General features: G+C 42.9%; 5 protein-coding genes across 7 annotated transcripts; 2 read left to right on the top strand and 3 right to left on the bottom strand.

The window, feature by feature from the left end:
* Positions 1-890: 890 nt before the first annotated feature.
* On the top strand, positions 891-16878 carry LOC311235796 (eukaryotic translation initiation factor 4E-binding protein 1-like). The gene is made up of 3 exons (XM_084323283.1): positions 891-1346; positions 13147-13344; positions 16257-16878. Exons 1-3 carry the CDS (start codon positions 1211-1213, stop codon positions 16286-16288), a joined length of 366 nt encoding a protein of 121 aa, XP_084179409.1. The 5' UTR covers positions 891-1210; the 3' UTR covers positions 16289-16878.
* Positions 16879-22727: 5849 nt separating this feature from the next.
* spaw (southpaw) lies at positions 22728-25097 on the bottom strand (the record flags this gene model as incomplete). The annotated part of the gene is made up of 3 exons (XM_084323083.1): positions 25012-25097; positions 23535-24340; positions 22728-22880 (listed from the first exon to the last, which is right to left on the bottom strand). Exons 1-3 carry the CDS (start codon positions 25019-25021, stop codon positions 22728-22730), a joined length of 969 nt encoding a protein of 322 aa, XP_084179209.1. The 5' UTR covers positions 25022-25097.
* A 2349-nt stretch (positions 25098-27446) lies between these two features.
* dguok (deoxyguanosine kinase) lies at positions 27447-47204 on the bottom strand. 3 transcript variants are annotated; one of them, XM_084323281.1, is made up of 8 exons: positions 47138-47204; positions 46635-46744; positions 46079-46191; positions 45429-45625; positions 43637-43784; positions 36909-37024; positions 28030-28129; positions 27447-27800 (listed from the first exon to the last, which is right to left on the bottom strand). In XM_084323281.1, the coding sequence occupies exons 1-8, from the start codon at positions 47161-47163 to the stop codon at positions 27774-27776; spliced, it is 837 nt and encodes a 278-aa protein (XP_084179407.1). In that variant the 5' UTR covers positions 47164-47204; the 3' UTR covers positions 27447-27773. The 3 variants fall into 3 exon arrangements, 2 of the variants coding, with proteins under 2 accessions (XP_084179407.1, XP_084179406.1); XM_084323280.1 differs by having other exon boundaries at positions 46635-47174; XR_014620165.1 differs by lacking the exon at positions 43637-43784 and having other exon boundaries at positions 46635-47174.
* A 5448-nt stretch (positions 47205-52652) lies between these two features.
* Positions 52653-78689, bottom strand: tcn2 (transcobalamin II). Its single transcript, XM_084323279.1, has 10 exons — positions 78328-78689; positions 77963-78030; positions 72320-72512; positions 70818-70987; positions 60074-60226; positions 58843-59015; positions 58340-58514; positions 58037-58217; positions 53322-53440; positions 52653-53033 (listed from the first exon to the last, which is right to left on the bottom strand). Exons 1-10 carry the CDS (start codon positions 78333-78335, stop codon positions 52972-52974), a joined length of 1302 nt encoding a protein of 433 aa, XP_084179405.1. The 5' UTR covers positions 78336-78689; the 3' UTR covers positions 52653-52971.
* Positions 78690-78809: 120 nt separating this feature from the next.
* On the top strand, positions 78810-104102 carry ccdc117 (coiled-coil domain containing 117). The gene is made up of 6 exons (XM_084323282.1): positions 78810-79013; positions 79330-79541; positions 80103-80153; positions 85742-86014; positions 89223-89369; positions 103506-104102. Exons 2-6 carry the CDS (start codon positions 79390-79392, stop codon positions 103732-103734), a joined length of 852 nt encoding a protein of 283 aa, XP_084179408.1. The 5' UTR covers positions 78810-79013; positions 79330-79389; the 3' UTR covers positions 103735-104102.
* Positions 104103-144179: the final 40077 nt, after the last annotated feature.

Genomic DNA, 144179 nt, shown 5'->3' with positions numbered 1-144179 from the left:
GTAAAATGACTGTTTCAGCCAATCAGAATCGAGAAATTTGCATGCCGTTGTATAAAAAAAAAAAATTCAGGGACAGTAAATTTACATTAATAAACATTGCTGTAAATGTGCCAATGTTAGCCAAAACATTTTCAACTGTTGTCCCTGGGCCAGGTGTTTAAATACATTCTAAACAAGACATAACAGCATAACTGTCGGGAGAACTCAATTCTACACTGTGTGTGGGCTATATTTGATCAGCATTAAAGTGTTCTCAGCAGTAGGAAACAAAGTGAGACCCAATGTCAAAATAATTTTAAATAAATGTTTCCCAGTAACAGGATGTTCCTATGTATCCACAAATGCAACCATGCTGAGACAACTCCTTGGTCCCAGCTGGTGAATATCATAAATCCAACCATTACCATTTGAATATCATCATTCCCCAAAAAAAAGTAGAATTGTGTATGTCTGAGCTTCTAAGAACGGATCCAGAGATAATCACTGTTTCTAAGCTTAGAAACGTCACTGTGGTTAAAAGACAAACTTGTCTGAAATCAGCACACACACAAAAATAAAGTAAACAGACAAGCTAACTAATGCATATTATGTTTATGAGCCCATGGACCCAAATCGGAATGGGGTGAAGAATTATTATGATGAATTGAAAATGGGGGACACTGATGTAAACAAGACGAAAGTATTTCTCTGGTCTGCATCCCCTTAACAATTGTGTGTATTGAGCTGTACTGTATGTACCCATTCTGCAATCTGTTAATAAAATGTTCAATCAATCAATCGGATCGAACCTGAACATTATGAAGCGTGATACCATTTAGCGCCATTAGGGGGCAGGAGAATCGCAATTTTTCGACCCAAGAGCATTTCCCTGTGTCCTTCTTACTGTTGTTTTGTACGTGTAGGGTGAGGCAAATAACGTGTGCTCGGGTCCTTTTAATGAAGAACCTGGCCACTTCTGGGACATTGTATGTTGTAATGTGGCAGGTTTAGAGACATTACATACTATTTGCACTAATGACAAAGAGGTATTTATATTTTATTTATCAAAAAAGAATAGCCACTTACTGAGCCGCCAAAGCACTATCTGAAACAACTGGGCGCCGTTTTGTTTTGTTGTTTGTTTAGTTTGTTTTGTTGTCAATCCAGGACTTCTTTGTTGTCTTGTTTCATGTTAGTTAGATAGTTATATAGTTTAATAAAGCAAGCGAAGATGTCTACAGGCTGTCAGGAGACCATCACCAAGGCCATCCCGACGACCAGGCGGGTGACCATAGGCGATGGAGCGCAAATGCCGCATGACTACTCTACAACTCCCGGAGGAACACTTTTCAGCACAACGCCTGGCGGTATGCAGCATAACTAATAATAATAGTTTGCATGACTCTATATGTTTACTTGTGCGTTGGTGAACGATTTTTAGATATTGCTGACTAGCTTTGATCACTTTCTAGCAACTTTCTCAAAACTATTGCATGCCTGCTGCACTGATGCTAACTGCAGGAAGTACCTCTCCTGTCAAACAGCAGCCAGGCTGCTCGGTGCTAACTGCTAACTGTCAAACGGCACCACATCGCACGAGCCAGGCTGCTCCATGCTAACTGCTAGCTGTCAAACAGCACCACATTGCACGAGCCAGGCTGCTCTGTGCTAACTGTCAAACAGCAGCACACTGCACGAGCCAGGCTGCTCGGTGCTAACTGCTAACTGTCCACATCGCACGAGCCAGGCTGCTCGGTGCTAACTGCTAACTGTCAAACAGCACCACATCGCACGAGCCAGGCTGCTCGGTGTTAACTGCTAACTGTCAAACAGCAGCACATCGCACGAGCCAGGCTGCTCGGTGCTAACTGCTAACTGTCAAACAGCAGCACATCGCACGAGCCAAGCTGCTCGATGCTAACTGCTAACTGTCAAACAGCACCACATCGCACGAGCCAGGCTGCTCGATGCTAACTGTCAAACAGCACCACATCGCACGAGCCAGGCTGCTCGGTGCTAACTGCTAACTGTCAAACAGCAGCACATTGCAAGAGCCAAGCTGCTCCATGCTAACTGCTAACTGTCAAACAGCAGCACACTGCACGAGCCAGGCTGCTCGGTGCTAACTGCTAACTGTCAAACAGCAGCACATCGCACGAGCCAGGCTGCTCGGTGCTAACTGCTAACTGTCAAACAGCAGCACACTGCACGAGCCAGGCTGCTCCATGCTAACTGCTAACTGTCAAACAGCAGCACATCGCACGAGCCAAGCTGCTCTGTGCTAACTGTCAAACAGCAGCACATTGCACGAGCCAGGCTGCTCGATGCTAACTGCTAACTGTCAAACAGCAGCACATCGCACGAGCCAGGCTGCTCGGTGCTAATTGCTAACTGTCAAACAGCAGCACATCGCACGAGCCAAGCTGCTCGGTGCTAACTGCTAACTGTCCACATCGCACGAGCCAGGCTGCTCGATGCTAACTGTCAAACAGCAGCACATCGCACAAGCCAGGCTGCTCGATGCTAACTGCTAACTGTCAAACAGCAGCACACTGCAAGAGCCAGGCTGCTCGGTGCTAATTGCTAACTGTCAAACAGCAGCACATCGCACGAGCCAAGCTGCTCGGTGCTAACTGTCAAACAGCAGCACATCGCACAAGCCAAGCTGCTCGGTGCTAACTGCTAACTGTCAAACAGCACCACATCGCACGAGCTAAGCTGCTCGGTGCTAACTGCTAACTGTCAAACAGCACCACATCGCACGAGCCAGGCTGCTCTGTGCTAACTGTCAAACAGCAGCACACTGCACGAGCCAGGCTGCTTGATGCTAACTGCTAACTGTCAAAACAGCACCACATCGCACAAGCCAGGCTGCTCGATGCTAACTGCTAACTGTCAAACAGCAACACATCGCACGAGCCAGGCTGCTCGGTGCTAACTGCTAACTGTCAAACAGCAGCACATCGCACGAGCCAGGCTGCTCGGTGCTAACTGCTTGTCAAACAGCAGCACATCGCACGAGCCAGGCTGCTCGGTGCTAACTGTCAAACAGCAACACATCGCACGAGCCAGGCTGCTCGGTGCTAACTGCTAACTGTCAAACAGCAGCACATCGCACGAGCCAGGCTGCTCGGTGCTAACTGTCAAACAGCAACACATCGCACGAGCCAAGCTGCTCGGTGCTAACTGCTAACTGTCAAACAGCAGCACACTGCAAGAGCCAGGCTGCTCGGTGCTAATTGCTAACTGTCAAACAGCAGCACATCGCACAAGCCAAGCTTCTCGGTGCTAACTGCTAACTGTCAAACAGCACCACATCGCACGAGCTAAGCTGCTCGGTGCTAACTGCTAACTGTCAAACGGCACCACACTGCACGAGCCAGGCTGCTCGGTGCTAACTGCTAACTGTCAAACAGCAGCACATCGCACGAGCCAGGCTGCTCTGTGCTAACTGCTAACTGTCAAACAAGCAGCACATCGCACGAGCCAGGCTGCTCGATGCTAACTGCTAACTGTCAAACAGCAGCACATCGCACGAGCCAGGCTGCTCGGTGCTAACTGTCAAACAGCAGCACATCGCACGAGCCAGGCTGCTCGGTGCTAACTGTCAAACAGCAGCACATCGCACGAGCCAGGCTGCTCGGTGCTAACTGTCAAACAGCAGCACATCGCACGAGCCAAGCTGCTCGGTGCTAACTGCTAACTGTCAAACAGCAGCACACTGCAAGAGCCAGGCTGCTCGGTGCTAACTGCTAACTGTCAAACAGCACCACATCGCACGAGCCAGGCTGCTCTGTGCTAACTGCTAACTGTCAAACAGCAGCACATCGCACGAGCCAGGCTGCTTGATGCTAACTGCTAACTGTCAAACAGCAGCACACTGCACGAGCCAGGCTGCTTGATGCTAACTGCTAACTGTCAAAACAGCACCACATCGCACAAGCCAGGCTGCTCGATGCTAACTGCTAACTGTCAAACAGCAACACATCGCACGAGCCAGGCTGCTCGGTGCTAACTGCTAACTGTCAAACAGCACCACATTGCACGAGCCAAGCTGCTCGGTGCTAACTGTCAAACAGCACCACATCGCACGAGCCAGGCTGCTCGGTGCTAACTGCTAACTGTCAAACAGCAGCACATCGCACGAGCCAAGCTGCTCGGAGCTAACTGTCAAACGGCACCACATTGCACGAGCCAAGCTGCTCGGTGCTAACTGCTAACTCTCAAACAGCACCACATCGCACGAGCCAGGCTGCTCGGTGCTAACTGTCAAACAGCAACACATCGCACGAGCCAGGCTGCTCGGTGCTAACTGTCAAACAGCAGCACATCGCACGAGCCAGGCTGCTCGGTGCTAACTGCTAACTGTCAAAACAGCAGCACATCGCACGAGCCAAGCTGCTCGGTGCTAACTGCTAACTGTCAAACAGCAACACACTGCATGAGCCAGGCTGCTCGGTGCTAACTGCTATCAGCTAGCGTTAGCTGCCTCGGGATAAAGGCCACACAAGTACTGACATTGAAATAATTAAAATGTGTTTACATATGGGACACCACTGCGACTGTAGGGCCATATATATATATATATATATCCCATTAGAACCCACACCCATTTCTACTTCAAGGAAAATTATTAGGGGCATAAGACTGACTAAATAGACTACAAAGAACACATTTCTGAATTTATTTTCAAAATTGCGCCCCCTAATGGCAAAGATCTGAAAAGTTACATATATGTCACATTGGGCGTTAAGCATTAAACTTGTTCCTAATTCCCATGTAGTGCACTACATGGTACTACATGGTACTACAGGATACTACATGGTACTACATGGCACTACATGGTACTACATGGTACTACATGGCACTACAGGATACTATGTGGTACTACATGGTACTACATGGCACTACATGGTACTACATGATACTACATGGTACTACATGGTACTACATGATACTACAGGGTACTACATGGTACTACATGGCACTACATGGTACTACATGGTACTACATGGTACTACAGGGTACTACATGGCACTACAGGGTACTAGATGGCACTACATGGTACTACATGGCACTACATGGTACTACAGGGTACTACATGGCGCTACAGGGTACTACATGGCACTACAGGGTACTACATTTACAGGGTACTACATGGTACTACATGGCACTACAGGGTACTACATGGTACTACATGGCACTACAGGGTACTACATGGCACTACATGTACTACATGGCACTACAGGGTACTACATGGTACTACAGGGTACTACATGGCACTACAGGGCACTACATGGTACTACATGGCACTACAGGGTACTACATGGTACTACATGGCACTACAGGGTACTACATGATATTACATGGTACTACATGGCACTACAGGGTACTACATGGTACTACATGGCACTACAGGGTACTACATGGTACTACAGGGTACTACAGGGTACTACATGGTACTACAGGGTACTACATGGCACTACAGGGTACTACATGGCACTACATGGTACTACATGGCACCACAGGGTACTACATGGCACTACAGGGTACTACATTGAAATATGACTGATATTTGTTTTAATATGCTTTGAACAATTGAACAATATAAAATATATTAACTATAAAATATCATTGAATCAGACAAATTAACTGAGCAGATCATAATAATTGTTCGCATTGTGACATACGTGTCACAGCAAATTTTCATGAACATTTTAAGGTGATATGCCCGGTGTGACATATGTGTCACAGCGATTTTTATCAATTGTTTTCTTTATCATTTTATTCAAGAAATGTGTTCACAACAGGTTATATATCATAAAGCCCATGTTATGTAAGCATTATAATTCTTAAATGGGCAAATCTTACCTTTTAGCAACAAAAATCTAGCTTTTGAATGTTAGCTACTTCTGTAATTTAGTCACCACCATCAGTCATCATTGTGGAAAGGTGGTTTATGGGAGCACAACATCACATGATCTGTCACATGACCCCACCAGGATGTTCCACTGGTGTCCCTTTGGGACTTCATGAGGTAAAATCAAGAAAAACGCTTTATATGGACATTTCCAGGACATGTAAAGTACGTGTGACACCTGTGTCACGGTGGGTCCTAATGGGATATATATATATATATACGTTCGTCACGTTAATGTTAATGTATGTAATTCATATATCGGTAAATTGTGTATTGTAATGTTTGCCAGTTGACATTAGCCAGTTAGCTTGTGCTTGTCTGATGCAATGCATGCAATATATTAAAGGTAGAATCTGCCCCGCTTTGTTTAGTTTTTGTTTTGGTTGGAGTTGAGTAACTTATTAGTATTACACTGAATTTCTCCAGACCTCTCTTGGCAGTGCCTACCAGCAGTAGCAACTCCTCCCATATACCCACTGAAATCCAACCCAAACATCAGACAAAAACAAAAGATGTAAACAAAGTGCAATACCATGAGGGGCTATTTTGCCTAGGGGCGCTGTTTGACAACATTATAGAGTAAAAGTATAGACTAACTTTAAAGCTCTGCTTATGCACATCCCTGTTTTGGGGGTGTAAACTAAGAGTTATTTCATTAACTAAAGATTGAAAACTATTGTTCTATGAATAACATAAATTCTTTTTGATTTTGGATTTGCCTTTTCCTTTCCACGTGTCCCAGACACGCCTATCCTAAATACTTGCATGAGTTTATTGGTCATGTGATGACACTTCCTCCTTTTTCATTTTGTCAAACATCTGAGGCACTGGTGTGACTCAAAGGCTACATTCACACTGCAGGCAATAGTGGCCCAAATTTTGTTTTTTGCTCATATGTTACTCATATCTGATTATTTCATGACTGTGTGAACAGCACAAATCACATCAAATCTGATTAATTCTTTTCTTTTTTTTGCAATGCAACCTCAGTCTGAACAGTCAGAATTCATGCAACTTTGACACCATTCTAGATTGGCATTCATCACAGTTCAGCGCTGCCAGGGGTCACTTTGTGAATACAAACATGGAAGACAGCTGTGATGGAGGTGGTCAGTGGAGGACCAGTGAGGAGTTTACCTTATAAGTATTTGGGGTGATACTTCTGTACAAGTGAAACTTTAGGGGACGTATCATAACCGGTCTGTGTTGAAAGCATATTGAAAGAAGAAATGTCTCTCGTTCACCTCCATCTGCTCACAGATTAGCTGGCTTCCACTGCATATCAATTTATAGATTAAACTGTGACTTGAGTGTCCTCCATGTTTATATTCATCTTCGTTATTGTTCATTCGTACATGCAGATTCAATTTGATCTTGGCCAATTTTTTTTAAATAATGTGATCAGCCAAACAAAGAGAATCTGATCTGAGCAATACATTTGAATTGAGCGCTAAGGCTTGCTGTGTGAACTTAGCCAAAGACACAGAGCCTGTCGGCTCATGGCCTTGTATAGGCTTTGAACCATAAACCTGCCTGTGTCAGCAACAGAATCAACAGGCGAGCAACAAAATCCTTTGGACTTCCGGTAAAAAGAAAAATCTAAAATAAAAGCTCTCATTCAAACTCAATAAAATACACAAATGGAAGTAAGAGAACCACGGTGGTGCTGCTTGCAGTGTTGTTGAGAACCACGGTGGTGCTGCTTGCAGTGTTAAATCAATACAGTCTGTATTAGGTGATGTTTCAAATATAGCCAAGAGTAAAGACCCTGACCCTATCAAAACAGCAGTCAAAGTGTATTTTTACACCACTACGTTTGTTTAGCAATGATTTTGTGGCTAGATCCACAAAGAATGGATTGCACGGAGCAAGTTGCACCCTTACTTACAATTCATTATGAATTGAAAATGGGGGACCCTGATGTAAACAAGACAAAAGTTTACTGTATTGTACCCATTCTGCAATCTGTTAATACAATTTTCATTCAATTAATCAATCTGCACGGTGATTGATTGAATGAAAATTTTATTAACAGATTGCAGAATGGGTAGATAGATATTAATCTATCTCGCAGCTCACACAGTATACAGACATTGACAGTTCTCATTCAGTTGTTTCACGTTATGTCTGCATCATGAATAAAAAATAAGCACATGATAAAATTCTATTAAATCATATCTATCAATATCAATAAGAGCGTGATGAGATAAAAGCAGGTGTGTAAAAAACAGGTGTATGAAAAACAGTGTATAAAAACAGGTGTAAAAACGGTGTGTGGGTCAGAGGTCAAGGTCCCCCGCACTATATTACGCTGTTGTACAATACAGTACGGCTCAATACACACAATTGTTAAGGGAATGCAGACTAGAGAAAGACTTTCGTCTTGTTTACATCAGGGTCCCCCATTTTCAATTCATAATGAATTTTAAGTAAGTGCAACTTGCTCCGTGCAATCCATTCTTTGTGGATCTAGCCCTTAGTGTTTTTGTTTTCATATTTTCTTTTATTTATTTCAGATATTAATTGAAGTATGTTTTAGGTCGACAGCGATTTTCCACTTTTGGTCAATGTTAGCATTGGTGTTAACTAGGGCTGCAACCAATGATTAATTTGGTAGTCGACTCGATTATTTTTTCGATTAGTCGACTAATCGAAAACCAATTATGTAATCCTTTTTTTTTTTTTTTTAACTACCTATCTTTGTGAAAGTGGCTTCTCAGCTCTGGTCCAGCTGAAGACAGAGCAGAGGAACAGTTTGGACATTGAGCATGACCTCAGAGTTGCTTGTCTACCATCACCCCAGACTTTGAGACTCTTGTCAGGACCAAACAACAACATCATAACATGATGATCCCATAGCAAATTAAAATAATGACTCATGAAACATTTGAATTTGGATCTTAAGCCACTTTAAATGAAAATGTATTTGAAGAACAATACAGCAATCACTCATAACAAGATAAATAAATTAAATAATACAAATTAAAGTGGAAGTGTACTTTAAATAACAAAAAAAATAATAATAAAAAAGAAAAATAACTAGCAGCATCTGCCCCCAGCACCGCGGCTGATGGGGCTGTAACTTGGTCCAGGACCAGGAGGGTGACGTGGAACAGCTGTAAGGGGAGAGGGGGATGAGTCAGATCAGACAGACTTCTAGGTCTTTTGTTTGCTGTGTGTGAGAGGAGTCCGTGTGTGTATGTGTGTATGTGTGTGTGTCTTACTCTGATCGCTGTGTGAGTGAGAGGAGTGTGTGTACTGTGTAATTTGTGTGTGTGTCTTACTCTGATCGCTGTGTGAGTGAGAGGTGTGTACTGTGTAATTTGTGTATGTGTGTGTGTCTTACTCTGATCGCTGTGTGTGAGTGAGAGGAGTGTGAATGTGTGTGTGTCTTACTCTGATTGCTGTGTGTGAGAGAGAGGAGTGTGAATGTGTGTGTGTCTTACTCTGATCGCTGTGTGTGAGTGAGAGGAGTGTGTATGTGTGTGTGTCTTACTCTGATCGCTGTGTGTGAGTGAGAGGAGTGTGTATGTGTGTGTCTTACTCTGATCGCTGTGTGTGAGTGAGAGGAGTGCGTGTGTAATGTATTGTGTGTCTAGTCTGATCATCATCTCCTGCAGGGGAACAATGTTTTCAATGTCCAAAATTTGCTATGGGATCATCATGTTATGATGTTGTCTGGAACCCTGAGAAGCCACTCTCACAAAGATAGGTAGTGTACAAAAGAAAAAGAAAAAAATTTAATGACTAATCGACGCAACAATTTCTCGTCGACGATTTTTTTATAATCGACGTCGTCGACTAATCGTTGCAGCCCTAGACTGTTAACCATGATGTCGGATGTCCCTAGAGATACATGCAAGAACATGCAAATGGTCCTTGTAGAAGTGGAGCAATCTTCCATTTACTTGGGTATGTACTAGGGATGCCCCGATGGATCGGCCACCGATCGTTATCGGCCGATACTCAGTATAAATATGCAATCTGTGAATTCCGATAATTAGTCATATTCGCCGATAGCGGAAACCGATCAAGCGAAGCTCTCACTCGCTGTCTGTCTCAGACACACACGACCTGCAAACTGCCGCTGCTCCTCCTCCCTAGCACCGCCCGCCCCCGTGTAGAGTTTGTAAACAAAGAGGTGCGGCTCCTCTGCTCGAGTCTGTAGTGCATTCGACCTGCGCTAACGTTAGCTACCTAGCTATCGTTACTGTTTAAACAAAATTACCCAGTCAACTATTCACGTTTAGTAGGCATTGTCTAACGGTATTTAGCCGGCTAGCTACCGATAGCTCCTGATATCAACAAATGATCCAGAAAGTCTAGTAGTTCATGTTCATACCTCAGTTAGCTTGCGTTAGCTTGCGTTAGCTGATGTTAGTTTACTGTTCAAAACGAAATGTCCCATTGAACTAAAGTTCTGTCTTAACGTCATCTAGCCGGCTAGCAGTAGCTACAGATAGCTCTTGATATCAATGTCTTATAACATTGATTTAATGCGTATTCGAGCTGAGGGCTTGCTGAATGTGAAATGACCAAAGCACTTAACGTTACCAATGGGGTCCCGCTGCAGCGCCGGAGAATCCTTTTTGGAGCTGGAGGCTACTAGAGTACACACAGACAGTGGAGCTGTTTGCAGATAGTGAGCATTTTGACTTGTTGCGTGGTGGCGATGTCTCGCAGATAATACAAGTACAAGTCTAATTATATAATATATATATTTTATAAAAAAAAAAAAAAAAAAACTTTTTATATAAAATACATTTTTATTTCTTTTTAATCAAAAACAATCGGATCGGTATCGGCCGATATGGCTCACGACGATCGGTGATCGGTATCGGTGGCAAAAAACGTGATCGGGGCATCCCTAGTATGTACTTTTAGGCAGATTTTCTGAAAATATGGCTAAGGCTTAGTATTCCCAGTGGAATGTATTCCCAAATATTGTGTCTGTTACTAACTTACTATGCTTGAGTAAATTGTAATGAACCAAAGGAGAATATCAATTATTATTATTTAAAAAAAGATTTCCACCTTTGACAGTGAATAACACCATGCTAACATTGACCAGACATGAAACATTTAGCTCATTCAGCACCTTCTTGAGATCAAGTGTACAAAAAATCTGAGCAAATTAATGATGATGATGGCAGATGATTTACAGGTTTTCTTGTAGATGCAGTACTGCATTTTGCCATCCGGACACATGCAATTTGAAATATGAATATAGAATATCGGGCCTATAAATACATCTATGGATCGGCCCAAATCTCCTCTTTCCAATGGAGTTAAATCTGGATTTAGTACCACCAGGCCCCCGTTACAGGGCAGCGAAGAACGTGAATGAAATATACTGTAAGTATAGTTACTTTTCTATAATGTCCGCCATTTTTTTAAGAGGTTAAATCTTATTGTAAACAAACTTTCTCATGCTTTTATTTTGAAGGCCAACTCACTAAACTGGAAGGGATCCTGTGGGCAACTCGCAACAGAATTGTGGTTGACTTGTAGGTAGAGCTGCCGCGGTATTGATGTTTTCCTTACCGCACAAATTTGCGAAATATTTCCTACCGCTGCGGTTATTACCCCACACACACACAAAAAAAAAAAAAAAGTTTGAATGCATTTTTTTTTTTGGAGTCTACTCTTTATAGCATATAGCCTGCCTCTAGTCTAAATGTCTATCTTTAGAGGATGACTTTGCAGCATGAATATTGTTTGGGATTCGGCAAGCACGCATTCGTTATTAAAAGTGAAACACGGATTCGAAGTCTCCCCTCTGTGTCGCGGGCAGGGGTGGTAGCGGCGCGCCCGCCGGTTACCCCCCCGACCCTTTCTTCTTCTTATTATTATTATAACGTTACTACTTATGATTACAAAAGCATTCGTTTTGTGGCATTAACGTTATATAGTTACACGTTCAATAACATCAGCGTATTTACCGGACCATAGCAAGGCAAGCGTTACTCAATTCATATCTCAGTTCCTTTCTTTGCTCAGAGCGTGCCGAGTTGTACCCATTCTGCGGTCTGTTAATAAAGTTTTCAATCAGACAAGTGTATAGAACGAAGGGCTTTTATTATAACATTTCGTTGCAGTAAAATCATTATGCCTCGTTCCCTGAGGAGCGACGGTAATCCACTCCGGTCTCCGGTGGGAGCTAACGTATTAGCCGTGTTGTGACTGTGAGCTCTGATCAATGGCTGACATTCAGGAAGTAAAAGCACTGCAAGACGCTCCAACGTGTGACTCGTATCTCTTCTGACCAATCAGTGGTCTGCAGTGTTTCATGTGACTTTTCTGGTACCCAATAGGGTCGCTTGGAACCTCGACAGAGAAGTAGGGTATATCTGCAGAGCCGCAAGCCCAACGAGAGCAGGGTACTTTATTATTATTATAAAAAACAGCGGTGATGCGGTATTCAGCCCAACTCTGCGGTGGGCATGATGTAACAGCGATACCGCGGTAATACCGATACCGCGGCAGCTCTACTTGTAGGCCTACATTTCCTTGACAACCTTCAATTTGAGACTTTGATTTATATGCGTATCATTGCAGACAAATTCCAAAGGTAAAACCAAAACAACAACCCTGTTTTACAATCTAAAATAGCAGTACATTGTTGTGGATTACAGGAATCACAGACTTGCAGTACTTTTAGTATCTTGGGCTATGAACGAATCATGATAATGTCAAAAGAAAGGTCCCTAGCAATAATTTGTGTGTTCTAAATGTAATTAAACAGAATGCTTTCTAGGGAGGGGGGGGGGCACCGCATGCAGAGGAGCATTATGAACTATGAGAGGAGAATTATTCTTTTACAAAGCAATGTACAATGTAGGACATTTATTAAAAAATATAAAAAAAAAAAAAAATGTAGGCTGAAGCCGAGGCTATATTGCCTACCTTTTTTTCATTACATTATTAATAAAAAAAAAAAACATAATTCAGTACATTTTGCAAAAACAAAAGGTTATGAAAGTTTCCTTTTGTATAAACATTTTATTTAAAAAGAATTGTCACGGTTGTTATGTTATAATATAATTAGGATTATAATAAGGTTTTATATTTATGTATCACCTTATATTTGAACAATTTCTTAAATGTATGTATCGAACTACACATTTTTTATTAGTTGTCATCACCGTTATTCCATCGTTTTACCCCTTTAACAGACATCTATGAAAACAAAGCCCTAGTTATGGCTTATATTTTCCTCTCCGTTCCTGGCTCCCTACACAATAAAGGTACCAGAATCATCTACGACCGGAAGTTCCTGTTGGATTGTCGCACCTCTCCAGTGGCCAATACTCCCCCCTCCCTGCCCGACATTCCAGGGGTCACCAGTCCTCCCCTCAAAGACGTTGATGACAAGGCCCATAATGGAGAACCACTGAAGAACAACACCAACGACATCAACTCCGCACCTGAGAACAAAAGCATTGGTGAGAAGACTACTGATCACACAGCGGATGTACACACATCATGCATACACACACACACCTAGGCTACAGTACATACACACCTACAGTACATACACACCTACATACATACACACATACACACACACATACAGTACATACACACCTACACACACGCATACATACAATACACACCTACAGTACATACACGCCTACAGTACATACACACCTACATACATACACATATACTGTACACACATACAGTACATACACACATACATACACACCTACACACACGCATCCAGTACACACCTACATACATACACGTCTACATACATGCCTACAGGCTAGACCCAGGCTGACATTTAGAGTTTAGAGTTAAAAGTGGTTAACATTTGATTCAAACCGGTCAGGGAATATTTCAAGAAGCATTATTGGCCAGTTAGCCAGATTACTGTGGTACAGGGTTTCTACGTCATTCTTTATAAATCACACTAGAATTACTGCTGCCCCCAGGAAGAGCCGTGACCACAGGCTGGGGGGCGATCACACTAGAATTACTGCTGCCCCCAGGAAGAGCAGTGACCACAGGCTGGGGGGCGATCACACTAGAATTACTGCTGCCCCCAGGAAGAGCCGTGACCACAGGCTGGGGGGCGATCACACTAGAATTACTGCTGCCCCCAGGAAGAGCAGTGACCACAGGCTGGGGGGCGATCACACTAGAATTACTGCTGCCCCCAGGAAGAGCAGTGACCACAGGCTGGGGGGCGATCACACTAGAATTACTGCTGCCCCCAGGAAGAGCCGTGACCACAGGCTGGGGGGCGATCACACTAGAATTACTGCTGCCCCCAGGAAGAGCAGTGACCACAGGCTGGGGGGCGATCACACTAGAATTACTGCTGCCCCCAGGAAGAGCTGTGACCGTACCGTAGGCTGGGCCGTGACGCCCTTCTCTCCAAATAAGACAGTTGTTAGCTAGAGCTTCAGCGCTGACGTTACATTTAAAGATGGCACAGTGGAGTCGAATAAGCAGGGTGATCCGTCCTAAATGAAGGCAACTACACAATCTTCTGAGCTTCAGAGTGCATTCGGTCCATGCTGCCAATAACCTAACTTGTTAGATTAGATTCAAATGTATTGTCATTATATACTATAAGTACAGTACAATGAATAGAGGTTTGGCTTCCAACCAGAGTATAAATGTAACAGTAAAATGCAATGTGTACAGGTGATTAAACATATAAATTAGTACTACTGAGTGTAGTGCTAATCGGATGTATGTACAGAGTTTTATTATTAACAGTATTATTATGTACAGTGATGGGTATAAAGACACTATGGTAGTGGTAGTAGTAAGTCATACTGGCCAGCAGTGTAACTACTGTAGTAAGGGATATGTACAGATATAGATATAGTATCTACAGATGTGTACAAAGGATTATATGCCGGTATGTACAGATGGATGTGTCAGAAGACTCACTCTTACATTAGCATGGCCCGAGAGCACTCTGGGGCACAGACACACTGGGGCACAGACACACTGGGGCACAGACACACTGCCTGTCAGCCTTCATTTATCAAACATCGCGCCGCTTCCTTGACTGCTACGATGATGTTCCAGATTTAGTGGATTTCATGCTGGCCGCCAGTGTCAGATTGCACCAACAGTAGGGACAAGTAGGGACATTTTAGTGGTCAAGGTGCAAAAGTAAACAGTTGCAGAAAGGATACAAATACAAAATGCAGACCTCTTTAATATAGAGGTCTGCATTTTGTATTTTTGTATTATACAGTCCCCTAACATACTTAATATAAAAACACATAGAAATACATTGCACCATACCAATTATTGCACAAGGATTACCATTGCACATAGCCCTAGACAAACGACTGGTAGATCCTATGTTGTTCTGTCCCTCTTGTTTAACAGTCTGATTGCTGAGGGAACAAAAGATTAGCCAAATCTGCCCCTTTTTATTGTTCTTTGCAGGAACCTTCCATTGCCCCGATAGTTTGGTTGGTGTCATGCAGATCATACTAACTTGTTGTTTGGGTTAGTTATAATCCAGTGGTTCTCAAACATCATGTTAGCTGGGCTTTTAGACTCAATCTTGTTATTGTCTAAAATACTAGCCACTGTATGGGCTATATGTGGTTAGTAGGTATACCTGCAATACCTCCAGGTATGTTGAAGACCACCAGTGGTGTGTCTGGGCGTCACAGTGGTCAACACTGTTGCCTCGCAGCGAGAAGGTCCTGGGTTCAAACCCCCAGCAGGGGGGGTGGAGTTTACATGTTCTCCCCGTGTTTGCGTGGGTTTCCTCCCACACCAGACATGTTAGGTTTCCTGCCATTGCCCTTGACCAAGGTACTTGCATTACAACTGGAGTTGGTCCCTTGGCCAAGGTATTGACATTACAACTGGATTGTATTGACATTACAACTGGAGTTGGTCCCTGCGCGCTGCACTATGGGTGGCTGCCCACTGCTCCTAAATTAGTCAGGATGGGTCAAATGCAGAGAACAAATTTCCCCAAGGCCATTGATAAAGGTACAACTTAACTTAACTTGAAGAACACAGACTCTTCAACACAACACTCACTGTCTCTGCTCTAGCCTCAAATGGTCTGCTGCAACCAGGAGGAGACATGGTCGTCTATACCCTCACCAGACCGACAGTAGTAGTAGAGTTGGTATTACAACTAAATTGGGGAGAAAAGGCAACAAAAATCAAATAAAAAAGCACAGGTGTGACGGAGTAAAGAGGGTGATGGGGGGGGGGGGAAATACTGAAAACACCAAGGCAGTACCGCTTATGCAGGTGCCACTATTACATTATAAGCATCTCAAATGTAGCTTTCATCTCTGTGAAGTGATCCATTTAGTGTTGTTCCACTGTTAAAAATGTGTATGCATTGTTGTTTTTTAAGGTGATGATGCACAGTTTGAAATGGACATCTAACTTCAATCGGCATTGAAGAGATGTGAGTCAACTACCCTTAAACACCACCATGATGCTCTAGAAGAGAGGCAACGACTACCCTTGACTACCACCATGATGGAGAGGCAAATGAGTACCTTCTCCAACCCACCCCCTCCATTCCTCGACCAGCATGGAGGCCCAATATTTCCAGTGTGTTAGCCTTTTTCGTGTGTGTCAAATGTAATTTAAGTGCAAATCAGCTACATTTGTAAAGGCTTTGAAAGTGATTCCAAGGTGGAATCGGGTGTGCCTTCCTGTAGAGTGATGGGTGATTTGAACAATCTACACTGAAAACTCTCTTCAGCATTCTAGATCATTGCATGGAGATGAAGCTCCATTGAAAAGGGGAAAGAAAAAAAATGTGTTTTTCACATCATTCCAATCGGATGCCTCTGTCGCTATACCCATTCCCTGACGCCTCTCTTGAGATATGCCTTTAAGAACGTCATAATACTGAATAATTTCTTTTCACCACAAGTGTCATACAGAGGAATGTAAAACATGCTTTTGTTGGATGATATTTCTGATTTGGTTTGCAGGGTGAAATAGCAATAAAGCAAAGAACCTACCATCTTCTCATGTCCTCGTCTCAGTGCGATGTGATACGAGTCGGTTTCCCGCCAAAAGCGGCCTTGTCCAGGCAAGAATGCTGTTGTGTATTGGAGACGTTGAGTCAGAATTATCTCCTGTGAAATCACTGGGTCTTTAAGTAATCTGGGCAGTGTCATTAGTTCAAACTGGTGTAGTGTGGCAGCTCTAATACACATATCCTCTGGCAGCGCTATCAAAGAGAGAGAGAGGGCACTGAAACACTGCTCTAGAGGTGATAACAGACCTTTAACAGGGAAAGAAAAAAGACTATTCAAATGTGATAACAAGCCACTCGCAATAAGATAAACGTCTTAGCAATCTGGTTTTTAAAGAATAGTTGCATTTTTTTCCAAGTAAGCTCCGTTATTATTCTGATAATGATTGGTTTATTTGAACTTGATGTGATGCGTCATAATGCCGCTATGGGTGCAGCACACGCCGCGTCAGTGGAATTACTCAGGAAGCACTCTGACTGTTGATAACCTTTGATGAGCAAGAGAGGTCAACACACAATCACCTCAATTCCCCTCCTAAAGCCTGATGGACAGTGGGGTCGTGGGCATGCCACACTGCTACAAAGCCCTGGTTCGCACAGTGGGGAGCAGTAAAAGAGCGAGTGGAATGAGACCACAGGAGCAGCCAAGAGCTACAGAGTTCCACCGCTCAGTGGCTACTATGGCACCAATTTCATAATGTATCGAGATGTATTCCAGATTGTTACAATGGCATAGATGTTGTCAAACGTGTTTTTCAACAGAAAAGAATATCGAGTATGTAGCAAAACAAGAAAGACCATTTATAATGGAATAGAAACCAGACATTTTCCAAGTCTACTGCCTGTTATGAGTTGTAGGGATATCACCCACATCCCATCATTCTTAACCAGCAGGAACCATGGGCTGCCTGCCTCTGGTCATCTCAGGGAATCCATCTTCATGCCCATAGTATTTAAGTTCTCATTCAATTAGTGCCAATCAGATGTATGTACAGAGTTGCAGTATCAATATGTACAGTGATAGGTATAAAGACACTATGGTAGTAAGTCATACTAGAGTATAGAATAGGTAAGGGTTATGTACAGATATAGTATCTACAGATATGGAAAAAGGATTATATGCAGGTATGTACAGACTGATGTGGCAGATTACTCACTAATTAGCTTATGTTAGCATGGCCAGAGAGCACTATATATATATATATATATATATATATACGGTAAGAGAATAAATATATATAGTGTATAGCACTATTGTACATGCTATCATACAGAGTTATAAGTAGGTATATAGAAGAATTAATAGCAATAGGAGCAATATAATGTCTGCCTTTATTTAACCAGGTTTTTCTCATTGAGATCCAGGATCTCTTTTACAAGGGAGACCTGGCCAAGAATAGCAGCAACACAGAATTTCTAAATAAACACATAGACATTACAGATAAAAAGTAACATTACAACATTATCATATAAAATATTTGCACACTGAGAACCTGGTTACAATAGGCTTCACCATAGCCGTAAACATTCAGGGTTACCAAGCTTTGCATTTTAAGATCAGACTGAAGATTGTTCCAAGTAATAGGTGCGGAAAACCAAAAAGCTTTATTTCCCATTTCTGGGAAATTATATCTATAACCAGAAATGAATCGGGTCAGAGTGATGGACAGAGTCCGGGGGTTTAAGAGTTGAAGCCGCAGCCTATAAACTATATCACCATATAGTCCAAAACTGATAAGAAAACCGCTTCGACAATCCTACTAATCGGAGGAGAGCTGGTTCTCTTTCTGCACAGGAAGCCATTTTTTGTCACAACCTAGAGGCGAGGTTGTCCACATGGAATTTAAATGTCAATTTCCCATCAAGTCATATGCCCAGATATTTATATTCAGTGACTCTCTCCTATGCTATAATCACTTACGGTAGATACTGTACGTGCAGATATTCATAAAGTATATTTCTGGCTCCATAAAACGGCATGACTTTTGTTTTACCAGCATTAACCCTTTCACTACAGAAGGTTAACCCTTTCACTACCACGTCACCGTCTGTAGTGTGGTAGTGAAAGGGTTAACCTGTAGTGTGGTTGTGAAAGGGTTAACCATTTGTCGTGGTGGTGAAACCCTTTGGTAGTGAAAGGGTTAAGAACCAGTTTAAGGTTAATACGATTTTCTTGTAGAGCATTAATAACAAGTTGCAGGTTCTCATGGCCAACTGTACCGAATCAGCAATACTTATATAAATAAATTGTACAGTTGCCTATCAACAGTCTTCAGGCAAGCTTTGATCAGGGCATACATGTATTGCTCTTGTGTGAGGCTCACTCTGTGTGCAGGGTGGGAGGTTTGGTGTGTATTGAACAGTGTTTTAACTCCACCCCAATCTACAGTAGCTTCACCAGACGTCCACTCCCCCTTCTCTCACTATACATTTGCTGGTGGTTCCTGCATGGTCTAAAATCTCACCTCATCACCTCCGCTTCCTCATGCCCCCATAAACAAATATGGTCCACTGCGTGTCTCTGTCCAGTCATCCACCCATGTCTCCTCCTACGGGCCCTTTCCACAGTAGCCTTTTTGACTAGTAAGGTGTAGCCATATGATTATGTGCCCACGTCTCCTTCAATGGATCTTTTTGTGTCTGTCCCACTGTGCCGCGCTCTTTGAACACAATCAACAAGGGAAACAGCCTGGCTGCAGCCCCTCTTGGGAGAGCGTTAATGGCTTCCCATGATGTGCGTGCAGTAAAAGCCTAAAGTAAACAAACATGTGTATTTGAAGCGAGGAGGGCAAATAGTCTTAATGGCCAGAGATGCTATAAATAGGCTCTCTAGTATAGTAGTAGTAGTAGTAGTAGTGGTATCAGGGTTAGGGTCAGCGTCTTCATTCAAACAAGACGTGTTGGTATAAGTATAGGTCATTGTGTGTTTTATTCTATCCAAATGTAAGACTGATTGATTGATTGAAAATTGTATTAACAGATTGCAGAATGGGTACAATACAGTACAGCTCAATACACGCAATTGTTAAGGGGATGCAGACCAGAGAAAGACTTTCGTCTTGTTTACATCAGGGTCCCACATTTTCAATTCATCATAACATATATGACATACATGACATATAGATACAGTTCACAACATTTATAATAATATGGCCCCCTCTTATCTTACAAATTATTTTCAGTGGAACAGGGACATGCATACCCATAACACCAGAGCCAGCATTGCTGGCCTGCATATTCCAAGGTTCAAAACTAATATGGGCAAATGTTCTTTTAAATTCTGGGGAGCCACAAATTGGAATTTGCTACCTTCACAGCTAAAATACATCAGTAGCCGGCACAACTTTAAGAAAAAAGTAAAATCTTGGCTCCTCGACAATGTCCCAAAACTAGATTTTAAAATGCATGAAAATGGTGTCTGATACATTGTTGCCTGTGGCTACGTTTGTACTGCTTTTAAAATGTTCATGTCTATGTAGTTTGTCAAATTGTTATTTATGGTCCTGTTTTGTATTGCTTGTCTGTCTGAGACCAAGGACCACAATGGAAATAAGTCTTGACTTTTTTGTGTAGCATCCTTGACGGTTTTCTGGAATCTTGTATCTTTAAAAACGTCTAATAAAATCAAATCAAATCATAGACAGTACTGTTACATCCAGACATTTATGACATACCAGATCTACAAATATACAGTACTGTTTATGAGTACAACGCCTGTCATATAGACGCTGTGTTGGAAACTCTGATTAATAGATTAGACAGTTTCTAAAAAGAGAGTATATACATTATATACATTTGAGGGGGAAGAAACTACATTGGAGGAGGTTGGGTAGGTGGGGTGGACTGTACATTGGAGGGGGTTGGGTAGGTGGGGTGGGGGACTGGAGGGGGTTGGGTTTGGACATTTACAGGGGCCAGTTTCGAAATGCAGCCTCCCGTAGGTGCTCTTTGAGAGCGGTTTTGAAGGTGGGTAGTGATTCACATTCCTTTACAGCTGTGGGTAGGGCGTTCCACATTGATGTGGCATAATTGCGAAACGTTTTGTCCCTTGTTTGAGCCGAATCTGGGTTTAACATGATTTGTGGAGCTTCCTCTGGTGTTGTGGTCGTGGTATTCACTGACCTTTGGGAAGTATTTTGACATGTACATGGGTACCTTAGTGGTGTAGTGTATCTTGTAGACCAGGCCCATTGCAAGTTGCTGTACTCTGTCGTCTACTCTAAGCCATCCTAGGTTGTCAAAGTGGGCAGGGGTGAGGTGGGTTTAGGAGTGAGGTTAAGCAGTAGTCTGACCAGTTTGTTTTGTGATGTTTTTAATCTTGTTTTTAGTGCCTTTGAGGTGCTTTGGTACCATGAGGTGCAGGCATAGTCGTAGTACCCTTGAGTGCTCCTGTTAAGAGTCTTCAGGGTATTCTTGCTTACCAGAGAGATCCGGTACAAGAATCTTCGTTTGTTGGTTGACTTTTTTTATTACATTGGATGCCATTTTGTCACAGGAGAGATTAGCCTCTAGGATGGAACCCAGGTATGTAACCCCCTCCAATGTACAGTAATTTACCTAGTATGGTTTTGTCAATAGTCCAATGTACAATTTTGTTTGTACAGTGTCACCCCCCCCCCCCCCTCAATGTACAGTTTTGCTTGTATATACAGTGTGCCCCCCCCCCAACCACCTCCAATGTAGATTACCCAGTATGGTTGTCAATATCCCAGTGTACCCAACCCCCCCCACCCAACCTCCTCCAATGTAGTTTCTACGTTAAATGTATATACTCCCTTTTCCTGACTCATTCTGTATCACAAACAGTACTGTATTTGCAAATCTGGTATGTCATAAATGTATAGATGTAGCAGTACTGACTATCTGTATGTCATGTATGTCATATATGTCCTGATGAATTGAAAATGGGGGACCCTGATGTAAACAAGACGAAAGTCTTTCTCTGGTCTGCATCCCCTTAACAATTGTGTGTATTGAGCTGTACTGTATTGTACCCATTCTGCAATCTGTTAATAAAGTTTTCAATCAATCAATCAATCAATTTCATCTTTCCTTGTGACAATATTGTCACCCACTGTAACAGAGAAGCCGTTGGTCTTGCTGAGTTTGTTATTTGATCTGAAGAGAATGGACTCTGTTTTACCCAGGTGTCGTGTAATGATAGTTTGTTATCAGCGAGCAGATTCTGCCGAGTTCTGAGCTGAGTTTTTTCAACCTGCAACTTGTCCCTGTCAGAGACCAGCAGGGCTGAGTCGTCCGCGAACCATCTGTTCTCTCCCCTCCAGGTAGGATTGCATCCAGCTCACTGATGTACTATCATTCAAAAACCAATTGCTTTTAGCTTGTCAATCAGAATGGAGTGATTGACAGTGTCGAAGGCCTTTTGGAGGTCCAGCATGACCATGCCACAGTATTTTTGTTTTTTCTTTTGTTGCCAGATTTGAATAGAATATAAAACATAGAAAAAAGGCGATAAGTCTTTATTCTCTCTTGAGAAATATACATTTTCACACAAGAAATAACTGAATAAAATGCTTTAATGTTCATTTTAAACATGTCATGTACAAAAATATATATATATTCTAATATAGCATAAATATACAAAACTATTGACATTTGGATCACCGATCATCTCACTGAAGATTTCACAACACTTGTGTACCCCCCCCCCCCCCCAAAGATTTAATCTTGATTCAGATTATTTTCTTGAAAGATCATGACTGGAATGTTTGAAACGAGGCTTTGTTGACACCATATGCAGGTCAATTTCAGTCAAATGAAGGTTTCCAATAATGCTACTCTCTAAGTAGCCTGGGTGACCAGATGATGACGTCAGTGACAACCACACTCTTCAACAATCATGTCCTCATGGTGCCTGAGGACCACGTCGTCCTCCTCTATGTACAGCATGGAGAGAGGGCTGAGGCGTGTGGGCACGCAGGACGGACAGGCCACTCTGCCTGGGTGGTAGAGTCTCAACAGACTCTGGAAAACACACAAAAACACAGTCAATTAGCAAATCATGGTTGGAACACTGCAATGTTGTTCCAAGTTTCAAGGTTTGTTTTATTTGTCACATATAAAGTACCTGTACATTACAGTGAAATGCTTGGTTCTGTATGAGCTCCCTGAGAATGTGCTTCATATACAGTAAAAAAGTTAAACGAATAAAGACCAAACACTGAATACAATATAGGCCTACATACTAAAGTAGAACCTAAAGTACAAAATGTACTATGGTGTATTAACCCGTTCACTACCAAACGGTTAAATCTTTCACTGCGACAATACACAGAAAGTTAACCCTTTCACTGCCACACAACAGCAGGTATCACACTGCTTGATTGATTGATTGAAAACGTTATTAACAGATTGCAGAATGGGTACAATACAGTACAGCTTTTACACCATTTTCAATTCATCATAACATATATGACATACAGATAGACAGTATCTATACATTTATGACATACCAGATTTACAAATACAGTACTGTTTGTGATACAAAAAGAGTCTAAAAAAGTGAGTATACATTTGACGTAGAAACTGTACATTGGAGGAGGTTGGGTTGGGTAGGTAACCGACGGTAACCGTATGTAATGTAAAATGTATTCAAAATAATGAAATATACATTTTTACCTGCATATATGCGTGGTTGGTGGGGCTGAAGGACTCGTCCACAGGCGTGGGGCACGCTCCCTCGCAGCGGAACGCGTTGTAGCGCTTCGGGTGAACAATCCACGCGTCCCAGCCGATGAGATCGAAGTCCACCCACATGTCCACCCTCCGGCACAGGGACCGCTGCGTGGCGGCCTCCGGTGCCGGTGACCCGGCCAGCCGCATCCTCTCCTGCATCCGGTTCCTCTTGTGGCGTCTGGTGCTGACCCTGTTCATGAAGACGTACTTAGAGTGCTCCACCGTATGGAGGAGACTGTGTCCTCCTTCCCGCGGCACGCTGTGCCTGGTGAAGACGACCAGCACGACCCGGTCCGCTGTCGGATAGTGCTTCATGTGCTTCCCTCCTCCAAGATGCCTTCTGTGGTGATGATGGTGCTTGTTGTCAACGGCCTCTCCGTCCTCCTCCCCAGCCCCGCTCCCATCATGCTCTGCCCCCAGTACATTATTGTGCACCATGGCGCCATCCCCCTGGTAGAGCCAATATTTTAGAAGAGCGGTCACGTTAAAAACCTTCCACGAAAACCTGGTGCTGCTGGGCGATGCTGCGAAGCTGCCCAGGAAAATGCGCTCCTCGCCGGGGCACTGAACGGCACCGAACCGACAGTCCTGCTGTCGGGACCGGGAGTGATATATGTCCACGGTGACGCGCTCGGAGGAGGAGAACACGGGGAGTCTAATTCGAAGCTCTGACAGCTGGACGTGGTCGAATGCAGAGAGGGATGACATGTCGAAGGTGACCGTCCATCTCTCGCCTACTTGATGGCAACCTGAAATGAAGAAAGACAACTTTTTAATGGCACGACAAGACGTTATGGCGCGCCATGCAGGCGCACGACCTGATCAATCTAGAGTCAGACAGCCAGGCCAGATCCCTGGACAAATGTCAGAAGAACACTGCTGGCGTGAGGAGATGGACAGGACAGGATGTGTATTGAGCCCCCCTGTGCCAAGACGTCTGAGGGGCGAATACACACACCCTCTCCCACATAAAACAGAGAAAGCCTTTAAAGTCGAATGAGCATTTCGACACTTGTGGGTTGTAAACAGGGAGGGTCTTGATAACGCAGATAACCAAAGTGCAAGTGAAGGTTGGAGGAAGATAGGGAGATAAACTGACACCGTTGAACAGGACCAGTAGGAATCTATACTAGGGTTAACTTATACCCCACAGATGCACCAAGTATAGTCTGACTGTCAACAAATTAATGTGCCAATGCTAATAATTAACGGTCCAAATTGGCCACGTTGCAAAAGGTGCATGTACAGTACATTTCGCAGAGTAAATTTGACTCAAACTGAGTAAAAACTTAGTTTGAGTAAAAATGTACTCTGCGAAATGTAGTGTTGGAGTAGCAAAACACATAATGCTGCTGGATATGAACGGAGCTCCCCACAACTAAATGCAAAGTAGGCACATTTTATCCAGTTAGTTACCCACCTTTTGCCATCAGACTCAAGACGGAGTCATAATCCTGCAGCGAGGGCCTGTCATCGCTCGTGCTGTAGGCGTTGACGTCCCGTGACTCTGCGGCCTTGAAGTAGCGGTACAGCTGCATCATGTACAGAGGGTATCGGTTTTGATGATGAGATGAATGAAAATCCACGGGTCCCGACCTGCTATTGGAGTCTCTGTGGTACCTGTGCTCCTGCGCAGAGCACACACCCGTCGCGGACCATGCGAAGAGCATGCAGTATACCGTTAGCACTCGACCTTCCATTTATTTTCTTTTTTTGCAGCGGTTAAATTCAATGTACAAAGGAGTCTCTAAGACATTTGAAATGGAGAGAGAGAGATGGCTATGAGCTCTTTCCTCCAGCTGGCCTGAGTCTGAAATGATTCTGTGAACACAGAACTCCAGACTGGCTCCTTTATAGCTGGACAGCTGCCCCTCGATGACCCCTGGCCACTCCAGGCATGTGAACAGCCCTCTGATCCTCCACATCAGAGGGGAGGGAAAAGAACAACATTTAGCCAAGGTCATTGTCCTGTCAAGCTTTTATACTCACTCAGGACACTAGCCCCCATTTGTGATGTAGGATTCCTCTTAATATTTAATACCTAATCCCCTCATGCAAACATCGGCAACCTTTTAGTGCACAATGAATGTACTCAACTTCTTGCCAATAGGGAACGGTAAACTTGTCGATCATCGAGAACAAAGTGAATTCTTTAAAAGGGTGATGATTAAAATGGTGATTGTATCTTTTATTAATTTCTTAAACGTATCAGTTGACACACGGTATATAATAGGCTACATGTCTGACCCGTTGGGCCTAAAATCTAGAGAGCAGTAGGAATATACAGTAGAATCTGTTAACCAGCTGACAGCAGTAAACCATATCACTACATGGCTATTGAGGTATTGGTAAACATATGGCTTATTTTATTATTTACACCAGCCATGAAGAAAAGTACATTAGTGATATCTGCGTTTCACTTGTACAGTTGTATAAATCAAGTTGTAACATTAAAAGGGGCTCTGAGTGGTATTTTGTTAAAATAAGGGGTCAACGTGTTAAAATAGTAGCTCTACATACAGACAGCCATCATAGATTGTCTGGTCAGTAACATGGGTCTCCCAGTAGTCCCTCTGCTCTGCAGTAAACTGAAAAATGTATTTTCTGGTATCCCATTCCCCCTTTATCCAATCAGGAGAGAGAACTCCATACTGCAAAAATGGACTGACAAAAATGAGAAATAAAAACAAATATGTCCTTGAAAAAAATAAGTCTATAGGGTTCTCTCTCTTGATTGGATAAAGTGGGAATGGGATACCAGAAAATTTATTTTCTGTTTACTGCAGAGCGGAGGGACTGGGAGATCCATGTTACTGACCAGACACTCACACATCAGTGATGGCTGTCAGAAGGTAGAGCTATTCAACACTTTATATATATATATATTTGTTTATTGAATCTTCAGCACAGCCAACATTTACAAATGAGATGCACTTGAAAGTTATCCAATAGGGACACAGAAAGGTATACCAAGGACGACAAACGTCAAAACAAAATGACAAGCAAACAAACATTTTCCAAAAATAAATAGAAATAAAAATAAGGAAATAAACTTAAAAAGTGAATACAGTGATTCATATAAGTCAACCAACAATTTAAGATGTCATGATCATACCGGGCCCCTTGCATTGGCAGGGTGCATCAAGGGAGAAAATCAAAACGGGAGGAAGAACACTTATTTGAACAGAAAATACCACACAGCATCTTAAACATAATCTAAATGTTATCAAAAAGGTCCCATTTGGATAGATAAGCATAAGTCACAAAACGAGCGATAAACTAAGTAATTTACAGTGACTCCGAATAAATAAACAAAACAAAAGAACAAAAGTAACATTGTGGCAGCAGGCCACACATCAACATGTTGCTGAACACAACATCCTGACTGAGTTCACCGGTCCCATGCAGGGGAGTGAACCCCTTCATCCAGAAGCTCCGACTCTAAAACCTTATATTCTCTTCAAGTCAATAATCAAACTGCACTTCACAGTGACTTCACAGAAACTGGCCCCGGTAAATGTCCAAACCCCCAATAACCCCCTCCAATGTAGTTTCTTCCCCCTCGAATGTATATATTTTCTTTTATGATCTGTCTCTTAAACAGTACTGTATATTTGTATATCTTCATCTTGTATGTCATAAATGTCTGGATGTAACAGTACTGTATATATCTGTATGTCGTGTATGTCATAAATGAAAGTCAAGATAGACCGCGCTCTCAGTATCTGACACTGGGTGCTGAAATCCCGAAGATTAAATAGAAAAAAGCAGGAGGAAGCCGGACCAGCACTCTCAGATTCAAAAAAGTTTTAATTCGCAGCCTTGAACAAACATGTTTCAAAGCAAAAGCTCCTTCATCAGTGTTAGTGTATTTTTTGAATCTGAGAGTGCTGGTCCGGCTTCCTCCTGCTTTTTTCTGTGTATGTCATAAATGTCATGATGAATTGAAAATGGGGGACCCTGATGTAAACAAGACAAAAGTCTTTCTCTGGTCTGCATCCTCTTAACAATTGTGTGTATTGAGCCGTACTGTATTGTACCCATTCTGCAATCTGTTAATAATGTTTTCAATCAATCAATGAATCAATCAAACAGAGCGGCTATACATCCATTATCACAGTCTGAAGTGTTGCAGCTTGATCTCCCACAGGGTCGGTGGCTTGACCTAATGGCCCCTCCGCCTCATAAGCCAGCGAAGAAGTTCTTCACCTGTATGGAATACCAAGATACGTCAGGATCGGAAACATCAGACAGTAAGTGAGATGGCAGGAATGTTCACACACAAGTTGCGCCTCCCCTCTGAAACCCAGAGGGAAGCGTTGCGACAGTGCCCCTGTGTGGCCAACTGTGGTATGTGAAATCGAACACAGCTACAACAGCTCCCGACAGTGTGTGTGTGTGTGTGTCTGTGTATAAGTGAAGGGGGTATATTACGTACTTCTGTGATAAGTTTGGCTCGTACTTCTGGATCACTCTCAAACTCTACACCAGCATCCAGTACCAACACAGGTACCTGTCTCAGCCAATCAAAATGCAACCTGAAAAGACAGAAACAAGTTATATTACGCTCTGCGAACAACCCGGTCCTCTCCAGACCCCACAATGCTGGCCAGCATCTGTTCTTCACAGCCAAACACCCAACAGCTGCAAGGGATGGTTATTTAAGGCCCAATTAAAAAATCTCACCAAAGCCTTGTGATGCCAGGGTCGCTGTCCTACTGGCTTGGTTTGTCTTTATTTCATGACTTGGACATTTATTCACTCTTAAACGGGGACATATTATGGAAAATTCGTTTTGTCTAGTCTTTGTATGCATTTTGCAGTCAGAAATGTTATTTAAGCGATTGGGGCAAAACAACATAGATACTGCTTGTCTGCTTGCCAGGGTTTGAAGTCTTCAGATGAACATTACTGTCTTTTGCAATGTCATGGGGGGGGGGAATTAGCTTTCATTAATAAATTAGCGGTACGGGGCAGCCGGGTAGCGCAGCGGACTAAGCGCCTGTCTACCACCGCAGAGACAGTGGGATCGAATCCAGCTGCGGTACCTCCGGCTTGGTCGGCCATCCATACTGACACAATTGGCAGTGTCAGCGGGTGGGAAAGCCGGTGGGGTGGGTCCTGGTCGTTGTAAACAGTGACTCCTACAGTTCGGTCGGGGCACCTGCACAGCGAGGGAAGGATCTGGGGGAGGTAGTGTGACCCTTCCACATGTTACACTCAGTCTGCGCTGCCAGGTGAAAAAAAAGCGGTGGGCTGACTACACATGTGTCGGAGGAAGCATGTGATAGTCTCCGCTCTCCCAGACCGACGGTAGGGGGTAGAGTGCGCAACGACCAGGAAGGGGATTAGGAATTGGCATAACGACTAACATTGGGATGGGAGAAAAACAGAAAAAGGAGGGGGGATTCGGGGAAAAGATAAAAAAAAGTATAAAAAATTAGCGGTGCTTTTTGGAGCTGGGAACACCGCCTACCTAATTTACTGCCTAGTTTGTGAACGTGTTTTACTCTTGGGTGTGGGGTAGCCAGGCAGGGGAAGGGAATAATTCATTTTAAATGTGGTGCTGTGTGATATATATTAGTCATATAATAACAAATTCAAAGAGAGGGAAAAGACTCTGAACTCACTGTGTGTGTGTGTGTGTGTGTGTGTGTGTGTGTGTGTGTGTGTGTGTGTGTGTGTGTGTGTGTGTGTGTGTGTGTGTGTGTGTGTGTGTGTGTGTGTGCGTGCGTGTGTGTGTATTACTTGAACATGTTGCTTACTGTCTTCTCCAGAGAGAGACAAGAAGATAGATACCAGTTTCCTCTCTGTGCGTTCAGTAGAAAGCTATCTGGCTGCACGTTAGTAAGTATTATTATTTAAGTAAGTAAGTAAGTAAACTTTATTTGTATAGCACCTTTCACAGATAAAATCACAAAGTGCTTCACAGAAGTAAAACATAGCAACAGTTACATAGTGAAGAATTGTGATGATTCGCCTGTGATTATAATACGAATTAATGATGACAACAGCGACAACACTCCTGATGGTAACAGCAAACAACACTCTTTGCATGGCAAAGAGAAGCGGGATGGTGCAGGGGGCCGATGGGAGGGAGGGGAGAGATCTGGCTCCCTCTGGGGGCATGGAAGGGGAGCAAAAGGGAGCAGGGGACTCTAAGGCCCTCAATTTGAATATCTTTGAGGATAGTAGTGATGAATCAGAGGAAGGAGAGGGACCTTCCTCTTCACAACCCAAAAGTTTGCGGCCATTGAAGATACATCGGCCCAAGACGGTAGCTGGAGAGCGAGTAGTGCACACCTCTTATGTTCCGGCCAAACCAGAATATATTGAGAGGTGGTGTGAGAAGGTGCGTCATCCCCGCACCGCTGGCTTGGGGACATGGGATGAATTTAATAAATTAAAAGGGATTTACTCCCTTCACCCATGGGATGCCCTGGCCATTCTCAGTCATCGTCTCTCCATGAGAGAGAGACAGGATCTGACCAGGGTTATCACCGCTGCACTGGGAGGGGAGGGGCAGGACCTCGACGCAGGTTGGGATGCGGTCAGGGAATGGATAGCTAAACTCTCCCGGGTCAATGCGGACTGGACTCAAGATCTTGGCCTGTCGCCAAGGAGAGTCTTTCATTGATTTCGAAGACAGATTCAGGGTCGCTTTCGTGAGGTTTAGTGGCATAGATGATATTCCAGAAGCTAATATCGGGGAAAAACAGTGCCCAGTGTCGACTCAAACGTTTGTGGCAGCCGTGGCACCTCGGCTGCAAAACGGCTTAATTATGTCCACTCCCACCTGGGGGCGGGCAGGCTATGGAGCCATAGTGGATGCGCTGAGTAGGTTAGACAGAGATCTGCAGATCATGAAGGATGCCGCAGAGCCCAAGGTTCGAGTGTTGACCGGAAAGCCGGACGCCGCCACCTATCCTGATGATCGGGCGGGGCCACGGGGGGCGGGCCCAGAGGGGCCCCGTTGGGAGAGGGGTCCTGAGGATTGGCCGGGGGGTGGGAGGGCGGGCCCAGAGGGGTTCCGCTGGGAGTGGGGGTCGTGCTACAGCTGTGGGAGGATGGGCCATATAGCACGCGAGTGTGACGTAGGCGGCCGCCGCCCCAGACCACGAGTACAACCCGCAGCAGCCAGGGCACAGCCAGCAGCGGCCCTCTGGGGACCGGGCTGACCCTCCGGGACTTACAGGATTGTCAGAGGTTGATGTCCCTCCCCCTGGCGGATCGAGACGTGTTGCTGGAGGCTAAATGGGAGGGGTCGTATCAGTTTCTGTTGATCACCGGTAGTGCGGTGAAGGTGGCGGGGAGGCCCAATTGGATCCATGCAAGTCATTGTAAGCTAGTCGACACACCGACCATCGACATGTAGCTTTAGGATATGGGAGGGGCGGAGTCAAGGGTTTGTCCCCCCTTTTTTTTTCAACACCTCAATATAGGGCGTGGTTAGGAGAAGACACGGTCACCAGAAAGAACTGGCGTGCGCTGGGGGTCGACCGTGGGACGAAGTTAGAGTTGCGCGGAGTGGGTATCGGAAGCTGCAGCGTGTCACGACGGAAAGGACGGGGGTTACCCCGAGGTAGGACAGGTAAAGGTGTTGAGAAAAAGGAGGGGGAGGGGGGAAGAGTGGGGAGTGCAGAATGATGGTGTGATTGGTGTGATTATTAAAAGGAAAAATGATTAAGTTTAAAATGAGATAAAATAAGATGATTAATAAAAATAACATGATTAATAAAAGAAGGAATAAAAAAAAAAATATATAAGATCAATGTGACAATCAGGGGGGGGGGTTCAGAGTAGGAATTCCCGGTTTTCCCCATCGGAAAGAGACTCCCTGTTTCTCCATTTTGTGTCTTCACAGGACCATTGAAGCACAGGACCATTGAAGAAGACGAGTCCAGGCAGACCTACGGACCGTGGACGGGCTGGGCCAAGACCATTGGAGGAGACGAGTCCAGGCAGACCTACGGACCGCGGACGGGCTGGGCCAAGTGACAAACGGAGAAGTGCGGCTCGAAAGGACGGCGGCGACCGGGGGGGGGGGGGGGGGGGGCATAGGAGGGCACGATCCAGAGACAATACAGGGATCATCCGGAGACAAGTACCAGAGATCGGACGGGAAGATAACCGGAGTCGACGACCATGTGTAATGTCGTGTGTGTTGATTGATTGCAAAACTCAGGAGTATGTCACAGTAAACCCTTTAGTGACAATCAAAGTCCATACCGTGAAAGTGAAGCAGTTACGCTCTAGAGTGAGGAGGCTCAGAAACCAGTATTACCCACACGAGGTGGTTTGGAGTACAGGGTATTTCGATAACTATTCTACCATCAAAATAGTGTGCTGTTGTGTGGGGGGGATAGATAGTGGAGTAATTATACACTTACAGGAGGGGTACATAGAGCTATTAGGTCTTTCCACAACGGGGGTACGGGACAGGGTTTCCATTTAGAGAGGTGAGGTCGTTCCGGGGTCCACTAATCAATCCACACGTCAATCACAGAGGTGGTGAGTTAACATGAGGGTTTTCCTTGGGAGTCTAATGGTGGAGTTGGTGGCACTGGGGGAACCAGTGTTGTACAACAGCGCCCTCCAGTGGGCACATCAAGTGGCTGACACGGTGAACGTCAAGGAATGTTATGTCTGTATGCAGATACCTTTATCTCAGCATACAGGGGTGCCACAGATGGCGGTCCCGTTCAACTCCTCTACCATGCAAGATCATGTCGTACGACTCTCTCAGAAAGCGGAGGCCGGGTTGGAACGGGCAGTGGTCTCCGCCATGCTTCGTCCAGCCGAGGGCCTGGGGCTGGGGGTAGACGCCAAGTATGATCCAGGGGTGGTATGGGCGGGAGAGCAGGTGCCGGTATCGTTAGCGCAGAACACACAGGGGTTTTATTGTCTGTCCAGGCAGGGGGGGACCAGGGAGGTGGGTACGAGTTTGTGTAGTGTGAAGACCACGCGCTGTATGCCGAAAGGTATCCGAGGCCTGCACGCATTGGAGAATGCGTTCTGGGTTTGTGGACTGACAGCATATACGTCCCTCCCGGAGGACTGGAGTGGCACCTGTTATCTGGCATTTGTTCTCCCAGGAGTGGTCGTGCACCGGACCTGGGAGTCAGTTGAGCGAATCCATGGTGTTGGTCTTCCCAGTGAGTTGAGTCAGCACTCCAGTCATCGGTATAGGAGGGAGGAGGTGTCAGGATCAATAGAGGGGTTGGTAACACAGCACGGGGTGGGGGAAGATATCTTAATGTTCCTGTTACCAGGGGTGGGGGTAGAGCTGTTGACATGGGATGTGGGGAAGTTGGCGGGAGCCTATGGGGCTTTAGCCAATCGAACACAGGCAGCTCTGGGTCTGGTCAATGAGGAAATGGGTGAGATGCGTCAGGTAACATTGCAGAATCGTATGGGTTTGGACATGCTCTATGATAAGGCAGGAGGCTTGTGCCGGGTCTTGAACATGACCTGTTGTTTCTATATACCAGACAATTCCAAACCCCTCGGGGAGCAGATAGAGTTGATACGGAAGATGGCGACCCAATTTTCCCCGGCCACTGGGGGGTCCTCTTTATTCGGGTGGCTGTCGGGGAGCTCATGGTCAGCCATTTTAATGCAGTTGGCCGCGCCCATAGTATTGGTGCTGACAGTGGTGCTGGTTTTTGTCAGTCTGGTTCGTTGCCTGATCCAGCGCATCTTGTCGGGGGGAAGAGGGCCTCAGTTACAGCGTTTACAGGGGGCCTCGGTGCCTATGGAAATGATACCTCTGTAAGGATAGTGAAAGGTATCCAAGGGGGGGGGTTACTGATTAACCTTGGTATAATCTAGTAAAATAATTAATCCTGTATAATCAAGCAAACATATGTTAAATTCTATGTTCTGTCGAATAAAAAGGAGGGACTGAAGAATTGTGATGATGGACAACTACCCTCACCTGAATGCGTCCATCATTAACGTTAATGACTCTCTCTGTGTGAATGTCTTTACCTGGCTCAGTGAATCTGAATCCCAACACGCAGCTCTATTCAGATGCAAAAATAAACCCAGCCCCCACCTCTCCTCTGTGGAGAGCACAAACTGTGTTTCAAAACGGCCTTTTTTAAACACAGAATTCTTACAATTAGAGTTATTATATCTGTTCGCTGTTGTACTAAATATGTTCTTCAACTCTCGAACTGTAGTTATATATAAAAAAAAAAAAAAAAAAAATTTGTGTCTATCTGTCATTTCACCCTGGCGACTTGTAGGCATCATCACCAGACTGGGTTACTGTCAACTGAGTCGTGTGAGAAGGTGTTCATTCTGCCCGGGGATTATCAGATGTTTCCGTGGGCACACCAGAGGGATCTTTAAAAGTACACAACGCAGGACACTATCGTATAGCCATCACTCACTGGGATTATCGGAACATCTAACAATAGAGATGAACGCACTACACATAAAACAATTCTGACACATCGTAAGCATAGGCATAACATAAGAAAATTAAATAACTAAATATGATTGCAACATAAATGTCAGTCCTAAAAACAAAACAACAATTATAAATAAATAAACAAAGTATACAACCAGGAATTAATTAAAAGCCTGTCTGAATAAAAACGTTTTCAACTGTTCCTTAACACTTTGGGAGCCAGCCGTGTTTTCATTTTTACCCCCTTGAATGCCCACATCCACTCCAATGTTAACGTTAATATCGCCTAATCTATGTTTTAAATTATGGCTATGTGTCTAATCTGCCCATCGCTTATCAAAGACTCATTTTCCAGTCAACATTGTCATGGCAGATTGTTTTTATCGCTTCATTTCCGTTTTCTAGCATTTTGAAAATCACTCGTTTTCACGGAAAAAACAACACATTCTATGATAATCGCCTTTTACTGGAATATTCTAGAACGTTGTAATTTTTCGGCCTATTTATGAATCGTTTTCAAATAAACGCTAGATGATCGATAGTATATGTGTACGCACGCACGCTCTTGCGGCGAGCCGAAAATCGAGTCTCCTATTTCCTGACGGCGCGCAGAGTCAAACAGCCTATCACCATAATCACATAAAAGCTTATATCTCTGTGAAAACGAGTCTGATTATCCTAATACTGATAACATAGATTCCTTACCTGAGATCAGATGATATCCAAATGGTTTATTCCAATTCCCGATCGCCATTCGAAAAAATCGCTCATTTGATTGATCCATCGTGTATACAGTAAAACACATATTCGCCGCGGCTCCGAGGCTCCAGAGTGAATTCTGGTAGACCCCGGTTACATGAGTGAGAAGTAAAATGTGGAGTGCGGGTTTTTTTTCCCCATTCATTTTCATTGAGTCCAATCCAAAAGGGTGATTTACCATCTGGGAGACGATAGGGGGGCGCTTTTTTCACATCTGAGCGCCTGGGGTGACTGGATCTCCAACGGTAGGGACGCTTGATGCAATATGATTTCAGATCGCTAATAAAAAAGAAACGAATAAAACGAATATTCTCGTGAGTGGGCATTCAACCCGCGGGGGGTAAACACGAGAAAACTCTTGGATGGCATTCAAAGTGTTAAAAGTGGATAGGGAGTCAAGTGAACGCATAGAAAGGGGGAGGGTGACGGGCGGTCAGGTGGCGTAACGGAGATTGCGTTCGTCACCAAACCCCGGAGCGGCTAGATTCGCCTGTTCGAATCCAGCTCATAGCTCCGGGGTTGTCACCAGCTTGGCTGGCCGTTCACACTAATACAATTGGCAGTATTAGAGGGTGGGAGAAGCTGGCGGGGTGGGTCCGGGTCGTTGTAAACAGCGACTCCTACAGTTCGGTCGGGGCGCCTGCTAAGCGCGGATAGGACTTGAGTGGGATAGTGTGATCCTTCCACACGCTACGCCCTCTCAATGAGAATCCGCGCTGCCAGGTGAAAAGAAGCGGTTGATTGGCTGGACGTGTGTCGGAGGAAGCGCGTGATAGCCTCCACTCTCCCAGACCGACTGTGGGGGGTAAGTGCGCAGCGACCAGGAAGGGGATTGGGAATTGGCATAACGACTAACATTGGGATGGGAGAAAAATCGGGGGAAAATGGAGGGGGGAAAAGATCAATAAAAAAAGAAGAAAAAAAAAAGGGGGGGAGGGTGTTCCAAAGGGTAGGGGCCATAAATTGGAAGGACCGGTCACCTTTTGTTATTAACCGGGTCCGTGGGACAACCAGGAGATTTTGGTGGGAGGACCTAAGTGCACGACTGGGGGAGTAGGGGCGCAGTAAATAAAAAATTTACACAGGGGATTTACCTTGGAGGGCTTTAAAAGATAGCCTAGCTTAGCACAATTAATGGAAGCGGACGGCCGATTAGCCTTCTGGAGAGGTGTTAGTTGGACAATGCCTAGGCTAACCGGCCATGTCCGCTTTCATTCATTGTGCTAAGCTAGGGTAACGTGCAGCCAGATAGCTTTCTACTGAACGCACAGAGAGGTTCAGTAGAAATCTATCTATCTTCTTGTCTCTCTCTGGAGAAGACGGTAAGATAATTTCCCAAAATGTTGGCGTGTTCTTTTAAGTAGCCTATTTGTACTGCATGCAATAAAAACTGCCTGGTTTGGGCCTAATTCTGCATGAGACCTGCATAAATGATCCTGGCTCTAAAGAGCAGTCTTGTGTGGTTCTATTGATATCTTGAGGTGAGAAGTCAAGGAACACCTTTAACCTTTAAAAATAGCCCTGCCTGTGGCATTTTCCTCCCATCAAATTTAAAGGAACATGCCAACATTATGGGAAATGCGCTTACCAACTTCTCCAGTCTGACAAGAAGATAGATACCAATTTCCTCTCTGTGCATTCAGTAGAAAACTACCCGGCTGCAAGCTAGCCTTGCTTAGCACAAATGAATGGAAGCAGATGTGTAGGAAATTGGTATGTAATCTTCTTGTCTGACTCTGGAGAAGACGGTAAGTGCATTTCCCATAATGTTGGCGTGTTCCTTTAAAATAGCTTAACTTTAATCATTGTACTATCTGTATAAATGAGCCCGCTAGAGCCCTTTAAAGGAAGCTAATCAACCGGCAGGATATCTGTGGGATATCAGTAACATACACACCGATATGATATATCAGTAACATACACACCGATACCGATATATCAATGATAAGCCAATATCGGCCCACTGATATATCGGCCGGGCAAAACATTTATAAAAAATAAAAATAAAACATTACTTCAAACATGAAAGGTTCTTTGAAGTTTGACATTTCAGTAAAGCACACATGGATTAGTCCTTATGCATTATTGAAAGCATAAACACCTGAATATCAAAAGGTCATTAGAGAGCCATTGGTACTTACTTGGTGCTCTTGTCAATGAGCCACTTCTCATGCTGTGTGTGCAATTTCTCCAGATAATCCAGTTCCACTCCTTGCTCCTCTGTCCTCCCCCGATGGCCCAGACGCTCCATACACGTCTGAGAGGAAACACAATCACTTTCTGTGTTTGCAAATGTACCATACTAAAGGAATCCTCTCTGCAGCCTTTCTGATCCCAGATAGGCTGCCAGTCAGATTTAAAACTACAAATGATTACATATTTTCAGTTGCAATGTGTAAGTAGGGGTGTAGCAATTCAGAATCGACATTGAAAATAATGAACATTCAATTAAATTCAACATTCAATAAAATTGACCTATTTCAAACCCCACCCTCTTTTCTTGATCTTCCAAACACAACCGTTGCTTCCCTCAAACAAACAGGAAAGCAACAGTTGTAATTGGAGGATCAGGAGAAGAGGGCAGGGTTTGAGATACAGTAGGTCAACTGTGACCTTAAAAATCAACATTTAAAGCCAATCACAGATTTGGAAATGTGTTGAATAGTTTGCACGGTTGCACAATGTTAAATGTTTAAAGGTGTATTAATCTGGGGCACCGCTATTTTTTATTTTATTTATTTATTTTTAATCCTCCTTTTCTCCGCCTGATTTTCTATGCTTTTTCTCCCCATCCCAATTTTTTTGTCGTTATGCCAATTCCCCCCCTCCCCTACCTGGTCGTTGTGCGCATGTTCCCCCTACTGGTCGGTACAAGGGAACCCTGAAGTCTACCACATGCTTCTTCCGACACATGCGGAGACAGCCAGCGGCTCTCTTTTCACTTGGCAGCGAGGACTCTCATAGGTGAAGTGTAACGCGTGGGAGGTCACGCTGCCTTCACCACTTCCTGCTAGGGATGCCCCGATCACGTTTTTTGCCACCGATACCGATCACCGATCGTCTTGAGCCATATCGGCCGATACCGATCCGATATCGATCGTTTTTAACAAATTTTTTATTTTTTTTGTTCATATAATTTTATTTTATTTTATATATATATTATATAATTATACTTGTAGTTGTATTGTCTGCGAGACATCGCCACCACGCAACAAGTCAAAATGCTCGCTATCTGCAAACAGCTCAACTGTCTGTGTGTATACTCTGCTTTGGTCAAATCACATTCAGCGTGGGGCCTGAGAGTGCTGGGGCTGACGTTCTGCAGATGGATACTATTGAGTCAGAGCGATAGTTCAACAGGGTCTGAAACGTGTTATGAAGCATGATAGCTAATTAGCCAATGTTCAGCTGCAAAAACGAATAATGTCAATTATGTTATAAGTAGGGCTGTCAGTTTATCGCGTTAATTAGATTAATTAATTACACTGCAAATTAACGCGTTATGAAAATTAACTCAAAATGAATTACAAAAAAATTTATATATATTTAAAAAAAATTTTTTTTTTTCCATAAGAACGTAGAATACACATTTACAGACTTTTTTTTTTATCTGGTCCATTTGCATGTTCTTGGTATCTGATTCTAGGGACATCTATGGATCTCCGGGAATGTATTCCCAGTGTCAGAAATACTGTGTCTGTTACTAGGCTTGAGTAAATTGTAATGAACCAAATGAGAATATCAATTAATTTTTTTTTTATCTTTGACTGTGAATAGCACTGTGCTCAAATTGACCAGACCTGAAAAATCTAAGCAAATTAATAGCTGGAAGATGATTAAACAGAAGGTTTTGTAGATACAGTAGTGAATTCTGCCATCCGGACACATGCAATTTGAAATATGATTATAGAATATAGAATATCAGGCATAAAATGGTTATGCGATTAATTAGATTAATTAATTACAAATCCTGTAATTAATTAGATTAGATTTTTTAATCGCCTGACAGCACTAGTTATAAGACATTGATATCAGGAGCTATCTGTAGCTACTGCTAGCTGGCTAGATGATGTTAGACAATGCATCATGTATTAAAATAAAGTGAACTATTTAGCTCACTAACGTGAGCTACCTAGCTAACGTGAGCTACCTAGCTAACGGAGGTTTCATGCTGGTGCATCCCTATCATTCTTAAACTGAAATGCGCATTTGTTGATATCAGGAGCTATCAGTAGCTAGCCAGTTAGACAACGCCTCATCATGTATTAAACTAAAGTGAATAGTTGACTGTGTAGTTTTGTTTAAACAGTAACGCTAGCTCGGTAGCTAACGTTAGCTCACGGGCGATAGCTAGTTAGCCAACGCTAGCCAGCGCTTGCGAAAACGAATGCCCAACTGTCACGTTGATAGCAGGAGCCATCAGTAGCTAGATAACATTAGACAACGCCTTGTGTATTAAACAAAAGTGAATAGATGACTGGGCCATTTTGTTTAATGCTTCAGTTGTGTTGAAAGAGGAGCTCTGCGGTGCTCGAAGGGTTTGTCTGTTGACATGAGATGGGTCTGGGAGGGGGAGAAGGAGGAGGAGGAGCAAGACGCGCAGCAGCAGAGTGTGGCTGTGAGCGAGTGAGAACTCCGCAGATAATTGGATCATGTTTTCCGTGTCATCGATCGGTTTTGACGATCGGCGAAAATAAAGCATTATCACCGATCACCGATCGCATATTTATACTGATTATCGGCAGATCGATCGGGGCATCCCTACTTCCTGCCTTTCGCTGAGCAGGCGCCCAGACCTAACCTGTAGGCGTCGCTGTCCACAATGCCAGATTACCACCCACGACTTCCCTCCCGCTAACTCAGCCAAACGAGTTAGTATGACGATCGGACCAAGCCGCAGGCAATGCTGACTCCGGGAGTCGACGCTAGTTTCTTTCTTATATGATTGCTATGTGGAGAATTTTTTGCCCTGAAAAGACATTTGTACATTTTTACTGCACACGTGTGAGGGAAATCGGTGGTTTTTCCATGTATGTGATGTATAGATTGGGGGGAGATGACCACATCTAACGGTGCCGGGTCAGAGAGATCGAAATGTGCATGGTTTGCCTTAGAAGAGGGTGATAGAACGATGGTTCAGAGCGAGCAGGAGTCACTGAATAGCAGCACACTGAGCAGGGCCGAATGTTGACATTCCGATCTGGAACAAGCTGATAGCGGCACAGAGCGAGGGAGAGGGGTGACATCCTTACTGAAAACAGTAATGAAACGTTTAAAATGTGTGAAAGGTTATTAGCAGTTGTCATGACAGCACGTCGCATGACAACCAGAAGAGGGGCGGGCGCCGTTGCTATGGCGAAGGTCCTATAAATCTAACAGTGTTTCCGGGTGTAAGCCAGACCAAGAGCGGCTAAGGGCAGACTACAATCTGACTAGAGACTCTCTCCTCTCATCACGGAGAGGGGGGGGGGAGGAAGGATGCCACATCATTATTAGCTTCGGCTACCACGAGGATGGTCTTGGCTAACGACCAGGCCTGACCACCATTGGACTGAATAGCAGAGACGATAGCAATGAAAATACAATCGGATAACATCTGGGCTGAGGCTTCTGTTTATATCAATAAACAACGTTTCTCCTCGTAAGGTATTACGCTGTGTCAAAGTGTCGAATTCTTACAAAGGTGGAGAATTATTATGGTTTGCGGATCGCACTAACGGGGAGAGATAAGGATTGTATCAACCAGTATATGAGACGTCAGGACCATTAAAATTACACAACGCAGAGGAGTGGATGGAGAGCCAAACAGACGAAGACGTGATACTGGCCAGATTGATCAGGATCTAACAGTTGGTTGCCGATGACAGCCGGATTTGCAAGAGATAAGAACAACGGAAAAATACTTTTCAATGCGGTGACAAGTGAGCCATCATGGACTCAAGCCAAGCCGGCAAGCGAGGCCAGCCAACCATGGGAGAGAGTCGATTCGAGCGGTCAGGAGGCGAACCAGTGCTGTAGGAGAAACAGCGCTCAGGAGAAAGATGTGAGTTCACTGTGCACACATGGTTGTTTTGATCTTTTAAGCCAAATAAAAACGAACAGATAGTGCATCCGTAAATAAGTAGCGACAGAGAGGCCAGCTGTAATAATATGAGCAGAGCCATGGTGAAAATCGAGGGTGTTATCTACAGAGAATGAAAAGCAAACGAGGCAGGCTGCACGGTTTTGGTTTAAGGAGGGTAAATGCGAGATGAGGAAAGGGGGGGGGGGCTTGAACCAGATCGAAAAATTGTTATGGCGGGACTGTCGTCATGATAGGAGGAAAGTCGAAAGGAGATTGTACCAGTGTGTATTATGTCCGATCAGGCAAGAGTATTAGTCTGAGAAAGCGTCCCCTGATATGGATAGGAAAGAGAGGAAAACAGCTGTGTTTTTAGGCCTTGGAAAGAAGGGCAGCGGCCGTTTGTTTGAGAGAGTAGCCATTTGCACCGAGACTAAATGGCCGTGAGCCACGAGGAGATAACAACAGATAAGAGTCAGAGAGTGACGTCGGCTAGAATACTCTAGACGGAGTTTTGCCACCATCTAGGGGGGACAGTGGGATAATGCAGGCACATTTTTGAAGATAGGTCTGTACTACCATCTAGTGGCGGAGTGGGGGAGTGATTCAAGTTAGAGAATCTACTGCAGCACAGAGAGTGGATCTATTATAATAATAATATTGATATACAGGTTAATTAAATAGAGTTTAATCATACAATGGATTAAATAAGAATTGCACAGAGAGGAGGTGCAGTTATCTGAATGGGTTAATTATGGAATAAAGAGGGAGTTTGAATTCTAGTGGGGCTTTCTCACACCTAATAAATAGGCAGAGTCTTCAGACGACACGTCACCAGAAGAACTGGCGCGCGCTGGGGTTCAAACTGGGATGAAGAGATAGGGCGACGGAAGTGGGAATCGGTTAGCTGCTGGTGTCACGACGGAAGAAGACAAACAGGGAACCGCCCTGTAGGACAGATAATAGGTGTGGAGAAGGTCGTAGACTAATAGAAAACACAAGGGTCGAGTGTACAGAAAACTGCTGGTGTTGTTTTCTGCTTTTAGGGTCTGGAGATGTCAGACCGCGGTGGAGACGACCAGGAGACAGACTGGAGGAGGAGGAAGCAGCAGGGGCCAGGCACCGCAGCCTGGTACACAGATCATCTACAACAAGAGGGAGGAGACGGCGGCGGTGGGAGAGCAGATGTGGAGAGGACAGCCAGAGCACTGAGGCCGTAGCAGACCAGAGGAGACATTTTTGCCTAGGGGACCGCGCCCTGGAATGGGGACCAGCTCAGGAAAGGAGCTGTCACTGAAAGGGGCCCTTGCCCTAGAAGACGGGACCGGCCCAAGATGGGGGGTGTACTGTAAGAGGGAAGGGAGCGCTCTGATTTGACGTGGGGTGTACCTAAGTAGGGGGGGCCAAAGGGTTTAGGTGTGTTGTCTGAAAAGTCGCAAAATCTGTGTTTTTCTCTGTCTCTCTCTCTCCTCCCTGACCGTTGTTTATCCTTGCTGGTTTAGGTGTGATGCGTGTAATGGAAAACAATAAGGCTAAACAGCAGACGGAGGGGCCCTAATTGTTATGAGTCTATTTTTGGGTATAATTAATTGAAAAACCAAATAATGATTTATGATTCTGAAGGGTGATAAGAATCAAGGGGGGATTGAGGGAAATCTGTGGTTTTTCAATGTATGTGATGTATAGATTGGGGGGAGATGACCACATCTAACGGTGCCGGGTCAGAGAGATCGAAATGTGCATGGTTTGCCTTAGAAGAGGGTGATAGAATGGTGGTTCAGAGCGAGCAGGAGTCACTGAATAGCAGCACACTGAGCAGGGCCGAATGTTGACATTCCGATCTGGAACAAGCTGATAGCGGCACAGAGCGAGGGAGAGGGGTGACATCCTTACTGAAAACAGTAATGAAACGTTTAAAATGTGTGAAAGGTTATTAGCAGTTGTCATGACAGCACGTCGCATGACAACCAGAAGAGGGGCGGGCGTCGTTGCTATGGCGAAGGTCCTATAAATCTAACAGTGTTTCCGGGTGTAAGCCAGACCAAGAGCGGCTAAGGGCAGACTACAATCTGACTAGAGACTCTCTCCTCTCATCACGGAGAGGGGGGGGGGGGGGGGGGGGGGGGGGGAAGGATGCCACATCATTATTAGCTTCGGCTACCACGAGGATGGTCTTGGCTAACGACCAGGCCTGACCACCATTGGACTGAATAGCAGAGACGATAGCAATGAAAATACAATCGGATAACATCTGGGCTGAGGCTTCTGTTTATATCAATAAACAACGTTTCTCCTCGTAAGGTATTACGCTGTGTCAAAGTGTCGAATTCTTACGAAGGTGGAGAATTATTATGGTTTGCGGATCGCACTAACGGGGAGAGATAAGGATTGTATCAACCAGTATATGAGACGTCAGGACCATTAAAATTACACAACGCAGAGGAGTGGATGGAGAGCCAAACAGACGAAGACGTGATACTGGCCAGATTGATCAGGATCTAACACGTGCATACTGTAAATGCTTAAAGGTGTGTCAGAGAACATTTATTCAATAACATATTCTTATTATTTGTAATTTATTTTTAAACGAGAAAACAAGCGTTTTCCTTTACAAATCAAGAGTCATAGTCTAACGGAAACATAAACATTACAATCTTGGAATCATGGATATGGAAAATCCTATGTGTAGCCATTGTTCATGAGTGCATCTGTTTATTAAGATACGATGAGAAATGAATCCCTGTGGGGAGATGTGAGGTAAATTATTATTATTAATAATAATAATGTAATTCTGTATTATGTGCGTACCTGAGGTGGGGCTTTGAGGTAGATAATGCCCTCTAGCTCCACCTGGTGTCCAAACTGTTCCACTAAGAAGGAGTGCCAGTTCTGGTAGACTGCCCACTCTGTGGCATTGATACAGTCCAGCTCGAACATGTTCAGGGCAAATATGTATCTGGTAGGAAAGAGGGTGAAAATACCAACGTTGAAATACAAGAGGCTGCATTACCACAGATAATTAAACATGTGGCAGCCAATCCTTCTATATACCTACTTATACACCTGCATATAATACATATAACTGTATGATAGCATGTATACAGTATAATAATGCTGTATATACCATATATATATATATATTCTTACCGTATATCTATCCACATCTGTCTGTACATACCTGCATATAATCCTTTTTACATATCTGTGGAGATACTATATCTATATCTGTACATATCCCTTAGCTACTACTAGTTACTACTCGTACTAGTTACGCTGCTGGCCAGTATGACTACTACCAGTGTCTTTATACCTGTATCACTGTACATATTTATCCTAAAGCTCTGTACATACATCTGATTAGCACTATACTTAGCCCTTCTTATTTATTTTGTTTTTTACTCTTTTACTAGTTTTAGTGTTCTTTTTACTCCTTACTGGCTTTATTCTTGCTTATTTTATATAATTGTTTCTTTTACTCTTGCTAGTTTTTATGTTCTTTTAAAATGTAGCGCTTTGAGATTTGCTCTGTAACTGTAAAGCGCACTACAAATCAGATATATTATTATTATTATTATTATTATTATTATTATTATTATTATTATACTGACAACTTGACAAGTACTCATTTATATACCCAGTTTAAATCACCTGTACACTGTATATTACAATTAAACTTTACTGTTACATTTGCATTCTGCTTGGATGCCAAACTTCTTTTTGTTGTACTGTACTTGTGCTGTATGGTAAATGGTAAATGGCTGCTTTTTTATATAGCGCTTTTATCCAAAGCGCTTTACAATTTGTTACTCACATTTGACCCATTCACTCACACATTCACACACCGACGGCGGAGGCAACCATGTAAGGTGCCGGCGGCCAGGTGGTGCAGTGGGCAAGGCACTCACCACCAATGCTGGAGACGCTGGGTTCGCGTGTTCGATCCCAGCTCTCCACATTGTTTTCAGTTTGGCTGGTCGTCCGTACTAATACAATTGGCAGTATTAGAGGGTGGGAAAGCTGATATATAATAATAATAATAATATAATAATATCTGGAGGGAGGTAGTCTGACCTTCCACACGTTACACTCTCCCAGTGAGAATCTGAGCTGCCAGGCTGGCTGCCGGCTGGCTGCGCATGTGTCGGAGGATAGCATGTGATAGTCTCCGGCCTCCCGGACCAACAGTAGGGGGGGTGCGCAACAACCAGGAAGGGAGTTGGGAATTGGCATAACGACTAACAGTGGGATGGGAGAAAAATCAGAAAAAAGTGGAGGGGGAAAAAAGGTAGGGGGAAAAAAATACATGCAAGGTGCCAACCTGCTCATCGGGAGCAATTAGGGGTTAAGTGTCTTGCTCAAGGACACAATCGACACGCTGCCCGGGAGGAGCGGGAATCAAACCGAGAACCTCCGGATTGCCAGACGAGACGACTGCTCTACCTCCTGAGCCACTGTCGCCCCTGCTGCATGATGACAACAATACATTTGAATCTAATCTAATGTGGTGTGTGTGTCAACACAATTTCATGTGATGTATTCATCATTTACAAGTATAATTTGATTTTGTTCACCCGCTCCTCTCCTGTCCCGACTCGCTCACCTGTCACTGTAGACCGAGCGCTCAAAGACCTGAACGGGTGTCCTCTCTGACCGGAGCAGCCTGGCTGGAGGAGGCTGCAGCTGGGTCCTCAGCCGGCTCATGCAGGACAACGTCTGGAAGGTATAGGACCAGCGCTGGGGGTCTTGGTACATCATCTGTAGCAGATTACTGCCTGTATGCTGGGAGGAAGTGTCTGCCTTGAAGAGACAAAGAGAGGCAAGGTTGACGGTTAGAAATAAGACTCTTTATAGAGAATTTGTTGAAAGCATATTCCTCACTTGACGTCATTACATACCTATGAAGTAGCCAGTTGGATCCAAACTTACATAATGCTGTAAAATGTTCCTATTATTCGCCAAACAATGTACATATCAGAAATTGCCCACAACTAGATATAACATGCATTTAATTTATTATGAATTTATTATTATCCCCCCCTTTTTTCATTACTATTAATATGATGATTATTATAGTGTAGGCCTATGTGCATGTATATCGTTTTAGATAGACCACTATGGCCTTGGGCTGGGTTTGGGTACTTGTCTCTTTTATGTGTTTATAAACTTAAAACCTATAAATAAAGCCGTTGTGTCATTGTTAGGGAATTAGTCATTTAGCAGTCTGGTTACAGTATACATATGTGCAGTCACCTTGGAGGATTCACTCTCGATGCTCTGCCACTTGTCCACAGGTTCAGGGACCAGCTCCCAGTCCTCCTGACAAGCTGTCTGCAAGAGCCTTGTGAAAGTCGACTTCCCAACAGCTGATGTTTGAAAGACCATAACACACGTGTTCACACAGTCATTTTGGTCTCACACAACAAGCCAAACTGTACTATGGCTTGATTGATTGAACATTTTATTAACAGATTGCAGAATGGGTACAATACAGTACAGCTCAAAACACACACAATTGTTAAGGGGATGCAGACCAGATAAAGACTTTCGTCTTGTTTACATCAGGGTCCCCCATTTTCAATTCATCATAAAAAAAAATTGACATACAGGTAGACAGTACTGCTACATCTAGACATTTATGACATACCAACCAGAGTACAAAAAGAGTCTAAAAAGAGAGTATATACATTTGAGGGGGAAGAAACTGTACATTGGCGGTGGGGTAAACTGTACAATGGAGGTGGTGGGGTGGGACTTCAGTGGGTTTGATATGAATGCACATTACTGTAGCTTACTACACATATCTTACCAATGTTGCCCTCAATAGATACCCTCTTGACTCGACTGGTCCCGGTTTCAACCGATGCTGTGGTTGGCAGACACTGGGAGCTGGAGCTGGAGAAGCAGCGCTCGCTTTCCCTAACGTTAGCCATGTTATTGTTGGTCAACTTATTTAAATTGACAATCGTTGGAACACGACTGGCACTTAAAGCAGGTCCCTTCCACCGTCGACTAGAGCCAATAAACATAGATCCGATGCACCGTATTGGAAATGTTTGGGTTTTAAATGTGGAAACACGATTGAACACAATGAATCGATACACCGACCACATTACGACAGACATGTCTATATGAATGTCATAGTTAGCTAATGTTATCCATGTGATGATTGCACGCTGAGAGCTAACGTTAGCGAACAGTTCAGAAATGTCAGTCTAGTCTAGTAGTCAACCTATCCCTGCTATGCTTAAGTTACGTGGAATGTAAAAAGTATGTTACGTTAACTGACGAACAGAAATGTAACATGTGTACCTGTGGGTACTGCGACAGACTCTCATTTAGCATCTTGGCTAACCCACGTAATGTAGTGACTGTGAGGATGGGACTGTGACGTTAATCCTAATGAGCTCACACTCCGAGTAGGGTATATCTGCAGAGCCACAAGCCCAACGTCTGGGCCTTCGAGAAACTTCCGTACTTTCCGCCAATCAGCGCAGACGTACTTCGAGATACTTCCATACTTTCCGCGAATCAGCGCGCGTCCTGTGGCTGGCATAGGCATAGATATATATAGAACACTAGATAGCTTGCCCGCGTTGACGGCCAATGGAGAGCGACGTCACTGAACCGCCGCCATCTTGCGCAGGTCAGCCTTGAGTGAGAGTGAGTGAGCTGCACAGACAAAAATACTCATAACTCGTTGAAATATTGACGGATTTACAAACGGTTTGGTTTATTACAAGCATTATTAACGTGGCTATGATTCAAGCGGTTTGTAAAAAAAAAAATCTTAAAAAAAAACTATTTATAAGTATGCAGTATCATAACTACATCTTTGATGTTTATAGCAAACCAACCCGTTTGTAAATCCGTCAATATTTCAGCGAGTTATGAGTATTTTTGTCTGTGCAGCTCACTCACTCTCGACTCAAGTCGCGGCTGACCTGCGCAAGATGGCGGCGGTTCAGTGACGCTGGTGACTCCGCCTTAAGCTATCTAGTGTTCTATAGATATCTATGGGCACAGGTGCCAGTGAGCGGATTCTGCGGGGCGCCTATTCTGGAGGCTAGTGTTGTGCATTTATAATCAGTAGCTTAGGCTACATAGTAGGCTAATGACAGCCTATTCTAGTCTAGCAGGTGCTGCTATAGACTAGTAATGTTGATTTTCAGTCATCTATGACATTTTTTGCTATATAGGCAAAAAATGTCATAGATGACTGAAAATCAATCTAGGCAAAAAATGTCATACAGTAGATGACTGAAAATCAACATTACTAGTCTATACCAGCACCTGCTAGACTAGAATAGGCTGTCATTAGCCTACTATGTAGCCTAAGCTACTGATTATAAATGCACAACACTGTGCAATATTACACTTACTGTAGACTTCTGTATATTTGTACTGTATTCCTTTTACTGTATATTTAATTCTATCTTAGCATTCTCACAACACAACAGTAACACCCCCTCTAATGGAACATTCCAGTGTGGATGTGCGTTGCGTCACACTCTGTGGCCAATCTGCGCATGTGCATGGGGAATCAATGCTTAAAAACGGTCTTTTTCGCTGCCAATTTAGTTCTGATCGATTAGGAATGTCTCTCGCCGTGTTCAGGAGAGTCAGGCGCATACAAGTCTATTCGATCATGTCTCTAGCACCCCCACAGCCGTATCTGCAATCACTTAATGTCAAGGCTCTCGTCCCCCCGCAATCTCCCTCCCCGATTTCAATGTAACGCGACTACACGGTCTGGATCTTTCAGAATAAAGGTTGTCATTTGGAAGTTGTAATAAATAATCATGGAAAAGTGTGTTGAATAAAATCAAATTTGTCTCAATAATAATAATAATTATTATATATTTTTTTGTATTGTAATAATATTTACTATAGGCTAACTTTATTGTAATTTATATGTAATACACGGTTTTTCCATTTATTAGGACATTTAGGGCATACAAATAGGACTGTAGTAAAACAAGAACTGAAAATTGATGACTGAAACACAAGAATCTGAAATCAAAGGAGATTTTTCAGAGAGCATTGAGGTGTGAACGCAGGAGGCTGGAAAGAGAGTTGTTGAGGATTTGTTTTGCCAGTTAATTGCCTCAGATTTGTCACTTTTCACCATAATATAAGGTTATAATTTAACCTTATTTATTATCAGTAGTCTGTGCTTTACTTGTAACATTACCACCTTTGTCTCAGATTACTATCTCACAAGAATCTCCTTGTTCAAGACCTACTATGCTCTCTTACCAGTAACTTTAACAAAAGGTAAACCTATCAAACCCCCCTCACCTAAATTGAAATAATACATTGTGGCTTCATGTTCTCCCTAAATAGTTGACTCTATAGGAAATTTGTTTGTTTGTTTCGCTGACACTGGCAGTTGTTTTGGCTAAATCCTGCACCTGCTGTAATCACTCGCATTGTTGCCAGATATCATGCCAAACAGAGAAGTATTGTCTGCCAATTTGATTCTATAATAAGATGATCCTTTCTTAATCCCCTTGGGGAAATTCAGGTGTCAAAGCAGCATGGGGGGGGGGGGGGGGGGGTACAGAGCCTCACAGTCCTATACAGTCTAGTATCTATATACACTATAGATACAATATAAAATATAAATACAAATACAATATAGGAGTATAAAATGTAAAAAAGTACAATGGGGGGGGGGGGGGGAGTCTTTGGCTGAACGTGCTCTTCATTCTGGCTAGCTCCTCATAGAGTGGGTGGGAGGGGTTCTCCAGGATGGCTTCTAGCTTTTTCCTCGTCCTCCTCTCAGCCACCACCTCTAGATTAGCCAGCTCACCACCCACTACGGAGCTAGCCTTCTTCACCAGCTTGCTGGAGTCCCTCGAACTGATGTTGTCCCCCCAGCACACCACAGCAAAAAAGAGGACGCTGGCTACAAGAAAGATATAGCAGCAGTCGGTTGCACACGTCGAACGACCTGAGTCTCCTCAGGAATAACTGACTGACTGTTACAAAAAATATATATTATCGTCTAACAATAGAGTCACCTTTATTGTCGCCGAGATTAAATTATTCTGATTATTATAATAAAATGCATGCCTACATGCAACATCCTGATTTGGAAAAAAATATATAATATTGTAATTAATGTTAACATACCTCATCAGAGAGAGACTTCAGTCACACAGAATCAGAGCTGTGTGAGAAAACAAGGGACTTGCTCATCTGATCCAGATATATAACACTATATATGTGTTATATATCTATGATCTGATCTGGTCTCTGTCACATGACTTGGGCTATGGCATTACATAGGACAACAGGATGAGCATCTTGTAGTGTTTATTTACACTATTTACTGTTCCCTTTTCAAAAGATTATTTTAGTATTAAAGGACCTGACCTCATTGGAATCCGATATTGAGACTATGATTTGCCAGGTTATCTAGATTCTAGACATCTGCTGGGCTTGTCGCCATATTCGTACATTATCTGTCTAGGTGATTATTCTTTACAGTGTGGCTTTGTCATTGCTATCAAACAGGTCCTCTTGCCAGGTCCAAACTGAAAAAGAACTAGTTCAACCAAAACACACTGCAACCTGAGACTGTCACTGGTCACATTTTTAACACATAAATTATATCCTCCTGAGGCCCAGGATTTTTTTTTTTTTTTTTTTACTTAACTATTAATATTTTACAAAATGTGCACTGTAGTGCACAACCGGACTTCATTGACCGTAAAACAATAAGAATCTTACATAGGAATCTTTTGGTATTATGGAAATTGCATCCACATTCTTTTCACTGCCAAAATGGTGTGTGACAAAAAAGAAAACACTAATTGATTGATTGATTGAAAACTTTAATTAACAGATTGCAGAATGGGTACAATACAGTACAGCTCAATACACACAATTGTTAAGGGGATGCAGACCAGAGAAAGACTTTCGTCTTGTTTACATCAGGGTCCCCTATTTTCAATTCATAATGACATTTATGACATACTCAATATACAGATATAAAAATCTAATCTAATCATCTAATTTAAACTAATCATGCACATTTGTGACATACAAGATATGCAAATATACAGTACTGTTAAACAGAGATCCTAACAGTAAATATATACATACGAGGGGGAGGGAACTATTAGGAAGGGGTGGGTGGGTCCAGGGTGGGAGGGGGGTTCAGACATTTACGGGGGCCAGTTTCGAATTGCAGCCTCCCGTAGGTGCTCTTTGAGAGCGGTTTTGAAGGTGGGTAGGGATTCAAAAATGTTTACGGCTGTGGGTAGGGTGTTCCACATTGATGTGGCATAATTGCGAAACGTGTTTAGACCCTTGTTTGTGCCGAATCTGGGTTGAGCATGATTTGTGGAACTCCCTCTGGTGTTGTAGTCATGGTATTCACTGACCTTTGGGAAGTATTTCGACATGTACATGGGTACCTTCGTGGTGTAGTGTATTTTGTAGACCAGGCCCATTGCAAGTTGCTGTACTCTGTCGTCTACTCTAAGCCATCCTAGTTTGTCAAAGTGGGCAGGGGGGAGGTGGGTTTTATGAGTAAGGTCAAGCAGTAGTCTGACCAGTTTGTTTTGTGATGTTTGTAATCTTGTTTTTAGTGCCTTTGAGGTGCTTTTGTACCATGAGGTGCAAGCATAGTCGTAGTACCCTTGAATGAGTGCTCCTGCTAAAGTCTTCAGGGTATTCTTGTTTACCAGAGAGGAGATCCGGTACAAGAATCTTGTTCTTTGCTAGTTTCAGTAGCAGGCAGGCCCCTTTTCTGAAGAGCATCCAGAAGACTGATGGTGAAATAACGGTCAAAGTAGATCAGTGTTCCTCTGTCTCTCACACTCTGACATAGAGCTGTCTACTAAATAAATATGAAACAAACACAGTAAGTCCTGATGTGCACTACAGTGTACATTAATCAATTAATGTTTTTCCTCTGAAAATAAATGTTTAACTCTGACAACTCTCTCAAAATGCTCCTTAGATGTTTACTTACTAAAAACAATCAAAATATAACATTCAAAAACATTTTGAATATAAATATCATGCTTATCTTTATTTTTTCTGTGCAATGTGCCTTTTGTGTTGGCAGCCATTTTGAAAAGACAAAAAAGGCAAGTTTGCATGGTCACACCCCAACACATGATATGTCATTGGAAGGCTACGGTTGTCCTCTGTAAGGAACATCGGGACTCAATAGAGTGACATGTATAGTATTAGAGGAATTAAGCTAAAACTAATGGGCATTACAGTGTACAAAAATGAATTGCTGGGTCTCAGGAGGATAAACCCAAAGAAAATGAAGGTATGCAATAAGCATGAAAAGCAGGGAGGGGACCTAATGTAATATGCTGGGTGTTGGTACAGTAGGTGTAGCTCAAAGGGCACTGGTACAGGTGGGACAGGCAGAAACCACTGCAGACCTATCTCAAACTCCATCCTCCTTTCTTAATCCTCCAATCACAACCGTTGCTCCAGATAGATCGATTACACCTACCTGTGTAATGTTTCTGTCCATCAATGAAGAAACTGGGGTTCTTTGAATATCATTTATTTAGGTCCTGGTAGTAGTTAGGTAGCATACAACAGGTAGGTAGGTAACGTACATGTCAACATGCAACAGGTGTCTCATTATGACATTTATAGAGACTGTGTAGTCGTGGTACCCTGGTAGATGGGGCCATCTAGTGGTTAGTATAAATCACCACAACCTGTACATGTCATAAGGTTGATCAAACAGCGCCAATAGCCATTACCAAAATGTTATTGTCAATTATACTGTATATTTAGAGCAAACACAACATGGGTTACCTTAAATAAATCTCTAAATCTCATAAAAGGTCAAATTCACAGTCTTTATTTCAAAAGCCACCACAACATTGTTTTCATTTGGTTACAAATGCAACCACACACATGGAAATAGAAAACTGCAGAAAGCTTTTGACATTCATTGGATAATAAAAAAAACAAAAAACAACCCATTGCAGGGTTCAACGGTGCAACCATTTGGGTAGTGCCTCATCAATCATTGACATCACTTTCCCTTTCAAACAATGCATACTGTAGATATTGTATTTAAAACCGTATTTGTGAGTTGTAATCACACATGACAGATGACAACAGTAAAGCAAGTTGATCAATCGGTGGCGGGATCCTCAGTAACTCGTATTTTTGATGTTGATCGTTTGAGCTGCTTCAATCTTAAAGTCCCTGATACCTAAAGGAAAAATAGTAGATCAAAATAGTGAAAATAAAAATAGTGAACATGCGTGTGTGTGTGTGTGTGTGTGTGTGTGTGTGTAGGTGTGTAGGTGTGTAGGTGTGTAGGTGTGTAGGTGTGTAGGTGTGTAGGTGTGTGTGTGTGTGTGTGTGTGTGTGTGTGTGTGTGTGTGTGTGTGTGTGTGTGTGTGTGTGTGTGTGTGTGTGTGTGTGTGTGTGTGTGTGTGTGTGTGTGTGTGTGTGTGTGTGTGTGTGTGTGTGTGTGTGTGTGTGTGTGTGATCTTACCTTGACTGAGCGCAGTGCCATCTGAAGAGAGGAGCCAGTACCTGCGATCGCTCTGTCTGGCCTGCTCACCGTTCACCAAACTCAGGAAAGGCCCCCACAGGCTGGACTCCTTCTCAAACCTGCAACACGAGAGCAAAGGTCAAACACACTTCATCTCACTGCAATGAGTCATGTTGGAATCAGAGAAAGAAATTACTCAAATACTCATCATAAGATCACAAGCAATAGAGTCACATTAACTGAGATTGCAAATCATTTTAATGATTATTATGTGGGTAAAGTATCTAAACTAAGGCAGGCTATGAATATTTCAAACAACCTTAAAACAAATGACTGTATTAAGTATATTATAATGAAAGACAACATTTGTGATTTTGAATTTCATCAGGCTGAAGTCAGTGAGGTGGAGCGGTTACTCCGCTCTCTTCCTGATAGTAAGTTAGCAGGCCTAGATAACCTGGATAGTTAAGTGCTGAGAATGACTGCTGGTATCATAGCATCTCCTATATGTCATATTATGAATAGATGTTTGGATGTGGGCCTATGTCCAAAGATGTGGAAGGAGGCTAAGGTTTTTCCTTTACCAAAGCTGCTTTTAATGAGGGAAATTCTAGACCTATAATTATCTTGAGCAAAATCATGGAAAAGTTTGTGCATTCACAAATTCAAGAGTATTTTGTTTCAAACAAGCTTGCAACAGATTCTGATGATGAATAGTTTTATTTTCGGTCTTTGTTTACAGATAAATCAAAAACACTGTGTGGACTTTCAAAAGGAAAAGAAAAAAATCACAAATGTACATATTCAAAGTAAGCTCACACACAAAATCCAAACTCAATGACTGAAAAAAGGAATAGGCTGAAGCACATGCTTATTTTTGCCTATCCTTTACAATTCTTAAAAATGAAATATACTTTAATATAAGAAAGAAAAACTTAAAATGTGTGCAAGATATAATTTCTTTTTCTTTTTCTTTAAGAGAAAAATAAATGTTTGATGTTTTACTCAAAACTGTACTCCTGAATTATTTTATCCTTCAGGGCCTTTTTAAATCTCCCCTGAGAGGTACACAACTTCAACCCGTCACTAAGACTATTCCACAATTTAACTCCCAAAAATTTAAACACATCTAGCTTTTACATGAGTTCTTACCTTTTTATATGTTTTAAGAATACACAACCCTCTTAAATTATACTTTCCTTCTCTTGGTTGAAAGAGACATTGAATACAAGCTGGTAGGTTCTTACTCTTACCACGAAAAATTATCTCCAAGGTTTTTATGTAAACCATATCTACAAATTTTAATGTGCAGGACTTTATGAATAATGGATTTGTCGATTCAAGGTAACTAGCTTTATTTATTATTCTAATAGCTATTTTCTGTAGTTTAATAATAGGATCTATATTTGTTTTATAAACATTCCCCCAGACCTCAACACAATATGACATGTATGGCACCACAAGGGAAAAATACAATATGCAAACATTTCTGGTTTAACAGCTCCCTTGTTTTGTACAGAATGCCAACAGATTTGGCTAATTTACCTTTGATATGTTGTATATGTGGCTTCCAACAGAGTTTGTGATCTATAATCACACCTAAAAATTTTGTTTCATATACTCTTTCAATTTCAGTTCCATTTAAATTCAGTTTAATTTCACAGTTGGTAGGAACACCACCAAATACCATACATTTTGTTTTGTTTTCATTCAGAGACAACTTATTCCTATCAAACCATTTCTTTAACTTTATAAATTCCCTTTCTACTGTTTTCAATAATTCTTTTATGTCCTTCCATGAACAAAGTAAATTAGTATCATCAGCAAACGTAACAATTTTCAAAATATTCGATGCTGTAAAAATATCATTTAAATAAAGTATAAATAACTTGGGTCCCAATACGGAACCCTGTGGAACACCACAAGTTACTCTTCTAAGATGTGATTCTGTATTATTAATATTTACATATTGAAACCTATTATCTAAATACCTTCTTAACCAATGATGAGTGACACCTCTTATTCCATACCGTTCCATTTTTTTGTAAAAGCAGGGAATGATCAATTGTGTCAAATGCTTTACGTAAGTCAATAAATACACCTATTGAGGGTTGTTTTTCATTAATTGCTGTTGATATATTTTCCACAAAATCTATTACTGCTAAGGATGTTGATCTATTGCTCCTAAAACCATATTGATGGTCACTCAATAATCCATATTTTTCAATAAAACCATCAAGTCTATTTACAAATAATTTTTCAAGTATCTTTGAAAATTGAGGTAGCAATGATATAGGTCTATAATTTGATATAGTATGTATGTCACCACTTTTAAAGATTGGAACCACCTTGGCCATTTTCATTTAATCAGGAAAAATACCAGTCAAAAAGGATTTGTTACATATATAAGTGAATGGTTTGAGGACACAGTCAAAGACTTCTTTTATAGTTGACATGTCAATAGTATTACTATCAGTAGATTTCTTTTTCTTAAACTTTCTAACCACTTCTAGCACATCACTCTCACAAACACCACCAAGGAACATTGAGTTGCTGTTTGATGGTGAATCAGAATAAGTTTCACCATCTGTATAGGGACGTCAATTTCATTAGCCAAATTTGGGCCTACAAACCTACATTAACAAAATACTCATTAAACTCATTTACAATTTCCTCTATACTTTGAATAAATGTATTGTCATTTTTTTCAAAGTATATTGGAAAGTCCTTTTTACTGGACTTTTTAATCATGTCATTAAGCACACCCCAAGTAGCCTTAATATTATTTTTATGCATTTGCAACAAATGATTATAGTAGTCTTTTTTTTGTGATCTCTCAACATGCCTATAGAGCTGGTCACTCTACTTCTACTGCTTTGATACAGATGACTGATGACTGGCTTAAAGCTATAGATAACTCTATGCTGGTGGGAGCTGTGCTGTTAGATTTTAGTGCTGCATTTGATGTGCTGGGCCATTCTCTACTGGTTGAGAAACTTAAATGTTATGGTTTTAACTCTTCTGCTTTAAAGTGGATACTAAGTTATTTGTCCTCTAGATCACAGAAGGTGTATCTAAATGGCAGCCTGTCCAGTAGCAGAGGTCTAGAGTGTGGCGTTCCGCAAGGAAGTTGCCTATAGGACCTTTGCTCTTCTCTGTATAATGACCTATCTTGGGCTACCAAATGTGCTACAGATGATTCGACATTGTATTACGCTGCACCATCATGCAATGTACTTAATGAAGTTTTGAGCAGAGAACTTAAAGTTGTGCATGACTGGGTAGTATGTAATAGACTTGTCCTTCATATCTCCAAGACTAAATGTATTGTGCTGGGAACAAGGCACAGGTTATCTACAAATCCAAAGCTTCATTTAAACTTGTGTAATTCGGCAGTTCAACAAGTTGAAAGTACTAAACTCCTTGGAGTGATGCTGGATTGCACTCTGTCTTGGTCTCAGCATATTAATTATATTGTTTTGAAAATGGGAAGAGCAGGGCGGCTAGGTGGCGCAGTGGGCAAGGCGCTCGCCACCAACGCAGGAGATGCTGGGTTCGAGCCCAGCTCTCGGCGTTGCTACCAGCTTGGCTGGTCGTTCATACTAATACAATTGGCAGTATTAGGGGGTGGGAAGCTGGTGGGTGGGGATCGGACGTTGTGGACAGCAACTCCTACAGGTCGGTTGGTGCGCCTGCGCAGTAGAATCAGGAAGTGACGAGGGCGGCGTGTCCCTCCCACGCAGACCCTCGCCGCTGAGAGATCGCGCTGTGCAGGTGAAAAGATGCAACGGCTGCCTCCTCGAGTACCGGAGGGGACACGTGATGCAAGGCTTCGTCCACATTGCAGCCGGCTTGTGGGAGGCATGGCCTAACAACGTTCGAGACAGGGGAGAGTAGAATTGGACAATGCTAAATTGGGGACGGGTGAAAAATAGAAAAATGGGGAGAAAAAGTAGATACAAAAAAAGAAATGGGAAGAGCAATTGGTATTTCCAGGAAATGTGCTTCTTTTGTTGCCATCCCCTTTTATGTCAGATAGTGCAACGTTTTATGTCATCTTGACTATTGCTCTGCGATGTGGTCATCTGCTGCCAATGGTGACCTCAGGAAGCTCCAGGTGGTCTAGAACAGGGCAGCACGGTTGGTACTGGGCTGCTCACTAAGGTCTAATGTGAGCCGTATGCATGCCCGCCTCTCTTGGCTTAACGTTGAAAATAGATAGTCTTTTAATATACTTGTGCTGTTCAAGTTGGTCATGTTTTTCTGTTTTTATACATAAACAGATTTTAATAATACTGTGCATGAGCATTACACTAGAGGTTCCAGTAGTGGGAAGCTTGATTTGCCAGGTCCAAAAACCAACGCTTTTAAGGAGATATTTAATTTTTAGAGCATTAACTCTTTGGAATAACCTGCCTCAAAACCTCTGCTGCATTTACAGTAGATTAACTTTTTTAAATAATCTTAAATTGTATTAACATTGCATGTAATTTTAGCCATCTTAATTGTTAGTTTCATTATGCATTGTGTGTTGAGTACTGACATTTAATCATTTTGTTTTGCATTAATAATTGTTTTTGTATGTTTTTTTGTGTGGACCCCAGAAAGACTAGCTGGTTGCTATGGCACCAGCTAATGGGGATCCGTAATAAAATCAAATCAAATCAAATCAAATCAAATCAAATCAAATCAAATCAAATCAAATCAAAACTCACGTGAATCCAATGCTCTTCTGCTGAAGGAGCTTCAGGGCCTCCAACACCGAGCTGCCTCTTGGCACATCCACAGAGTACGCAGAAACCTCCCCACTGGATCTCACCACCTCCACCTTCACAGCCACGTTGGTCTGGCTTGTTAAAACCACGTTGGGCTCCCTGGGCTCCAGCACCAGAGTGTCTGTAGGAGGAAACACATCTAGACATGAACAAGAGGGGTACGGATGTTCCACAGAAAGTCCCTCACAGAACATCCATGAGTGAGCACAATTCTGTGACGTGTAACACGCTGCGTTTATTTACCGGCCTCGTTGCGGCACTCCTTGTTCTTGATGTGCAGGTAGGATTTGTGCTGGAGAGCTGGCAGCGATTGGGATATGGCCATGGGGTTGTGATATGTTCCCCTTCTGGCAGCTGACCTCATGGCTTCCATGGCTGTGGCACACTCCTCAACATGGCTGCCCATAGCCAACAGGGCCTAGACACAGTGTTGGGAATAGAAGGAGAGGGAGAGAGATAGATATAGATAGATAAGATAGATAGATAGATAGATAGATAGATAGATAGATAGATAGATAGATAGATAGATAGATAGATAGATAGATAGATAGATAGATAGATAGATAGATAGATAGATAGATAGATAGATAGATAGATAGATAGATAGATAGATAGATAGATAGATAGATAGATAGATAGATAGATAGATATAGATAGATAGATAGATAGATAGATAGATATAGATAAGAGACGGACGGACACAGACAGACAGACAGACAGACAGACAGAACAATTAGACATTATACCTGAACTGCTAGGCCTGTGCTGAACTCGTTGCCCATGTGACCATCAGGCCGTTGCGAGACCAGGAGCTTCTGCTTGATGGTGGCCAGGGCTGTGTCTAGTTCAGCAGCGTCCTGTACATGGGAGCCAGACTCCTTCACACACTGCAGTGCCATCCCAGCCATAGCTAGGGTGTCTGGGAAGGGAGAGGTGGAACCACAGAAGATAATTCACCTTTAATGGAATGCACATATTCACACGGAGGCAGACAACACAGAGCCAGACAAGAAGATTGATATCAGTTTCATCTCTGTGTGTCCAGTAGCCCCAGAGTGAGGTCCAGGTGCGTGCTGCTAGCCTAGCTTAGCACAAAGGCTGGAAGCAGTAGGGAGCAGCTAGCCTAGTTTAGCACAAGGGCTGGTAGCAGTAGTGCAGCAGTTAGCCTAGCTTAGCACAAAGGCTGGAAGCAGTAGGAAGCAGCTAGCCTAGCTCCATCAAGGTAAGAAACTTCCAACAACTCCAAAACAGATGCACAGAGATCAAATCTTCTTGTCCGACTCAGGGAAAGATGGCAAATAAGTGTATTTCCCAAAATGTTGGAGTGTTCCTTTAAGTAATAACATATAGGGAAGGCTGCCTGGTGCAAAAGTACAGGGGAATGAGCTGTTTATGGACAAACGTCAGTTTAATACCACTTATATTTAAACATAAGAATTGCTTCTACAGGTTTGAGAGTTAAAACAATATATACTGTATTGTCAGTTGTCTTAAATACTTCAAAGCTTCGTTCGATGGGCATGGGATTCGAATGGGAAAATAAAATTCTAATATATATTTTTTTTTAAATCAACTCTGCCTCTCTTTGTTAACTACAACAAGCAATGCTGTTTGTTATTTAAAATGAGGTCGGACTCGGCACTGAGAGATGTGTTCATTGTGCTGCTTTTATAAAGCCTCAAATGACGGGTTACAATATTTCATGAAAGCAAAGTGTTTCGTTTGTCTAAGATTTTAAAAGGTTTAAACTGTATAGCACTGACAAAGTTGAACAAAGTGCTGTACAAGTCCCACAACATAAAATAAAAAATAAAAATTATAAATAAAAAAATTATAATTTAAAAAAAAGATTTAAGAATTTAATCTCGAAGCTTCGAATTAAAATCTAATCTCGGCCCCGAAGCTTCAAATGCAAAAAAAAAAATACGAAGGTCAGCCCTAATTGAAAGAGAATCTTAACACCGCGTTTGCACTCACCAATACTTTCAGACTCGCCGTGTTTGAGGTGCCCATGCTCTGTAGCCTTGATGAGCTTGTTGCTGACATGGTTGTTGACCCTGATGCCACTCACACACAGAGCCAGCACACCCAGGGAGTACTGGTAATAATTAGTCAAAGGACGGCGGCTAACTGCACAAAGGAGAGAGGAGAGATGTTGAAGATCACACAGAACCAGTTAGCTATACTAATCGAGCTAAATGGCTGTTCAATATCATTCCATCCTGACGGCGTCCTGATAGCGGTCCATTTAACGTGTGGGTTATTCTTGCCTTGATACAAAAATCACATTCTTTGTGTTGTTCTTTTTTGATAATATTTTACTGTTACTGAAAACATTGGTGGTAATTGTATCTGAAAATCTTCACATTGAAAGTCACCACATTTAACTAAAATGGAAAACAAATGCACCTCAGATGATAGCACGGCAGATGTGGTGGTGACCTTCATGAGTTTATGTGGTGTTTATTTTATTCATGTGGTGAATCGGCAGGAAATAACTTCAATTTCTTTCAGTAATGGTAAAAGATTATGAAAAAAGAAAGAGTGATTTTTGTATCATGGCAAGAATGACTTGGAGCCCTCATGTCAAAAAGATGTGGGCAATTCCATGCAAATGTCAACCTCACCATGAAAAAATTTAAATAACATGATCATAACCAAACCAATTCCAAATGTATCATCAAGGTCTATATTTTGAAGTACAAAATTTATTTGATCGTAATATTTATGAGAATGGATGTTTTTTCACACTACAGGAGGAGACACAATGATGTTATTTTTCGATTAACCTAATTGTATGACTTTCTGAATGGCCAGAATGGCAAAAATAAAAATCAACAGATATTTTTCTAACCTCACCTTTGGTCATGAAAGGCTGTTGTATCAATATGTGAATCAATTATGTACTTTGTGTCTTTCCATTGGCAGGTGAAGCATGCTGTTATAATGCCCCTTTATGGAACAGCGAATGTAACATCCATAACGTTTTCCAGGAAAAGTTGTCATAAAACATGCATCTGGAATGCAATGTCAACCAAACTTCCTAAGCAAAGCTAACTTTTATAAAGATGACATATTAGCAACAATTAGTCATTCTGGTCTTATTTTTTGTATTCTTTACAAGTGTTATGGATGTTACCGTTATGGATGTTACATTGCAAGTGACGGATGTTACATTGCGAATGTGTGTTGTTAAGTCCGATTATGACCCCTTTGTTTGAAGTATAATTTACACATTTTAGTTACACTTATTGAGATAAAGATGAGCCTGCAATAAGAAATGTTTTGACCTTTTGGATTTTGAGATAGGTGACAAAATACACAGCGTTATGGATGTTACGGACATTGACAAGCTTTTCGGATTCACTGAACACATGATGAAAACTCTGTGAAAATTATTTTTCAAAGAATAACATGTTTACTATCACTTTGTAGGGAAGGGTTTGAGGTACCCAAAAAGCACATTCAGGAAAACCTGGCATTTCCTCTCAAGGAATGAATCACAAAAAAGTGCCGTTATGGATGTTACATTTTTGTGTTATGGATGTTACATGTCTGAAATAGACAAAAAACACTATCAACAATGTGTGTTGTTAAGTCCGATTATGACCCCTTTGTTTGATTTAAATCAGAAGTATTTTATGACTCCTTGTTTGATTAAAATCCAACATATTTCCAGACACAACTTTTTCACACATTGTTGGTCTAGGCAGAGCAGTGTCCACGTTAGCCTACTGCAGGGGTGGCCAACCCGCGGCTCGCGAGCCGCATGCGGCTCTTTGCCCGTCAATGTGCGGCTCTTCCATCCATAAAAAAAAAAAAACAAAAAAAAAAATTTACCTTTTTTTTTTTTTATGTCGCTCATTCCGTAGGACGTAGAATAAACATTTACATTTTTTTTTAAATGGTCCATTTGCATGTTCTTGGTATCTGAATCTAGGGACATATATGGATCAGTGTCAGAAATAGTGTGTCTGTTACTAGGCTTGAGTAAATTGTAATGAACCAAAGGAGAATATCAATTCTATTTAAAAAAAAAATTATCTTTGACTGTAAATAACACCATGCTAAAATTGACCAGACCTGAAAAATCTAAGCAAACGAATAAAGGGAAGATGATTAAACAGAAGGTTTTGTAGATACAGTACTGAATTCTGCCATCTTTTTTATAATGTAAATTTCTCCACCATTTTTCATCATATTGCAACACCGTTTTTTGCAAGACGTTCACAGAAAGGTAGAGAAACTAACTGCGTTCTGTTTTATGGCAATAACGTTCAGGTTTGTGGGAGATAATCCCAAAAAATAAGAGAAATTAAAAAGTAAATCCAGAAGTCAGATGATTGACAGGGGCTGGTGTGAGCTGGGTAGGGTAGTTTTTCGAAATTTGAAAGCCCTGAGTCTCTTCCTTCAAAAGACTACACTCACTTTTGGCTGTGCCACTTCCTCCTGTCAATATGCGCCGGTTTCCGACTCAATGCCCTGAGATTTCTATAATCTTATATTTCACTAATAACAGTTCAAATAATTGGTAAACAAACATAATGCTGAAAATATACACTTTTACTGTATATCTCGGGCTTAAGAGGTTAACCCTGTGAGGCCCAAATTAAAAAGAAATTAGCAACTTCAGAGGCCAGAGGGTGGGACATATAAACACATTTACTATCAAATAGCATTGTGAGGCTGAACAACAGGACCAATTGACTATACATGTGCTTAAAGGGGAACTATCTTATAAATGGCTTTTTTTCAGTGTTTACCATTGTTTCTTAGCTATGTGGACTTATATTAATAGGATATATGTCTCTAATTCTCATATTGGCGAATTCTTCCAATTCTCCTCTCACAATATTCACCCTCACTGAACTGAGTCATCTGAAAATGTGCATATCTGTGATGTCAGAGATTTCTCAGCTGCATAATAATGTGGCAGTTGATGTGGCAGTTGGCACCAGGCCACACAGTGGTTGGAGCCCAGCCTCAAAACGGCTTAAGATCTTAAGGTAGAAAAATGCGGTTTTTAGTACTTGATTAGAAATACAAAACAATGCATTTTTTTTGAAAAAAACCTAGGTGTTCCATAGACTCACAGGAATTGTGTAAAAGTGCCCAAATGGTGAAAGAAATAGTAAAATAGTTCCCCTTTAACATTTTTTAAATAAACATTATTTTTTTAAATGGCTAAAAGTGATTTTGTAATTTTGCAACCGTGGGTCTCACAGGGTACTTTTAACCCTGTGAGGCCCAAATAAAAAAGACATTAGCAACTTCAGAGGCCAGAGGGTGAGACCTATAAACACATGAAGGGTGCCTTGACTAAAAAAAAAGGTTGAGAAACGCTGGTATATGGTGTGGCTCTTTGTGGTACCACAGTCATTTTTTTGTGGCTCTTAGTCTCTGACTGGTTGGCCACCCCTGGCCTACTGCTAATCGGCTGCAAAGGAAGAACAAACAAGGAGATGGGTAGAACATTTCACAGAGCTGCTCAACAGAGCACCAGCGAGCATCCCAGCAGATATACAAGCAGCAACAGACACACTCCCACTGAAAATGACCCCCCCCAACAAAAGAAGAAACTAGGAAAGCAATATCACAATTGAGAGATGGGAAAGCAGCAGGACCAGACACCATTCCGAGTGAAGCATTCAAGACCGACATCACTACAAGCATCAAAGCACTCCATCCCCTCATGAGGAAAATTTGGCAAGAAGAAAGGATACCCAAAGATTTGAAAGAAGGCTACATAGTGAAGATACCAAAGAAAGGGGACCTTGCACTATGCAAGAACTACCGGGGGATCACGCTACTTTCAACCGCCAGCAAAGTCTTCAACCGGATAATTCTAGATAGGATGAAGACTGCCGTTGACATGCTCCTCAGAGACCATCAAGCAGGATTCCGGAAAGAAAGGTCATGCATAGACCAGATCGCCACACTGAGGATCATCATCGAACAGTCCCTGGAATGGAACAGCTCCTTATACATCAACTTCATCGATTTCGAACAGGCCTTTGACAGTCTAGATAGGAACAGTCTGTGGCACCTGATGGAGCACTATGGAATCCCACCGAAGTACATCAACATCATCAGAGGATCATATGACGGGATGACAAGTAGGGTACTGCACAGAGGGGAGCCCTCAAACCCGTTCGAGATAAAGACCGGAGTGAGACAAGGCTGCCTGCTGTCCCCCTTTTTGTTCCTGCTGGCCATTTATTGGACCATGAAGAAGACAACAGAAGGAGCCAGAAACGGCATCCAGTGGACACTGATGCACCAGCTTGAAGACCTCGATTTTGCAGATGACCTAGCTCTCTTATCACACAGTCACCAGCAAATGCAACAAAAGACCAACAAACTAAAGGAAACAGCCTCAACTCTAAGAATGAAGATCAATAGGGTAAAAACCAAGATTATGAAGATCAACACAAAGTGCCAGCAAAACATTAAACTAGAGGGAGAGGCCATCGAATAAACTAACTCCTTTACCTACCTTGGGAGCGTAGTAGATACAGCGGGTGGCACAGAAGAAGACATCAGAGTGTGAATCGGAAAAGCAAGAACGGCATACAATCTACTTGGTCGAGTATGGAGGTCTCGCGAAATAAAAACCAACACAAAGCTGAGGATCTTTAACTCCAATGTTAAATCAGTCCTCCTGTATGGCTCGGAGACCTGGAAGACAACCGTAGGGCTAAAGCAGAAAGTACAGTCCTTCATAAATTCCTGCCTCCGCCGCATTCTAAGAGTGAGATGGCCAAATGTCATTACAAATCTGGACCTGTGGGAGCGCACAAAACAACTACAGTACCCCCCGCCAGAAGAAATAAAGAAGAGAAAGTGGATGTGGATAGGCCATACCCTGAGAAAGGAAGACACAAACATCACCCGGCAAGCCCTACGATGGAACCCACCTGGAAAGAGGAAACGCGGCAGGCCTCGAAAAACCTGGCGCCGTTCTTGGGAAGGGGAAATGAAAGAGGCTGGACTGGGATGGCACAACATCGTTCGGGAGGCCAAAAACCGTGATCTGATTTTGATCAGATTCGTGAACACCTCAATCCTCACATGGATAACAGAGGGAGATACCATTTCTCTGAACCAGTCCAGGCAGAGTGAATTGGACTTGATTTTTTATAACTTTCTTTTTCATGGTGAGGTTGACATTTTCATGGAATTGCTCCAAAACTCATTTTCTGATTTAACCGATATTAATATTGCTGTTCTCTGTATAGAAAACACTTTTTTATGTTAATCAAATAAAGAGCTATTTTCCAAAAACTTTTTGTAATTTATTTTCAGAAGTGACTGATATTTTGAAACTATTTAAAACCAAAAAAAAATTGTGATTTTTGTGATGTCACAGTATGATGTCATAATAGAACATTCTAGAACATTTGTTGTAGAGGCAGAAACCGACTTGGTGGATTTATATATTATTATATTATTATTTATATATATATTATATTATATATATATATATTAGAACCTTTAGACCAGACCTGGGCATTGTACAGCCCGCGGGTTAGATTACATGATAAAAAAAAAAAAAAAATTTATATATATTTTTTTTTTTTACTTTTTTTTTCATGTCAACGTTAACACGCATAGTATACGCTTAGGAGACATGCTCAGAAGATGTTGGTTCTCTTTGGATCCACCTACATATGTGAACAGACATTCTCAGTCATGACGTTTACCAAGTCCAGGTACAGATCCTCTCTCACTGATGAACATCTGGCAGCTGTGCTTCGCATCTCCACCTCAAACATGCAACCTGACTTTGATGGACTTGTTAAAGCTCAACAGAGACTGGATTTCTCACACTGAATGAAAAAAAAAGAACTGAAGAACACTAAAATGTGGAAATATAACAATATTTCTTTTTTTTGCACAGTTCTGAAAACATTAAATGTTTAATATAGGCATGTAAAGTAAAAAAGGCTACAAAACTGGGACACTTTTCTTTACACAGTTCAGTGACATGTCTTGTTTATTTTTGCTATAAGATGATGTGATGTCTTTAGAAAGCTAAGAAAATCCTTGTTTCAATAGTATATGAAACTCAAAATGCCCTTTGTTATTAATGTTTCACATTTTGTTTATCATTTTGGAAATAAATTCTATTTGAATAAATTATATTTTTGAAAGCTAACCTCACCTTTTAATTGCCAAATAATAACATACACTCTTACCAGGGGTCAAAACAATGCCATTTACTGCTTTTTATATAGAAATAAAATGTATATTATGCATAATTGAGTTTGGAATTTTGGCCCGGCCCCCCAACATATTTTCAGTTGCTCATTCGGCCCCCTGGGAAAAATAATTGCCCACCCCTGCTTTAGACTGTCTTATTGTTAGAACCTTTAGACTGTTTGGCCACTAGAGGGCTCACCACCCATTGCAGCCCACTCCTATAAATGGCCAAGGTGATCAACGGAATCTTGTGCACCTGCGGAGGACTTACCTTCAAACGCTGTCTCACTGTTGGAACTGTTTCACTGTTTTACTGTTGGAACCGACCACGGAGCAACTGACGACTGTTCTGTATAACCTTTATTTCACTATCACTATCATTTACCCTTGGACAACAATAAACCTGTAAACCGAACCGGCGGCAACTTTGGACATTCAATTCATTCACATCACTTGGTACAGTGTGAAAAGGCAATAGCGGGTGCATCGTGGACGACTGTCAGCACACAGAGGAATGACAGTCGGCCACTACAAAGTTTGAAGGTCTCCTACTGAAAGAAGGACGTGAATACAAAGTTTGAAGGTTCCCTCACAACAGAAGAACGTGAGTGAAAAGAAGAAAGTTTGAAAGTGTCCTCACGACAGAAGGACGTGAGTACAAAGTTTGAAGTTACCCTCACTATAGAAGGACATGTGAGTATAAGGTTGGACAACCTCCCTCACAAAAGGAAACCAGAGGTAAGAAGATTTATGAAATACACCTCTGTTGATGAAGACCTGGATAAAGGAAATGGATAGTAGCGTGAAGAGCAAAAGCCTTCCGTGAAGATAAATAGTTTGAACGCTATGCTGAAATTGTTTGGTGGACGCTGCTGTATTTATGAATGGAACTGACTCGGGACATTGCTTCCTTGCGAACGCTGTGGAGAATTCTAGCGTCGGACTAATTAAATTGTGATGCTGTGGATTATAGAACGGACTATGCGCCGTATTAGAAAGTGGAACCATCACAATTAATATTGTCTGGACGTGTGGAAACTGGACACTAGATGATGCAATGAACTATGATTTAATTCCGATATATAATACAGTGGACAGTGCAACGGAGAATTAAAAGTCGAACCATCACAATTAATATTGTATGGACGTGTGGAAATGGAATAATGTTGGCACATTGGCAACTGAATGATTACGATATTGTGGAAGGATATGGAACTGACTATGTGCCGTATCGTTTAGAGGTGGAGCCATCGTAATTAGTGTCGTCACTGAACGTGTGTAAACTGTTCTCTTGGACATTGATGTAGATGTGTGGCAAAAGCTATAACTACATTACTGCATTCATAAGCAGGAAGAAACGCAAACCCTCTTTGACGTCACGCTAAGTGAATGCAACATTCAAATTACAAAAGGATAAATAAAAAATAAAAAGAATACAGTAACAATGTCTGAAGCCAAGATGAGGAAGAGGCAAACCAGCAAATCTGTACGCCTTGCCCATTTATACGCTTTAAACCTTAAAGATTTGAAATTGGAATTGGAAAGAATAAATAACAAAATATCTGAAGCCAAGATGAGAAAGAGGCAAATTGCAATTAAAGAAGAAGCCGTGCTAAGAAAGGCTGAAGATGAAAAGGAAATCTTATGGGTACGCTCTAGGCTAAGAGAGGCTGAAGACGAAAATGAATGCTTGTTTATACGCATTGCCACTGTAAACTTGCTTCAGAAACAACAACATAATTGGAAATATGAAACTGCCCTTGCCAATGTAAACCTTAAAGACTTGAGACACGAGTTGGAAACCAGGATAAAGAAACAACAAAGTGATAGGAAATTGGAAGAAGAAAAGTTCTTAGCCGAACACGCAGCCAGGCGCGCAGCTGAGCGAGCAGCCAAGCAAGCGGCCAGGCGGGCATCATCGATGGGAGTCTTGGCTGAGAGGCGCAACATTGTACCGGCCAATGATAATTTTTACTAATCACTGTCTTGATTTCAGCTCCAAGGAGTGCGAGCACAAAATACAGAGTCCAGAGTCCAGAGGAGAGGACAGCGATGAAGAAGAGGACAGTGATGAAGGAGATGAGGACAGCGATGAAGAAGAGGGCAGCGAGGATGAAGATGAGGATGACTATTCGATCGCGCCTCATATTCCCTCCAAGGAGTGGATTGTTCCTCAGACACTTCATCAGGATGAACCAGATGACAATGGTGAGGAAGAGGACGACGTCGATGTAAGTTATGTCGGCTTCTTTGCCTCTTTGATATATATATATATAATTTTATAATTGTGTTTTGGTGCACAATTAAGGGGCCGGTGTGTAGAGGCAGAAACCGACTTGGTGGATTTATATATTATTATATTATTATTTATATATATTATATTATATATATATATATATTAGAACCTTTAGACTGTCTTATTGTTAGAACCTTTAGACTGTTTGGCCACTAGAGGGCTCACCACCCATTGCAGCCCACTCCTATAAATGGCCAAGGTGATCAACGGAATCTTGTGCACCTGCGGAGGACTTACCTTCAAACGCTGTCTCACTGTTGGAACTGTTTCACTGTTTCACTGTTTTACTGTTGGAACCGACCACGGAGCAACTGACGACTGTTCTGTGTAACCTTTATTTCACTATCACTATCATTTACCCTTGGACAACAATAAACCTGTAAACCGAACCGGCGGCAACTTTGGACATTCAATTCATTCCATCACAACCTTGGTACAGTGTGAAAAGGCAATAGCGGGTGCATCGTGGACGACTGTCAGCACACAGAGGAATGACAGTCGGCCACTACATTTGTGATGTCACAGTATGATGTCATAATAGAACATTCTAGAACATTTGTGATGTCACAGTATGATGACATAATCAAACATTCTAGAACATTTGTGATGTCACAGTATGATGTCATAATCAAACATTCTAGAACATTTGTGTTCTATATATATTCAACAATTGGGTCGAGGTTACAGTAGAGCAGCTGGTGGAAGAGCTAAAGGAGGACAGGCGTAATGGCATAGTTAAGAGTGCAGCAAGGATGAAGAGGGGAGCGGAGAGGGCAGTGACGGGGACGGTAGTGATTACGTTTGAGGGTGGGGTTGTTCCTAGGGAGGTGTTAGTAGGGCGTAGGATGTATAGGGTTAGGGAATTTGTTCATAATCCTCTTAGGTGCTATAGGTGCCAGGGGTTTGGCCATATAGCTACCACGTGTATGAAGGGGATGAGGTGCGCTAGGTGTGGCGAGGAACATGAATATGGGAAATGTGGAGAGGGAGTGAAGCCGAAGTGCTGTAGTTGTGGTGGGGAGCATAGTGTAGCGTTTCGGGGGTGCGAGGTGATGATGAAGCAGGTCGCGGATCGGAGAGAGAGAAGGGAGGGTAAGTTGACGTATGCTGGGGCGGTTAGCAGGGCAGGACAGGGGAGCCAAGAAAGGGTGCAGGGGGTTGAAGGAGGGCATTTGGCAGTGAGGGTAGAGCAGGTGGAAAGAGACAGGGGAAGGGAGGAGAAATTAGGTATTGTGGCCTTCGTGGCAGGGGTAGTTACTGGTATGGCAGAGGTTACGGGTAGAACAGAGATGGTGAAGATGATTGTTAGGATAGCGGTTCAACATCTGGGATTGGAAGGTCTGGACTGGAAGGAGGTGTGTAAAGAATTGGCTGAGGGGGCTGCGAGGGACAAGGCTGCGAGGGACAAAGCAGCCCAGGATAAGATAGCAGGGGGCAAGGAGGGTCCCGCGGAGGGGGGCTCAGACAGGAAGTAGCAGCAGTAGCTGCACTCCAATGGACAATGTAGTTGATGACGGGGTCCAGTAGAAGAAGAAAAAGAAGGTGAAGAAGGAGAAGAAGGAGAAGAAGAAGAGCCCATAAAAAGAATTGCGGAGGGCAGTAATACGCCTCGATGCGTCTACTCTGCCGGAAATTCAAATAAGAAGAAGAAGAAGAAGCATTTTCCTGGCATTTTTTCAGACTACAACATGAATCCAGACTGGTTTGACCCTCAAAATGGTCCACCGAAGTCAAACACTTGTGGGTAAAGCCCTATTTTTGATAGTGTTTTTTGTCTATTTCAGACGTGTAACATCCATAACGCAAAAACGTAACATCCATAACGGCACTTTTTTGTGATTCATTCCTTGAGAGGAAATGCCAGGTTTTCCTGAATGTGCTTTTTTGGTACCTCAAACCCTTCCCTACAAAGTGATAGTAAACATGTTGTTCTTTGAAAAAGATATTCACAGAGTTTTCATCATGTGTTCAGTGAGTCTGAAAAGCTTGTCCATTTCCGTAACATCCATAACGCTGTATATTTTGTCACCTATCTCAAAATCCAAGAGGTAAAATAATTGTTTTACTGCAGGCTCATCTTTCTCAATAAGTGTAACTAAAATGTGTAAATTATACTTCCAATTCAAATCGATGCCTTGTCAATGTTAAGTTAAGTTTCCAATGTTCTCTCTGAATCCATAACGCTGGAATTGTACATGTGGCCCTTTAAGGGAGGAGGCTTACAGGCAATGTGTTCCTTCTCCTGCTCCATCTGTCTCTTGAGGTGGGTCAGCAGGCTCTCGCTCTTCTCGCTGACAGTGAAGGTGACCGTGGTGAGGTCATAGCAGGAGGCCTTCAGGGCCAGAGTGTACAGGGCCAGGACGCCCACCACAGACTGACCAGTAGAGAGAGAGCTGAGAGGGAGACAGAACACTGGTGGTCAGGTGAAGGTCCCCAGAGAATATAGACAGGAAATGAAAGGGATACGTTCATAATTTTGGACTCTAACTCTATCTACTACCTACATATCCTTTCTATCTAATACCTCCTCCATACTCTACCTATCTAATACCTCCTACCTACTCTAATAATAATAATAATAAATTCAATTTGTACCGCACTTTACATTTGTGAAAATCTCAAAGTGCTACAGGAGATAAAGATAAAAGGTTTAATGAATAAAAACAATTCAAATGAATAGAACAACCAATGAAATGGAAGAACATAAAAATAAATAATAATAATAATAATAATAATAATAATAATAATAATAATAATAATAATAATAATAATAATAATAATAATAATTAATAATAATAAAAAAATGAATAGAAGTTCAATGAAAAGTAAAAGAATAATTCAGGCAAATGCCTTGTTAAAAAGAAATGTTTTTAGGCCCCTTTTAAAAACCTCAACGGACTGTGGTGCTCTCAGGTGGTCGGGGAGGGCATTCCACAGCCGAGGAGCAGCTGAGAAAAAGGCCCGGTCACCCATGGTGCAGAAATGTGTCCTGTGTATGGGTTGGAGTGTGTTTGAGTGTCCAGAGCGGAGGGAGCGGGTGGAGGTCGGGGGAGCGATAAGCTCTTTTAGATACAAGGGGGCGTTGCCTATCTAATACCTCCTACCTACCCCCCATATATAATATCTCCTATCTACCCACCCTATCTAATACCTCCAACCTACTCTACCTATCTAATACCTCATACCTACCCACCCAGGAAAAGTATGTGTAATCGTAGGTATAGATTTAGGGGGGTTGCAGGGGACATGTCCCCCTCAATATTGAGAAGAGGTAAATTTGTCCCCCTCAAAAAATATAGCTAATGTGAAAAACAACCCCCTCCCCAAAAGAGGTATAAAAAAACAAGGGGGCAAAACATTTATATATCCTTCTTACCTGTAACTATAGAATAAATATTTGAAAGCAATACAGAATGCCTGAGAGCCTTACTTGCATTATATTCAATTATATTTGTGTCAGCGGGTACCTGAATGTTGTCTTTTCCTTGACATAAATAAAGACATTCACACCATAAATTGATGCAGAAAAGGCACAAATTGGTGAATAGAATTACACCAGAATGCAGGAAATTAAGTGTTTGACGCTCAACATTTCCTGGGAGAGGACCTGTGCTTAAAGTACCCCCCCCCCCCACAATGGCCTTTGTTTTACCACAATGACATTTTAAAAAATAAAATAAAAATAAGAGAAAAAAGTCATGAATAATTTATAAGGGATGTATTACCTTTGAATGTCATTATGCAGTCGAGTATTCAGACTGTTCAGGTGTTCACTCTCCTTGCCAAGGTTATGGTGGTCAGAAAGCCGTAACGCCAGGTGCACGCTGGGATTGGGGAGGCCGACCTGCTCTTCCACGGTGCGTAGGAGCTTCTTATTGAGTGAGAGAAGCAGCTCACTGTTGGAGGACCCCTGGGTGTCTGGGTGAACACGTTCAAAATAATCAAATAAAAAGACAATACTGTAAAACTCTTGTGTAATCAACTTCAAAAGCAGAACTGCTGAATCAGCCAGTCATAGACAAAGAGGAAACAAAGCGCTGTGTCACAGTGCATGTCATTAAGCTGTATCCATTCCTAGCCCAGCTTGGGACTGTTTGCTAGTTGTGAGCGGGTGTAACAGGGAAGCCCGTGAGTATATCCACAGTCACAGAAACAGGGGTGTTGACAAGTGACTGTGGCATTACGGGCTGGTAAGTTAAACTCACGTCCTCATAACAGGGTTAATAGACGCATAGGTACGGTACATAGGAGTGGATTCACTTCTTAGTGCAGCGGCCTATGTCGTCGCCCGCGGCGCGGGAGCTCCCCTGTTCGACTCCCCCTCGGGACATAAGCATTTAACAACAACACAACGCAGACCAATACGATCCGTCACAGTGGTGCCCAGTGACCCAGATGTCCTGAGGGGCGTGAGTTTAGGGAGGTGAGTGTAACGGGGAAGCCCGTGAGTATATCCACAGTCACAGAAACAGGGGTGTTGACAAGTGACTGTGGCATTACGGGCTGGTAAGTTAAACTCACTTCCTCATAACAGGGTTAATAGACGCATAGGTACGGTACATAGGAGTGGATTCACTTCTTAGTGCAGCGGTCTATGTCGTCGCCCGCGGAGCGGGAGCTCCCCTGTTCGACTCCCCCTCGGGACATAAGCATTTAACATCAACGCAGAGTGAACCAATACGATCCGTCACACGGGGACAGGCTACCTGTTTGATTGATTGATTGAAAACTTTATTAACAGATTGCAGAATGGGTACAATACACAGTATGCATCAATACAAACAACTGCTAAGAGGATGCAGACCAGAAAAAGACATTCGTCTTGTTTACATAAGGGTCCTCCATTTTGCCTGTCTCCTTGATATGCCACCCTTGACAAAGACAAGGGAACTATAAAAGAAGCAAGGGTCATCACATCAGAATACCAGCGTTCTATGCTCTACTTGGTGTCAGACTTTGGTGCCAGTTCTATTGAAGCCTGTATTAAAATAAAAAATATACAAGCTATCTGGGGAAATATACATCAACCAATATATCAAATGTTAGCTAGTTAACAATGCAACAATTGATTCTGACATCCAAGGTAATAACCTGTTTAGATGACATGTCATAAACGAGGAGATGGCTGAACCCATTAAACTCAATGTCGGATAAACTGAAAGTTTCCACACACACCAATGTGCGTTCACGTGCTACACGGTGACGTGATGATGACCCTTCCTTCAGTTATAGTTTCTTTGGACAAAGAGGAATAAATCTCAACAATCACAGAGGTCTCTGCCATTTCACTCAATTTATATTGTAGTATATTATACTACAACTCTGAACATATATCTGATTAGCACTACACTGAGTAGTACTAATTTGTATATTTTGTACCCAGTTTAATCACCTGTATATTGTATTGCTGTTGCACTTTACTGCTACATTTGCACTCTGGTTGGATGCCAAACTTATTTTCGTTGTACTATACTTGCTGTATAATGACAATACATTTGAATCTAATCGAATCGAATCTTTACAGTATGCATTGCATCAATAACTTATGAGTAGGCCTACATAACCTGACTAGCTCTGCAGGCGAGAAGGCATGTAAGACTGTTGTGGAAACGTTTCTAAATCACAGAATGTCCACCAAGTGAGTCAGAGCAGTATGTGCTAATAGTGGGTTTTCCCATTGATTGATTGATTGATTGATTGAAAACTTTATTAACAGATTGCAGAATGGGTACAATGCAGTACAGCTCAATACACACAATTGTTAAGGGGATGCAGACCAGAGAAAGACTTTCGTCTTGTTTACATCAGGGTCCCCCATTTTCAATTCATCAGGACATATATGACATACATGACATACAGATAGACAGTACTGCTACATCTATACATTTGACATACCAGATTTGCAAATACAGTACTGTTTGTGATACCAAAACAGTCCAGAAAAGGGAGTATATACATTTGACGTAAAAACTGTACATTGGAGGAGGTTGGGTGGGGGGGGGGGGGGGGGGTTAGGTAGGAGGTGTTGGGGGGGGGAAACACTGTACAACTGTACAAGCAAAACTGTACATTGGAATATTGACAACCATATTAGGTAATTTACTGTACATTGGAGGGGGTTGGGGGGGGAACACTGTACAAACAAGCACAACTGTACATTGGAATATTGACAACCATACTAGGTAATTTACTGTAAATTACAAAAAACAAAAAGAGTCTAGAAAAGAGTATATACATTTGATGTAAAAACTGTACATTGGAGGTTGTTCGTGGGTGGGGTGGGGGTTGGGTAGGAGGGGTGGGTGGGGAACACTGTAGAACTGTACAAGCAAAACTGTACATTTGAATATTGACAAAACCATACTTGGTAATTTACTGTACATTGGAGGGGGTTGGGTTAGGACATTTACAGGGGCCAGTTTCGAATTGCAGTCTCCCGTAGGTGTTCTTTGAGAGTGGTTTTGAAAGTGGGTAGTGATTCACATTTCTTTACAGCTTTAGGTAGGCTTCCACATTGATGTGGCATAATTGCGAAACGTGTTTAGTCCCTTGTTTGAGCCGAATCTGGGTTGAACATGATTTGTGGAGCTCCCTCTGGTGTTGTGATCGTGGTATTCACTGACCTTTGGGAAACCTGCCATAACTGGAAAGAAACAGACTAAGAAACGACGTAAACTCCATCATCAAAATTGCAAAAAAGAATTTCATCAATGACAAAACTGAGGAAAACAAAAACAAACCATGTGAACTCTGGAAAATCAACTAGGCTGCAGTAAAAAACTTAAAACCAGATTCTCAAACATAAACATAAAGACGGACAACACACTCATCACAGACAAGCTAGATGTAGCCAATTACTTAAACATTTTCTTCACAAACATAGCCACAACACTGGTAAACAAACTACCCTCCCACTCAGGGCATTATGGGGTAGAACACATAGTAGCTTACTACAAAAACCTAGGGGTCCGCAAAGACGACTTCAAACTGGAAATGGTAACAACAGATGAGGTACTCAAAAAACTGAGCGCCCTCCAACCTAACAAGGCCACTGGCCATGACAACATCCCCTCCAAATTCCTCAGACTCAGCAGCCGCCATCACCCCAGTCATCACACACATAATAAACCTCTCCATAAAACAGGGACACGTCCCCAAGGACTTCAAAATTGCGAGAGTGACCCCTCTGCACAAAAAGGGCAGTAAATTAGACCCAGGCAACTACCGCCCTGTTTCTATTCTTACCTCCATCTCGAAAGTCATGGAAAAAATTGTCTACGAACAGGTTGAAAAGTACCTAGCGGAAAGAAATCTAATCTACGAATTCCAATCTGGCTTCAGAACATCCCACTCCACTGACACATGCCTTCTCTATTTGAACGACCACATCAAACAAGAGGTGGACGCGGGCAAATACTGCGGCATGGTCATGCTGGACCTACAAAAAGCCTTCGACACTGTCAATCACTCCATTCTGATTGACAAGCTAAAAGCAATGGGTTTACTTTTGATAGTCTATCAGTGAGCTGGATGAAATCCTACCTGGAGGGGAGAGAACAGATGGTGGAGGTAAACGGTACCCTATCCCCCCCCCCCTGACAGTGAGCTGTGGTGTTCCACAAGGAGGCATACTAGGGCCGCTACTGTTCCTAATTTATGCAAATGACATGTCGTCAGCTTGTGACTGCAACTTCTTCTTGTTCGCAGACGACTCAGCCCTGCTGGTCTCTGACAAGAACAAGTTACAAGTTGAAAAAACCCTCAGCTCGGAACTAGGCAAAATCTGCATATGGCTCGCTGATAACAAACTATCATTACACATGGCAAAACAGAGTCCATTCTCTTCGGTCCAAATAACAAACTCAGCAAGACCGACAGCTTCTCAGTTACAGTGGGTGACAATATTGTCACAAGGAAAGATGAAATTACCTACCTGGACTCCATCCTAGAGGCTAATCTTTCCTGTGACAAAATGGCATCCAATGTAATAAAAAAAGTCACCAACGAACTCGATTCTTGTACCGGATCTCCTCTCTGGTAAACAAGAATACCCTGAAGACTCTGGCACTCATACAAGGGTACTACGACTATGTTTGCACCTCATGGTACCAAAGCACCTCAAAGGCGCTAAAAACTAAATTACAAACATCTCAAAACAAACTGGTCAGACTACTGCTGGACCTTACTCCTAGTACCCACCTCACTGTTAAATGTATTATTATTATGTGTGCGCCCTTACTCATTTGTGTTCTACAGAGGGCGATGTAGTAAATCCAGTACGTGACATCACTGACGTTTCCTTTCCATTCCTGTTCCGGTCTATTATTTGTCAATGATTGTTGTTGATATATATATCGGCACTACGACCGCATCTCGCGCCGCCTGAGAAATAAATATGCCTACGAGGCTAAAGATTATCTGAGTCAATTGAGTTCCATTCAATCGCCACCGCAACGCACTCCGTTTAACACTCACCCCTGCCCACTTTGACAACCTAGGATGGCTTAGAGTAGACAACAGAGTACAGCAACTTGCAATGGGCCTGGTCTACAAGATACACTACACGACCAAGGTACCCATGTACATGTCAAAATACTTCCCAAAGGTCACAACACCAGAGGGAGCTCCACAAATCATGTTAAACCCAGATTCGGCTCAAACAAGGGACTAAACACGTTTCGCAATTATGCCACATCAATGTGGAACGCCCTACCCAAAGCTGTAAAGGAATGTGAATCACTACCCACTTTCAAAAACACTCTCAAAGAACACCTACGGGAGACTGCAATTCGAAACTGGCCCATGTAAATGTCCTAACCCAACCCCCTCCAATGTACAGTAAATGACCAAGTATGGTTTTGTCAATATTCAAATGTACAGTTTTGCTTGTACAGTTCTACAGTGTTCCCCACCCACCCCTCCTACCCAACCCCCACCCCACCCACCAAACCACCTCCAATGTACAGTTTTTACATCAAATGTATACTCTTTTCTAGACTCTTTTTGTATCACAAACAGTACTGTATTTGCAAATCTGGTATGTCATAAATGTATAGATGTAGCAGTACTGTCTATCTGTATGTCATGTATTATGTCCTGATTAATTGAAAATGGGGGTCCCTGATGTAAACAAGACGAAAGTCTTTCTCTGGTCTGCATCCCCTTAACAATTGTGTGTATTGAGCTGTACTGTATTGTACCCATTCTGCAATCTGTTAATAAAGTTTTCAATCAATCAATCAATCAATCAATCAATGTTGGCAGGGTTGTTCAGGTCACTCAGAGAAAGTGAATTTTTTTATTAACTGTTCAACAATGTGCTGTTAACCTTCTGTGCCTGGATAGATAGAGTGTATTCAAATAGTTACCGCATGGTTTGCTAGAGACACATGTCAGTAGTCCTGTAACAATGATCAGAGTGTACATTCTGGATAACCTGAGGAAAACAAAAATGAAACAACCCCCAAACAGTTGTGATAAGTAACAACACAGTAATAACATACAGAGGGCATACTTGTGTACAGTGACAATCAAAAGCACCCCTGAAACACGAACGTAAATCCTTGCGAGACTGTTACAAAAAAAGAGATTTTATAGTCTAACAATAAAGTCACCGTCGGATTATTATAATAAAATTCATGTAGGTCAACATGCAACAGCCTGATTTGTACAACTATTTGTTCCTTCTTGTTAACAGTCCTACGTTATAATATTGTAATTAATGTTAACGTACCTCATCATCAGAGAGAGACTTCAGTCACACAGAGAATCAGAGCTGTGTGAGAAAACAAGGGACTTGCTCATCTGATCTGGTCTCTGTCACGTGACTTGGGCTATGGCATTACGTAGGACAACAGGCTGAGCATCTTGTAGTGTAATGTTTACACTTTTTACTGTTCCCTTTTCAAAAGATTCTGCTGCCCGCTGCCAAGTGTAACACTGTGGAAACTGTAGCGGTGACGTAGCTAAAATAGCTATTTACATAAACGGACTGTTTGTATATTATAAACTAGTTGCCATCTTCTTAATTTAGCCTTTCCTTCATATGGAAGCGGACAGTGTTTGACACTACCAATAACTGTACCAAAGCTAGCTAGCTATCTGCGTGGTCGTGTTTACCATCACGTATTGACTACAAGTCCTACAAGCCCTCGCGTCATTTCTAGTAGCGTGACGACTATAAGCTGCGACTCATCTGTTGCTCTAGCTAACGAGGCCACTTACTCTGCAAGCCATTCACTACAAAAAATACCTATTCCTTTTGTTTTGTATCTATCTGAATTTGACTGGTTTGACACGGGTGTACTGAATTTCGGTTTGGTGTAAACGCGGTGAAATGGCAGTTAATGCCAGTCAGCGATATTTAATAAGGAGTCCGAACTGAGAGGACACAACATCAACACAAACATCAAGGGGCGGGTCAGTAGGATAAGTCGATCTTGCTATGTTTTCCGTTTAGTTGTTCTATGCATTTATTGCCAAATTGTTATTCACATCAATGCTGTAACATTACTTCCGAGTAATACGGTAACGTTACACTAAAAAGGGACATTGCTAACTACACTAACACTTTCTTATTACTAACTGGGCTTTGTGTGCCGTGTGCAATTACCAAATAGTTATTGTGGTAATTACACGGCTTTGCTCATTTGCGATAAATGTTGGTGTGTATTCTGATATATTTTGTTTTGTTTTCTTGATCTAGCTACCCTGACCTTCAATATTTCTGTTACAGGCCCCACTGCAGCCATCTGCTCAACTATTGTCATCCGGTGTGTTCTTTCATTGGATCGTCATGCACCATCCTAGTCCGATGAGCAGTGAGCTGGGGTTTATGCCAACAACTATGTATTCATTCTCTGACCTTACCAGCCTCCCTGAAATGGGGATCGACTTTGGTCCTCCAAGTAGTAGCTCTGATCAGCAGCAGAGAGGAGCACTCTCCACGTGAGTGCCTGTCTGATTTCTCTGTGGTTCTGGTGGTTCTCCCAGATGTGCTGATGGGTCATACATTTCTAGATTCTACCCCCTGTCTCCTGATTTTAAAGTTCAAGTTTCTCAAGTAAACACTGCCGTATTCTCTTAAATGGCTTAGTTCAAGTTCCAAGTTTACTTTATTGACCATGTTCAGTAGACTGAATTAGAATTATAATGTACAAAGGAGGAACATACACAAACCATACAGACATATTACAAGGATGCATGTAAGCAGACATTACATACAGACGTTACTGCACATAAACATACAGTCAACTATTTTAGACCGCAGCCACAAACGCAACAGCAGCAGAGCAACAGCAGAGCAGACAAAAGCCTTTTCTGTGCAAAATAAAGCACAATGTAAAAATAGTAGTTGTGTGGATAAAGTGCATTAATACTGGTTAAATATCAAGACTGCACTGGGGTGGGTTGTCTAGGAAAAATATGTATTGAATGAATATGAAGGCTCGAGGGTGGCTTGCAATGTTTGACTCATTGACTAATCTCGTATTTTGACACATCTGTCAGGAGCTGGGAGAAGAGATGCCTTCGGAAGCATCGGAGGAGAGCTGATGATGAGTGAGTGAGAGAAATATGAAGAAACACACTGCATATGAGTATTTGATCGGGGGGGGGGGCCATAACGCCCCAAAGCGGATGTCATCTGTCTGTTTACACTTTGCACCGCGGGGGTCACGTTCGATCTATGTTGATGACAGGGGTGTCGTTTTGATAAAAAATTAAAATAATAATATATATATATATTTTTTTATAATTACAATTTTTTATGTTGATTTAGAATTTGAATGTCAACATTATGAACGAAGCTTCGAACTATTCGGTACAGCCCTAGCATGTTTTGATATTGTCAATTATCTCACTTTTACTAGGTGACTTTTACTGTGACTAACTGAAATATGCCACAAAAAAAGGAAAATGGACATACAGACGTTTTTTAATTAAAGGGCAGCAGAGACAAGGTATACAGGGACACAGGTAAGGTCTTACAATGGCTTAGTGATTATAACAGTGCAGTTCAGCATTCAGTAACCCATACTTTTTGTGAATGTGTTTTTGATACTACATTCTGTTGAACACACACCTCAAAACCTTACCGTAGGGGGGGCTCCAGTAGCTCACCGCATATCTCGGCGCTATTTCAGCGTCGGGGAAAACCGTGCTGCGTCACGGATCTGGTGGACTCCGAGTTCGATTCCCGGACCCGCCGTCATTTATCAGAATGTCTTCCCCTGATCTATATCCCGTTTCACCCTGTATCTGTCGGTCATGCTCGACCAGAAAAGCGATAAACGCTAAAAAATAAAGTTTAAAAAAAAAAAACTCACCGTAAGGAAAATTGGCTAAAAAAGAAAAAAGTAATAGACTAGACAGTTATGATATTACATTCTGCATAATTCGTATGCAAAATATTGTGGTTCCCTGCTTTAGTCTGTTGACACATTTCTATACTAAAAATGCTTGTGTAGTCCTGTGTTATACCTAAATGTCATATAACTGAATTGTATAGAAACAACTCACCAAAAGTGACTATTGCACAACTGATTTGACAAAAAAAAATCACCCTAACCCCCCCCCCCCCCTCCCTCTTCGCCATACCTTGGCTTTTACTGAAACGACGCCACTGGTTGATGAACAAGTCCTAAAGCACATGCCGCACAATGCCACAATTGACTGAGCCTGAGACATTAATACACACATTGATTACACATACTAAGTGCACATTATTTTCTAAAATGTTTGCTGTACTTAGCTCATGTCATGTTCATTGTAAACTCTAATGTCCTTGTCTGTTACTATGTTGTGTACTCTACTGTATGCTGTCCTGGGCCCTATTCCTCGTACCTGGTTCAACTAAGTCGATCAAAAGTCCCATTATCCAGATTCAATTAACCCAATGTTTGAATCCGCGCTTTCCCTGTTCTTCGAACGCTGATTCAGTCTCGTTAATTCGAACCAGACTTGATACTCAGGATAATTGCGCGCGGCCGCCTCAGTTGAAAAGACAGCAGATGTCGATCGCAGAAATCCTGATTTTCTAACGGCATTGATTGATTTAAAACTTTAACAGATTGCAGAATGGGTACAATACAGTACGGCTCAATAGCCTCGCTGACAAGTTAAATGCATAATCTATAGGCTAATTTTAAGTCCCTCATTACCCCAATCAATCAGATTATATTTCTTTAACACTTTGGTTGCCTTGGGTTAAATTCATGATATACCATAGGTTGCCGGCTCTATTTGTCTATGGAGAAGTACCCCTTCTTTGCATGGCTATAACTTTTTAAATTCTATTGCTACATTGCCATTATTAGGGCCCATTCAAAGTCCTATATGTATTGTTCATTGTGTAGCAACGTTAAACCTTTTCATTCACATATTCATAGTAAAGTATGGTCTAATGTATAAGTATGTTTTCATCTCTTTCTGCAGCTTTCTCCAGAACGTGATCTATAGCCCCAAATGCATTATATTGATGATGCAATACAGTTTTATGGCAATCGGCGCGATATAAAAAATTCCAACTAGACGTACTTCTAGAAGTTACTACACGTCATCTGATGTTGACCGGATGGGCTAGGGGGCGTTTATAATTCCGTGGGCAGCGTTATACCAATTATCTAATGTGGGTCAAATGTTGATAATAGCAGTTAGTATCGAAGACGGTAACGTTACACGCTGAAACTCACCCCAGTCTCCGCGCGCCGTTGGGCGATCATCGTAGAGTTGAAATCTTATCATTATGGGATGTAAATTTACCCGGTCCATCTCCAGCTTGTATAATGGTATATACGTCCAAATCATGTTGTTTATCGAGTTATTGGCAATCGATCACTGTGTAGCGTGACGAGCCAGAGTCCCGGGACCTATAGCGAGTGCCCGGAAGTACTACGGACGTCTAGCACAACCTCTATGGCACATCCTGTTAAGCGATTGCGCCTATCGGCCACCAGATGGCGCTCCTGAACCGCCAGAGAGCTCAGTGGGTCCTGCTGGTGGATCTCAGGCCAGCGGAGGGGACATATGAATCCGATTGCAGATTTTTGAAATATTGATATAAGGACGCTGTACAGCGTCCCCCGGCAACTTGAGCATGGCCAGCAATGACGTCAAAACACGTTTCATGGCAGTCAGTGTTAAATGTGCCTGCTGGCAGTAGGCTTAATGGAATGAATAATCAAATGAGATCTATTGCTAGCGAAAATAATTAGTTCAACTCTTTCAGAATAAGTAGATACAAACAAGTACAAAGAGTATCTAATTTATACGAATTAATAGATACTTATGAGGATATCTGTACTGTATGTGCTCGGCTTAGGTATCATGTACTTTATATATGAATATATGGTTCCCAAAATGTTCAAGGCGCGACCCGAAATAACGTGTCAGAGAGGCTTGGAGGGAGGCTATACAGTTTCACTATTAATCAGGTTTTAATCTGTTTCGGACATCATCCATACATGCATTGAATTGATTAACCCAGGGGTGGGCAATTATTTTTCCCGGGGGGCCGAATGAGCAACTGAAAATATGTTGGAGGGCCGGGCCAAAATTCCAAACTCAATTATGCATAATATACATTTTATTTCTATATAAAAAGCAGTAAATGGCATTGTTTTGACCCCTGGTAAGAGTGTATGTTATTATTTGGCAATTAAAATGTGAGGTTAGCTTTCAAAAATATCATTTATTCAAATAGAATTTATTTCCAAAATGATAAACAAAATGTAAAACATTAATAACAAAGGGCATGTATGAAAAAGTGCTATACAAATAAAGTTATTATTTTGAGTTTCAAATACTATTGAAACAAGGATTTTCTTAGCTTTCTAAAGACATCACATCATCTTATAGCCAAAATAAACAAGACATGTCACTGAACTGTGTAAAGAAAAGTGTCCCAGTAGCCTTTTTTACTTTACATGCCTATATTAAACATTTAATGTTTTCAGAACTGTGCAAAAAAAAGAAAAAGTGTCCCATTTCACTTGTTATATTTCCACATTTTAGTGTTCTTCAGCTATTTTTTTTTTCATTCAGTGTGATAAATCCAGTCTCTGTTGAGCTTTAACAAGTCCATCAAAGTCAGGTTGCATGTCTGAGGTGGAGATGCGAAGCACAGCTGCCAGATGTTCATCAGTGAGAGAGGATCTGTACCTGGACTTGGTAAACGTCATGACTGAGAATGTCTGTTGACATATAGGTGGATCCAAAGAGAACCAACATCTTCTGAGCATGTCTCCTCATGTTTGGAAAGTTCTCCTCCTTGAGAGCAGAGTAGAACTCTAGCAGTGATGCTGACTTAAAGTGCTCTTTCAGTAGTGAATCAGACTGCAGGTCAATGAGTTCAAGCTGAACATCAACACTGCAGGTAAAGGGAGAGGAAACCAGCTGCATTTCATCCTCAACCTTTTTGAAATCTTAAACGCCTTGAAAATTCATCATGCAGTGCTCCCAACATGGATGAGTACCTGTGCCGGTGATCAGCTGATGGTTTGACTTCATTCAGGGTTTTCATGTGTTTGAGATTGTTGCTGCCTAGTTGCCTTGAAATTAATTGCAATTTTGTCATGAAGGCTTTCACATGGCTATGCATTTCATGAGCAAAAATGCCCTTGCCCTGCAGTTGTGTGTTCAGTAGGGATGGGTACCGTTCACATTTGAACCGATACGGTACCGGTACCTGTGAATCGATACTGGTACCCAACGGTACCTTTTTTCTGTACTTTAGTCTCTAAAAATGTTATCTACCTACCTCAGTTGTGAAAAAAGAAATCCAAACTTCAAATAACCACACTTTCGACCGTTTTTGGCTTGCCCCGACTGCTTTGTTGTTGAATCAAGTCAAATCCTAGGTAAGCGTATATTGTGCGTGTGAACGTTGACATGAAAAGAAAAAAGTAATTTTTATTTTTTATTTTTTTTATTATTATCATGTAATCTTTCGCGGGCCGGTCAGAATCATCCCGCGGGCCGTACAATGCCCAGGTCTGGATTAACCTTTGGTTTATACCAGTGACACCTCAATTTCATCATCAGATAACACTAACAGTGCTTGAACAGATAGATGCATTTTCTCAAATTCATTAATGTCAACGGCTCATTCAATTTCTCAAATCCGTCAAACAGCGCATCAGACATTTTAATCCCAGTTACAATATCACTAACGTGTGAGTGACAGTGATACAATTAAACAATCCACAGATTCAGATTCCTCGTAATTCATAATCCACAGTCCACGCATATAAAGATGCTTCAATTTATGCTTGAATGAAACACAATCCGGGCGCTCCGTTAAGCAAATACATCAACAGCCGAGAATATGAAACTAATCGGAGCCAAACGCCCGATAGGTTTCATTCATAAAAAATATCCCCACGGGATTCACATTTGCAATGCGCCGTTATTAAAATAACCACATGCTGTGTGTATCGCGGAGCGCCGTATCCGTATAAATATGACGTGCATTATTTAGGACAAAGTAAATCTATAGGCTGAATATGATTTATTATCAGCATTTTAGGTATATTTTACATTTCAAAAGCCCCCTCTAGAAGAAAGAAGCACAAAAACATAATTCAGAATGGTATAATGGGATCTAGACTGAGAATTATTTCAGGAAGCGAGCTGGGATTTCTTTGTGAGGGTGTGACCATGCAGGTTATCCAGCTAACTGAACTAAACCCTGCTCTGGAGCAGGTTCAAACTTTTTGATCTGTTGCCATAGGGATTTAGACAATCGCACGTCGGGAACGGAAAGGTCTAACTTAAGTCGAGCTATGCTGAAAATTATCTGGCTAACTCAGTTAGCCAGGTACGAGGAACGGGGCCCTTTAGACCGTTAGCTTGTTGTGTGTTCTAGCATAGATATCCAAGTCAAATTGTGATGTGGACACCGACACTGGTGAATAAAGTGATTTGTGATGTGGACACTGATACTGGTGAATAAAGTGATTTGTGATGTGGACACCGACACTGGTGAATAAAGTGATTTGTGATGTGGACACTGGTGATTAAAGTGATTTGTGATGTGGACACTGGTGATTAAAGTGATTTGTGATGTGGACACCGACACTGGTGAATAAAGTGATTTGTGATGTGGACACCGACACTGGTGATTAAAGTGATTTGTGATTTTGCTTCAGAGGATGCAGTGCCAAAAGGAGGAGGCTGATGGCGGAGGTCGGTTCTGAGCTTCTGGAGACCTCCTGCCCCGACATGTGTCATGACTGGCCTCCGGTCAGCGGCTGCCCTCCTCTTCCTACACCGCCCTCCAGCACGGCACATCCGCAACCCTGTCAGGGGTCTCGGGACCTGCCCTTACCAGAGCCGTCAACTACCCTGCCACGTCCAGAGACAGAGGGCTCCGGCATGGAGGTCGAGGCGGCCCAGAGGAGGCTTCGGGAGATCGAGGACAGGTGATTTTAACACTTTGAGTGCCAACGACGAGAAATCTCGTTATTTAATCGTTATTGCTTTTATTATCGATATCCATACATTTTTCATAAGCATAAGTACACACATACTATCGATAATCTAGCGTTTATTTGAAAACGATTCATAAATGGGCCGAAAAATTACAACGTGTTTTGTGTATTCCAGTAAAGGGCTATTATTGCGGATTTTTCTGGAATCACTCGAAATCTTCAAAACTATACTCGTATTCTAAACGGTATAAAACGGAAATGTACTGATGAAAAAACTATCCGTTTCGTACATGTTGACTGCAAGCAAGTCATTGATAAGCGACGGTTGTATTAGACACAGCCATAATTTAAGATATAGTTTATGTGTTCGCAAATATCCCAGTCCTCTCATTGACTAAAGCGCTGGCACTCAAGCGATAAATAGCGCACCCTCGGCACACATTTACATTTAGTCATTTAGCTGACGCTTTTATCCAAAGCGACTTACAAGTTCTGTACGACAGGTCATCAAACCTAAATTATTTCCTCGAAATAAACATGAAACGTGGTCGCAAAGTTTCGATATATCGATTTTCCAAGCTTGGATATGAGCACACGCACTAACAACCAATCAGTGAAGGAGATGGCCGACAGCGGAAGGAGACCCGGAATCTAGGACTCCAGTAGTCAACAGGCTGGCTAGGATAATTAGCTTGCACGGCGCTATTTTATAGTTTACCTGCCGAGTTGGTGTGTGTTTTGAATTCTGAGGGTAACTGTTATAGTAGTGTGGGGTATACGGTGCACGTCGTTGCAATGTATTGGGGCGGAACAGAGTATTTTATGGTCATATTTAGTACATTGTCATGGAATACACCGCTTGGAAACGAGGCTGGCTAGGATAATTAGCTTGCACGGCGCTATTTTACAGTTTACCTGCCGAGTTGGTGTGTGTTTTGAATTCTGAGGCTAACTGTTATAGTAGTGTTGGGTATACCGTGGACGTCGTTGCAATGTATTGGGGCGGAACAGAGTATTTTATGGTCATATTTAGTACATTGTCATGGAATACACCGCTTGGAAACGAGGCTGGTTAGGATATTTAGCTTGCACGGCGCTATTTTACAGTTTACCTGCCGAGTTGGTGTGTGTTTTGAATTCTGAGGGTAACTGTTATAGTAGTGTGGGGTATACGGTGGACGTCGTTGCAATGTATTGGGGCGGAACAGAGTATTTTATGGTCATATTTAGTACATTGTCATGAGATACTCCGCTTGCTCTGGCTAACTGCTAACGTGCGCGGACTGATGACGACATCAACTCGACTCGAGACATTCGCAGCAGCAAAACAAGTCTTAATAGCCCGTCCATCGGCGCCGGGCATAAAAATTTAATTAAACTTGACAGACATTTTATCGCGATAACGTTTTTGGCCATATCGCCCAGCCCTACAGTGTAGGTTAGTTTATTAGGACAGGTGCATGACAGTAAGGTTAGTTAGGGTTAGATAATGGTTGAAGTGCGTCTTTAGTCGACGGCGAAAGATTGGACGGGATTCGGCTGTCCTAACTGGGGTGGGTAGTTCATTCCACCATTATGGGGCAAGGACTGAGAATAGGCGGCTTCTCTTTGATGACCCTCCCGGAGCTTGGATAGGAGTAGGTCTGAGGCGTCCAGAAGATGCAGAGCGTAGGGGTCTTGAGGGTGTGTAGTTAGAGACCATTGACCGGAGGTAGGCGGGAGCGGTTCCCTTTGCCGTACGGTATGCTAGGTCGAGGGCCTTGAAGCGGATACGTGCAGCAATGGGGAGCCAGTGCAGGTCCCTAAGAAGTGGGGTGACATGGGCCAACTTCGGTAGGTTTGAGATCAGGCGGGCCGCTGCGTTTTGAATGAGTTGAAGAGGCTTGGTGGCAGTGGCCGGTAGGCCAGCCAGCAGTGCATTGCAGTAGTTGAGGCAGGAGATGACTGTTGATTGGACGAGGAGTTGGGTGGCTTCTTTTGTCAGGAAGGGGCGGATCCTTCTGACGTTGCTCAGGAGGAATCTGCAGGTTCTGGTTGTCGCTGCGATGTGAGCCGAGAAGTTCAACTGGTCGTCGAGGACAACACCAAGGTTCTTGGCGGTCGGGGACACAGAGGTCGGTCAGGGGGGAGGATTTGGCCGGCAGGTGGAGCAATTCTGTTTTGCTTAGGTTCAGTTTGAGGTGGTTGGTCGTCATCCAGGCGGAGATGTCGGACAGACGGGCCGAGATCCGCTCAGAGACGTGAATATCTGAGGGAGGGAAGGAGAGGAAGAGTTGAGTATGATCGGCATAACAATGATATGAGAAGCCATGAGACGTGATAATGTTACCCAGTGATTTAATGTAGAGGGAGAAGAGAAGGGGTCCTAGGACCGAGCCCTGGGGGACTCCCGTCCGCAGGGGGCGGGTGGCCGACAGAGTCCGTCTCCATGACACTTGGTAGGAGCGGTCATTGAGGTATGATGTCAGCGCAGATCCAGTCACTCTCATTCCTGCGAGGGCCGCGAGGAGGATCTGATGGTTGACTGTGTCAAAGGCTGCAGATAGATCTAGGAGAATCAGGACAGAGGAGAGGCCTTTCGCTTTTGATAAGTGAAGTGCCTCTGTGACCGCAATGAGGGCCGTTTCTCTGGAGTGGCCAGTCCGGAAGCCAGACTGATTAGGGTCTAGGAGGTCATTCTGTAAGAGATAAGCAGTAAGTTGGTTGGATACAGCACGTTCAAAGTGTTTTAGAAAGGAAGGAGAGAAGAGAGACAGGACGATAGTTGCCTATGACGGTGGGGTTCAGGGTTGGTTTTTTTATGAGGGGCGTGACTCTGGCTTGTTTTAGGGAGGTGGGGACCACCCCCGAGTTGAGTGAGGAGTTGATGGTTGCAGTTAGGAATGGGAGGATGTCCGGTGCTATGGTCTGGAGGAGTGGGGAGGGTAGCTGGTCCAGCTGGCATGTAGTCGGACGGTTCGACGTTACCAGTGTCAGGGTCTCGGCTTCTGTAATGGGAGAGAAAGATGACAGAGTGAAGGATGAGGTTCTCGATTCAGTGTTTGGAATGGGTGGGGGTTGGGAGAAGGAGCTGCGCAATGTGTTAATGATTAGCGGACTACGGTAATTGACCAAGAGGGAGCAGCTCTATTGTTGTTATTGTCACAGAGCCGATGTATTATTACACTTGCATAGTTACTCAGGTTCTGCTACATTGCAGAATAACGCTGGAGGATGATGATGACGATGAAGATCTGGATGTGGAGCCGGCACCCAGACGGCCGGTGCTGGTGATGTCCGACAGCCTGAAGGAGGGGCTTCAACGAGGCATCAGTGACATCCTCCCCCACACGGTGGCCCAGTCTGTGTAAGTGCTGCTCTGTTTGAGCTCCTCTTTTAGAATGATGTTAAAAGGATATTGTTAAGCACAAGATGATGAATTGAAAATGGGGGACCCTGATGTAAACAAGACGAAAGTCTTTCTCTGGTCTGCATCCCCTTAACACATTGTGTGTATTGAGCCGTACTGTATTGTACCCATTCTGCAATCTGTTAATAAAATGTTCAATCAATCAATCAATCAAGTCTCGTAGCATTAGTGGCGTGTCAGAGGCTCATTCTTGTAGAGGTTTCAGGCAACCATCACACATCTGCAATACTAATACACTCAGGTCCTTCACACACACACACACACACACACACACACACACACACACACACACACACACACACACACAACACACACCACACACCACACACCACACACACACACACACACACACACACACACACACACTCAAATCATGGCTGTTACAAAATCAGGTCTGTGACCAATGACCATTAGCAAGTCACGTCGCAGTCCAGCTGCCCAGCTTGCCTACTAGCCTGACTGTCCTTATTGTGATTATGTGGTTATATTATGTGATTTATGTATATGTGTGCCAGCTAGGGGTGGGAATCGCCAGAGACCTCACGATACGATACTATTGTGATACTTGCGTCACGATAGTATCGTGATACTAAATATATCGCGATACGCTGAAAATATTGCTATATATATATTCCTTTTTTTTTTTTTGCTCAAATTTGATTTATTACCTTTTTTCAACTGCAAAGTAAAACTGTCAACATGTTTTATCTAATAAAATAAAGTTCAGTCTGTTCATCTCACTTCAATAATTTTTATTGCAGACCATGGTATTTTCTCAAGCAGACAGATGTAAACACTGTAATCTGTGTTGCATGTACCTGTCAAACTGAACTGTTTGTATTACAGTCATATTCCATGTGTGTGTGTGGACTACTGTACTATTACAGGTATTGAAATGAAGAATGCAACTTCCTTATACAAAAGAAAAGAAAAAAAATACAGTATTGCCACGCAAAGTATCGCGATACTACTACGTATCGATCCCCCCCCCCCCCCCCCCCCTAGTGCCTGACATGTGTGCCTGCCTATCAGTGTTAATTTTATCAACAAAAATTATGACGAAAGATCTTCGTCAATGAAGGTTTTTTTCATGACGACAACGAGACGTGACGTCACGTTATTGAAGACCATGATGTGACGCTAACGTGACTAAATAGTTAATTACATATCGTTGACCACAACTGAGGACACAAAAATGTAATTTACAAAAACCAGGATGAAATTTCTCTTCATGTATGTTGATATTGTTGACTAAAACAAGACGAGACAAAATAATTATAACTTTTTGAATAATTCACATTATTATTTCAGTATTTGAATATTCGTTTCCGGCTGTGACTGCAGCCAAAGCAGCGCGTGGGCTTTGGCTCATTCTTTCCCTCACACAGCACAAGCACGGAGGTCGAAAGCCCAGTAGGTGGCATACCTACCTACTGGCATTATCAAATAGCTCAGCTGACTGAGCTGAGCCGCCCCCCTCAGTCAGACAATGGCGGCCGCGGGCCAACAGCAACAGGGTCGTCTCAACAATCGGCCATTATCCTGTGGGCTTGGAAGAAAATGAAGACCAGACCATACTTTAGATATATAGAATGTATCGTTGAAAAAAGTGAAACACGAGGAGAGCCCGCTCAGCCCGGGGAGAAATGTGGTCATCGAATTAAGGGAAAAAACACCACTAATCTCAAACGACATCTGAAGACATTCCAAGGACATTCCAAGGAAATCCAGGTAAATGTAAAAATGCATTAGCACCATATGACTGAGTGAATTTGTATAGACTAGTATATCATGGAGCCATTTGTGGTGGATTAGCCCATCTGTTGCTAGCTACTAGCTAGCTAGCCCCCTGATGCTTGCTAACGCTAGCCACGTGACACCTAGCTAACATACTGTGACTGTGTGAGCCAGACGGACACAATTAATGACCAACAGATTGATTAACAGTAACCTAAGGTGACAATTCAACTGCATCGATTTGAAAATGTTAGAATCGATTAGAATCGCAATTTCAATGTGTGCAGTAGTGCTGCTGTTATTATCAATGTCCGTTACAGCCAACAAACACTATGCCATATGCTACTGCATCAACGTTATGATTAACAAAGGCATACGTAACGTTGTGTGTGTGGCATTAAGTATTAACACATATATTACACTTTAAGTTACTACTATTATTTTATTTTATTAATTTGTATCTTTGTGAGGTTACTGTTATAATTTACATTACATTGAAAACATACGAAGCTATTTTTTAAAGGTGCATTTTTTTATACAAAAAGAGGTATTACTTAGAACATGAATTCATATTTAGTAAGGCTTGAAAGAAAAGAGCTATTTTGTTATTTATAGGTTGATTTTTTTTTTTTTTTTTTAGATTTGTCAGATGACTAGGCATAATAAAGCATGTTGAGTAACTTTGGTTATAGAGATATAATTTTGCTATATAAATAATAATTTTATATCCATAGTTACAGAGGAGGCATACTTTAAATATATTCATCATCATCATCATCATTTATTTATTCGTACATGGAATTACCACAGTCCAACAGTACATATTCATATAATTCACCAAAAATACCATGGCCGAAAGGAACAGGAAGAAGAAAAAATCCTATATATACCTGCCCCTACACACACACAACACACCGATAGACATATTGTGTAAAACCAAACAGAATATACCCATTTTGCAAAAGAATTTAACATCAACACAACCAAATTAAATCAACATAAATAAACCCATTTTGTCTATCTATCAGTCAAACTACATATTTAGGTTCATTCATTTACACACACACACACCCCCACACACAAGTTTAAATATTAAAATTATAAGGCATCTTTGAGTCAACTTTGAGTATCTTGAGGCTGTGGGCACTGGGCAGTGTCCTTTTTTTTTTTGGAAATCACAATATGGTCACCCTAGAATATACAGTCCTTTTTAGTCCAGAGAGGTACTACTACGTAACCTCTGACCTATAGTGGAAGAGTTAGACTTTTCAGAAGTTGCATCTGTTCTGACTTTATTTATTCCTGTCCTAGATTGCAGATGTGAAGAAACCCAAGACACTACAGCCAAAGCCTCCATCCACAGGTGATTTCTTTGGCGCCTTGTACAAACAGAACTCCCTCGAGCAACTAAGCAGAGAGGAGGCAGTCGCCGCCTGGATCGGCCGCACAGCACTCCCTGCACGTACAGTGGAACAACAAGAGAAATGCAGGCACAGCTTGTCCATGGCACGCAAAGTAACCTTAGGTTTAGACATATGGCCCAAAAAGGGTCTCACTGCATCCTTCATTGCAATCAGTGCTTGTTATTTCCAGAAGATAATAAGGCTGAACATATACTCCTGGGGTCTGGTTAGGGGTTAGAGTTAGAGAGGTGGACGGTCTAGGTCTGGTTAGGGGTTAGAGTCAGAGAGGTGGTCTAGGTCTGGTTAATAGGGGCCATAACCAGACCTCTAGACCAGTGTTTCTCAACTGGTGGGTCGCGACCCAAAAGTGGGTCGCGGGGCCATTTTGAGTGGGTCGCGGATGTGTGTGAAAAAAAGGAAGAAAGATTTATTTTTTTATATATATAATCTTTTTTTTTGCACTACCTATCTTTGTGAAAGTGGCTTCTCAGCTCTGTTCCAGCTGAAGACAAAGCAGAGGAACAGATTGGACATTGAGCATGACCTCAGAGTTGCTTTGTCTACCATCACCCCAGACTTTGAGACTCTTGTCAGGAGTAAACATCTGCAGTTATCCCATTAGTTCCCTGGGATGTTAAGCTAAGAAGTCTGCTAAGAAGCATATTATTTATTATTATTATAATTTTATTTCATTGGGTTTTTAGCCCTAGTTGCACTTTTGTTGCAACCCCAGTTATCCCATTAGTTCCCCCAAACTTAGGTCTGTTATGTTAAGCTAAGAAGTCTGCTAAGAAGCATATTATTATTATTATTATTATTATTATTATTATTATTATTATTATTATTATTATTATTATTATTATTATTATTATTATTATTTTATTTTATTTCATTGGGTTTTTAGCCCTAGTTGCACTTTTGTTGCAACCCCAGTTATCCCATTAGTTCCCCCAAACTTAGGTCTGTTATGTTAAGCTAAGAAATCTGCTAAGAAGCATATATTATTTATTATTATTTTATTTCATTGGGTTTTTAGCCATAGTTTTTGTGTTTATTTCACGTTTTTAACAGTGCATGAAAGATTGCGTATTACTGCAAAAAAGAAAATTGAAATAAATCATAGTGGTTAAAAAATTTGGGTCGCGACTTAATGACTAAGGAAAATGTTGGGTCCCGAGGCCAGACCAGTTGAGAACCACTGCTCTAGACCATCTCTAACTAACCCCTAACCAAACCTAGACCACCTCTAAATCTAACCCCTAACCAGACCTCTTCCATCACCATGTGGCACTTTACACACCAACCTCTAAATGTGATTTATCATATTATATGTTTATGCAAGCAGATTGCAATCAGATTGCTACTGTGTGTACTATACACACTACTATTATCTACCGTACTCAACTACTACTGTACTGTGTGTTTGTTTACAACAGACAGTATCCTGTTAGTTAGTGTTGTTACACTGCGCTGGCTGCTGTTACTGAGTGTTATTTATAGGGGTGTAACAGTACACAAAATCCACGGTTCGGTATATATGTACCTCGGTTTTGAAGTCACGGTTCGGTATTTTTTTCGGTACAGTGTATTTCCCAAAAGTTTTCAATTAACTTTTTTATTTTTTTTTTACTAATATAATAATAGCATAATAATGCAAGGAAACCGTTTAAAAGTGCAATAAACCTTTATTTAACATTGGAAGACATTTTAAATATCCTAAATAAAAAAATTCTCAGTTTGATTGTTTATTATAAAACAAACTGAAACTGGAAACAAGCCCTCTGTCTGGCTTTTTGTGTCATCCTTTTAACATGTACATGTATTATTAATGTAGCTTGCGGTACCATGTACAAAATGTTAGTATGAGGAAAAAACGTAATAAATAAAAAGGCAGTGTTCCAAATAAACACCAAAATATATACTATCTCTATTGGAATGGAGACTTCAGCACAGGATAAACTAGGGATGGGCAAAAATAATCCAGATCGATTGATCACATGATGTACTCGAGTACTCGTGGAGGAAAACGCTGTACAAAATAAACGTCTTTTCCGGTGTTTTAGACTTTTATTTTGAAGCCCACCGACCGGAGCTTTTCTGGTGTTTTAGACTTTTATTTTGAAGCCCACCGACCAGAGTGGAAGTATTGTTGTTATTATCAATATCCTAGCTGCCTAGCAGAACGTATTGAGCCGACAACTTGTCTCGTCCGGTTCTGTGTTTTTGAGCTAATGATAAAACAAATGTTGATTGTTGGTGAACAACTAACTTTAGGTTAGTTTTAACGTTAGCTACTAACGTTAGATGCAGCTACTACAGGCAATCAACGATGAGGAGGAAGCGTCAAAGCCGTATAGAATAGCCCTATGTGCGTACTAGTGTTGTCACGATACTGGAATTTCGACTTCGATACGATACCTTGAAAAGTATCGATACTTCGATACCATTTCGATACCCAAAAAAAAAAATATATATATATATATATTTTTTTTTAACAAATTTAGCTTTTGTTGCTGGTTGATTCTCCTCAGCTTCGAGTCTGGTACTATAAGAGAAGATAAATATAACACTTTTAAAACCCTTTGTTTATCTTTAGATCACACATTTAAAAATAACTGTTCATCTCACTTCAATCATTTTTATTGCAAATGCAGAACATGGTATTTTCTCAAGCAGACAGATGTAAACACTGTAATCTGTGTTGCATGTACCTCACAAACTGAACAGTTAGTAACAGTTTTTATTTAAAGATAACGAGAGCAAGCGAGAGAGAGAGAGAGGTAGAGAGAGAGAGAGGTAGTGGTAGATAGAGAGAGAGAGCGAGAGAGAGAGAGGTAGCGGTAGATGGAGAGAGACAGAGAGAGAGAGAGAGGCTATGCTCGGAGCATTTTAGTAATGTTACATTTTCAACAAGATTGCTGCTATTTAAACACTTGGTGGAAACGGGGTAACGTTAACCTTATGTCGACTGTAGTATTGTATGACCTCGACATAACGTTTACACGTTAACGTTACTCCGTTTCCATGCAGTATTTATAACGGTGGCCAGCTAAGCTAAGGGAGCTAACTGCTAGCATTAAGCTAACGGAGGAACGACAGCTAAAGTGCACTTTCTTCAACCTCGAACCTAAATTCCTTAGCAACCCATGTTACCAAGTAAACGAATCACGGAACGATAGCCTAGTACTACTAACGTTAGCTCCCAGAACGATAGCCAGTTAGCCCGCACCAGCCTAGTACTACTAACATTAGCTCCCAGAACGATAGCCAGTTAGCCCGCACCAGCCTAGTACTACTAACGTTAGCTGCCAGAACGTCATAGCCAGTTAGCCCGCACCAGCCTAGTACTACTAACGTTAGCTCCCAGAACGATAGCCACGACAGCTAACGTTAGCTAATAATAGCGTTGTTTACAAACTGAAGACAGGGCTGCGCTGCCCGGCTGTGAGAGGGAGGAGGCTGCAGCAGCTTGTGTCTGTTGCTCTGAGCGAGGAGGAGGAGGAGGAGGCGGAAGGGCAAGGCTCTGGCAGCGCGTCTGTCTGTCAACAACTTGCGGGAGCAAGCCAGCTGGTACCGATACTGCAGAAAGTATCGGTACTTCGGGAAATGAGTATCGAAGCCGTTTTAAATATTCAGTATCGATATGTATCGATACTTCGATATTTTTGACAACACTAGTGCGTACTTAGGCACGACTCGAAACTACCTGTTATAATAAATTAATTCATGTTTAACTTGTCCCTGTGTCCAGTCCTTTGACTAGCCCCACCCGTTCATTGTAAACAATGATGCATGTAATTGTTTTAACGTTATTGTGTGTTGTAGGCAGCTATGCTATACATTGTATTTCGTTTGTTAGCTATTTAGCTAATATTGAATAGCATCAACGATGCTAGATCTTTAATCTTTATTTAGCAGTCCAGTTTCTTCGGGCAGTAGCGAGTAACTACTTGGGTCTAAAAATAGCTAGCCTACACTACAAAAAAAGGTTCCATACCGTTGCAATCGCTCGGTGCACAGCCCGTACTGTACCGGAGGACCACATTGAGGCGGTACAGTACGTATCCGCGTACCGTTACACCCCTAGTTATTTAATATTTATCATTCAAATAAATCGCTGCCAGGTGAGCAAGGCAAGAGATAATGTGACTGTCTTAAGTTATTTCTCCATTCACAGATCGACGGTGAGTGCACCCTTCCTGTGTATTACTTGTGCCGCCGACTCAGATTCCCCTAGGTTAAAAAATAAATACGCAATTTAAATCAGAATGTTCCATGTTGATTATTTCTGACTTCTGACAAGTTTTTTTCCATTGACTAAAAATAGACAAAAATTTTGTCCGTTTTCGTCGACTAAATCTAGACGAAAACAAAAAAGACAAATTGAGATAAAAACTGACTAAGACTAAAATGATCAGACATTTAGTTGACTAAAACTGACTAAACGAAAAATAAATGAAAATGACTAAATATGATAAACAAAAAAGGAGCACGACTAAAACTAAAATGAAAATAGCTGCCAAAATTAATGTATAGCTTTGATTTGTCCCTGTACACTGTTTTCTTTTAACATTTGTATAGATGCACGAATGCCTAGAGAGACTATAGTGAATGTACAGAATATGTTTTAAACTGTTTTTATATTAGCTTTAATATCCTTCTATTTTTCTGTTTCTTTTCTGGCTTAAACATCTAGACCAGGGACTACAACTGAAAACTATCAACCCTGCTAATGTTGGCATATTTACAGTTTTAATTTGTATTCATTTATAAATGTATAAACTGTTGATTGATATGCACTGTCCCTGATCAAATAAACGAAGTAGGGCTGTCCCCGACTAAGGATTTGGATAGTCGACTATGATAAAGGATATTCAAGAAATTCATTCCTGACAGTTTTTTGGCAGATGTTGGTGATATTGACTGGGCTGATGTGTATACTGCTGAGGAGCCTGAGGCCTCCTTAAATATCTTTATGGAACGCTTCATGAAGATTGTTGATAAGCATGCCCCTATGAGAAAGTGTATTGTAAAGGTTAGACCAGCTCCATGGCTGAATGAGACTCTAAAGAGCCTCATGAAGGAAAGAGATGAAGCCAAATCTACATTAGTAATGTCTGGATTAGTGGAGGACAGATTAATGTACTGTCAACTGAGAAACCAGGTTACAAAACTGAATAGATCAATGAAAAAAGAATATTACATGCAAAGAATAAATGCTGTAAAGCAAGATAGTAAAGAGCTCTGGAAAACCCTTAATGAAATAATGGGGAGAAGGACAACTGGTGGGGTTTCCTTTGTGGAAGCCACGGTCTGCTCACCCTGTGCGTTGAGTTGCTTGAGTGCCTCTTCGCACGGTCGGGTCCGTCGCCCTCCCGGGAAACCTCTAATAGGGGGGGTGCCCTCCATTAGGGGGGGTCGGGGGGGCTCGGTCCTCCCTGATCTGATGGCTGTGGGGGGCCTCAGCGGGGTGTATTTGTCGAGCTTCTAGCTCCCGCTCAGCTCCTATTATGCAATGAGACGCAGAGCGGGAGCTAGTGTGATACAGAACGTTAGGTTATGACGCCGCTGCGGCCCTTGATTTTTCATTGTGGTGAAATTTGTTGGGAAGGAGATGAGTGTGTGGCACCACCCCTGCTTATATAGGTAAGCGGATGGGGGTGTGGCCAGATGAATGCTGGCATTTAAAGGTACATTTTGAAATGTATTCAGTGTATATATGCTGAAGCGAGATATATGCAATGAGACGCAGAGCGTCCACTAGTGTTAACAGAACTTGGTTATAGTCATAACCTAACGTTAACGGTAGAGAATAGGCTGGTTTTCAACACAGTTAAATTTTTCAGGAACACTGTCTTTTCGTCTCAACCTGTTTTCTTATACAAACAAATTGTCAAATGCAGTCAGGTTCATTCTTATTTTACTAGGTCAGCTGATGATGGACAGATTATGTTACCACGTCCAAAATCAAATGCTTTAAAGAGGACTGTTGTTTATCGTGCCATCAATCATTGGAATAACTGCCCACTGAACATAAGTAAATTGAATAGTAAAGTGTCTTTCAAATACCACCTGAGAATGCACTACTTAAATATGTGAGCAAAATATTCTGATGTTGATAATGATGTCTACAATGTTTTACTGTTTTTAGACAATGTTACAATGTTTTTAGATAATGATGTCTACAATGTTTTACTGTTTTTAGATTATCATTGTTAATTGTGATTGTCATATGTATCTCATGTTGTTATGTTTTGTGTTTTCTGTTGTCTTTCTATGTGGACCCCAGGAAGACTAGCTCGCCACTTAGGTGACAGCTAATGGGGATCCTTTTAAACAATAAACAACAACAACAATAAACAATTGGCCGAAATTAGCCGATAGTCTACTATGAAAAAAAAAATGAAAGAAAATAAAATTAAAAATGTACCGGTAATAGATCTTTAAAAAATATTTATATATACATAATTATATACCATTGTTGCTCACTCCTGCCCACCACAGCGTGCACACGCACACACAACACACTGCGGAATAATTCTATTTTGCATCAATATATTATATACTGTATATTGAGGCAAAACAGAATTACAGTATGAGGCACAACTGAATTATTCAGCAGTGTGTGTGTATACAGTAGGGCTGACCCCGATTAGTCGATTAGTTGACTAATCGGTCAAAAGGAGCCGTAGTCGACTGCCGACCTCTTAGTCAAAAACAAAAAAAGATTTATAAAAAAAATAAGATTAAAAAAAAATATATATTTATCATTCTTTCCAAAAGAAAAGAGGCCTAGACGCGTGGCTAACACTAATGGCACGCATACCAGATGCTAACTGCCTAAGAAAACAGGCACAGAGACACTGAAAGAGGATTTCACCCATCTAATGAACACACTAGACTAGACAAATATCAAGATGTATCCATCAGTGGACCAATTGCATGCTTTTGCAGAGGACAAGAAGCCTTCAGTCGACTCCTTCAGACATTAACACTTTGAGTGCCACGCCCGAGAATATTCAGGTTTACGCCCCGACCGTTGAGTGCCACGCCAGAGAATATTCTGGTTCTTTTTTTATTTATTTTTTATTAGCGATCTGAAATAATATTGTATCACGCGAGCCTACCGTTGGAGATCCAGGGACCGCCGGCTCTCAGATCTGAAAAAAGCGCCCCCTTATCGTCTCCCAGATGGTAAATCACCCTTTTGGAATGGACTCAATGAAAGTGAATGGGAGAACGGATTTCTGACTCCACATTTTACTTCTCACTGATGCAGCCGGGGTCTACCAGAGTTCATTCTGGAGGCTCTGAGCCGCGCGGATCATGTGTTCTACTGTATACACGGTTGATCAATAGTAATACATTTATCGATTTTTTTCGAATGGCGATCGGAAATTGGAATAAACCATTTGGATACCATCTGACCTCAGGTAAGGAAGCTATGTTATCAGTGTTAGGATAATCAGACTCGTTTTCACAGAGATATAAGCGTTTCCACTATATAGCTGTTTTGACTGTAAAAGCCATGAGGAAATAACGGCAGCGATTATCAGCGCACGGCACGAGCGTGCGTGCGCACACATATACTATCATCTAGCGTTTATTTGAAAACTATTCATAAATAGGCCGACAAATGACAACGTTCTGGAATATTCTAGTAAACGGCAAATTTGGGCCAATCATAGTCGACTATCCAAATCCTTAGTCGGGGACAGCCCTAGTATACAGTATCAGCTGCTGCATCGTTAATGAACTATAGATTTATATGGAATTCGTTCATCTATTCTAGTCGGTTAACTGTGAGCCAGACAGAACATAGACATGTACATAGAGCGGTAATGCTCAGATTGCTCATTGAGTCATGACTATAAATGCAAAAACGTAATTGTCGTATTTATTATCATTATAATTAGGGGTGTAACGGTACGCGAATACGTACTGTACCGCCTCAATGTGGTCCTCCGGTACAGTACGCGCTGTGCACCGAACGATTGCAACGGTACGGAACCTTTTTTTGCTGAACTTAAATCCCCCCAGCCCTAATATAACGTGCACAACTAACCGGATGTTGTTTGTTCATCCCACGCAGCGTGCAGCTACACTGAACGAGAGCTGTAATTCAGCATAGCATATTAGCCTTAGTATGGCGAGTCAATACTAACTGACAAGCCAGAGCCATGTCATTGTTCAACTTTATTGCAAACTTTATCACGCATTTGAAACGGCATCACCCGAATGTGAATATCACTGGTACACGGAAGAAACGGATCCCTGTGGCATTCAAGCAGCATCTGGCTATTAATTCAGACCGGGCCAAAGCAATAACAAACGCCATAGGTGTTTTTATAGCAGCAGATCTGCGACCGTACTCTGTTGTTGAGAACACTGGGTTTAAGCACATGTTAAAAGTAATATAGCCCTGCTACCTAGTTCCCTCTCGTCCGTATTTCAGCCAGCAAGTCATACCAGCTCTGTATAAACAAGCCCCTTTCGTGACTGATGCAAGCCCTGCATTCAAGCATCACAGTCATGAAAGGGGCTATGTATAAACAAGCACACGCTACAGTTGTCCACGACTTATCCTCCAAGGCAGTGGTCACCAACCCGTCGATCTTGATCGACTGGTCGATCTTTGAGACTGTCCCTGTAGATCTTTCCATGAAAAAAAAAAAAAAAAAAAAAATTAGATCTTACCCTGAGAGTCCACATTACAGTTCTACCTTTGTTTTGATGTGAAAAGTGATGCTGCACTTAGCACTGACTGAGAAAGTACACATACAGTTCTACTTTTGTTTTGATGTGAAAATGATGCTGCACTTAGCACTGACTGAGAAAGTACACATTACAGTTCTACTTTATAAAATGCTAATTGTAAATATGTTTGTCAATGTTAATAATATGAGAGTCCACATTACAGTTCTACTTTTGTTCTGATGTGAAAAGTGATGCTGCACTTAGCACTGACTGCACTTAGCACTGACTGAGAAAGTACACATTACAGTTCTACTTTATAACATGCTAATTGTAAATATGTTTGTCAATGTTAATAATATGAGAAAGTCCACATTACAGTTCTACTTTTGTTTTGATGTGAAAAGTGATGCTGCATAAGATGACTGCACTTAGCACTGACTGAGAAAGTACATAATAGTTTTACTTTGACGTTTTAATGTTGGACCAAAGCATTGCATGTAATTATAATACAGGCAAATAAAAGTAATTTAGTTTAAAGTACAATCTTGGCTGTCTTTTTCTCTCAACGCTTCAATATGTAGATCTTGCCTTCACCAAAAAAAAAGTGATCTTGGGCTTAAAAGGGTTGGTGACCACTGCTCCAAGGCATCTGCTATATAATAATAAAGTGTTATTAGTAGGTTACAGCAGTAAGCATTAGTTTGCTCAGTAAATTATGGCCAATTCGTTTTATATTGTTTAATACAGTTAAATAAGGATGTCCGATATTATCGGCCGATATCGGCATTAAAATGTGATATCAGAAAATATCGGTATCTGTTTAAAAAAAATATATATATATATACCGGTGTATATATATTTTTTTTTTACATTTCTATAACCTTTATTTACCCAGGCAAGCAAGTAAGAACAAATTCTGATTTTATTTATTGTCAAAAGTATGCATAATGTTGTGTTAATTCCACAACAAGAGATATGTAATGTTAATTACCTGAAATTATTCCATTTTTTGGGGGGGGGGACCCTGCATATATCGGTATCGGTTGATATCGGTATCGGAAATTAAGAGTTGGACAATATCGGTATATCGGTATCGGTAAAAAAGACAATATCGAGCATCCCTACAGTTAAATAAATAGATAAATGAAAAGCAATTTTTTTTGTATTCCCCCCCCCCCCCCCCCCCCCACTGTACAGAAAATAATACCGAACCGTGTCTTCAAAACCGAGGTACGTACCGAACCGTTACACCCCTAATTATAATTATTTAATTCCGATGATGGAAACAGTCAGTATGTAGAATCGACTTGAAGAAGTTCTTGGTACCCAAACTCCTGTATCCAATAATAATAATAATAATAAATCTATCTGAGGGTATACGGGACCCGTACTGTATTGTACCCATTCTGCAATCGGTTAATAAAGTTTTCAATCAATCAAACGTCTCATAACTTCCTCTTGTGCCTGGTGACAACCAGGTGACAACTTTTCTGAGCCAATAGGCGCTTTGCGCAACGATAGCAAGTCGTTTCCCATCATGCATTTGCATCGAGCAGTCGCTGGAGAGGTACTGTGGCGCCTCGCTCTGAAAGCTGAGCGTGGCTCGCTCCCGTGAGATTTCCGCGGCTCGCCTCGTCAGATTTCCAGGGCAAGTCGGACAACATTCTAACCTTCATGCAACGCGCTTGGCAAGGCTGTAGTAAAAACTGTGCAGATCTGCGTCCGCCTCGCCAATCTCGAACACGCATAATGTCTCAGTACAAAAAGTAGTGCAAAAAAGAGAAATAGAGCCACCCGTTCCAGGTATGCGTTTATCATATTGTCTTGGACCTCCCCTTTAAGCCTCACCTGCTTCTCTCGGACCTCCCCATTAAGTCTCACCTGCTCCTCTCGGACCTTCCCATTAAGTCTCACCTGCTCCTCTCGAACCTCCCCTTTAAGCCTCACCTGCTCCTCTCGTACCTCCCCTTTAAGCCTCACCTGCTCCTCTCGGACCTCCCCTTTAAGCCTCACCTGCTCCTCTCGAACCTCCCCTTTAAGCCTCACCTGCTCCTCTCGGACCTCCCCTTTAAGCCTCACCTGCTCTTCTCGCACCTCCCCTTTAAGCCTCACCTGCTCCTCTCGGACCTTCCCATTAAGTCTCACCTGCTCCTCTCGGACCTCCCCTTTAAGCCTCACCTGCTCTTCTCGCACCTCCCCTTTAAGCCTCACCTGCTCCTCTTGTCCCCCCCCTTAGGAGCCATTCCTGCATGGAGTTGGTGGTGTGGCGCCCCCCAGAGGATGCCCTGTCTCGGAGGCTGAAGGACTCCCTGCAACGGCAGCGCAAACAGACGGCGTGCCGCCAGGTCTCCCTGGCGACCCCCTCGCCCGCCACCCCCCGCGGTCCCTCTTGCCCCCCTTGCCCCGTGACTCGGTACAGTCCTCCTGAGGCACACAGCTCTGGAGAGGAGGACATGGAGCTGTAGGCTGTGGGTGCGTGCTCCTCACCCAGCACACGTCAGTCACCTCACAGAGAAAAAGACCGCAGCTCTGGTCAAAGACATTATAGACTTGGTCAGACTTTGTCCCAGTGACAATTATCTGCTTGGTAAGTAAGTATGTTGGCTCTACGTGAGCTTTTCTTTGGCCAATTTCTTGCAACACGTCCTTTGCATTACAATCAGTTAGTGTTCGTCTTCTAACGGAGACGAGAGACTTCCGCAGATTGTCCGCGTTTAAATTTTTTTGGAGAAATGGTCATTTGTGAGTTCAATGTAAATCAGTTTTTTGTGTGTGCGTGCGTGCGTGTGTGTGTGTGTATGGGACGGGGGGGGGGGCAGTAGGCCATGGCACAATAAGCATAAGCATAGACTGTAAACACAGCAATAAGCATAGACTCTGAAATGCATAGACAATAAGATGCTCATGAGAGTAACGCCTGCCCTGAAGTAGCACAGCTGAAACGTTCCGTCTCTTGTCAGTCACTGTGGGACGTTCAGCTGATTAATCAGAATCAGAAAGGTCTTTATTGCCACCTAGTTTGCACATACAAGGAATTTGATTGGGTTGTTTTGGTGCGACATTAACAGACGAGACAATTGAAGGTAGAATCAAATAAATGGTAGAGCGAACATGATGCTCTCGACTGCGCCAGTGGACATTTGATTTAAAACTTAAAAGGACAGTTGTTGAGCTAAAGGAATTGACAACTATGTGAAGAATGTATTTCGCTGGGAGTGGATGGAACACGTGGGAAGTTTGCCTTGGAGGTACAGATACCAACAACACTTGGTGAGAGAGGCGTCACGTTAACGCAAGCTGTTGAGTGACGTGCGCTCATGCCGACGTTGACGTCGGCTTCACGACTTTGTGGTCAGTCAGTGCTCCTAGTCTACCCTTCAGTGCAATGCTTGGTATAATTCGGTGTTTAGCTAGCATTAGCCGTAATGTTAGCATCAGTGTTTGGTAGCTGGGGGGGGGGGACCACCAGCAAGCAAGCAAGCTATAACGCCCCAAAGCGGATGTCGTCTGTCTGTTTACATTTTGCACCGCGGGGGTCCCGTTCGATCAGGGGGATCGAACGGGTCATTAGAGCTGAAACTCATCGTTAAATGCAGTCGTAGGCCCACGGTAGGTGTTTGAGAGAAGAGGAGAGAGAGGGTACAAAGGAGAGCGAGAGGACTAGAATGACTGAACTGAAATGAAGTCAGAATGGAGAAATACAGTGTCGGCAAAGCAAATCAGACCCCACCCCTTTAGAAAAGGCTTGAGAAAACTAGCTGTTTACAAAGATATGCAAGAGGAGCATGAACATTAACCCTTTCACTACCACACTACTGAAGGTTAACCCTTTCACTACCACACTACAGACGGTTAACCGTCTGTAGTGTGGTAGTGAAAGGGTTAACCTGTAGTGTGGTAGTGAAAGGATGAACCCTTTGTCATGTGGCAGTGAAAGGGTTAACCTTCGGTATTGTCACAGTGAAATGGTTCATTCTTGGTATAATGTGGCAGTGAAAGGGTTCATTTGAGGAATTCCTAGCGAGGGAAAAAGGGAGAGCTGCTGAATGGGGAGAGACAGCGAACTGAAAACCTGAAGTCGGGATGGTAGAAACGGTAGGGTTGTGCCCAGGTTGTACCAATAAGAACGAGAGTTCTTACTGATGCTATAAGCCGCCTCTGACTGCACCGCTGAGTAATATTACAAGGAACACCAACCACCATCATGGGACATTCGCTTGCCGTCCTCTCCAGAGTGAGACGAGGGGGGGAGTCACGCTCTAACTCCAAGGTAGCCGCTCTTGAGCAGCGCTGCCCGAGTCGGCAGAGAGAATATGGCGACGATGGCGAAAGAGAAGCTCACTTTGAGATTTATTTTCCTTTACCCACTTTCATCTCTGGTCTGACGAGCAGGTGCAATAATAGCAGGGACCAAAAATACAGTTTTTTATCCTTTGTTTCTGTTAGAGCTCTAACACCACAGCCAGGAACTCAAGAGGTCTGTTTGAAAGGTCTGTAGAAATTATATGTTGTTGTTTTATTTTAGTTTGTATTTTTCCTCCCCAATTTTTGTCGTTATGCCAATTCCCTGTGTGTCACGGCCCTGGTCGTTGCACTACCCTCTTGTCGGTCTGGAGAGGGTTTCACTGGGAGCATAACCAGATCCCCTCCCTGCTGAACAGGCGCCCTGACCAACCAGTAGGAGTCGCTATTACAACAACCAGGACTAATACCCTCTCTGGCTTCCCACCCGCGAACACTGCCAATCGCGTTTGTTGGAGCGTTTGACCGAGCCGGAAGTAGCGCTACCGGGAATTGAACCCAGGTCTCTGTGGTGGTAGGCGAGCGCTTTTACCTCTACACCACCCAGACTTCGAATTGTACGTGGTTTGGTATAGTTTATTGAAAATAGCCTGGCCAACTTTCTCCGTACTTAGTGAAATATAAGTAAGTATTATTTGTATTTAGCCAAAGTTTGGCTCAGAGAGCACACTGACATATGCCTGAACTTGTACTTTGTTCTAAGTGAGATAAAGAGGTTTGATTTTGTATAATTTTTATACTCACCTTTTGGATATACGTACTAGGCTTTTGACAGCTGTATTGGTCCTTGTTTTCATATTTGCTGAGAGCATGTCCGCTTGCTGTGTGAATGTCATTATTGGCTGCGGCCTGTGTAATATATGGTTTATGTACCTGTGTGCTTTGGAGGAAAGAGCTGTCCTCCATAATGCTAAGCAAACCAGCCTTCTGTGAGCCTTAATGAGTTTTAATTATTTAAATGCACCCTCACATTACGTTTTGATTGTATTATGTACTTTGCTACTTTACCAGAAACGGGATCGGCCATCGAGTGTTACTACCGTACTTTATATTACAAATAAAACCTTGCTGATGTTGCCATCATTCACTTTATTTGTTCATTTACATGTTTATTGTCAGTTATAAGTGTACAATATGAAGAACTACACAATCTACAGTATGAATAACAACAATTTGGAGGTTGAACATGAATTGCATAATTTTATTTCAGCACATGGAAAAATGTCTGTTCTTCATTGTACAATTTACACAATCATACACAATGAATAATAACTGGTTACAACACAGAAGGGAACAGGAAAGCAGGGTCAACCTTAACGCCTGTTCTGACGCCACTCCATCATTCATTCACTCACACATTCAGTCTAGTCATGTAACCTTAAGTCAAGCAATCTGCTACAAAGCAGAGGAATGTGAACTTGATGACCAAATCTTCTCTTGTGTGTCACTGTGACCTTCTGGTCAGTACCTGTCACGAGGACAGGGGCATAAGGTTACAGTGAATCATTCATTTTATAGGGCCTACAAAAAGCTGCTTGTGATGCAGATTTGCAGTCGTTAACTCTGGACTGTCCGGATTGATTGCTGGCTGGCTCCAAAATCAGGCACTGCCTTGGGATGTTGCGATCTGGCTTGAAGACGCTCACTGTAACTGATCATGTGAAGATACGTGCAACAATTAGTATCATTAATCAAATGGTTATGCTACATCTACAATGGCTGCATCTTCAGTTTAATTTTGAGGTCCCTGCACTGCAAACAGCTAACAGTCATCGATCAACACACTAGAGATAGAAGATGAGCTACACACTACTAATATGGAGAAGAGGAAGTAAGGTCTACACACTACTAAGAGGTAGAAGAAGAAGTCAGCTACACACTACTAAGAGGTAGAAGAAATAGTCAGCTACACACTACTAAGAGGTAGAAGAAGTCAGCAACACACTACTGAGAGGGAGAAGAAGAAGTCAGCTACACACTACTAAGAGGAAGAAGAAGAAGTCAGCTACACACTACTAAGAGGTAGAAGAAGAAGTCAGCTACACACTACTAAGAGGTAGAAGAAGAAGTCAGCTACACACTACTAAGAGGTAGAAGAAGTCAGCAACACACTACTAAGAGGGAGAAGAAGAAGTCAGCTACACACTACTAAGGAAGAAGTCAGCTACACACTACTGAGGGAGAAGAAGAAGTCAGCTACACACTACTAAGAGGAAGAAGAAGAAGTCAGCTACACACTACTAAGAGGGAGAAGAAGAAGTCAGCTACACGCTACTAAGAGGAAGAAGAAGAAGTCAGCTACACACTACTAAGAGGTAGAAGAAGAAGTCAGCTACACACTACTAAGAGGTAGAAGAAGAAGTCAGCTACACACTACTAAGGGAGAAGAAGAAGTCAGCTACACACTACTAAGGGAGAAGAAGAAGTCAGCTACACACTACTAAGAGGGAGAAGAAGTCAGCTACACACTACTAAGAGGGAGAAGAAGTCAGCTACACACTACTAAGAGGGAGAAGAAGAAGTCAGCTACACACTACTAAGAGGTAGAAGAAGAAGTCAACTACACACTACTAAGGGAGAAGAAGAAGTCAGCTACACACTACTAAGAGGTAGAAGAAGTCAGCTACACACTACTAAGAGGGAGAAGAAGAAGTCAGCAACACTACTAAGAGGAAGAAGAAGAAGTCAGCTACACACTACTAAGAGGGAGAAGAAGAAGTCAGCTACACACTACTAAGAGGTAGAAGAAGAAGTCAGCTACACACTACTAAGAGGTAGAAGAAGAAGTCAGCAACACACTACTAAGAGGAAGAAGTCAGCTACACACTACTAAGAGGGAGAAGTCAGCTACACACTACTAAGAGGAAGAAGAAGAAGTCAGCTACACACTACTAAGAGGGAGAAGAAGAAGTCAGCAACACACTACTAAGAGGGAGAAGAAGAAGTCAGCTACACACTACTAAGAGGTAGAAGAAGAAGTCAGCAACACACTACTAAGAGGAAGAAGTCAGCTACACACTACTAAGGGGGAGAAGAAGTCAGCTACACACTACTAAGAGGTAGAAGAAGAAGTCAGCTACACACTACTAAGAGGTAGAAGAAGAAGTCAGCTACACACTACTAAGAGGTAGAAGAAGTCAGCTACACACTACTAAGAGGGAGAAGAAGTCAGCTACACACTACTAAGAGGTAGAAGAAGAAGTCAGCTACACACTACTAAGAGGGAGAAGAAGTCAGCTACACACTACTAAGAGGGAGAAGAAGAAGTCAGCTACACACTACTAAGAGGAAGAAGAAGTCAGCTACACACTACTAAGAGGTAGACGAAGAAGTCAGCAACACACTACTAAGAGGAAGAAGTCAGCTACACACTACTAAGAGGGAGAAGAAGAAGTCAGCTACACACTACTAAGAGGAAGAAGAAGAAGTCAGCTACACACTACTAAGAGGAAGAAGTCAGCTACACACTACTAAGAGGAAGAAGAAGAAGTCAGCTACACACTACTAAGAGGGAGAAGAAGAAGTCAGCTACACACTACTAAGAGGGAGAAGAAGAAGTCAGCTACACACTACTAAGAGGTAGAAGAAGTCAGCTACACACTACTAAGAGGAAGAATAAGTCAGCTACACACTACTAAGAGGGAGAAGAAGAAGTCAGCTACACACTACTAAGAGGTAGAAGAAGTCAGCTACACACTACTAAGAGGTAGAAGAAGAAGTCAGCTACACACTACTAAGGGAGAAGAAGAAGTCAGCTACACACTACTAAGAGGGAGAAGAAGTCAGCTACACACTACTAAGAGGAAGAAGAAGTCAGCTACACACTACTAAGAGGGAGAAGAAGAAGTCAGCTACACACTACTAAGAGGTAGAAGAAGAAGTCAACTACACACTACTAAGGGAGAAGAAGAAGTCAGCTACACACTACTAAGAGGTAGAAGAAGTCAGCTACACACTACTAAGAGGGAGAAGAAGTCAGCAACACACTACTAAGAGGAAGAAGAAGAAGTCAGCTACACACTACTAAGAGGGAGAAGAAGAAGTCAGCTACACACTACTAAGAGGGAGAAGAAGAAGTCAGCTACACACTACTAAGAGGGAGAAGAAGAAGTCAGCTACACACTACTAAGAGGGAGAAGAAGAAGTCAGCTACACACTACTAAGAGAAAGAAGAAGTCAGCTACACACTACTAAGAGGGAGAAGAAGAAGTCAGATACACACTACTAAGAGGGATAAGAAGAAGTCAGCTACACACTACTAAGAGGAAGAAGTCAGCTACACACTACTAAGAGGGAGAAGAAGAAGTCAGCTACACACTACTAAGAGGAAGAAGTCAGCTACACACTACTAAGAGGTAGAAGAAGTCAGCTACACACTACTAAGAGGGAGAAGAAGAAGTCAGCAACACACTACTAAGAGGTAGAAGAAGAAGTCAGCTACACACTACTAAGAGGGAGAAGAAGAAGTCAGCTACACACTACTAAGAGGGAGAAGAAGAAGTCAGCTACACACTACTAAGAGGGAGAAGAAGAAGTCAGCTACACACTACTAAGAGGGAGAAGAAGAAGTCAGCAACACACTACTAAGAGGGAGAAGAAGAAGTCAGCTACACACTACTAAGAGGGAGAAGAAGAAGTCAGCTACACACTACTAAGAGGGAGAAGAAGAAGTCAGCTACACACTACTAAGAGGAAGAAGTCAGCTACACACTACTAAGAGGGAGAAGAAGAAGTCAGCTACACACTACTAAGAGGGGGAAGAAGTCAGATACACACTAAGAGGAAGAAGAAGTCAGCTACACACTACTAAGAGGAAGAAGTCAGCTACACACTACTAAGAGGTAGAAGAAGTCAGCTACACACTACTAAGAGGGAGAAGAAGAAGTCAGCAACACACTACTAAGAGGGAGAAGAAGAAGTCAGCAACACACTACTAAGAGGTAGAAGAAGAAGTCAGCTACACACTACTAAGAGGGAGAAGAAGAAGTCAGCTACACACTACTAAGAGGAAGAAGAAGAAGTCAGCTACACACTACTAAGAGGTAGAAGAAGAAGTCAGCTACACACTACTAAGAGGGAGAAGAAGAAGTCAGCTACACACTACTAAGAGGGAGAAGAAGAAGTCAGCTACACACTACTAAGAGGGAGAAGAAGAAGTCAGCAACACACTACTAAGAGGGAGAAGAAGAAGTCAGCTACACACTACTAAGAGGGAGAAGAAGAAGTCAGCTACACACTACTAAGAGGAAGAAGTCAGCTACACACTACTAAGAGGGAGAATAAGAAGTCAGCTACACACTACTAAGAGGAAGAAGAAGAAGTCAGCTACACACTAAGAGGGAGAAGAAGAAGTCAGCTACACACTACTAAGAGGGAGAAGAAGAAGTCAGCTACACACTACTAAGAGGAAGAAGAAGTCAGCTACACACTACTAAGAAGTAGAAGAAGTCAGCTACACAATACTAAGGGAGAAGAAGAAGTCAGCTACACACTACTAAGGGAGAAGAAGTCAGCTACACACCACTAAGAGGGAGAAGAAGAAGTCAGCTACACACTACTAAGGGAGAAGAAGAAGTCAGCTACACACTACTAAGAGGTAGAAGAAGAAGTCAGCTACACACTACTAAGAGGGAGAAGAAGTCAGCAACACACTACTAAGAGGAAGAAGAAGAAGTCAGCTACACACTACTAAGAGGTAGAAGAAGTCAGCAACACACTACTAAGAGGGAGAAGAAGGAGTCAGCTACACACTACTAAGAGGGAGAAGAAGAAGTCAGCTACACACTACTAAGAGGGAGAAGAAGAAGTCAGCTACACACTACTAAGAGGGAGAAGAAGAAGTCAGCTACACACTACTAAGAGGAAGAAGAAGTCAGCTACACACTACTAAGAGGAAGAAGAAGAAGTCAGCTACACACTACTAAGAGGGAGAAGAAGAAGTCAGCTACACACTACTAAGAGGAAGAAGAAGTCAGCTACACACTACTAAGAGGAAGAAGTCAGCTACACACTACTAAGAGGGAGAAGAAGTCAGCTACACACTACTAAGAGGGAGAAGAAGAAGTCAGCTACACACTACTAACAGGGAGAAGAAGAAGTCAGCTACACACTACTAAGAGGAACAAGAAGTCAGCAACACACTACTAAGAGGGAGAAGAAGAAGTCAGCTACACACTACTAAGAGGAAGAAGTCAGCAACACACTACTAAGAGGGAGAAGAAGAAGTCAGCTACACACTACTAAGAGGGAGAAGAAGAAGTCAGCTACACACTACTAAGAGGAAGAAGTCAGCTACACACTACTAAGAGCTAGAAGAAGAAGTCAGCTACACACTACTAAGAGGGAGAAGAAAAAGTCAGCTACACACTACTAAGAGGGAGAAGAAGAAGTCAGCGACACACTACTAAGAGGAACAAGTCAGGTACACACTACTAAGAGGTAGAAGAAGAAGTCAGCTACACACTACTAAGAGGGAGAAGAAGAAGTCAGCTACACACTACTAAGAGGGATAAGAAGAAGTCAGCTACACACTACTAAGAGGGAGAAGAAGAAGTCAGCTACACACTACTAAGAGGGAGAAGAAGAAGTCAGCTACACACTACTAAGAGGAAGAAGAAGTCAGCTACACACTACTAAGAGGGAGAAGAAGAAGTCAGCTACACACTACTAAGAGGTAGAAGAAGAAGTCAGCTACACACTACTAAGAGGGAGAAGAAGTCAGCTACACACTACTAAGAGGTAGAAGAAGAAGTCAGCAACACACTACTAAGAGGAAGAAGAAGTCAGCTACACACTACTAAGAGGTAGAAGAAGAAGTCAGCTACACACTACTAAGAGGGAGAAGAAGTCAGCTACACACTACTAAGAGGGAGAAGAAGTCAGCTACACACTACTAAGAGGGAGAAGAAGTCAGCTACACACTACTAAAAGGTAGAAGAGGAAGTCAGCAACACACTACTAAGAGGGAGAAGAAGTCAGCTACACACTACTAAAAGGTAGAAGAGGAAGTCAGCAACACACTACTAAGAGGAAGAAGAAGTCAGCTACACACTACTAAGAGGTAGAAGAAGAAGTCAGCTACACACTAAGAGGGAGAAGAGGAAGTCAGCAACACACTACTAAGAGGTGGGACTCACTGTCTCCAGATAGGACCCTGACGGATCCCAAGGGGGCTTCTTTAGAGGAGAGGGGCTGCAGGCCTGGTTCTCAGCGCGGAGCTGCTTCACCCGGCTCTGAAGATGACGCAGCAGCTTGAAGGAGGCTGTATCTGAAGGCCCAGCCGAGCCTCCCGAGGCCCCAGCGAGGGAGGAGGGAGAGGAGACCTGAGCTCCAGAGGCCGCGCAGTCCTGATGGGAGACGTGTGTCGAGAAGAGGAGAGGATATTTAACCGTTAAAGGTAAGCCGATAAAAAGAACTTGAAATGGTATCTATTGTATGTTTGCATGTACTGTATGTATGTACTGTGTTGTCTGCCTGCTCCATCTGTGAGTATGTCATTATTCAGTATGTCATTAGTAGCCACGGGGCAGTTATTTTGGTGATGGTTACTGCGCTATATGCCCAGACAGGGAGGCAGGATGGCCTAGAGGTAAAGAGGCCGGCCAGTAACCAAAAGGTCGCTGGTTCAATCCCCGCCACTGACGGGACGGTGTATTCCATCTGTGAGCTGGTGACTGAAGGTTGACTGAAGGCTGGTATTATGTCTTAAGTGCCCTTAAGCAAGGCACTGAACCCCAAAACTGCTCCAGGGGCACTGCACTGCGGGCGACCCTGCACTCTGACCTCCTTGATGAAAGGCATATGTGTGGGGGACTGTGTGTACGTGTAAGGAGGGATATGTGAAAAACTAATTTAAATTGCCTTGTGCACATTGACAATAAAATAATCTTCTTCTAATCTTCTTGTAGGCCCATGAGACACTGCACTCCAGTCCCAGATGGTAAAAAAAAAAAGCCTTTAATTGACTCAGGGTAGGTTCTCTGAACAAAAATGCCCTGTTTCACATTCACACAGTTTCATTCACACCCGGGAGCTGCCCAGTACAACCACAGTCTGACACTGTGCAGCTCCACTGGAGCAGTTGGGGGGCTAAGTGCCTTGCTCAAGGGCACTTCATCGGTTGGTATTGAGGGATGGGAGAGAGTTCACTTCCTTGTCCAGATCTTTCCTGCCGGTCCGGGGGATCGAACCGGCGACCTTCCGGTCACAAACCGGCTTCTCTAATCTTTAGGCCAGCGCTGCCCCTACTGCGTGTTTACCCTGACGCTGAGTCTCATCTCTCCTTCCAGTTTCTCAGGATGCTTCTGGTTCTCCTCTCGCGCCTTTGATGATTTTCTGGAAGACATCCATAATCAGGTTTGAAAGGACGGCGAGGTGGAAACTATTAATTACACAGAGTTATGGATTGACACCTATGGTTAATGTTTTTACACCTATGGTACAAGCAAGAGGTTAAAGTTGAGGTGAGGACATGGTTTTCTATTGACAAGGATTGGCTGGTTAGTTGTTTTTATTTGTCTTCACAAACATGCTATCTCCAGAGAAACCAGTTACCTGCTCTTCAACAACTTTGCCTTGCACCTGTGGAATAGCAAAATGGGAACAGAATTTAAAACAAAGAAATAGGTTGATTTCTACTCTCTGGATCCCCAAGGCCTCATGTATGGTAGTCATAGGCGGCCTTAAGGCGGGACAGCCTAGGCCTAGGTGAATAGGCAAATCTTGTTTTTTTGGTAGATTTTGAGATTCTTTTATATTTTGCTTCCTTGAATCAAGAATCAAGAGGTTTATTTGTCACATACTGTACATACCAGGGCATACAGTGAAATGCGGGTGGTCATGCCCGCATGGATTGTGCAAAATACAATAATAAAATAGGCATAGAAAAAATTAAATACGTAAGACACAAGATATGCATGGTAAAAAAAAATACTTCCTGAGAAACTGGTTCCTATATACAGTCCACTACTATACTATATACAATTTACAATTTTAACTCTTAATGTGTCTAAACTATACTATTAGTACCTCCTTCCTTTAAAGTGACTTTCTATTTTTATAAAGTGACATTTTGTTTAAGTGATTTAAGTTTTAGCGGAAATGTCTTATTTCAAACTAGTGGCAATAAAACTGGGTGGCGCAGCGGACATTGTGCTCGTCACTAACGCAAGAGACACCGGTATCGAATCCAGCTGTCGGCGTTGCCTCCGGCTTGGGCCGGCCGTCATACTAACTCAATTGACAGATTTTTTTTTTAATCTACTTTTTCTCCCCATTTTTTTCTATTTTTCTCCCGTCCCCAATTTCGTATTGTCCAATTCTATCCTCCCCTGTCTCGAACGCTGTTAGGCCATGCCTCCCACAAGCCGGCTGCAATGTGGACGAAGCCTTGCATCACGTGTCCCCTCCGGTACTCGAGGAGGCAGCCGACAGCCGTCGCATCTTTTCACCTGCACAGCACGATCTCTCAGCGGCGGGGGTCTGCGTGGGAGGGACACGCCGCCCCCGTCGCTTCCTGATTCTACTGCGCAGGCGCACCAACCGACCTGTAGGAGTCGCTGTCCACAACGTCCGATCCCCACCCACCGGCTTCCCACCCCCTAATACTGCCAATTGTATTAGTATGAACGACCAGCCAAGCTGGTAGCAACGCCGAGAGCTGGGCTCGAACCCAGCATCTCCTGTGTTGGTGGCGAGCGCCTTGCCCACTGCGCCACCTAGCCGCCCAATTGGCAGAGTTAGCGGGTGGGAAGTCGATGGGTGGTAATCTGGACGTTGTAAACAGCGACTCCTACAGGTCGGATGGGGCGCCTGCACAGCAGAGACAGGAAAATGGCGGGAGCAGTGTGAGCCTCCCACACGTTACTCCTCGCCAAATGAGAGTCCGCGCTGGCAGGTGAAAAGATGTGACTGGCTGCCTCCACATGTATCGGAGGGGACATGTGATGGGCTTCTATCCTCCCTACAACCGGCCAGTGGGGGGCACATGCGAGCAACGATCAAGACAGGGGAGGGGAGAATTGGCACGGCTAAATTGGGATGGGAGAAAAATAGAAAAAGTGGATACAAAAAAAAACTAGCGGCAATAAAATATCGAAAACACACAATTAGTTGTTTATTTTACTTCATTTTGTCTGATTGTGTCCATAAATCACAATTACAATACAGAACCTTTAGGGCGTTTTCCCAGAAATTAGTTTTTATGCGTTTTACTTACACGTAAGAGATGAAATATCCATTTCCCTAGCACCTACACACACCATACTTTCCACATTACTTCCTATCTATACCCTGCTTCTCTTTACAGAGGGGTTTGTTGATATATCATTCATAGCCTGATTTATAGTATATTTACACCAAAAAACCTGACGAAAATGTACTGTAGACAGTATTTCCTGATTTATGGGATGATAAAAAGACATAGCCACAATCCCTTCTGGACAAAAGTTCATTGTGTTATGTGTCAACATAATGCATATGTTTTTTTTTTTTTTTATCTGGCATCATCCAATGTTGGTGATTCTGTTCCTAGTGATGTATGCAAATTAGCGCATATTTAATTAGGTAATGCCTATTTTCCATATATAAACATAACATCTCAGAAAACTTGCAATACATTTTTTCTCAGTTGTTATTGTTAACAGAATTCGACTATAGGGCGACAATAATGTGGTCAAGAGGCATGGTTTCTATCTTGAGCCTTAACTGGCGTTGTTCCTTTTTATTCACATGGAAAGCAGCAGTAACATACAGGTCTCCTCTCTCTGAGAGGCATGGGGGGAGAGAACGACGTGGGAGTATACCTTTGCTTTTATACTCGCCACAAGGTGGTGTACCTGGGTGGCTCCGCCTAGAGCGCCCTCTAGTGGGAACAGATATATATGCAACTAGACAGTCACTGGTGGAGACAGTTATATATGCAGGTAAACAGTTACTAGTGTAAACAGCCATATGTACAGTTAGACAGTTACTAACAATCCTACACAGAACCTCTGATCTCAACAGTTATGTACATAACAAACTGGGAAAGTTTAATTCTTAAGTTTCAGGGGGCCTGTTGCAAGATCAAATATGGGCCCTTATCTTATCCTGACAACTAACCCCCCCAACCCCCAATGTACATTAAGGTCGCTTTCACATATAGTTTTGGTGGACTCGGTGCGGTTCTGGTGGTGAAGTTGCAACATTGTTGCATTCTTCATTTGGTTCGTCTGCGTTCACATAGCAATTTGTGAGGCGCACCGAACTTTCTGAACAATGTCACGCAGTCGAAAAGGGCGCTCGTCTATTGGACAGTGGAAATGTGTGTGTGTGGCTGCGAGCCTGTGTGTGCGCGCGCGTGTGTGTGTCTGTGTGTGGACTGCGAGCCCTCCAGATCAGCGGAGGCGACTTTTGACGTGGCATTGATCCATTGTTCTATTGAAGCCCATTACCACCATCCTCTCGCTAAACAACTTGTACACCTCGTTGTTTTTATGAGTGCCCACAAGTAGCTGTTTTATTTGGTCTTCTGCCCATATGTGTACAGTGTGCTTGTTTTGCAGTGAATGCCGTTCGCCTCGGTAATAATATAATAAGCCGCGTTTTTTCTTCCTTCTTCCCAAGATGCACAGTTAGAGAGAGAGAGAGAGAGAGAGAGAGAGAGAGATGCAGTGTGCTTGTTTTGCAGTGAATGCTGCGAGCAGTGGTAATAATAAGCACTTCCTATATTTGGTCCGATGAAGCGAACCGAGACCTATGCTTTTGGTCGGACCAGAGTTCGTGTGTTTGGTCCGCGGACCGAGTTCGACGCGCATTCACACAAACCCGAAAAACCGGACTATCGAATTCTGGTCCGATAGTCCGGACCAAACAGCCCCTGTGTGAAAGCGACCTTACAGAAGAATGACATGACTTGGACATGAACTGAAATATACCTCTTTGAAGTGCAAATTTGCTTTCTCCGACTTAAAGGCGTAATAAATAGTATCAGCCACTAGATGTCACTAGAGCCCCACCAGAACAATGATGGTGTTAATATAGGAACACCTGACATTGTTCAGATCAAACTGACAAACTGGGCATTGCAGATCAAATATGACTCAAGATCTAGCAATATTATATCAAACCTACTGCAACATTTCTTGTCAGAAACATATTTAAGTTTTTTTCCGTAACTTTAGGTAGAAAACGAGAGCCATTTTATTTTTGAAAACAGGAGCCAAGAACCACGGATCTCCCACTAGCAGCATGTTTATCCAATCGGGTGCATTCCACGTTTGTCAATCCTCAGCCCTGCTAGCGGGCGGGCCCGTTTAACCTTTTCACTGCCACACTACAGAAGGTTAACCCTTTACTATCACACTACCGACTAGGGCTAACTACAGAAAGGGCTAACTTTCTGTAGTGTGGCAGTGAAAGGGTTAACCTGCTGTTGTGTGGCAGTGAAAGGGTTAACCTGTGTATTGTCGCAGTGAAAGGGTTAACAGTTTGGTAGTGAAAGGGTTAAGTTGAAATGGTTGAAACATAGCTACGGCTGCCTGTGTTAATTTCCAAACAGTACAGTATCTTACCTCCCTGGACCCAGGTATGGGGTACAACTCAAAATACACAAATATCTTGCAAATTCGACTCAGGCTGGTGGATGCACTACCCACACTACACTACCCACACTGCACTACCCACACTACACTACCCACACTGCACTACCCACACTGCACTACCCACACTACACTACCCACACTACACTACCCACACTACACTACCCACACTGCACTACCCACACTACACTACCCACACTGCACTACCCACACTACACTACCCACACTACACTACCCACACTACACTACCCACACTGCACTACCCACACTACACTACCCACACTACACTACCCACACTGCACTACCCACACTGCACTACCCACACTACACTACCCACACTACACTACCCACACTACACTACCCACACTACACTACCCACACTGCACTACCCACACTGCACTACCCACACTACACTACCCACACTGCACTACCCACACCGCACTACCCACACTGCACTACCCACACCGCACTACCCACACTGCACTACCCACACTGCACTACCCACACCGCACTACCCACACTACACTACCCACACTGCACTACCCACACTACACTACCCACACTGCACTACCCACACTACACTACCCACACTGCACTACCCACACCGCGCCCTGTCACCTCTCCAGTTCAGCTGTGAGTTCCTCCTCAAACTTGCGCGCCAGGCGGGCCGTGGTCTGCTCCTTCCACTGGCCCATGCTCCTCTGCACCTGCCTCAGCTCCTGGTCTTTGGCCTGCAGCTGCCTGCGGAGAGAGGCGGCCGTTCCCCTCCCCTCGTCACCTCCTTCACCACACGCCTGGACCCTGTTCAGGCTGCTCAGCTCCTCGATGTGCTCCTGCAGCGGGACAGAGGTCGGACGGAACAATGCTGTCGGTGGACGTGGTTGTTTGTTTTTAATAACTATGCCCCTCTGTGCTTTGTAAAGAGTGTGAGTAATGTGAAGTTCACAGGGTTAACATACTGTATGTTAAAAGATTTGATTGGACTATGTTAACACCAAAAAATAATTGCATTCTCCCAGGGCAATGTTGATGTGAACATAGTCCAATAATATCTCGTGGACTGCAGAGGGGAAGTGTGCTGTCTTTATCACGCAGGTGACTGTGGTGTTGAAGCGACATATAGTGCACAGCTAAGGGATACAGTATTATATCATCGCGCAGGTGACTGTGATCCGAGCGTACAGGATATGGTGTCGAAGTGACAGAGCATACAGCCAATACAGTATTTTGATACATAGAGCATTAACGATCAATTGAGGCTGGCCTCTCATTTGTGAATGGGGTCCGAGCGTATGTGGTGTCAAAGCGATATAGAGCATACAGCTAATGGATACAGTATTAGCAACTTGTTAATTCATAGTGTATTATCGATCGATTGATAGGATGTGTAGCGCAGGTCAATTGTCATCATCATCATTATCATCAAACCTTTATTTGTATAGGCAAGTTAGCTAAGAACAAGTTCTTATTTTCAATAACGGCCTATTTGGGGGTAAAAAGCCCCCTAGGGGAAAGGGGATGGGGGATAAAATAAAATAAAAATAAAACACAAAGGACCATTATTAAAAAGACAGGACATACATACAGAGCAACAACTGAACTGAACAACAACAACTGATGGACAACAGAACAATAGTGGCAGCATGGTGTTGGCTCACGGAGAAGCAGCTACATGAGTGCTCTAGGGAGTTTGTTAATGTTTCCTTAAACAATCGAATTGAAATAAACGTTTCCATATTTAATGTTTTTTGTAGTGTGTTCCAGCTATTGGCTGCCACATACTGAAAGGAGGAACGGCCTTGTGAGGAGTTGGCATGGGGGGCATTTACCAGGATATGTGTGGCTGACCGGGTGTGGTAATTCGGGAGTGGGCGAAGGTGGACTAGGCGAGTAAGGTAAGGGGGAGTACGGCCTAGAAGTGTTTTATATACAAAGGCCAGCCAGTGGATGTTGCGTCTAATTTCCAGGGAGGGCCAGTTTACTAGGGAGTATAGCTCGCAGTGGTGGGTCCTGTAGGGGGCATTGGTAGCGAAGCGAATGGCGGAGTGATATAGGATATCTAAGCACTCTAGATCACTTTTATGGGCCAAGCGGTAGATTACAAGTCAAATAGCGGCAGGACAGTCATCTGGACCAGGGTGAGTTTAGCAGATGTAGTGAAGGAGGAACGGTTCCTATATAGAAAGCTAAGCCTTGCTTTGACTGTGGCCTGCAGTTTAGTTAGGTGTTCAGAGAAGGAGAGTTTGGTGTCAATCCACACACTCAGGTATTTATAGGAGGTGACCAGTTCAAGCTTTTTGCCATCGGCGGCTACAATGGTGTCAATCTGGGAGGCACCCTTGTGGCCGAACCACATAACTTTGGTCTTGCTGGTGTTTAGGACCAGGCAAAGGGCGGAGAAACCAGCTTGGATTTTTAGAAAGCTCTCCTGGAGAGTTTTCAGGACTGATTAGATTAGATTAGATTTTTATTTAGTACATACAATTTATACAAAAGTATAAAAACAAGGGGTACAAGGATAACATGTGAAAGTCTGTCGACTTGTTTCCAACATGGTCCCAAGAAGAATACAATAAATCACAAAGAAAGAGTTAAGAAGATAAGATAGATAAAACAAGTAGATAAAATAGACAACACAATTTTCTGAAAGAGCCTCATTACAGCATGTCATGTTCCTGTTCTTCAAGAGTGGTGGCCAAGCACCCTCTGCAACCTATTGTTGCAGATGTCGCTTCACACCCCTCTTGAAGACAGCAATAGTGGGGGAGGTTTGGATGGCCCTGGGCAGATAGTCTGGGTGTACAGGACTGTGTCATCAGCATAGAGGTGAATTAGGGAGTTTCCAGCAAACTGGCCTATGTTGTTTATATAGATGGATAAGAGGATTGGAGCTAGTAAGGAGCCTTGGGGGACCTCCTTAGAGATGGATAGGGACTGGGTTAATAGGTTGTCGGATTTTACTGACTGAGTGTGATCAGAGAGGTAGTTCTCGAACCATGCTACACTGTGATTAGTGACACCAATGTCTCTCAGCCGCTCCAAAAGCTGTTCATGATCTACAGTGTCAAAGGCTTTAGCCAGATCTATAAAGGTGGCAGCACAGTAGTTTGGAGTCAAGGGCGTTGAGGACATCATTGAGGACTTTCATTGTAGCAGTCTCACATCCATGCCCTGAGCGGAAGCCAGATTGGTTTTCCGAAAGTATGTTGTAGATTTCAAGAAAGCTTGTGAGTTGTTTGCAAACTAGCCTCTCTAGCACTTTTGCTATACAGGGTAAAATTGAGATTGGGCGGTAGCAGTTGGGGCCAGTATTGTTTCCTCCTTTGAACAGGGGCCGTACCAAGTCTGCTTTCCAAGCTGAGGACAGTTCTGCTGTATTCAGGGACAGGTTACATAGACTTTGAAATTTCTTGGGGTCGAGGGGGTTTCTTGGGGTCTTTCTCAGTAAATTCCTGCAGTTCAAAACTGTGATGCGTGGCTGGACTAGGGGCACTAAGGTTGGATGGTGAGGCAGGTGGCGCTGTAGGACTGAGGGGCAAGGGGTTGGATGGTGGGGCAGGGGGTGCCATGGACTCAAACATGGGCTACATCTGTTTTTGATCCTCATTCTCTTCATAGGGGCGTGTTTGTTGACTATTTTGCTGAACGAGTCATTAAAGAGGGACCATGCGTTGTCAATGTCAGGGATTAGACTTATTCTGTCCCATTTAACATTAGCTAGGTCAGTGCTTCTCAAACTTTTTCTGTCGGGCCCCCCTTTGGCGGACCAAAATATTTTGGGCCCCCCCCCCCCCCCCCCGCCCCAACAAAATAGTCATGAAATCGGCCATGTTTAAATTTATTGAAATAACACCAATATCGTGACCTTTCAAATTGGCCCTATATTTTGTTTTCAGAGCTGTCATGGGTGAAAAGCCAGCTTCACACAGATACTGTATGTATGTGGTGCTGAATGGTATCAACACCTTAACTGCTGCAACATGAGATACTTGGTGGGCCATGAGATGAGATGATTGGTACTCAGCACCACACTCTGAAACTAGCTCTCTAGGTGGTATCAGATGAGATTTCAAAGAGTTTGGATGGAGATGTGTCAGGAAGCTTTGTCTCAATGTTGTCTGTAAAGTTTTTTTTTATCCAGAGTAACTTGGTGATCCTTTTCTGTGTTTTATTAAATAATGATTTTCAGATTTTGAGAAATGGTATTTTCATGGAGAACAGTGCAGCTGCAACAGATAGCACTTTAGTGATAATGTTCTGTAATCAAAAAAAAAAAAGAAAAAAAAAAAGGAACACGATTTGGAGACTAAATGTAGGAATATTAAATAACAAGGGGGTGGTGAGTCAGATCAAGGAGGAGATAGCCAGATATAAGGAAGAAAATGACAACGGGGCGGTAGACCCGAACATTCTATGGGACACACTGAAGGTAGTGATAAGGGGGAAATTGATGGAAAAAAACAGCAATGCTGAAGAAGGCCAGAACGGAGACATATCACAATCTGATAGGGAAGCTGAAGAAGCTAGAGGGGAGACACCAGATATCAAAAGAACAGGAAACGCTCGGAGAAATCAAAGAAGTAAAGGCCAGGATAAATAGGGAATTATTGACGGAAATAGAAAAGAAAGCGAGGTTCATGAAACAAACGTACTATGAAGGGGGACCAAAAGCGACCAGACTGTTGGCTAGGAGAATTAGAACGCAACAGAAGTTGAACACGATACACACAATAAGGGATACAAAGACTAATGAAATATTGAGGGACCCAGCTGAAATAGAGAGGACATTTAGAGAATACTATGAGAAATTATACACACAGCCAAAAGCAGCGGGAGAAGAGGAAATAGAAACATATCTGGAGAAGCTAGAGTTACCATCGATAGGGAAAGAACAGAATGAAGAATTAAATAAAATAATTACGGAACAAGAACTGGAAGAGGCAATTAGTAGAGCTAAAAACAACAAGTCTCCGGGGAGCGACGGATTCCCATCGGAATTCTACAAGACATTTAGAACTGAATTAGCACCCATGTTAGGGGCGGCGTTCAGACACACGATGGAAGAGGGGAAAATGCCCCCCTCGTGGAAGGAAGCCATAATCACCACGATACCGAAGGAAGGGAAGGATAGGGAATTATGTAGTAGTTTCAGACCTGTGTCCATACTTAACGTAGATTACAAGATGTATACATCGATAATATCAAAAAGATTTGAGACGTTTATGCCAGACATTATAGATGAAGATCAAACTGGATTTATTAAAGGGAGACAGACACAGGACAACGTGAGAAAGACATTACACATAGTAGAGGAGATACAAAAACAAGGGGGTAGCGCGGTACTGATTAGCCTAGATGCAGAAAAAGCGTTCGACAGTGTGAGCTGGACATTTTTATATAAAACATTGATGAGGTTCGGACTGAACGGGAGGGCGATGAAGATGATCAAGGCGCTATATCAAGAACCGACAGCGAGGGTTAAGGTGAATGGCAGCTTGACGGATAGAATCAGATTAGAGAGGGCTACCAGACAGGGATGTTGTCTCTCACCGACGCTCTTCGCCGTTTTCATAGAACCACTGGCACAACTGATCAGACAGACCGAGGACATCAAGGGAGTAAGGATAAAGGGAACGGAATATAAACTAGGCCTATTTGCAGACGACGTGATAGTATACATGAGGCAACCAGAAAAGAGCTTCCCGGCACTGATGGATCTACTGAAGGAATATGGCCACTACTCAGGATACAAACTAAACGTGACAAAGACACAGACCTTAGCATGGAACTATTCTCCAACGACGGAAATTAGAGAACAGTACAAGATAAGATGGGACATGGACAAGATTAAATACTTAGGGGTGAACATCACGAGAGGGGTGGAGAAACAGTTTGAGGCGAATTATACACAGATAAATCAGAACATCAAGAGAGACTTAGAGAGATGGACAGTAATGCCCTTGGACTTCAATTCAAGAATAGAGGTCATTAAAATGAACATACTATCAAGGTTACTGTACCTATTCCAGTCACTACCGATACAAATACCACAGAATCAATTCAGGGAGTGGGACAGACTGATATCGAGGTTCATATGGGCGGGGAGAAGACCACGGGTCAGATATAAAACACTACAACTACCAAAGGAAGAGGGAGGGATGGCAGTACCCAGCCTACAAGATTATTACTATGCAGCACAACTGAGAGCAGTGACGTGCTGGTGTAACGACAGATATGAGGCAAGATGGAAAGACATTGAAAAAGAAGGGGAGGGATACAAGGTACAAGCTCTGGTGGGAGATAGGGAACTATTTAAAGAAAAAGAGGGACTATTAGATCCAATCACCAAATGCACCTTGACCATATGGAACAGAGTAGTAAAAACACACAAATTGGAGAAGCAGTCAGGGGTCCTGAGATGGGTAGCACATGACAAGAGATTCAAACCAGGGAGGTTAGACCATGGATTCAGAAGGTGGGAGAGGGGGGGGGCAACAGCGATATGCAAAATGATAGAGAAGGGAGAAATGCAGACACTTCAAAAATTAAAGGAGAAATTTGGACTAGAAAACAGGGACCACTTCAGATATCTACAGGTTAGAGACTACTACAACAAAGAAATAAGGGAGGCCAAAGACGAGGAACAGAATGGAATAATAAAGATGATAGTATGGGCATACGAAGGGGGGCAAGGAAGAGTAATATCAGCAATATACCGGGCTATAATGACCAGCAAGGGACACACGACCGATTATATAAGGGAGAAATGGGAGAGAGAACTAGAGATAGGAATAACAGGGAAGGAATGGGGGAACATATGCGAGGTACAACATTCAACAACAGGATCGAGAATATGGAAAGAATTTGGATGGAAAAACATAATCAGATTCTTTATAACCCCAGAGCTGAAGGGAAAATATGCACCAACACAAAAAGCATGCTGGAGGATGTGTGGGAAGGAGGGGGCAAATCACACGCACATATTCTGGGGATGTCAGAAGCTGAAGGGGTATTGGGAGGAGATAGGGGAAGCAATGATCAGAATATTAGGATACGGGCTACCACAAACAGGACTGGTGCTTTACTTAGGAGACCTGACACACGAGGGAATACAAGGGGGGGACAAATATTTAATAAAGATAATGTTGATAGCGGCCAGAAAAGCAATAACGAGACTGTGGTACAAGGAAGACCCACCGACAATAGCAAAATGGGTAGGAATAGTGGAAGAAATACAGGATATGGAAAGGATAACACACATGCTGAGGTTACAGGAAGAGAAATTTGGGGAAAGATGGGGAAAGTGGGAGGATTATAAAAGGAACGAGAACGACATCACAGAGGAAGAACCAAATGCAACACAAGAGGGCGAAGGGTAAAGGAGGAAAGATGTTCAAGGAGGGTCTATGAACCCATGTCACACACCTGTGCTTTAGTTAGTATTTTCTATTTTGTTTTTGGGATATTACAATTGCTGAATGCTTTTATACCTTATTATTTATGTCTGTTTAATGGTGTGATATTAAATGTTCAGGGATGATGTGGTTTGTGTATGGGTGAACCAAAAGGCAAAGTGAAAGTTAATAAACAAGAGAAAAAAAAAGAAAGGACGAAGGATAAGGGAAGAAAGAAGCTCAAGGAGGGTCTCTGGACCCAGATCACACATACAAGCCTTAGTCAGCATTTATCATCTTTGAGTAGGAATTACCTGTTTATGCCTGTTTAAGGGAGATACACAATCAGCCTTTGTATCAAATACCTAGAAAACAACAGTAGGGGAACCAGACAACTAACCATGTGATACCCATGTAAATATTTATGTGCACTGTTTTTTCTTTTTGTTTTTATTGTGATGCTAGTTTCTTTATTTTTTATTATTTATTTTTTGTAAGTGCTGTCTGTCTAAAAACTGTTAATAAAAAATTTAAGTTTAAAAAAAAAAAACGTTTTTTTTTTTTTTTTTTTTTTAATATAAATCTCAAGGCCCCCCCTGTCATGCCTCTGCGCCCCCCCCTGGGGGGCGCGCCCCCCACTTTGAGAAACACTGAGCTAGGTCATGGAGGAAAGCTTGCTCATCAAACTTTTTCAGTAGTCGTCTGTGGGAGGTTAAGCTGTTTAGCTGTACCACCATTTTGGATGCAGGCAGTGAAACAGTGGTCACTCATATCGCTACAGAAAACACCAGATGTGTATCTATCAGGGTTATCAAGTGTGGCCTTTTCTATTATTTCTGGGCTTTTGGTGTTGTATCTGGTGGGCTTGGTGATAATTTGTGTGAGATTGAGGGAGTCCCATTGACGGAGGACTTGGGCAGGGGGTTTGATGAGACTCACTGGACTCTCCTGATGAGAGTGCGGAAATACCACCACATCACTCCCATCCTCAAGTCCCTTCACTGGCTCCCTGTCTCACTCAGGTTTGAGTTCAAAGTCTCCCTGCTCACCCACCAATGCCTCTACGGAAACACCCCCTATACCTCAAAGAACTCATCACCCCTCACTCCTCCTCTCGACATCTCCGCTCTGGCCAGGCAAACCTCCTCCAGCGCCCAAGGACCAATCTCTGCACTATGGGAGATCGGGCTTTTTGCTCTTCCGCTCCCAGTCTGTGGAATGCTCTCCCTGACTACCTGAGAGCACCACAGACTGTGGATGCTTTCAAGAAAGGCCTCAAAACGCACCTTTTTAGTAGAGCCTTCTGTTGACTTTTTATCAAATGTTTAGCTCCACACATTTAATGATCTTTTACCAATTTCTTTTATCAGTTTTATTTATTCTATGTTTCCCTATGTTATTCTATGTTTAGTCTTGCCTATTTTTATATTCTTTCTTTCCTTTTATTCTCGCTAGTTTTTAAAGGGGCTATGCACTGCTATTCCTAGCACTATTTGGGCAACTTTACACAATTCCTGTTAGTCTATTGAAGACATTTGTAATTTTTTTTTCAAAAAAATTCATTGTTTTATATTTCTAATCAAGTACTCGAAACCATCATTTTTCAGCCTCGAGAAATCAGGCTGTTATGGCCTGGCTCCGCCCATAAGCACTTTGAGTGACAGTCAGACCACAGTCTGCACTGGTAGAGGGAGGGAGGGAGGGGGGGGAAGAGAGAGAGAGTTCAGTTCAGTTCAGAGTTTTTATTTGCCACATGGAATAATACAATCATAGTTTCTTCATTAAAAAATCATAAATAGTCATTCCATGGACAAAAGGAGCAGGAAGAAGAATACATCTTATAGTTATATAGTTACCTGCCCCTTATTCCTAAACGAACATGTATTTTCTTAATGGTCGGCGTATAACCTTATTTACACAAATAATCATTTATACCATGAGAGAGAGAGAGAGAGAGAGAAGCCCCTCCCTCTCTCGTCCTTTTTTTCTTTCTATCACTCTCCCGTTCGGAGGTGTGTGTCGCGCGGACCTCCGTGCGGCAGGTCCCCCCCCCCCCCCCAAGTGCCCCCTCTCTCTCCCTCCCTCCCTCACTGTGTCTATCCACAGCGCCCAGTGACATGCTCAGGGACTTCAAATCAAAATGACCCGATTTACTAGAGGCACAGAGGGGGTGGGCTGAAACGGAGCAATTCGCCAATATGGTATTTAGACCCTAAAACACATTGATACGAACTCCTATTACTATAATACAATGCTAGAGACTGAAAAATGACATTTATAATGCATGGGACCTTTAAGTTATTTTAACTGTAGCGCTTTGAGATTTGCCCCGCAACTGTAAAGCGCATTGCAAATAGAATCTATTATTATTATTATTATTTGAACATGTCCCAGTTTAGGTCACCAACAAGCTCCGACTTGGTATAAGGGACCAGGAGGGCATATGTCTATTTTATGATTATAGTCTATTTAATTCTATGTCTGCATTTTATGCATTGCTTTTATTTAGTCTATTCTCTGATAATTTCTTATTTATTTAATATTATAAAATTATTATGATCTTTTAAATTATAAATGTTATAAATTATAAATGTTATATAAATGTTATGCTTGGTTCTGATTGACCTGCAGAAAGCGTTTGATACTGTTGACCATCAGATCCTGCTTGAGAAGCTCAAAGCCTGTGGGATGGACGATGGGTCGGTGAGATGGTTCAGGTTGTACTTGACTGGTTGTCAAGGTTGTGAACATAAATGGTGTCGCATCTTCATATAATGAAATAACGTGGGGTGCCGCAAGGCAGCATCCTTGCTCCATTGCTCTTTTCACTATATGTTAATGACATGGTGTCTGCAGTATCCTGCAGACTCCTACTGTATGCTGACGACTCAGCACTTCTGGTGTCTGGAGACGACACGGCAGAAATTCAAGCCGGTCTCAGTAGGGAGCTGGAAAGCCTTTACAAATGGTTAGTTGACAACAGATTATCGATTCACCTTGGAAAAACTGAGTCAATTCTATTCAACTCAAAACATAAATTAAAGGAATGTTCCCGACTTGAGATCAGCTGTAATGGCTTCAGTGTCGAGTCTAGAGACTGTGTTAAATACCTAGGTGCAGACCTCGACCAAACACTCTCAGGGAAAACAATGGCCCTGAAGGTGATCAAAAAAGTTAACACAAGGGTGAAATTTTTGCACAGAAAAAAGAGGTTCTTATCACTGGAAACTATGAAATTGCTTGCCAACTGCATGATCCTCAGCCAATATGATTATGCATGTACGTACTGGTATAGTGGTGTTACAATGGAAAGTAAACACAGGCTACAAACCAGCCAAAATAAGACCATACGATTGGTCCTAAATCTGCCACCTCAAACCCATATAGAGCCATGTCACTTCAATGAGGTGGGATGGCTCCCTGTGGAGCAGAGGGTCTCCTTTCTGAAACTGGGTCATATGTATAAAATGTTAAATGGATCTGCCCCCAGATATTTATGCTCTCGCATTGTCCTGCGTGGCCAGGTCCACGGACGACAGTTACGGTCTGGACAGCTCTCAGTTTATGAGCCTAGAAAGCATAGGCGGCGGGTGAGCTGGAGATTAGGGAAGGCTATTATGGGATGGAACTTGCGCGGAGCTGGAAAAATGTTTCCTTTTTTTTTTGGTTGCACGCAAATTATGCTGTCGAAAGGAGCGGACACAGACAAGTTAAACGAGTAGCCTCCAGCTGCATCCGCGGAGAATCCGCTCACTGGCAACTTCCGCCAGCCACAGGACGCGCGCTGATTAGCGGAAAGTACAGAAGTAGGCGTGTTCGAGATTGATTTCGGCTCGCCTCGAAAATAGACGAGAGTAGCCGAGTGCAGCCGGGGGAGGAGTCAGAACGTCGGACACTTCAGATTTGACTACAGCCTGCTCGTCTAGTCTCGCATGGCAGATACGCATTCACGTCACCACCACACAGACATACACACCTGTCCAGCTCATTATAATGCGATGGCCGCGTGCACATTAGATTAGATTCAAATGTACAGCACACCATATAATACTGCTATAGTGGAATATACTATTCATAATCCATAAAGTATACCATCTTGTTGCACGCTCCTGGCCACCGCAGCGCGCACGCACAACACACATAATTCTGTTTTGCATCAATATATATATATATACAGTATTGAGGCAAAACAGACGACGTGTGTGTGTGTGTGTGTGTGACATATATGACATACACGACATACAGATAGACAGTACTGCTACATTCATACATTTATGACATACCAGATTTGCAAATACAGTACTGTTTGTGATACAAAAAATAGAGTGCAGTTATTAAAAAGAATGGACAGTGGAAATTACACTGGACAATCTTTGAGGACAACCAACCTGTGTGCCTGCTGCGCCAACAATTAGCATTTCAATGGTGTGTGTTTGTGTGTGTGTGGGGGTTGCGCCGCATTCCAATGTCACACCTACATATACACAGTATAGTCACTCTACCCCCCTGTTGGGATGGAGGGAGAGACGAGACAGACTGAATGAAAACTTGTTTTCAAGTTTAATGTACATTAGATCTCTTGTTTTCAAGTTCAATGTACATTAGATCTCTTGTTTTCAAGTTTAATGTACATTAAACTTAAACATTAAACTTGTACATTAAACTGGTAAAATAAGGGTTAAAAAAAAAAAAAAAATTGCAGGTTGCAGTGGGTGCTTGGCCACCACTCTTGAAGAACAGGAACATGACATGCTGTAATGAGGCTCTTTCAGAAAATTGTGTTGTCTATTTTATCTACTTGTTGTATCTATCTTATCTTCTTAACTCTTTCTTTGTGATTTATTGTATTCTTCTTGGGACCATGTTGGAAACAAGTCGACAGACTTTCACATGTTATCCTTGTACCCCTTGTTTTTATACTTTTGTATAAATTGTATGTACTAAATAAAAACCAAATCAAATCAAATCATGCTACTTATTTTGCCTTTCCATTATGTCTACATTGCTGCTGTGAAGCACTTTGGGCTGCAATTCTTGTATGAAAGGTGCTATATAAATAACGTTTATTATTATTATTTATATATTTACCTTGTTTTAATGGACTGGTGACCTACACCTTTTTGGGTGTGCGCTCCTAATCATCCCTACTAAAGTAAAGTTCATACGTGAATGAGTCGCTCCTTCAGAGAGTCCAACGCTTGGTCCTTCTCCATTCGCATCTGTTCCCTCTGAAGACGCAAGTCTCGTTCCTGAAACGGAAATATGAATTTATAATAAACAACATGCATATTTGTGTGCATTCAAAATGCAATGTGGTTGTTAAAGGGGCACTTCACCTGCAAAAAAAACAATGCTGATCTATTTTGCACATAACCTCACACACATCCAAAACTCTAAACAGTTTTGTACACATTCATTTAGTTTGACAGTTATTGAGAGTAAATTAGTTTGAATATGGCCACCAGTGATGTCATCGGGGACATTTAATCCTTGTGTTGTGTTAATTATAGCCCAATGAAATGATAAGGTAGCTGTCCCTATAACTAAGACATGGCATTACTATTCTTTCATCTACATCATTTCATTGAGCTGTAATTAACACAACAGGATTCAATGTCCCAGATGACATCACTGGTGGCCATATTCAAACAAATTTACTCGCAATAACTGTCAAACTCAATTACAGTAATGTGTGCAAAACTGTTTAGAGTCTTTGGACGTGTGTGAGATTATCTGGCAAAGTGCCCCTTTATCATACCTTGTCTCCGCTCAGTCGCTGGGTGGTTAGTTTCTGTGAGTCCAGCTCCTGGTGCAGACGGCTGACGAAGAGCTGTAGCTGCTCTCTCAGTGCTTGCAGATTCTTGACTGCCTGGGCTACTGTAGGACTGCAGAATCAAACGGCAACAAAAGCAAAAGAATGAAGGCTGTAAATACACCATAGCCTGCCATTTAAACCAACATAGAGAAGATCCTAAATCAGAGAGAGAGAATGTGAGCCAGTGTAGGAGAATGTAGGGAGAGACTAACACGCTACAGTCTATGGTATATTGTTTGTTACGCTGTCTCTGTTTGTCATACGTGAGGCCCTGTTATTGTACCTGTTGACAGAGTCTAGCTATGGGGCGACAATAATGTGGTCAAGAGGCATGGTTTCTACCTTCAGCCATTAATCAGCGTGGTTTATTATTTGCATGGTAAGGCAGCAGTACATGAGTTCTCCTCTCCGTGAGAGGCAGGTGGGAAAGAGATAGAGGGGGAGGAGACATCTCCTTAAATATTCTCCACCTGGTGGTAGCATTAGCGGCTCCGCCTATAGCGGCCTCTAGTGGAAACAGTTATGTACAGTTAGACAGTTACTTGCAATCCTACATAGAACCTCTAACTTTAACAGTACCATGTATGTTTGACATTCTGTGGAAGTTTTTTTTTTGGATTCACTTTTTCTCCTCTTTCTATTTTTCTCCCATCCCAATTCCACTGTGCCAATTCTCCCCTCCCCTGTCTTGAACGTTGCTCGCATATGCCCCCCACTGGCCGGTTGTAGGGAGGATAGAAGCCTTGCATCACGTGTCCCCTCCGGTACACGAGGAGGCAGCCTGTCACATCTTTTCACCTGCCAGCGCGGACTCTCAGTGGCGAGGTGTAACGTGTGGGAGGCTCACACTACCCCCGCCATTTCCTGTCTCTGCTGTGCAGGCGTCCCCAACCGACCTGTAGGAGTCGCTGTCCACAACGTCCAGATTACCACCCATCGACTTCCACCCGCTAACTCTGCCAATTGAGTTAGTATGACGGCTGGCCCAAGCCGGAGGCAACGCCGACAGCCGGAGTCGAACCCGGTGTCTCTTGCGTTGGTGACGAGCGCAATGTCTGCTGCGCCACCCAGCCGCCGACATTCTGTGGAAGTTTGTAACTTCTTGATATGTCGTTGCTCCATTGTCAAAGTCTTGTGAATTCATTGTTGTAAATATGAATGAATGAATGAATGAATTGCATTTATATAGTGCTTTTCTAGACACTCAAAGCGCTTTACAATGAAATTGTCCTTCATCACCACTATATAGCACCCAACCTTGGGCTACGCAGGCTCAATGGCTACCATTTACTGGCACCAGACAGACGTGATGATTAGCTGGCTTTGACGTTTGAACTGCCTACTCTTTGCGATAGACGCCCTGGGTTCTTTAACGACCAAATTCAGAACGTCTCATCCAAAGGACGGCACTCTGTCCCTGTCACTGTGACAGGGGCATTGTTACTGCCAAGTCCAGAGGACAGAGAGACAGAGTGCTCCATGCTGGACAACAACAGCACTTTCCGACAACAGTCTTGACCGGAGTCCGAACCGGTGATCTTCCCTTCACGAGTCCAGAGCTCTACCCATGTAGCCATGCTGCCAGACAAATAAAGTAATAATAATAAATTTTATTTGTAACGCACTTTATATTTGTAACAATCTCAAAGTGCTACATGAAAGGAGATAAAGATAAAAAAAAATTAAAACAACCAATGAAATGAAAGAAACATTCAGCTCAAAGTCAGCTTTAGACAGCTAAAAAAGAAAATATAAATTTTTTTAAAACATGCAAGGCATCAGTAGGTCAATTTAGGCAAATGCCTTGTTAAAAATAAATGTTTTTAGTCCCCTTTTGAATGCCTCAACGGACTGTGGTGCTCTAAGATGGTCGGGGAGGGCATTCCACAGCCGAGGAGCAGCTGAGCAGAAAGCCCGGTCGCCCGGTTCGTCTTGTGTTTGAGTGTGTTTGAGTTTCCAGAGCAGGTGGAGGTCGGGGGAGCGATGAGTTCCTTTAGATAGGAGGGGGCGTTGCTGTGGATGCACCTATGGGTAAGGAGCGAGACCTTGTACTCTATCCTGAAGGAGACGGGAAGCCAGTGTAGAGAATGTATGGGTGTGATGTGTTCATATTTCCGCACTCTCATCAGCATCCTAGCAGCACAGTTCTGAATGGAGCTTCTGGATGCTCTTGCTAGGGACCCTGTACCTGTGGGGGAGCTGTACGGTGTACTTCCTGTACCTGTGGGGGAGCTGCACGGTGTACTTCCTGTACCTGTGGGGGAGCTGCACGGTGTACTTCCTGTACCTGTGGGGGACCTGCACGGTGTACGTCCTGTACCTGTGGAGGATCTGCACGGTGTACTTCCTGTACCTGTGGAGGATCTGCACAGTGTCTCCTCTGCCTCCGCTCGGCTCCAGCAGGAGGTGTAAGTGTTGGCACTCTGCTCCCAGCTCCTGGGCCCAGAGTCTCAGCTGCTGGTGGCTGGCGGTGCCCTGCTGGCTCTGCGTTTCTTCCAGAACCATCCGGAGTCTCCCAGCCTCCTCCTCCGCCTGCCGGACCGTGTGTTCCAGCCTCGACACCTTCCTCTGACCCTCCTATAACCACACAGAAAACACCATTACAACAGTAGTCCAGTGGTTATTTTCTTTTCTTAACTGTGACAAGCTGAAGATGGTAATGCTGCCCTTTACAGGCAAGCATTAGCTCTTCATTTTTCATGTGCAATATTGTTTTTTTCTTTCTTTTGTATGATGTCTTTTTTGGATGATTGTAATACGTTAGGTTGTTGTATTGTGTGTGTGTGTGTGTGTGTGTGTGTGTGTGTGTGTGTGTGTGTGTGTGTGTGTGTGTGTGTGTGTGTGTGTGTGTGTGTGTGTGTGTGTGTGTGTGTGTGTGTGTGTGTGTGTGTGTGTGTGTGTGTGTGTGTGTGTGTGTGTGTGTGTGCGTATGTGTATGTATGTATATAGTGTGTGTGTATATATGTATAGTATTTATGTGTATATGTATACATGTATGTGTATACAGTACATGTATATATACATATATATATATATATGTGCGTGTGCGACATGCGTGTGTATGTATATTTGTATGTGTATTGATATGTGGGACTTCGGACCCCAGGAAGACTAGCTGGTGCCATTGGCATCAGCTAATGGGGATCCTTTTTAATAAACATAAACATGTCATAAAGAGTGTGTCCTGGTCTATAGAGGGAAATAAAAGTATCATCTACTCTTACAAAATGACTGCTGGCACAAAAGTAAGACTTACTATGGAATAGGGATCATTATCGGGATGAAATTGTGATATCGTTGTCATCCTCAATATTTGAGGGGATGTTATGTGAAAATAACAGTATATCTTTTCGGTTTGATAACACGATTTACATTATCATGAACAGCATTTGGATTATTTATATTGTGACTTTGCATACGTGACCGCCCTGTTTCTATTCTTACCTCCATCTCGAAGTCATGGAAAAAATTGTCTATGAACAGGTCGAAAAGTACCTAGTGGATGGGTGGCGCAGCGGAGATTGCGCTCGTCACCAATGCAAGAGACTCCGGTCTCGAATCCGGGTGTCAGCATTGCCTCCGGCTTGGGCCGGCCATCATACTGGCTCAATTGGCAGAGCCAGCGGGTGGAAGTCGATGGGTGGGGATTTAGACGTTGTGGACCGACTCCTACAGGTCGGTTGGGGGACGCCTGCACAGCAGAGACAGGAAGTAGCGGGGGTAGTGTGAGCCTCCCATGCGTTACACCTCGCCACTGAGAGTCCGTGCTGGCAGGTGAAAAGATGTGACAGGCTGCCTCCTCGTGTACCGGAGGGGACACGTGATGCAAGGCTTCTATCCTCCCTACAACCGACCAGTGGGGGGCATAGTCGAGCAACGTTCAAGACAGGGGAGGGGAGAATTGGAAACACGAAATTGGGATGGGAGAAAAATAGAAAATAAGGAGAAAAAGTGGATACAAAAATAAAGAACATCCCACTCCACTGACACATGCCTTCTTTATTTGAACGACCACATCAAACAAGAGGTGGACGCGGGCAAATACTGCGGCATGGTCATGCTGGACCTACAAAAGGCCTTTGACATTGTCAATCACTCCATTCTAATTGACAAGCTAACAGCAATTGGTTTTGATAGTGTGATAGTGATCAGTGAGCTGGATGCAATCCTACCTTGAGGGGAGAGAACAGATGGTGGAGGTAAACGGTACCCTACCCCCCCCCCCCCCCTCACAGTGAGCTGTGGTGTTCCAAAAGGAAGCATACTAGGACCGCTACTGTTCCTAATTTATGCAAATGACATGTCGTCAGCTTGTGACTGCAACTTGTTCTTGTTCGCGGACGACTCAGCCCTGCTGGTCTCTGACAAGAACAAGTTACAGGTTGAAGAAACTAGGGATGTCCGATATTATCGGCCTACCGATATTATCGGCCGATATTGGCATTAAAATGTGATATCGGAAATTATCGGTATCTGTTTTCAAAACAAACAAAATATTTTCTTTTATATTTTAAAATTTTTTACATTTATTGAACCTTTATTTACCCAGGCAAGCAAGTAAGAACAAATTCAGATTTTATTTATTGTCAAAAGTATACATAATGTTGTGTTAATTCCACGACAAGATATATGTAATGTTAATTACCTGAAATTATTCCGTTTTTTGGGGGGGGAAACCCTGCATATATCGGTATCGGTTGATATCGGTATCGGAAATTAAGAGTTGGACAATATCGGTATATCGGTATCGGTAAAAAAGCCAATATCGAACATCCCTAGAAAAAACCCTCAGCTCAGAACTCGGCAGAATCTGCACCTGGCTCGCTGATAACAAACTATCATTACACCTGGGTAAAACAGAGTCCATTCTCTTCGGATCAAATAACAAACTCAGCAATACCGACAGCTTCTCAGTTACAGTGGGTGACAATATTGTTACAAGGAAAGAGGAAATTACATACCTAGGTTCCATCCTAGAGGCAAATCTTTCCTGTGACAAAATGACATCCGATGTAATCAAAAAAGTCAACCAACGAACTAGATTCTTGTACCGGATCTCCTCTCTGGTAAACAAGAATACCCTGAAGACTCTGGCAGGAGCACTCATTCAAGGGTACTACGACTATGCTTGCACCTCATGGTACCAAAGCACCTCAAAGGCGCTAAAAACAAGATTACAAACATCACAAAACAAACTGGTCAGACTACTACTTTACCTTACTCCTAGAACCCACCTCACCCCTGCCCACTTTGACTACCTAGGATGGCTTAGAGTAGACGACAGAGTACAGCAACTTGCAATGGGCCTGGTCTACAAGATACACTACACGACTAAGGTACATGTCAAAATACTTCCCAAAGGTCAGTACCACAACACCAGAGGGAGCTCCACAAATCATGTTAAACCCAGATTCGCCTCAAACAAGGGACTAAACACGTTTCGCAATTATGCCACATCAACGTGGAACGCCCTACCCAAAGCTGTAAAGGAATGTGAATCACTACCCACTTTCAAAACCACTCTCAAAGAGCACCTACGGGAGACTGCAAGTCGAAACTGGCCCCTGTAAATGTCCTAACCCAACCCCCTCCAATGTGCAGTAAATGTCCTAACCCAATAATACACGAGACCCTCTTCTTGCAACCAAGTATGGTTTCGTCAATATTCCAATGTACAGTTCCCCCCCCACCTACCCAACCCCCCCCCCCCACACCGCGCCTACCCAACCCCCCCCCCCCAGCCCACCCACCCAACCACCTCCAATGTACAGTTGCCCCCCCCACCCCACCTACGCAACCCACCCCACCTACCCAACCTCCTCCAATGTACAGTTTCTACGTCAAATGTATATACTCTCTTTTTTAGACTCTTTTTGTATCACAAACAGTACTGTATTTGTAAATCTGGTATGTCATAAATGTATAGATGTAGCAGTTCTATCTGTATGTCGTGTATGTCATATATGTTATGATGAATTAAAAATGGGGGACCCTGATGTAAACAAGACGAAAGTCTTTCTCTGGTCTGCATCCCCTTAACAATTGTGTGTATTGAGCTGTACTGTATTGTACCCATTCTGCAATCTGTTAATAAAGTTTTCAATCAATCAAACCAGATATTAATTTGTGATATATCGATAACGCAAGAAATCCCAGATGATTATCCTGATATGAATTTCTTTCATATCGCTCAGCCCTACTATGGAACATAATTGCAGTCGATAGCAACATTCAGACCTTTTCTTACAAAAAGTGATATTTCTGAGGATACAGCCACCTGTGCTTTTTGAAATATTGACTCATTAACATCACAATTTGATACATACCAAAATGGAATGTATAGCTTTGTGGAATTAAACCTTTTAATTGGTTCAAATTAAACACTGACATCTAAGAAGGGAGACCCCCCCCCCCCCCCCTGAACGGCCCTTCTAAGGTTTCTCTCCTCCACATTGCCTGTGGTGTTTCTTTCCTATTGCTAGGTTTTAGTGAGTTTTTCCTTACCTTCGCGTGGGGTATGTCTGGGAGTGTTGCATTTATTTATTTTACATTTTATTTTGTATTTTTTGTTTTGTTCTTGATTTATTGTGCTGTTTCTTCTTGACTTGTTTAAAGAAGACGTGTCCGGCCCATTAACGTGTGTTGTCGGGCCTTACAAATACATTTCATTTGAAATTTGATTTGGTTAAGAGAGTTCATTGCCAACCTGTTCCGTGTGTCTGCGCAGCTTCTGCAGCTCAGACTGATGCTCCTCTTTCAGATGTCTGCGCATCGCAGCCAACGCAGACTCCCGCTCCCTCTGCTGCGCGCGGCCCTCGCTCTCTAAATCCTGCACTCTCTGACGGACAAGAGGAAGGAACACAGGGTAGATTCACTCCCTGTTACACAGTATATAATACAGTATGTATCAAGTCAAGTCAAGTCAAGAGTTTTAATTGTCACGGCATACAAATATACAATGAAATGCGGGTGGCCTTGCCCAAGACGATGTGCAATACAGTGGTACAACATATAATAGAATCCAATAAAAATACAGTGGTACAACATATAATAGAATCCAAACAGGTAACAGGTAACATGGTGTGACATCTCGGTATCTGTACATAGTATTTACAGAGCATATAGGACATGCTAGGTAGCTTTAGTAGTTCCTGTTCCTGTTATACTAATTTAAAGTGGCCTTTCCTCTTGGCCATAAGTGTGCGTGTGTGCAGCATGAGTGTGTGCCCGCTCGTGTTAAAGTGTTAAAGTGGCTGCTACTGTAGTGTGTGAGCGTGCACAGCGTGCGTGTCGTGTGTGTGCTCGTGTGTGCTTGTGTGTGGATAGTTCAGTTTCTGTGGCACTCAATGTTCATTGTTCAAGGCTCTGATGGCCTGGGGGAAGAAGCTGAGCCTAAGCCTCTCCGTCCTAGTAGCTGGGGTTCGCAGGCGTCTGCCTGACCTCAGCAGCTGGAACAGGCTGTTATTGGGGTGGTGGGGGTCTAGCCCTTTACACAAACATTAAATAACAGACCTTTCATTACAATACTATAATAACAGTAGCCACTGCCAGAATAGTGACACATGTATCGCGTGTGGTGAGCACACGCATGCATGCACAACAAAGACAGAAGATTGCGTTGTCTCAATCATTTTAACTCTAAAATGAGCTCAAAGTATGAGCTCACTGACTGAAATTTCCAACAAAAAGCATCAATTGTCAAATAATATTGATCACATTAACTAGACTAGATGTTTTTGAGGAAATTAGAAAGGGAACAACAACTTAACCCTTGTGTCTGATCAGATTCTTATTTTTTTGATAACTTTGCAGTGATTATGTTTGTAGCCAATGTGGCAAAGGTGTGTAATCTTTGAATTATCTTGGAATTATTTTGACTTTCTCTTTCATAAATTGTTTATTCAACTTCAGCCCCAATCATAACCACCACATATTGTTTTTTGTAATGTCAGATTTTTACAACTCCTTTCAGAAAAGTGGGAGTGTGCCATCTGCCATTCCATTCGCCGCCTCCGCTGTCAATCAGTTGTATCGCCTGGTCCCGCCTCCACCAATCACAAGCGGCAGCACGGCTCCATTGTGTGTGTGTGATCCGCGTGAGGGAGAGAGAGTCAGATAGTTCTCCAACTCTGTCGCAGACAGTGAAATCCTGGTTGTTCCCCACCCACCTAGGTTATCTAACTATCGCGCCACGCCACCGCCACAACTAGAAACAATGGCCTGACAAAAAAAAATAAAAAATTATAATAAAAAAAATATATATATATTTTTTTTTATATAATTCTTTTATTTTTGTATCTGTGCAGGCCAGGCCACCGGGAAAACTCCCGGTGCTCCCGATGGCCAGTCCGGGCCTGTGTATGTTACATGTCTGCTCACCGTTTGCAGTTCCACCACTTTGCTTTGCAGCGACAGCGCATTCCTCTTCTCTCGCTCCGCTTCTCCGCTCACTCTCTCCAGGCTCTCCCTGTTCTGTTCCTCCAGCATCCCACAATGCACCTGTAGCGCTTCCGCCTTCTCTGCCTCCCACTTAATCCTCTCCTGCTCTATTGTGTTGTTCACCTGAGTGGGGGAAGGGGGGGGGGTACAGGGCGTAGGTCATGATGAAGGTGGTGTTGTAGGACTTTGTCTGACAGAGAGGTACACACCTTCTCCACCGCCTCGGTGCACAGCTCCTCTTCACGTTTCCATGTCACCTCCATCTGCCGCTCGATCGACTCCTTCAGCCTCCTCCCCTCTTCCTCCTTTAGCTGCAGGGGGTTGTGGGTTTGGGGAAGGATATGGGGGGGGGGGGCATAGGATGAAATCAGAGAGACTAACCCCCCTGTGCAGTGAGGCTACATGGAGACTAACCCCCCCGTGCAGTGAGGCTACATGACCCCAGGTAGTGAGGCTACATGACCCCAGGTAGTGAGGCTACATGGAGGTTACATGGAGGTTACATGGAGGCTACATGGAGGTTACATGGAGGTTACATGTAGGCTACATGGAGGCTACATGGAGGCTACATGGAGGCTACATGGAGGTTACATGGAGGTTACATGTAGGCTACATGGAGGCTACATGGAGGCTACATGGAGGCTACATGGAGGCTACATGGAGGTTACATGGAGGCTACATGGAGGCTACATGGAGGCTACATGGAGGCTACATGGAGGTTACATGGAGGCTACATGGAGGTTACATGGAGGCTACATGGAGGTGTTTGTGTCACTAACAGTAACAGCTGTTCGCCACAGACCAGTTCTAGATTCGAATGAGGAGAGGAGTAATATACCTAGTTAAAGGAATAGTAGACCAGAGACAAGGTTATAACAGTGACCGGTATTTTATTCTCGACAGCAGTGCTAGCTAGACAATTGCAATACATACAGTGAGTAACGTGAAGTAGTGTGAAATATCCCTTTTTAGGTTCTTTCTCTAACCACTCCTTCTTTCAGGAGGGTTAGTTCGATATCAGGTTCTAGGTTGATTGGATCAACACATTTGGTTCGGTTCAGACGTCTCTGAGGTTATCATAAGCTAAAAGCTAGGTTTAAGGTTGGACATTAGATGTATCCCCTTTTCGTGAGTAACTCATTATCTTTTCTTCTGCAATTGCAGATCAGTAAACTTTCAGTCATTTCAGTAAACTCTATATCAGTTTATCATTTCAATTCGGTAGGTAAGTGTTTAAACATATTAATTTAAACCCTGTGTGCAGGGAATGCAAGTACCTTATTAGGTGAAATTACCCTTTAAACTCTTCCTTTGCAGGTGTAATACGAACAAAGTACCAATGGAAATATTCAAGGTTATAGGAATGCAAATACCTTATTAGGTGAAATTACCCTTTAAACCATCTTTCTTTACAGGAGAACCATCAGCGATTCAACTATAATCAATATGTTATCAATGAGATTCAAGTATCTTACTGGGTGCATTGGCCCTTTAACTCTTCCTCTTTACAGGAGAACATCAGTGGTTCAAGTATCTTACTGGGTGCATTTGTAGCCGGTGTGATCTCGCTCTGCTTTGTGTTTCGATTCGACCCCTGTTAAGGGATTGCCCTGAGTGGGAGTTGAACGCCGGTCTCCCGCGCTGCGGGCGGCATCACAGACCACTATACCAAGAGGTGAATTCACTTCTTGCTATTGGGTCTGGGACTCTGGATGCCTCTGGGGAGTGAGTTTTACTTGCAGTACCGCTTAACGTCCACAGCCACTTCACTATACAAGTCCCTTGTGACTGTGGATAGACATGCGGTACCTCCGTTACACATTGACCCTTTAACTCTCCCTTTTTACAGGAGAATTATCAGTAGTTCAAGTATCTTATTGGGTGCATTTACCCTTTAACTCTCCCTTTTTACAGGAGAAATATCAGTACCCATATATACAATGTGCATCAATCAAATACAAAATACAATATCAAAATACAAAAGGTGAAACGGGGTCAAAAGCCCTTTCAAGTTTCAAGTTTCTTTATTAGTTGTCATACAGAAGTACAGAATAGTTTTATACAAAATGCTTCTTTCTGTTACGCTCCCGAGACTGTGCTAGGCAAAAATAGATAAGTATAAAATAAGTATAGCAAGTATAAAATAGAAGTCAAGTACGTAGACAAAGGTGTTCAGTATATACATATATACAATGCTCAATGTAGAGTAGAAGTAACTGAGTTACCATACAATATACTATACAGTGCAAAGCAGAAGTGGGATGAGGTACAATTTAGGTACAATTTACAGTAAGGTGTAATGAGGTATGGGTTGTAGTGCAAATTCTTTACCAATAAATATAAAGTGTGCTTAGGTGTTCTAAAGTGGTTAAAGTGGGTGCTGCAGTGAGTTGTTTGTTTAAAGTGAGTGTGTGCGTGTGGATGTGTGTGCTGTGAGTGCATTTGATGGTTGTTACATAGTGTTATTGTTCGTTGAGCATCCTGATGGCCTGGGGATCGAAGCTTCTTCTGAGTCTCTCTGTGCTTGCTATGAGACTCCGGTATCGCTTGCCTGACCGCAGCAGTTCAAAGAGGCAGTTGTTTGGGTGGCTCGAGTCTTTGATAATTCTCTTAGCCTTGCCCATGCACCGCTTGTTGTAAATGCCGTGGAGAGTGGGAAGCCCCCCTCCATTTGTGCGTTCGGCTGAACGGGCCACTCTCTGTAGTCTGCTACGGTCTTGTGCGGTGCTATTCCCAAACCAGGAGGTGATATTGCCAGTCAGGATGCTCTCTATTGTGCATGAGTAGAAGTTCTTAAGGATCTTCTGACTGACTTGGAACTTCCTTAGTCCTCGGATATGTGGACTCCGAGGTACTTAAAACTGTTCACTCTCTCGGGGAGCTCCAGTAGCTCACCACGTACCGCGAGTGCTATTTCAGCGCCGTGGACAACCGCGCTCGCGCGGATCTGGGGCTGAGCGCGTTCGAATCCCGGACGGCAGCCGTGCCTTTCCCAGAGTGTCTTCCCCCCCCCATCTGAACCCTTTCAGCCTGCTCTGTCGGTCGAACTTGACCAAGTATGAATGCGAAGAAAAAGCGATAAACGCTAAAAAGAACCAGGTGACTGGTCAAAGTTAAAAAAAAAAAAAAACTGTTCACTCTCTCAACCGGTGCCCCGTCGATGCTGATGGGGCTGTAGTCCCTGACCCCCGACCTCCTAAAGTCCACAATCATCTCCTTTGTTTTGCTGACGTTCAGGGAGAGGCTGTTCTCTTGACACCATCCCGCTAGAACCTTGACCTCCTCCAGGTAGGCCCTCTCGTCGTTTGCAGAGATCAGGCCCACCACTACTGTGTCGTCAGCAAATTTGATGATTGTGTTGTTGTTCCGCTGTGCCACACAGTCATGTGTGTACAGGGAGTAGAGGAGGGGACTCAGAACACAGCCCTGGGGGGCCCCTATGTTGAGAGTGATGGATGAGGAGGTGCAGTTGCCTGCTCTCACCACCTGGGGTCTGCCCGTCAGGAAGTCCAAGACCCACTGGCAGAGGTCATAGTTCAAGCCCAGGTCCCTGAGCTTGGCTATGAGTTTGGAGGGGACTATGGTATTGAATGCTGAGCTGTAGTCGATGAACAGCATTCTCATATAGTTCCCCTGCCTCTTGTCCAGGTGTGATGCTGCTGTGTGCAGCACATGGGCTATGGCGTCCTCCGTGGACCTGTTGGGGCGGTATGCAAATTGCAGGGGGTCCAGGTTGATGGGGAGGGAGGAGCAGATGTAGCCCTTTACTAGCTTCTCAAAGCACTTCATGGCTATGGAGGTGAGAGCTACAGGGCGGTAGTCGTTGAGGCAAGCAGGCTTGGATTTTTTGGGTACAGGGATAATAGTGGACTTCTTCAGACAGGTGGGGATGACAGCCCGTTCCAAGGACAGGTTAAATATGTCAGTGAATACCGGGGCCAGTTGGTCGGCACAGACTTTTAGGACGCGGCCGGGGATACCGTCCGGTCCTGCTGCCTTCCTGATATTCACTTTCTTAAAGGTCCTCCTCACCTCATGTTCTGTTACCCTGAACACTGAGTCTCCATCAGCAGTGTCCCCCCCTCCATTGCAGTGGTTTGTAGGCTGGTGCTGTTATGAGGCCCTGCCACATAGCTCTAGAGTCAGCCTGTTCATATTGAAGTAAAATTGTATCCCTGTAGCGCCTCTTTGCTTCTATTACTACTCTCCTGACGTTGCATCTTGCCACCTTGTGGTCATTCATGTTGCCTGCCACAAGCCCGGCGTTGTAGGCTGAGGTGCATGCTTTCAGAGCCTCACGGACGGATTTGTCTACCCAGGGCTTTTGGTTTGGGTAAACTCTAATTGTGGTAGTGGGGATTGTTTCCCACTGTCTCTGTGTA

This window comes from Notolepis coatsorum, assembly GCF_963971535.1.
Source record: "Notolepis coatsorum genome assembly, chromosome: 10".
In the NCBI taxonomy this organism is placed as follows: Eukaryota; Metazoa; Chordata; class Actinopteri; order Aulopiformes; family Paralepididae; genus Notolepis; species Notolepis coatsorum.
The sequence above is the reverse complement of the archived record's forward strand: the minus strand, read 5'-3'. Positions and strand labels throughout refer to the sequence as shown.

Bases quoted from the DNA above. Each gene is read 5' to 3' on its own strand.
- tcn2 (XM_084323279.1), bottom strand. The intron at 70,988-72,319 runs GTAATACATCCC...TCTCCCTCTCAG, and splicing joins CTGCATAATGACATTCAAAG to CTCTCTCTCTACTGGTCAGT. The intron at 53,034-53,321 runs GTAAGATCACAC...TTTTTCCTTTAG, and splicing joins TGGCACTGCGCTCAGTCAAG to GTATCAGGGACTTTAAGATT.
- LOC311235796 (XM_084323283.1), top strand. From the start codon at position 1,211: ATGTCTACAGGCTGTCAGGAGACCATCACCAAGGCCATCCCGACGACC. The intron at 1,347-13,146 runs GTATGCAGCATA...TACACAATAAAG, and splicing joins TTTCAGCACAACGCCTGGCG to GTACCAGAATCATCTACGAC. The intron at 13,345-16,256 runs GTGAGAAGACTA...TTGTTTTTTAAG, and splicing joins ACCTGAGAACAAAAGCATTG to GTGATGATGCACAGTTTGAA.
- dguok (XM_084323280.1), bottom strand. From the start codon at position 46,950: ATGTCTGTCGTAATGTGGTCGGTGTATCGATTCATTGTGTTCAATCGT. The intron at 43,785-45,428 runs GTGAGCGAGTCG...CTTTCCTACCAG, and splicing joins CGCTCGGTCTACAGTGACAG to ATACATATTTGCCCTGAACA. The intron at 37,025-43,636 runs GTACGCACATAA...GTTTCCTCTCAG, and splicing joins ACCTCAAAGCCCCACCTCAG to ACGTGTATGGAGCGTCTGGG.
- ccdc117 (XM_084323282.1), top strand. From the start codon at position 79,390: ATGCACCATCCTAGTCCGATGAGCAGTGAGCTGGGGTTTATGCCAACA. The intron at 86,015-89,222 runs GTGATTTTAACA...GCTACATTGCAG, and splicing joins CTTCGGGAGATCGAGGACAG to AATAACGCTGGAGGATGATG. The intron at 89,370-103,505 runs GTAAGTGCTGCT...CCCCCCCCTTAG, and splicing joins CACACGGTGGCCCAGTCTGT to GAGCCATTCCTGCATGGAGT.